The 105,678-nt window shown below is 40.4% G+C and overlaps 7 protein-coding genes and 1 long non-coding RNA gene across 17 annotated transcripts; 3 read left to right on the top strand and 5 right to left on the bottom strand.

Annotated features, from left to right (window-relative positions):
- Positions 1–3,631: 3,631 nt before the first annotated feature.
- On the bottom strand, positions 3,632–9,254 carry bloc1s6 (biogenesis of lysosomal organelles complex-1, subunit 6, pallidin). Its single transcript, XM_037094997.1, has 6 exons — positions 9,117–9,254; positions 8,792–8,877; positions 6,642–6,795; positions 5,887–5,974; positions 5,694–5,780; positions 3,632–5,582 (listed from the first exon to the last, which is right to left on the bottom strand). Exons 2-6 carry the CDS (start codon positions 8,838–8,840, stop codon positions 5,463–5,465), a joined length of 498 nt encoding a protein of 165 aa, XP_036950892.1. The 5' UTR covers positions 8,841–8,877; positions 9,117–9,254; the 3' UTR covers positions 3,632–5,462.
- slc30a4 (solute carrier family 30 member 4) lies at positions 9,245–23,268 on the top strand. The gene is made up of 8 exons (XM_037094996.1): positions 9,245–9,386; positions 9,718–10,240; positions 13,507–13,653; positions 17,130–17,283; positions 17,452–17,680; positions 17,940–18,045; positions 18,124–18,258; positions 21,080–23,268. Exons 2-8 carry the CDS (start codon positions 9,844–9,846, stop codon positions 21,232–21,234), a joined length of 1,323 nt encoding a protein of 440 aa, XP_036950891.1. The 5' UTR covers positions 9,245–9,386; positions 9,718–9,843; the 3' UTR covers positions 21,235–23,268.
- A 5,127-nt stretch (positions 23,269–28,395) lies between these two features.
- c4h15orf48 (chromosome 4 C15orf48 homolog) lies at positions 28,396–29,780 on the bottom strand. 2 transcript variants are annotated; one of them, XM_037096270.1, is made up of 5 exons: positions 29,686–29,780; positions 29,524–29,583; positions 29,309–29,397; positions 29,132–29,192; positions 28,396–28,851 (listed from the first exon to the last, which is right to left on the bottom strand). In XM_037096270.1, exons 2-5 carry the CDS (start codon positions 29,560–29,562, stop codon positions 28,783–28,785), a joined length of 258 nt encoding a protein of 85 aa, XP_036952165.1. In that variant the 5' UTR covers positions 29,563–29,583; positions 29,686–29,780; the 3' UTR covers positions 28,396–28,782. The 2 variants fall into 2 exon arrangements, with proteins under 2 accessions (XP_036952165.1, XP_036952166.1); XM_037096271.1 differs by having other exon boundaries at positions 29,524–29,606; positions 29,686–29,759.
- A 202-nt stretch (positions 29,781–29,982) lies between these two features.
- On the bottom strand, positions 29,983–36,075 carry spata5l1 (spermatogenesis associated 5-like 1). The gene is made up of 11 exons (XM_037096269.1): positions 35,930–36,075; positions 35,109–35,727; positions 34,842–35,027; positions 33,445–33,729; positions 33,173–33,358; positions 32,615–32,773; positions 32,305–32,514; positions 31,984–32,211; positions 31,041–31,175; positions 30,315–30,440; positions 29,983–30,222 (listed from the first exon to the last, which is right to left on the bottom strand). The coding sequence occupies exons 2-11, from the start codon at positions 35,697–35,699 to the stop codon at positions 30,085–30,087; spliced, it is 2,244 nt and encodes a 747-aa protein (XP_036952164.1). The 5' UTR covers positions 35,700–35,727; positions 35,930–36,075; the 3' UTR covers positions 29,983–30,084.
- Positions 36,076–37,022: 947 nt separating this feature from the next.
- LOC119018412 (NAD(P) transhydrogenase, mitochondrial-like) lies at positions 37,023–52,908 on the top strand. Of its 4 annotated transcripts, none has more exons than XM_037096059.1 (22): positions 37,023–37,333; positions 38,038–38,203; positions 38,977–39,206; positions 39,275–39,474; positions 40,485–40,572; positions 40,703–40,791; positions 40,877–41,064; positions 42,056–42,189; positions 42,297–42,488; positions 43,028–43,181; positions 44,069–44,230; positions 44,324–44,434; positions 44,532–44,677; positions 45,796–45,991; positions 46,767–47,000; positions 47,507–47,667; positions 47,797–47,976; positions 48,069–48,228; positions 51,183–51,264; positions 51,758–51,876; positions 52,228–52,343; positions 52,429–52,575. In XM_037096059.1, the coding sequence occupies exons 2-22, from the start codon at positions 38,074–38,076 to the stop codon at positions 52,573–52,575; spliced, it is 3,219 nt and encodes a 1,072-aa protein (XP_036951954.1). In that variant the 5' UTR covers positions 37,023–37,333; positions 38,038–38,073. The 4 variants fall into 4 exon arrangements, with proteins under 4 accessions (XP_036951954.1, XP_036951953.1, XP_036951955.1 ...); XM_037096058.1 differs by having other exon boundaries at positions 37,024–37,389; XM_037096060.1 differs by lacking the exon at positions 37,023–37,333 and adding an exon at positions 37,656–37,826.
- Positions 52,909–53,601: 693 nt separating this feature from the next.
- Positions 53,602–58,357, bottom strand: dtwd1 (DTW domain containing 1). 2 transcript variants are annotated; one of them, XM_037095189.1, is made up of 5 exons: positions 58,216–58,357; positions 56,089–56,404; positions 55,750–55,887; positions 54,154–54,442; positions 53,602–54,010 (listed from the first exon to the last, which is right to left on the bottom strand). In XM_037095189.1, the coding sequence occupies exons 2-5, from the start codon at positions 56,344–56,346 to the stop codon at positions 53,781–53,783; spliced, it is 915 nt and encodes a 304-aa protein (XP_036951084.1). In that variant the 5' UTR covers positions 56,347–56,404; positions 58,216–58,357; the 3' UTR covers positions 53,602–53,780. The 2 variants fall into 2 exon arrangements, with proteins under 2 accessions (XP_036951084.1, XP_036951085.1); XM_037095190.1 differs by lacking the exon at positions 58,216–58,357 and adding an exon at positions 58,031–58,170.
- On the top strand, positions 58,246–100,798 carry LOC119017967. Of its 5 annotated transcripts, XR_005074615.1 has the most exons (6): positions 58,246–58,380; positions 60,091–60,208; positions 60,299–60,381; positions 77,266–77,384; positions 95,519–96,549; positions 100,392–100,798. It is a non-coding gene; the product is annotated as an uncharacterized LOC119017967 (long non-coding RNA). The 5 variants fall into 5 exon arrangements; XR_005074619.1 differs by lacking the exon at positions 95,519–96,549 and having other exon boundaries at positions 100,392–100,776; XR_005074616.1 differs by lacking the exons at positions 95,519–96,549; positions 100,392–100,798 and adding an exon at positions 85,955–86,350.
- Positions 65,894–74,490, bottom strand: fgf7 (fibroblast growth factor 7). The gene is made up of 4 exons (XM_037095191.1): positions 74,028–74,490; positions 72,975–73,635; positions 67,958–68,064; positions 65,894–67,213 (listed from the first exon to the last, which is right to left on the bottom strand). Exons 2-4 carry the CDS (start codon positions 73,258–73,260, stop codon positions 66,998–67,000), a joined length of 609 nt encoding a protein of 202 aa, XP_036951086.1. The 5' UTR covers positions 73,261–73,635; positions 74,028–74,490; the 3' UTR covers positions 65,894–66,997.
- Positions 100,799–105,678: the final 4,880 nt, after the last annotated feature.

Genomic DNA, 105,678 nt, shown 5'->3' with positions numbered 1-105,678 from the left:
CTTAATATAGCTAGATTATGTTTTCTTATTAACATGTAGTTACTTCCCATGGTTTTTCAAGATCTAAATATATTTCAGATGTAAAATTATTGTTTTGGAGCGATGCGGTGGTTACATAGTAAACTGTTATGCTTAAATATCTACTCTGCACCATCTGTTGAGTCACAGAAACCTAATTACTAATGTTCTCCGTGCCCACTTATCCAGACGTGCGTATGTGGAGTTATATAAGACCTGGTTGAGGAGGGAAAGTAACCTCACTCACTGTCACTTTGGTCAGAAACACCACAGCGAGATATGTTTTCCAGAACCTTCTCTCCAGCCCTTCACATGCTACACAGTGTGCATGGGTACTACCACACCAGCCGAATGGTAAAACCTGAGGGAAATAATAACATGATGCAACCGTCCTCAGTGTGGGCCAAAGGACCATATCCTGTTATGGTGGGTCAGGGAGAGGCCTGGTGCTGCCAGTCTGAAGCAGACCACAGCCTCCCACTCCTCACCCGTCTGAATCACTGTTTACTTAGACAGGAAAGCCGTCCGCTGTACAACATCATCATCTGCTGCTCCATGTCTGTGACTCGCTTGTGGCTTTGGCAAAGGGGGGTTTGTGTTTTCCCCGACGGCCAACTTTCTAAAATCAGACACAAGCTAAAACCAAACACTTGGAGGAGTCAGGCCCAGCCTCGGAAACCACTGCTGCTCTGAGCTGTCTACCTCTGCAGCCTCTTACGCCCCCTCCTCCTGAAAAAACAGAGTCCCATTCAATCATAGCATTAGCTAATTAAGGGCAGATCCTGAGAGATTCAAATATGAAGATGCCAAGGGGAAGACAAAATCCTTCTGTTTGTCAGAATCGTGAAGAGAAAACAAAATAAGACTGTGAATCTTGAGATTAGATGCAAAGTTCAGAAAAAGGCTAGTGAGTGAAAAGCTTTCGACCAGATGTTAAAAGGTTTTATGAAAGTGTGGCTCTCTGGTTTTTAACCAGACTTTATGTTCACACTGAATTGTTTTGTATTTTTTCCTCATGGTTGGAAACTCAAGGGCCATCTAAAGCCTTTCTGCAAACCTAAATACTTCATTCACAAGTTAAAGAGGAGTCACGCAAAAACACTATTTGTTCATTCACAGGTCAATTTTGAGATTCGGGGTATTTCACCAACTTTTTTCCAAGATAAATACCCTTTAAAGGCCATTACGAGCCAGAAATCTCCACTTCAGTAGCACCTACATACACAAACCTTCCAGTTTTGTTCCTAACTATACTCTAAAGGTTCAGACAGAGGGGGTTTGTTCATACCTATAATTCATAGCCTGATTTCTAGAACACTTTATTCTTAGGCATATATTTATTTTCTGGTTTATGTTGTGATGAAATGAGATACAAAAAAAATCCCTCTGTAAAAACCTTTGACCCTGATATGTCAACAAAATGACACAAGAACTGTGAACATGGCATGGTTTTATATAGGTATTAGAGTTTAAAAGCACTGACACACATTGGCAGAGACGATGTTCTGTTTAATTTTGTGTATGCAGATCCTCAGGGAAATGACAATAAAGTGAATCTGAATCTGATTTTTTGCTAAATAATGCCTCATTTGCTTATATAAACACACAATTTCAGAATACATGGATACAAAAAATGACTGTATCAATGAAAGTGATCTTAACCAAAAAAGACTGATCATTCAAATCTGCTTGAATAACATCACTGCTGCACGATTTCTCCTCTTGTTTTTAGGGATATCTTTGTCTCCTGTGGCCCCTGCCAAACACATTTTTTATATGTTGGCCTTCACATTACACTGACCCACTTTCAGAAAATAAAGAAAACAATCAGTGTTGCAAAAAGGCCTTCATATATACATTCACTGTGTTTACAAAACCTAAAGTCAAGGTACCGAAAACCATATTTCAAAATGTGGTTTCCTCACTTTCATCGGTGTGGCATCAGGTTGCCCCTCTCCCAGAGCCCGGACCCCTTCACGGCCACACTGTGGTGCAGTTTCCGCCCTGAGAGGGACTGGGCGGTGAACCGGGCCATGTTGGTTTTGACTGAGTTTCCTGCTGTAGTAGTAAGTATAAAATTAGAGTTTTATGTGATTGGACGGGGGTGGGACAGACACATGCTTGTGTTGGGTTGGAGAGGAATGTAACCTACTTTTCTGTCAACAAGCTGCTGTTTGCACGGCTTGTACGTGACAATGGTGTATAAAATGTGTGCGACAAGAGGCTGTGTCTGTCCAACACATCTGTCTAGTGTTTACCAATTCAGGGACAATTTAAGGTTTATGTATTGGGGGAAAAGTGGAGGGCGAATTGGGAAACAACTTTAACAAGGGTAAGAAAACCAAGATACATCATTCTACCAGCTTGTTAATAGCTGTTAAAGACATAATTTGTAACATTTCTGTATCAAAATGTGTAAAAACAACAATATCACTGTTATGTATTTTGTTCAGTTGTGTACTTACTGTGTAAATATTATCATGTTAAAAACCACAGAAATCTGTATTTTTTCTCACAGTGATGGTGCGTTCCATTTGGTCACCTGTTGCTATCACATCAGGGAAACATCAGGTGACACTTCAGAGAGTGAGGGAGGAAGAAGACAAAGAGATAGATAGATTTCGATCGACAGAGGCGGTTGTTTAAGGGGGCTTTCACACCTGAACGTCCGAACCAAGTTTGATCTTTTTTCATGTTGTCGACATTTGGTTGGTTTGTTGTCAGCGTGCGTGTGACATCAGTTGGGTCCCTTCACTATTCGTGTAATTCCGGTAAGTAGGTCCAAAAATATGAACCTTCTAGAATAATCTTTTCACACTAGAAACAAACCGAACCATGATTCTGTTCGATCTGGACCAAGACCACTCTTTCGATCAGACCAAGGTGTGATCATGAGGTGTGGACCGTGGTCCAGGGGAGGCTTCACACCTGAAATTTTGGTGCAGGTCAAACTGAAATATCGGAATGTCTGGACCAAATGAGTCAGGTGTGAAGGCACCCTACAAATTAAGAAGGCAACTCCCATGATCCCACACTGCTTCACAAACTACTTGTTTTGTATTGATTGTTTTGATTGAGAGAACCCTTGCAGCAGAAATCACATACATTTAATTTAACTTTGTTCAGATGAGATTCAACATGATCCAGTAATCTGTCCCTGACCGGGTGGATGTAATTTAAAAAAAAAACAGACGAGAAAGGGGATCATGAATTAATATATTCTGATAGTTCAGCTGTGTGTGTTTCATGGAAGACAGACTAAATCCAAATATTGCACAGGTTGAACTCACTAAATAGATATTCCTCTCTGACAGTAGCTGTGCAAATCAGTAACATCCGTTGGTGCAAGGAGAGGAAAACCGGAAGCCAGTGAGCACGTTGGCTCTTCGCAGATTTGGTGAAATGACTTCTAGTCTGTGCTGACACCTGGTGGACTGAGACGCTTAATGCAGCTCAACAGTCACCGCGCACGTGCAGCCTGAAAAGATAAAGTTTACACCTCCTGCACTTGAAGGCCCATTCTTCCGTTCTAATTCAAAAAGGTATGCAACCAAAACAAAAAGCAACAAAACTTAGAAGACATCTAAATAAATCCGGAAAAAATAAACACATGTAATTTTACTGATCTTCATTTTACAGATCAGTTTGTGTTGCTTTTATTATTAATAATACAAACAGTGGAGTTCCAGTAGTGCATAGAAGCCTTTCGAAAGGTCTGTTAAACAAATGTACAGATGGCTCTGTATGACAGGGGGCGAAGTTTGGTACATCTTATCATCCATTCTCATAAAATCTGGACACCAGAAATACAGTTTAGTGCAGACCTATCTGATTTTATACAACATACCTTTTGTTGTTTTAATAACATTCAATACTAACTAGGCACAACGCCCAACAACAACAACAACAACAACATATATTAACACTTCATCTTAAACAAAAGACAGCAAACGCATTGATTCTCCTGCTCATTGTCAAAACTTTCTTTGTTCCAGTTCATTTCGTGTGTCACCAGAGGTTGATAGAAGAACCAGCATTTGAAGATTCAGTCCATGTCTTTGGTTTATGGTCATCTTGGCAAGTGTCGGACATAAAGGATCATACCAGAGCTTTTGCAAGTTGAAGCCCATTTGCTATGAATCACATGTACTATCTATAAAGTGACCATTTTCCAAAGCATTTTAGCATTTTTTTTTTTTTTTAATCAAATTCTTACAAAGATGTTTTTTAAAGGCTTTAAATTGAAAAGTTCTAGATTGTTCTTATTTGTTTGCTACTGCAGATGGGTGAGTGTGGTACAAGTTAAGAAACAACAGCAGTCGAGCTACAAACTCACTATAACAACTAATGCACCCAAAGTCAAGCATGTTCTGCAGAAATTATTTCAAATGCTATAAGAGACATTTACAGTGTTTTCTGTTATACTGTTGGAAACAAAGCCAACACGTAAGTGTGTTTAAATCAAATTGCAGTCCTGTTCCAGCAACTTCAAACCATTTCTTGCAACACGTTTGATTGAAGAAGCCGTCCACCAAAAATGTTTTTAAATAGCTAACGGTCAGTAAACTTTGACTCAAGTTACACAATTCCAATTAAACAGGTCTGCACTATAAAAACTGCTGAGACCGGCTGTAAAGCATTGTAAAAAACAGGTCTCCTTTTATTGTTTATCTTAACTGGGGTATTGTGCAAACCTGTCACATTAGTGAGCGCTTTCGACTGCAGTATCACCTCATAATAATTTAAGTTAGACAAAAACAGCAGAGATGCATGATATGGATTTTTTTCAGCAGATACCAATAATTACCCAGTTCTCATGGCAGATACCCACAAGATAAACAAAGAAGAAGGTTCCTGACCTGTAGTGTATTCACATCTGAGGGTAATAAAGGCTGAGATGTGGTGAGCAAAGATGGATGATATAATATTCTATAGCTCTCAGAAAAAGATTAGTTGGGCGGAAACTCGTAGACTTGTTCCCTCCTCCCTGAACGCTCACAGAACTTGTATTCTAAATTGCAGTCATCCACAGTGCAACAATAGCATTGTGCCGCTTGCTCTTCTTCTTCTCTGGCAGATCGCTAATGATGGATTGTTCTTCCCTAAAATATTCAAGTACACGTCGATATTCTTCGTAATGGATTGATGATAATGCATGGATGGCAGGGAGATGCATTCAAAGACCTAAGAAGCCCAGGGTGTTGAGTCTGGGATGTAAACGCAGCGCTCCTGGTCGTAGGCTGCATCTCAACTCCATCTTTGTGCCCCGACTATGATTCTCTACTCTAACCAAGAAAAGGCCAAAAATTTCAAAAATACACAAAAAAAACTTGCACTTTGGAAAATGGTCAGCAGCAGTAATGCACCGTAGTTGATATGTAATAAATAGGCCAAGACATGCAAAACCACCTGTATGTTCCATTAATACAGCAGACTTGGGGATCCTACGTTCTTTTGGCGGGTTTGGCGATAAGCTGTCGTTCTCTCTCGAGCTCCTTCTCTCGTTGCTGCTCCTTCTCCAGCTCCTCCCTCTGCTTCTGTTGCTGCAGCTTCAATGCTCTTTTCTGACGGAAAAACAAAAGTCAACATTTGATTCAGTGTATTTGCACCCATCCGCTATTAGTCGCTCTATATGCTAATTAAACACATATTTAATCGACTGATATTGGTGATACCTTTAGTTTAGTTGTCTTTTCGTGAAGCATAATCATCTCTTTCCTTATATTCACCAGTTTATTGTGGTAAACCTTCGCCTCTACAAACTGAAGACAACAAACAGGATCAGAAGTCGTCCCTGCAGGATGGTGTCGAGAGTGAAAACAAAAGCAACACGAGTGCAAATTAGATTGTAATTCAGGCCAAACATACGAGTGAATTCAGGTCCAGTAAGGTGTTACAATCTCTGAACTTGGTGACTTCTTGGTCCAGTGTGTCCAACAGCACCAGCTGATTTTGTCTGTTTGAGACAAAAATGGAGAGGAAGATTCACATAAATGTCATCAAAACATTACTCATATTGAATAATTAACAGGTCAATAGATATAAAAATGTATGAAGAATATATTAGAAGTTTGAAACGCAGCTCAGGTTGTTTTACATGATTTTACACACCCAGCGCTACCAGCATTAAAAGCAGCTGGTTGACTCATCCATCCGGTTCTGCTTGAAGATGATTATCTGCACCGCCTGCTTGTTTACTGTGTATGACTGCGTCGCTGTGTGTGTCACATAACTGATGCTGTGCAGCCAAAGAACACTTGTTTCAAAACCCGCTTTACATATTTCTTTTTTATCTTCTGATGTTTGAACACAAATTATTTAACAGAAAAAATCTGTTGGGCTTTTTCTTGGAATACTAAATATCAGTGCTGGTCATTAATGGGCTGAAGAAAGAAAGTGTGTCTGTTTCATCAGACTTGCTTTTCACTGCTTTCTTTCTAACTACCCTCAATATTTATAAGACATGTCAAAAGACAATATACAAGCATATTTAAATTACACGGTCATAAACTTGCCCCCTGTTTTTCTAAGTTGTGCAGTTCCTGTCAAGTGTTAACTTTGCTGGAGACCATCGGGTGTAAAGGTTAAGTGTGTGATAAAACAATAAGCTGGGAAATACTCACGTGAGCTCTTGAAGGGCTCGTTTAGAGTTCTGTAGATCTGGTAGGTAGTGAGAGAGTAATCCCTCTGTGAGTTTGACCACTGCTTTCTTATCCACAAACACATTCTCCACAGGGGCTGAGCCCTCCAGTGAGTCCTGCAGTGCCAGCTGGAGATCTGTCGAATATTTAAGAGCAAATGAAATGTGCAAAGCATTTAGTATTGTGTCACCAAAGTTCCTTCAATGAAAAAAAAAACATTTTCGAATGTACTGATTGTACTTTTAGCTTCACAAACTTCACGCTGACTCCTTCAAAGCTGACAGGCGACTTTTCACCTCTTCTATTCTGACATGTGAGATGTGAGATTGCGTTGTTTTAAATGATGTCACATGTTTTACATAAAAAAGGGCTGAAAGCTTCACAGAGAACATTGTACATTCCATCCCATTTTTAACTTTATAAATTACCAAAACATTCACTGGACAATGCCAGCATAATAATCGTGCAAGAAGAAAGGTTTTGCCACGCGTTTGTTCAACTACTTTGCGGAATTGTCTGATTTGTCTGTACACGTGAACTGAAAGATTACCTTAAATCTCATCTAATCTTGCATCTCATTTGTGCTGTTCTGAAACCCCGGTCTAACCTGCTGCAGCCACAGTTGATGCCTCAGGAATGCAAAACTAGAAACTATCCAAGCAAGACTGCTTTTACTGTAAGTGCAGCAACCTCATGAAAGCATTTGCAACACCACCTGAAAACCTAAACATGGAAACCTCTATATTCTATTATTTGGAACCAAAATCATGTGTAACAAACTAGACTGTGAAGTTTTCAGCATGAGAATAATTTCAGAGAACACTTCTTAGTCATAATCATGGCCTGGGTGTTGACAAAAATGCTACTCACAAGTCAGGAAATGGTAATTATGATAATGCTTATATGACATAACACAGTGTAAACAGAGATGTTTTTGACTTGCGTGATGGAAGTCCTGGATCAGCTGTTTTTCAGTGCTGGGCTTATGCTGACCTCTTACAAGAAAAGGTAGTGGATCGTACACAAAGTTCACCACTTCTCTCTGACTTTGACTAAATCGTAGCATTACAGAAGGGACTGACGGTCAGGATGATTCAGCCTCTGCTGCTGCTGCTTTGATTTTAACGATAAAATACTTGTCACTCAGATTTGATTAATATTACTATGTACAGCAGGTTAAACAGACATATAAAACAAAGCATAACATTTAACCAAAACAATTTTTTGATGTTGACGCTCTCTTGGATCCTTTTACACAAGTGAATGAGGATGCATGAGCTGCCCGATGACAGGCACAAACCAGGGCTGGATTCAACTAATCTATACTTAACTTTGAATTGAATATTGATTGAATATACTCATCTTCTCACTAGTTCGTATTTGAAGGCCAACTTCACTTACAAACTATTTTAACTCTGACTTTACAACTCGTATACTTAGATCTGTTTATAGAAAACCTGTATAGTAATTGTGAAGTTAGACGCTTAGTGGTGGTGACGTTTAAGTCATGTGACCGCGATGTCGTCTATTTGTAGCCTAAGATTAGATTTTTACTTCAAGCTATTTAATTTACGCTTTAAAACAAACAAAAGTGTCATTCATCTGAGATTATGATTATCCTGCTGAACAAAATGTATCATACAATTGTGTTTGCCACAGAGATTATTTGGGGGGATATTCCAAAATCCAACTGTAAAATCCCCATCAGCTTTTTGATGAGGGAACCAGAGTGATGCTTATTTCCGGGTTAGTCTACAAATATACATCAACACGAGTGAACTTTCACAGCCTCAAAACATCACTGAGCAGTTGTCAGATAAATGACTGGGGCTCTGCCTCCAACATCCAGATCATCCAGATCTCAATGTTACATCCTTGGTCTAAAGCGGGCTGACTGAGTATCTGGTGTAAGTTATGTCCTTCAAATTAATTTGGGATCTTTGGGTTTTTTGACAACAAGTCCCCGCCTACTTCAGTTGTTTGGGGGAATGCTGCAGCAATGTTTTGCTGGCTACGAAACTTCCCCTGACTTTCCATCATCATGATGAGTAGATAATGACTGCGTTTTCATTGTTGGGTGAACTGTTCCTTTAACTTCAGGAGGCCTGACAGGTGTAGACAGTATCACATACCTTCACTCTGGGATGAAGGTCCCTCATCTTCCATCTCCTCTACCTCCATCTGCAACCACTCTGTCGACCCAGACTGCCTTTCTAACCTGAGAGAAGACACCAAACAATCAGGCAGACTGACCCCACAGCTTTATCTGTTGGAAATCATCAGTGAAACCTCTTTGTCATGACGTTAGCTTATCCGAATACCGAGCATCTAACTGTTGAGGAAGTAATTAGCTAGCTTGTTGAGCTGCTTTTTGACGTATATCCACACCATGACACATTAGCATTGGCTGTTCCACTGTATATAAACACTTCGCCCCAGTCTGCACCATCTTCTTACCTGTTTGACTGTCTATTTAACCTGAGCTGTACGTGAGAAGAGTGATGTTGACCGAGATCTGGAGACTCAACCGCAGGATTTTAGCTGCTGCGTCTAACAAACGTCATGTGACTCCTGCGTCATCATGTGACTGTCGGTGCAGTCAAACTTGCTAGTGCCACTTCCGAGTGCGGAGGTAGAGCTTCGACTCTGATGTTTACACCAGTATTACCATGCCAGTTTCTCTTTAAAACCCAGCTAAGTTTGCACAACTGAAAACTACATCTACAGGTGAGTGCTCCTCGTTTTTCTTTCTTACACAACCTACCACATTACAGGCGCTGTCTGTTTGTCGCGAACTGACAAGACAAGATAGCTAACCTTTACTAGCTAGCGTGTTACTGTTTAGCCAAGGATGTCTTTTAAGAGGGCTGTTGAGCTCAAAGTTTATCAGCTCATGCGTGGATGTGAGTGACACAGGGATATACATTTAACACATCCAGTCGCCAACTTGATAGTGACATGAACAGTTTCGTTGAGTAATCGTTGCTGAACTTGCGGAGCTGTTCTGACGTGAAACAATGCGCTCTCTCTGTTCTCCTCTCTCGCCTTTCTCCTCTAGGTGCTAAAATGGAGTAGAAATGCAGGTTTTCAGCTGTACCTCGCCGCAGAGAATGCGAATCACTCCCGCCAGAAGGCAGTAACATACAGGCGGAACACACCTGGAAACACCTGGATAGGAGTAAAGATGTCTGGTGGGAACTTTTTGAGCAAGGTGCGGTCCGCCTTCAGGAGGGAGCGGGACGACTGGGACCTGAGCGACACGGCGCCCTTCGACTTCTCCGACGAGCTGGTGGAGGATGAGACGCCCAAGTTCAACAAGCTGAAGGTCGTGGTCTCCGGAGAGATGTCGGACTACTCTGCCGGGGCTCCGTCCAACGGGGTGGCCGTGAACACGCTGGTGGTGGCGGATGATGACGATTCCCTGCTCGAGTCCTCCTCCAGCCTGGGCAGCCCGGGATTAAACATGGACCCCTGTGACAACTGCAACAAGAAGAGGGAGAAGATCAAGCACAAGAAGGTGATGAGGAGGCTGGTTATGGCAGCTGTGCTGTATTTCCTTTTCATGACGGGTGAAATTATTGGTGAGTATGTGCAGATCCTCTCACGACATATTTTTGCTGTGATGCCACCAATTACACACATTGAAGTGTGTTTTACAGGTCTTGGGGAGTAATGCTACACACCAGCACCTCTGCATCAACAGCATGAACACACACAGGCAGCTGGTGGATATCTGTCTTAAAAAACATCTTTTTACAACACACTTTGAGTTGTTTAGTTACAGTTTATGACTGAGGTTTTACCTTCTAGTTTAAAGCCTTTTGTTGTTCCAAAGCAAGCTGCATGTGACCTGTTGACCAATTGCCTCCAGTGATGTCACTCATTGGTAAGACTGAAAAAGATTATATCTCTGACTTCAGTGTCTTTGTCAACAGCGCAGTGCTAGACACCTGATATTACCTATAATGCAACTCAGCCACTGAGTGTTAACACTGGAGGCCACAACGCTCTTTATACCACTTCTTCACACACACAATAGGATTCCCTCGGACCTGTAAACACACTTTAATCTGGAGAACTTGTGTAGTTCCCTTGAATGCATTTTTTTTTTATCACTGCTGCTCTATCAATGACTTGTCAAATATTGCAGGAAACTTTAGGGCTGACCTGTCAAAGTGAGGTTGACGATGAATGTGAACCATTTGGAGATGCAATGATTAGTCAATTGATTATTTAGATGGTCCATGAAATGTTTCAGTCATTTCTCAAACAAACATTTAAAACAAATACAAATACAACACAGCACTGTAGTGTGCATGACTCAAAATGAATTAAAAAAATAGTTAAACAGTGTGTTTGTGCAAGGAGCTACAAACCGGTTTGTTGACATCCGTGTCTTCTGGTAGCTAGACCAAACTAGTCAATCCGTCGAGCCTGCACTTACTCCCTCACTGGCAGAGACGGAAACTTGAATTTTCCAGACAGAAACGTATTCCAGCATTTTCATTTTTCTGTTCATAATGTACATGTCCATGTTACAGCCTGTCATGAGCCATGAGCCTTACAATAGCCTGTTAAGCTTGTTAAGCACACTCTCGATGGATGTACTGGTTTGGTCTAGCTACCATAAGACACGGATGTCAACAAACCGGTATGTAGCTCCTTGCACAGACACACTATTTTAACCACTTTTTTATTCATTTTGAGTCGTACACGCTGCAGTGCTGTGTTGTAAGGTGTCTGCTGATGTTGCATGACTTTTGGGGTGAGATTTGGAGCATGTTAAGATGCCTAAAACACAGTGTAAAGTTCTGACCCCATGCTGTTAGCTGTCAATGCTAACTCTCCACTCATGGAGCCCTGTAATGGTTGGACCAAATGTGTTCGCGTCTTCGGTACTTGCAAGTCAACGGTAGCTTGAGCAATGAAGGTGCATGTTTAAATCGACCGAAGTTCTCCTCTAAGGGTCTTTGAGTTTCTGTTGGTTAGGAAAAAAAAAACATCTGAAGACATCAATTTGGCTTCTGGTCAACTTGTGTTGAGCATTTTTTATTTTATTTTTGATAGTGTAAATGATTAATTAATTCATTCATTAATTGATAATAAAAATAATCAGAAGTTGCAGCCCTACATTATCTGTGTTGATCTGGACTGGTTGTTCAGATAAACACAACTGAATAATGATTGAACAGAAGAGACATTGATTTACCTCCACCAACATCATAAGACATTAACCTTTAGGAAAATGTAGCAGAGTTGCTGTGAGTGTCGCTTATGTTTGACATGTACTCCCTCAGCATGTTGAGCACCACAAATCACCTCTGCTGTATTATGATAAATGGATAAATGTAAGATACAGATGTCTGAGGCCAGTGGTTTTGGTTATAAACAGATTACACTTCGGTTGCATGATTTAAACGTCACCACCACTAAGCATCTTACTACAAGATTACTTTACATGTTTTCTATAAAGTGATCAACAAGTTGTTAAGTTGGAGTCAAAATAGTTTAATTAAAGACGGACTAGTGAGTAGATGAGTCTCTGTGTTCGTGGTGATGATGTTTTATGTCCTTCACAACCTTCGTAATCTATTTTAGGCAACTGGAACAGCTGCACTTTTTAAAACTCATAAGTGCTGTATTTTTAAATTGTGGAACATTTATTGATGTATTTTATGTCATCAACAAAACATGTAAATATCTCCAGCTTGTTGTAACCACAGACGTTATTTCAGGCATTTAAGCAAAAACAATTCTATAAACTTTGAGATGAGGGAACTTGATGTGCACAAATGCTAATTGAGTTTTTCGACTCATTACTAACCACTCTATTCTGCTTGACCAATTTATCAGACAAAGCAGAGCCGACTTTGGTTGTTTGAGTGCACCCTCCTACAAAATCACCCTAATCGTTTTAGAAAAATGAATTATTTCCAATTAGAGCTTTTTAAGTTGTCTGGTAAAAACTCCAGCATCATTTTGTATCACAATATACGATTTAAAAAAGGAAATATTGTGATGTTTTTTCCAGTGTCATGCAGCCCTTGTTTCTTTCAGAGTTGTTGTATAAGACTGTTCGTCAAAATCATAGTCCCTGCAGTTTTTGTTGAAAGGAAAGTAGCCAGAAGTCCTTTTTAATTGATTTTATTGATTAGACATGCTCAACCCTCATTTCGACCTCAGCTGAAGGAACTCTAGAAGCCTGTCCTGATGACTTGCCTTAGCTCAATTATTGATTTACCTTTTGTAAAGAAATTAACTATTTACTTATCTTTGGATATTACATTTTACATATTATTATAACAAAAATGACCCCCTAAAAACATGGGACAAACATATAAATGCCTGTGTTATACACTGACTATTTGAAAGCTATTAGGTGGACATGTGCAAGACATTGTTTCCCACATGAGCTAGAGAGCCTTTGTTTTCTACATGAGCCATGTTTTCTAATGAAAAAGTGGTGACTGGAACATAGCTACTTTAATTGTTTGGTGGTGGTGTGTGACAGTTCACCTCTTTTTAAAAACTAGATTTCGTTTGTTCAATTTCGTAGAGGAACATTAGATGATATACTGTTTTATGAGTTTTATAGTATGAGTATTTAAGTGAAATAACCCAAACAAACAGAAAACTTTCCATGTACCTGTAGCTCCAAAGAGTATCATGTCGTGTGACATCATATCTACAAATTTAACCATGTTCAGTTCTCTCCATGTTGATTTATATATGCGTGGAGCTGCACCTATTTAAACTTTTGTATCTCTAAATTGCGGATGTGCAAATAGCTCAGTTAGTTCTCAGCAAATGTGAATTAAATTGTTCACACTGTCTTATTTTTTTCTAGGTGGTTACTTGTCAAACAGCTTAGCTATTATGACTGACGCTGTGCACATGCTAGCTGATGTGGTGGGCATTTTGTTTTCTCTGCTGGCTCTCTGGCTTTCCACCAAACCGCCCACCAAGAGATTCACCTTCGGACTGCATCGCCTCGGTGAGTGTCTGATTTCAGACGCATGACACTTCCTCTTTCCACTACCTCTTTTTTTCTCCACTATTTTTGTCATGTGTTAGGTAAACGGATACAGCGCATCTTGTTTTGATGCAGATGAATCATGTTCAAAGAGGAAAGTGCGTGTTCAGCAGTGACTAAAATGGATCAGATTCTAGATAGGATACGTAAACAGATCATTTAAATTCATGCCAATAGCTGTTAAATTTGTTTTGTGTCTAAAATCCACTGATGAAATTTACCTTTTAGTGTTTGGTAAAAAATACATTTCTACGAAGTACTGCATACATCTTTTGTTTAAGATTTGCGCTACAGCAGTTGGTTAAGAGGCCAAGTGTCACACAACAGACCCTTATTTACACAGAGTAGAATATCAAAGAAGAAACAAGGAGAAAAAAACAACTAACTCAGACAGAGAGCGTCATTATTAGAATAGAAGAATAGACAATAAACACTGGCTCATAGCACCAGCAACGATTCGAATAATTCCTTTTCACTACAACTATATAACTATATCCAGTATTTTGGTTATGTTTTCTAACATTTTCTGTAATTAAACATGGACTTGGACAAAATCTCATTAAATGGGGGCTATCCATCTATTTTGGGTCAGTTTAGGGGTCCCTGATATGAAAAAGTTTGAGGACTGCTGCTGTAAAGGATGGATAAAAACAGTCTTTGCTAGATCAGACCTGGCACATGGTTCATTACAGCAAAACTCTCACAAAAATGTAACCAAGAGTCTTTTAGTGAATGCACCCGAGTCAAACTTTCCTTTTTAAAAGCATAATTACGATGAAAGTGCCACTTTTAAGATATACTTTAAGATATACTTTACTTTACTAGATATAACTTTACTTTTCGGGTCAAAATCATTTTCAATAGAGTGCTGGGGCACTTTTATGATAGCATCAAAACCGCTCATAGTATCACCAGGATCGCCAGAGTTTACTGGAAAGAGTTTGTGAACAACTCACTTTTATTATTCTTATTCTTATTCTTCTTATTATCATCATTATTATTATTATTATTATTATTATTATTATTATTATTATTATTATCATCATCATTTGAATAGATTTGTTCACAAACAATGTTCTCAATGGTCGTGTTCATGTGTAGAGACACTGGTGATACTACAAGCAAAGTTTCGAGCTTTGTGTCGAGCCTTCTTTGCATTTCAAAAATAGCGATTTTGATGCTGACATAGTATTTGCTCCTAGCACTCCACTGAAAATGATTTTGACCCAAAAATGAAAATACAGTCAATCTTAAAAGTGGCGCTTTTGTTGTAATTATGCTTTTAAAGGAAAGTTTGACTTGGGTACATTCACAAAAAAAGCCTAAGTGCATGCTTGCATTAAGTAACGACCAGTCTCTGTAGGGAGTGTGCAGTTTGGGTACCAGAGATAACGTAATAGATTAGATGGTGACTGAGCACAAGGGCTTAGTGAATAATGATAACAGTTTTATTTATAAGTACCTTTCATGTCACCCAAGAACACTTTACAGAAACATAACATAGGAAAACAGCAGTCAAACAACAAAATGAAGCATACAAATAAAATATACATAAAACAAATAATAAAAGCATTACAAAACATCAGGGCAAGCAAATTAAAAAAGGTGAGTCTTCAGTTGTGATTTAAAAGTAATTCTAGATGTGCACTGGTGCTAACTGTGGGGTAGAGCATTCCACAGTGTGGGGCCAGCCACACTGAAGGCCCTGTTACCCGTTGTGCATAGTTTGGAGGCGGCATGGAGCGGAGATGTGTATCAGAGGAATGTAGCGAACAGGGTGGCATGTAGGGGTGAAGAAGACAGGATAGGAAGGCACCAGGCCATGAAGACATTTAAAAACCAGGAGAAGTGCTTTAAAAGTCATCCGATGTTGGACTGGGAGCCAGTGCAGGTGCTGAAGGGAGGGGGTGATGTGTTCCCAGAACCAGGTGTGAGTGAGGACTCTGGCAGCTGAGTTTTGGACATACTGAAGTTTTTTTAATCTGTGGGTGGGTAAACCGAGGAGAAGGCCATTGCAGTAATCCAGTCTAGATGTAACAAAGGCATGAATGAGTGTTTCTGTGACAGGGTGAGATGGAGAGGGGCGGAGTCTGGAGATGTTCTTAAGATGGAAGAAGGCTGTTTTTGTGATGTTTTTGATATGTGAGTCAAAGCAGAGGGTGGAGTCTAAGGTGACACCTAACTTTCTAACTTCAGCAACAGAGGACGTGATGAAACCAGGGGTGGAGATAAATGAATAAATACCTTAAATAGTAAATGAAACTATGAGCTCAAGAGTGGAGATGATATCTCTATCATACAGGAACAAAGAAGGGAACTGCTGTATAGTTCTCTTTCTACACGTCAGTTCTCCATATGAAAAGCACAGATTCTTTTTTAGATCACCACCAGGGATTTTTTATGTGATATTTAAATGTGAAGCATTTCCCTATCAGAGCAGATGCAGAGATATTTGTATTCCAACCCTTTCTGTGTTCAAGCCAGTCAGAGCGAAGATATGCTTTGTAAATTAATGTAATCTGTATATGAGGATATTACTTTTGTTTTATTTTCATGAAGGACTAACTTGGGATAACTAAGAACATCTTTCAGTGCATAAAGTGGAGTCATTTCTTAGTTGAATAACAGTATTGTCCACTTAAAATGAATTGACGGTCACGAATTGAAAAGACAATAACGTTTATATAAATTGAGATCAGAACAGGAAACATACACACAAAATATACTTGATCACAAACAGCATGTAGCTCAGTGACTGTAGTTCTCAAGGCTAAACAGGTGATTGGTCAGTTTTAGACCATCTCAAAAAGGAGTAGCCTGATTATTTTATATAATAATAATAAATATATTTTATAATTTTTACATTTTAACAGAGTGGATTATTAAAATTGTTTGATATGATTCTTAAATCAAATCTAATAGAGGGCTGCAATACATTTTTTTTTTATTTTCGATTAATCTGTCGATTTTTTTCTTGTTTAATTGATTAGTTTTTTGACGTAAGAAGTGTCAGAAAATGGTGAAAAATGTATATCAGTGGTTCCCAACGACCAAGATAGCATCATAAAATGTCTTATTTTGTCGACAACACAAAGATATTTACTTTACTGTCGTAGAGGAGGAAAGAAACAAAGTATTCATATTTAAGCTGGACTCAGAGAATTTTGACTATTTCTAAATTGATCATCAGAATAGTAGGAGATCAATTTAATAGTTTAATAGTTGCAGCTCTAATCTAATATATTAGGCATGTTTTAGTAGTAGTAATAATCTCTAAGCAGTTTTTACCCAATACTTTACCCAGTAGGTATTAAAGGGCATTTGTCTTGTCTTAACATGCCTTTGGAAATCAGGTTTTTCTCACAGCTTTTGTCAGCCATTGTTATTGTTATGGATATGTTTTGTAAGCATGTCTGATATGTGATTTCCTCTCTTAGAGGTTGTATCGGCAGTCCTCAGCGTGTTGCTCATCTACATTCTGACAGCCGTTCTGGTCTATGAGGCGGTGCAGAGGACGGTACACCAAGACTTCAACATAGATGGAGACGTCATGCTTATCACTGCAGCTGTGGGAGTGGCTGTCAACCTGATGTAAGTGGGGGAAATGTTTCTGTTTAGAGAGGATTTTACAATGCAGCGACTTGAGAAGAATAAAGGAGTGCCTGAAGCTATAATATCAGTTCTGCCCAAAGCATTGTCTAAAATTGGACTAATATTAATTAAATTAAACCCCCACTTCTTTGTTTTCTTGTGTCTCAGAATGGGTTTCCTGTTAAACCAAGGTGGTCACCTCCACGGTCATGGCCACAGCCACGGTCATGGCCACTCTCACGGCTCTGCAGCTGCCTCACATTCACATTCAGGTGGATCTGGACAGCAGCAGAAGCAACACGGCAGCCTGGCTGTAAGAGCTGCCTTCATCCACGCTTTGGGAGACCTTCTTCAGAGTGTCGGGGTGCTCATAGCAGCTTATGTTGTCCGCTTCAAGGTACCCTGTTTTTTTTAAACAATTATTGTCCACAAATGTTAACGTGGTTTACTTTTATGTTATTAAATGGTAGTATTTAGAATCATTGTTTAGAAAACTTTAAATCTCTTGGAGCTGATAACAGTTCTTTTCATATACTAGAGTATGTGAGCATACAATAGTTGCTCGACTGATTGAATTGAAGAGAGTAATTATGGATGAATAAATGTAGAAAGAAAATGGATTTTAGTTGATCAGATGTAACTCTTTGATTTCACAGCCAGAGTTTAAACTGGCAGATCCCATCTGTACCTACATCTTCTCCATTCTGGTTCTTTGCACCACATTCCGCATCCTAAGAGACACTATAGTCATCGTGTTGGAGGGTAAGTCTTTGTCAGATTATGTTGTTTGGAGTGTTTAGAGTGGTGTAGGTGCATTATGTTGTTTTCGTCCTGTGTCAGGTGTTCCCAGGCATCTGGACACTCGGCGAATCAGAGAGGATCTCCTGAAGCTGGAGGATGTCCAATCCGTCGACGAGCTTAATGTGTGGGCGCTGACAGGTGACAAGACTGCAGCACTGGTCCATCTCCAGCTCAGTGAGTAGCTGCATGACATCAGTACACCCAGAATGACTGATCGGATGTTTGCATACAATAACTTCCAGGAAGAAAAGTCCTGCCTTAATAAGAGAAGACAGGTTGAGTTTACCCAAAAAGTATTTACTCCGGTTGTTTCCTCACTTTTTCTGTGGGCGCCCCCTTGTAGGCTAGAATATTTCCTCCTGTTTTTCTGGTGAAGTCAAGGGCAAGATACAGCTTGTCACATGATGTTGTCTTTGTTTTGGATTTATCTGGCAGCCTTGCCGCATGCCAATGTGATATCCCTAGCGGCCTAAATTAGATTGAGATGTTGCTGTTGTGTAGCATTGATTACAATATGTTACCCAAGGAACAGTCACATGAAGGAATTCGTTCAATCGGCAATGTTCATGTAGCGTGGCTCTTACATTATTTTGAAGGGGGAGGGGTTCAGTCTGTGGACGGGGCTTTTTGTGCCACCCAGATTTGCTTTTAATCGGCCAATTCCACGATTCCTGCTGCGATTCCGTGATCGCAGAAATTAGAGGGCCCTAAAATGCCCCTGGTGCTGATTACAGCTTGAAGTGTTATTGGCTTAGGCAGCTTGGTGTGTCTGGATATTGGCAAGTGTATCTAGTAACATCTATCTTCAAGGCGTTCCGAAGATTCTCAGAGGGATACATCAGCAGTCTGGCTCAGCTGCTTTTGACCCAACCACTTTGATGTAGATGTTTTCCAGTGTTGATCTGGCAGTGTTGAATGTTAGAGACCTGTCAGAGCAGAAATGTATGTCAAAAATCGTTATCCCTGGAATTTGCTTGTATTTGTATTGAATCTTTTTTTCATTGATTCTGCCACACAGAGGCTTCACAGTAAAGATGATGTTCGATGGGTGATGTGCTGAGACTTGCTTCTGCCAAATATATCCTGCTGCAGCACTGCTCATGACTTCAGCTATTATTTTATCAGACCGCAGAATATTATTTACATTCATGTCTAATGAAACTTGAGTGTCTATGAACCGTCAATGTTAAAAAAGCAAACAAACGCTGACTGTCTTATCAGTGTCTTTGCTGCAGCAGCTGTTTGTTTTTTAGGAGCTGTTCGGACATGTTTGTCAAAGCAGTTCTACACATGCAAATTGTGTAACCTACAGGAAACAAAAGTGTTGCAGCAGCAGATCTAACCCTTCTCTTTCCTGTTGGTGTGACTTCATGTGTGGGGTTATAGAAACAAACCCTGCCGTTTTGCCTCATGTCTAAATGTGAGACTCATTATATTATATGCACTCAAGAAAGCTGAAACAAATCAAAAAAGGTGAGTTCTTTGAGATGCGTGTGTGTTGATGGACTTTATACTTTGCAATAAAATGCACAAATAAAATTGAATGAATTAAAATAAGTAGTTGATATAACCTAAAGAACTTTATGAGCACCCCAGAATATAAAGCAAAACATTTTGATATCTTGAGAAGTTTGATTGGCAGAGATTTTTCAAACTTGCACTGTGTATTCATAACTTCAGCCTATAAAATAGCAAATTTAACTACATCCACTAAAATAAAGTTTCACCTGACTTGTTGTAAGAGTTCATGCAACACATAACTTTCTTAACTCTTCTAGATCACTCTACGTGGACAGCAAGAACAGTTACAACTTAATACAATGTTGCAAATTACTTGTGAGCAAAGAATGGATAAGCAGTTTGTTTTAATTGATAGTCGACTGCCCTAACAATGGCTTATCGGTTAATTGTGTATAGGATATATGTCGCAAAATAAGACTAGGCTTCATTAGGAATTAAAAGAACAAATAAACACAAAGTCACCTGAATGATAAACTGAATAACACAAAATAATGACTCCACTTTAATTACAGCACTCCCATCTGTCATTTATCTCTGATAAATTGATACATTTATGACTGGTTAAATTGTTGACTCCATTTAATCTTAGTTTTACATCCCAAAATGTGAATTAGTAAAACATTTACACATACCATCAACTAAACATTTACTTTGATTGTCCATGTTTCTGCACATTGAGGTCCAAGTCAGCAAGTTGTGTACCAGCATTTTTGCACGCAGCCTGAGGGACAATCACATGAATTTTTCCAAGTTGGAAAATATGTTCTTGATTACTCCCAACACCACATGAATTGGCTAGCAGTTTGATTAACATGTATCTTTGCTCATATCTTGTCATTACCTAAAAATAGTTAAATATGTGAAATAAAATACTAGACAAGTAGTAGGTACTGTATAGAAAAAGACTACAGAGTAGTCTTTCTATACAGAGTTCTATACAGAGTACTAGTAATTTTCTTATATTTCGTCCTTTGTGTTTGACTTTAGTGTTTTAAAGTTATGTAGTTCGAGAGGGATGTCTGCCCAGCTCATTTATATATAGCAGAAAACTGATGTGATGCCTGAAAATTCATGTAAATTAGGGTGAACTGTGAACAGAAATCACCTGTATAGCATTTTAATAGGCTCCCCTCTTAAATCAAACCACTGCTTACAAACTAACATATGGGTCTGATTACATTTTATAGAAAAGAAATCAGATCCAACAGGATGTGAGTTATCGTACATTTCCTCCTGAACAAGCTGGTTGTGATTTTGCAGGAAAGCTCAGGTGTAACTAATGACAGTGACTGTCAGTTAGTCCCAGAGTAAACTGCACTGAGTAAGCTGAAACTGGTCTGCAGCAGTCATTATCAGTTTGATTAATTACACCTGTGTTTTTCCTGCTGTGACATGTCAAACAGGGAATACATTCTATTGGTACATTCTGTGTGTAGTTTGATTTGTACTCACATGCACGGTTTTTTTTTCATAGCGCCCTCTAGTGCCAACAACTGGGAGGACGTCCAGGCGAAGGCTCGCCACCTGCTGCTCCACACCTACGGTCTCAGCAGGTGCACAGTGCAGGTCCAGACACACAGACAGAGGCTGGTACGCAGTTGTGCTAACTGCCAGCAGCCCAGCGCCTAAAGAGAGAGACTCTTCACACCTACATTGACTTCCACAGTGCATCTCATAGAGCCAAACGGCAGACGACACAGTACAGAGAGGGCCTGGATGTCGCACCGCTGTTGCAGCTCAGTGCCACAGCAGGAGCAGCAGTATACGGTGATACGTGGAAAGAGACTGGTGCCAAAGGACAGTCAGTGGAACAACAGCAGATGCAAATTTCTAATTAAAGGATGACTACAGCCTCCAGGGACCTTGTGCTCTTCCCCTCAGATTGGACTTTGAATGTTAAAGTCTCAGCCGAGAAGAATGAAAAATATCTTGCTCTTAATTCACCATTAAAGCCTATCCCAACAGGTAACTTTTTTGTATTTCACTGTTGATTTATCACGACTGATGTTTTGTCATCAGATGTTAAATTTAACTTTTTGTTATACTAGGTGTGAGGACTGTGTCCTATTTGTTATTTTTCTGAGGATGTCAGCAAATGAAAACAGTACCTCATGTCATTTGACAGCAACTGTGGTCACAGTGCATTTAAGCTGTATTCCTCACCACTGGAATTAGTGAGGCAACACACCTTTATCTTTGTTTCTCTTTAGACGTTAAAGCTCGTCTCCTACACTTAAATCATTAACATTCTTCAGCCAAAGTCTGTTGGTAGTAGGGCTGCCCCTGGATAAAGACCTTTTAGTAGTTGTTAGGTCAAACTATTTGTCAACTATTCGCTGCATGTCTATGCTAATACTTTAATCAGTTAAAGAATTACATGTTTAGGGCACAAACAAAGCAAGTGGCCTGTTAGTGACAGTGTTAACAACAAGAGCGGTAACATAACGATGCTGAATGTCCAGACAGGAGACTGAACATTGTGTTAATTTATTCAACACTGTACAACATTAGACATTGTTCAAATACGAGATAAATATGGGATAAATGACCTCCAATTTTACAAAAACAAACACTCAGAGTTTTTGACACACTGGAGGATGTAAACTTACAAATTAACTCCAAAGCCCCTTCCCACCTTTCCTGTCCCCACCTGAACCTGTTTTATTTGTCCTGGTCAGTGCTGATGTACCGTTAAAGGTGCAATATGTAAGAATGCTGTTAACTGGAGATGCTGTAAGCCAGATAACGCAGTTATCTGTGCAGCTTACAGTCCAGACTGGGAGCTCAGGAATTGTTGGTCATAAGCTCAGGTGCTTAGATGGCCTTAAGTTAACAGGTTAGCATGCTGATTTCAAGTAGATATCTCTGCAATACCACAGATGTCATACATGTCAAATCTGTTATTTATTTACATTTGATTGAATATTAATCAGTGTTTGAATTGTTTCAACTAACATTCTCAGATACACTGCACCTTTAATCACTCCAATGGAAGCCACTTTCCCTGTTAATAAAATACTCGTCTCCATCGGTCTCGACCCCTATTGGTCCCACAGTTCTCATGGTTAGCTCCATGGTTAACTGAGCTACAGTTAGTGAGGTCTGGGTTGCATTTGTTCTCTACTTTCTTTGCGGTGCTTATAAGAGGACTCAGCTCCTGACTGGAGCGTGAGGATCTTTTCTGCGAGCTAAGACTCTGCACACCATCGGTGTATTTGACTCTTAGGGGGGCAGCCGTGTAAGGCAGATTTTCAATAAAGGCAGATTAGATACTGACACTTTTAACACTCACTGTATTCTAGCATGTCTCTTAATTGTTGCGAGCAAGCAACTGACAATCAAAGTGTGACTGACTTTGAATAAGACTTCCGTAATGGTTTCAGCCTTATACTCTATACTCAGCTTTCTTCATATCATTAACCGACAGTATCGTAATGCAGACGGGTTTGGGTCTTGTTCAGTATTTTCAGACTTGCAGTGTGTTTCTGGGAGGGAGACGTGAGTTAAAATTTGCCAATAATGGTGTTAATCGTGTTTTCTCTGTCAAGTGTTAAGAGGCGTTGTGGAGGCTTATGGTAAATCTTCCACGTCTCTGATCTTAATCATCAAGAGAAATCAGGAACTGGATCACTGTTTTTGTTTATAATAAACTATTTAATCTTTTGTGTCTCTCAGTTTTTATTTACCGACCATAAAGTGAGATGAAGCTGATGCACACAGTAGTCTACTGAATATGCTGCTGACATTTTTCAACACTGGGTGGCATACTTTTACAACAGCTGAGACATTCTTTTCATGAGCATTATGATAAGATAAAACACACATATATACATATAGTTTGCATTGCACTTCCCTATTTAATACCACATTTAACCCTGTAAATGCTGACGCACACACGGGTTGAACTGCAACACAACAAATACGCAGTTCTGTCTAAAATGGCAAATTTTTGACATGATCAAAGTCATTCAAAACAATAATTAAGAATGTTTGACTTGTACATTTTCTGTCGAACCCTTTTATATAAGTTCAACGTAAAGGGTCACATTTAATGAAAAGTTTGAAAAGTGAAATCAGTGTTATTGGCCAACTATGTGTAAACATACAAGGACTCTGACTGGTTTACATTGCTCTTAGTTTACTACACATGAACAGACATACAGTTGGAAACAAGAACAACAAAAACTAAAGGAGGTGAATTATACAGGACAGAACTGCAGAACTAAATGTGGCTAAATGGAGGTGTTTCTATGGTTAATTAAAAACACCAAATAATCTAAATACAAGATACATGTAAGGGGTACAATTACTGCAAAGAGCAGTAGAGGTAGTGCAAGGAAACAAAGACTAAGTATTGGTTACATAATGTAAGTATATATACATACATGTATATATACCTACATTATGTACAGAGTATAGGATATTTATCTAGTTATACACACCAAACATGATCCATACTGACAGTAACAGTGCATGATGATATTTCCTATGATAAACAGTCAATCTTTTGGCCATACTTATTTTTTTGAGTGCTTCAAAAATGTGAAAATTGTAACTTTCTACATTATCAACATAGATCAACAAGTACTTAAACATATGGCTGAAATAACAAATACATTTGTCCTTTAGCAGGGCAAACATTAAAACATCAGCTACATTAATCTCTTCACACAAAACAAGGTTAACAATCTGACATATCAAAGGTTTATCATTGGCGACATGAGTAAACTGGGAGTGTCTCAGTTTCCGAGCAACAGCTGCTTTAACAAAGGTCACTGAACCGAACGCAGGCAACTCCTCTGTTTGTATTAGAGCCGAGCCTGAAGTTTACAGCATCCACCTGACCGCCCTGCCTCACTTTACACCATCATTAACTGCTGCAATGAGCCGTCTCACTCTCTAGAGTCACAACCAGTTACAGTAAACTACTTAAAAGAAACAACAGGCATATGTTTTAAAGTCACAGGTCAAAATAGCTCACTTTCTGAGAGTGGTTTCTCGGTTACAGCATGGGAGTCGCAGCGCTGATGAGGACACATGGGGAACTCCATCTAACAGTATCTCTCTAGTCACATGGTCTGTGGTGTCACGATGTGTGTGACCCAGTCACGTACACACACTGCATCCTTCCTCTTCAGCCATTGTTTCCCTAAATAACCTTTCAGTTGCTTAATAGGTGAGATTAAGTTCTGACAACAACACACAGCTCTGCTCTTACACGAGTTCTGACTACATGATGGAAGAGAACTGAAAACGACCTCCGGGCATAAAGACTCACTGGTCGTTCATATGCCCTGCTTGTTTTAAAGTTGTTGTTTTTAAAGCTGTACAATAAGCTCAACTGCATTAATGAAGTCAAAGTCTTCAAAGCAAACAGGAAGGAAATGTGAAAACACGTTTGCATGTAGAACCCAGCATGTGTAAGTAACCAAATAGGGAAATGTTTTTTGATAATCAGGAAATAAAACCCTTGCACACTGTCCCCTCTCCCTCTCTCCCTTCATTCACACTCCCTAGTTTGAGTTTAATAATTCATGAAAAAACCCTCTCAGATTAACAGTGCAGACAAAAGTCCAGTAGGCTGTGTTCGCCACACTGCAGGAGGGAGGCTTTCTGGTGTTTTCCCTCTCTTCTGAGATACGAGATGGACGTTAAAAGGATTGTCTGTGATTATGAAACACAATGGGAGCACTGAATGCCCACGCAGCCATAAACCCAGCAGATGAGGGCATTTGCCCATCACTCGGATTGCTCTGATTACTTTACAGCTGTCCTGGCTGGCAGCACCATTTTTCTTGTCTGCAAACAACAATAAAACAAACACTGACTGCATCTTTTAAAGGAACAGTACACCCCCAAATAATACAATTCAGTAACCCCAAGTTTGCTGAGTTTTCTTCTTTCTGGAGACTTATATTTTCAGTTGTTTTACGTTTACGTTTTAAAACAAGTCCCCGTCTACTTCAGTTGATGAGGAGAATGCTGCAGTGCTGTTGTACTGTGAAGCTCCAGAAGTGTTGTGTGGAGTATCAAACTTAGTTCTCGACCCTGAAGAAATCTCACATTTTTTTTTGGAGGACCAAAAGGGATTTAATCCCGTTTGTGTTATTGTGTATATTTTTAATCATCAGATAAAATCAACCTAAACGTGAGAGAATTGTAGATTTAAATATGCAGAAATCACAAGCATCAGAAAGTTGCACAAATGTACACATTCTCATCACAGCTTGGCAAAATATCTGCTGATGAACATCAGGTCGGCCCTTGATGGATCAGTTAAATACAAATCAGATGTAAACTCCTTTAACACATTTGACCTTTCCCACCACACACATTTTTACTCTTTACAGCAAACCAGGAAGCACACACGGATAGATTAATTTGGAGAATGGCTGCATTCCATTTAGGCGTGTCCTTTCCAGAGAAGTGTTTTTGTTCATGCTGGCTTGCATGACTTTAAAGAGCAGGCTGGCATTAATCTTTCTAATTGTAAACAAATTCCAGGAAGATACCAAAATCAACACTACACCAGTTCCTCAGTACAATCTACGACATCCAGTCTGCCTGTGGCACTCAGTCACACGCTCAGTTGCTTTCTACTGCAAACACAATTGTTCAGTCTTTAGTTCGACACACTGGAAAATATGCTTATTGGTTTCTTGATGAGAGACAAACGTGAGGATGGTGTCTTGTCAAGCCTGCATGCAAAATTGCTTAAAAGCTAATAAAGCTAGAGCCAGCAGTTGGTTAGCCTAGCTTAGCATAACAACCGGAGATTATCTCTGTCAAAAGTGACAAAATCCCACTGCCAGCAGCTCTGAAGCTCATTCATTGATTAATTAAAAAAATAATCACTAGAAAAACAATAGGGCCCATGCAGGAGACCTGGTGTGGAGGCCTGCTCGGGCCCTCTTGTTTTTCTAGTGATTATTTTTTAATTCATTTGTTATCCGTCCCAAATGATTTTTCACTGCCTGAACATACCCCAAAGCTCATCAAACTTGAAATATATGAACTAGTGAATTTTGACCTCTAGGTGGCGCTATAATCAAGGAAAGTGCATTTTGGCTTATCACTCCCACATAGTTTGTGGCACATTCAAAAACCTTATATCCACTCGTTCACTGAATTCTGCTGAATATCCTGATATATCTCACCACACCAAACTTTGCATGTAGCATCTGTGGACACCTCTAAAAATTAGCAAAAGAATTGTGATAGTCCAATCAATACTCAGTTGTTAAATGACGACTTCCTGTAGATTTTGGTCAAAAGAGGAAGTGTTGCATATTTTAATGAAATACAGTCCAGTTACCAAAATACTTTTGCTTCCCGGCCCGATAAGGGTTTGTGCAAAATTCTGTGCATATCAGCCAATAGGTGGCGCTTTTATTGCTAAATGACCAAAGAACAGCTTCACTTTCTTCACTTTTGATTGTACATTCAGGCTTTCTCCAGCAGAGGGCAGTGGGGTCCAGACTGGAAACTCAGGAACTATGGGACTGTTGGTGTTTTCAGAGCGCTAGCACGACAGCTTTGGCCCTGAGCTAGCAGGGCTAGCTGCTTAGCATGTTGGCTTCAGTAGATATCTCTGAAACGCAGTACAGACATCAGCATATCAACACTGCATTTTCTTACGTTCTGTTGCAAATTTTTTCGTACATTTTTGAAGAAAAATTATTTTTATTGCAAGCTTTAAGCTAATGCTAAGCTAACTTGCTTCTTGCAGTTGCATCACATTTACTGCGCAGATAGTTGAATTGTCGTCTGACAGTCAGCAAGAAAAAGAAAAAGAAAGAAAAAGAGCATTTTCCCAACATGCTACAGTTGCTGATGTCTTGGTAACAAGCCAGCTAACGTTCCATTGTTACATCTGATTTGTGCATGTTAGTGCCACATTTTGACATAATTCAGTTTCATTCCCCTTGATTGTCAGTGTGAAGCTGTGACCTAATTTGGGATGCCCATGTTTTTCCATCTCCCATCAGATAAATGACAAATAGCACTTTGATGACACCAAGATTTCTACAGTAATGTAAGAGAAATCACCACAACTGAACACAGCAAATTGAAAATGTCAATTTGTGTCAGACACCATCGCTGACTATTAATGGTGTGTGAGGGGTTGTGCCATGTTACAGGCGATGTCAGCCACTACCTCCACCACTCTGACTCTGCTGTGAGGGGAGAGAGGGCATTGGAGAACTTAGATTTACTTTTTAAAAAGTCCCATTTGTTTGTCAGTAGCAAATCCTCCTCAAACTTAAAAAGAGTGCTTCTTTTGGAACTATTTTCAGTGGTGGATTATTACATATTTTTTGGTCCAGTAAGTATTTATAGCACCTGTAGAGTGAACCTGCGATCAACTCAAAATAAACTACAGTACCCATGGTAGTCAAAATGGAGGAACATCTCACAGAACACAAAGATGGTGGTGACATTTTGTCATGTTGCAGCAGGAAACACACAGTTGTAAACAATAAAATCAATGGTGGCTGAATTCTAAGTAGCTGATTGTGGATACTGGCTCACTGTCAAACCTGATTAAAATGGACCCATTGCTATGGTTTGATAAATTAGTAACACCAAAGTTTTTCATGCTCCAGTATAAGCAGAAATGTTTGCAATGGATTTACATTAAAAGAGGAGATTCAGCACCTCTGCTAATTTAACCTGTTAGCACTGTGTTTTTAGGTCATGATGTGTTTCACCATGACTCTGACTTGACTCTGATGAGAATCTCTGCATAAATATGTTTATACATTCTTGAACACAAGAAAACACTCTGACCATAATCACAACAATAATTTATTGACACTGTACAGTACATTTCTCACATTTCGCCCTTCACATTTAGACAATATCGTACACTCATATCACCTGTAAGAACATCTGCGTTGCTGTGATATTAACTTCTCCGTCAGTTTTTAAAATACCTCTAGCTGTTATCACAGCAGCCCAGGGTGTGTTAACTAATATAATAGCTTTCTACAGTTGTGGATGGATGTCCTTGAGCAGGGTGAAACCCCACCAGTGGAGCAGAAGCATTTCCGCACACTGACTGTCAAAGCATCCTAGTTTGTGCAGAAAGGATTCTGTTAGACTGATGGGGGGGCAGACAGGCAGACAGACAGGCAGGCAGGCAGACCAAGGATCTGTCTGGCATTTCTTTGTTTTTTACTTGGTGAGACTTTTCACCAGCTGCAATTCCTCCACTGGTTTCCACTGCTGATTGATGGTGAGGAGCTGCAGAGAAGCACAGGAAATAAAAGTGAGGCTCCTCTTAACCTGTTTTAAAGTGGCACACCAACTTAAACTAACAGGATGAGCAGCATAGCAGCAGATATCACTATTAACATCAGTACTCTGATGTCACACGAGCAGGCTGGCACACATTTGATAACGTTTCCTCCTCAGTGACTCAGCAGATCGCTGCTCCATATTCTGCTCGTATTCGAGTGCCAATAAGAATAAAAAAGATGACCATCCAAACATTACTAAATGTTACGTCATGTTAGAGCGTTACCTTTTGGGGTTTTGATGGGTCGACTCTCTCCCATGGTTCTGGGTTTTTGGTCTTATTTATACTAAAAACAGTGAATGAAAATGTGACATCATTATTAAGAATTTCTTATATGTCAGAAGCTGATTAAGCTCAGAAGTATGAAGACATGTGCAATTTAATGAGTCCAATAACACTCACATAACATCAGGTTTAGTCAATAGAAAGTAGGTAGCAGCAGACGTGGCTCCCATTGCAGCCAAAGTCATGAACCCAATCAGAGGGATCAGCTGGAACACACATGTATAAATTGTGTTTTTAAAAGTGCATCATAATATTTAGAAAGCATAGAACATCCTACAAAACTGATCCACAAGATAAATTGCTTTCATATATTAAAACTGTCAACAGCTCACCTCCTTTTTCTTTCTCAACATTTGGAAAAATCCAGACATTTTTTCAAAATTCTCAGAAACCTGAACAGAAAATAAGCATAATTCTATTTAACGTGAGGCTCAGAGTCAGCTCCATGAATTGAAGTCAACAAGTCAGAGGCAGCTGTGTGTGGCAGGTCTCACCTGTTGTCGCTGTGAAGTCCTTCAGGTCTCTCAGCAGAGCATCCCGTCAGCCGGGCTGATGTAGGCTGGAGGAGAGGTGCTACGAGGTGAGAGGCACGTAGACAGACGCAGCGTCCTGCACACAAACGCACTAGTGGATTCTGATTTGGCAACAGTTCGTCATTGCTGATGATCAATACATTTAGTATGTGTGCAGCACCCTCTTGTGGCTGATGTGTGAAAGCTCAAAGTCAGGCTTTGGAGCACTTGACAAAAAAAGTGACAAAAAACCCAGAAAAGATATCAAACACCAAAGTCGAAGTTTTACTCATTTTATTTAAAAATATTTGTGTGTAATAATAATAATAATAATAATAATAATGATAACACATTTCATGAACGCAGAGGACATGCTGCTTGTCATCTGGGACATGTTTGATATGCGTGGATCTGCTGGGCAGTGAGAGAGGGGCTCATTTTTCCGAGGGACCGGAGGAAGTACGTGTGTTTGATAGAAGAAGCCTCCATGTTCTCCTCTTGTAGTGCCAACAGAGCAGCCTGGAAAATAGAAATACTCTCTTTATCTGTGTCTACATCCAGGACCAGGATTAGCTTTTGAATTTGATAGCCAGCTGTGTGCATCATATTACCTCTTTACACAGATTTTCCAGGTCAGCTCCGGAGTAAAGCTCCGTCTTTGAGGCCAGCTCCTCCAGACACACGTCAGCACCCAGGGGCATCGATTCTGTACACGCCTTCAGGATGCAAAGACGAGCCTGGACACAAACACAATGTTAGTTACAAAAAGGCATGTTATCATATCTTAAATCAGCTCTAAAGACGTAAATGATTGGTGCTATACCACGATCACTGCTGCGAAAAAGCTGTGATTCTGTGTAAAACATAAAGCTGCAACAATTAATCATTTCTCAACTACTAAATTAACTGCCAAATGTTTTGATCATCAATGAATGATTGAGAGAATACATTCTGGTTTCTTTTCTTCTCTATTGGGAGAAAACTAAACATGTTTTGGCTGTGGACAAGAGATGTTAATGATCAACTGTTAATGGGTTAATCACTGTTCAGTAATTTGATAAATTGATCAAAGTATTTATCTAATATTTGTAGACATTTATAGGTGACATTTTGACTATTTTCATACATATTACAGATCAAACTACTGAGTAATAAATCCAAAAAAATGACAGATGGATTCACTGTCAATGAAAGTAATGATACTCATATGGTCGTTGGTACGTAAATACTGAGCCCATGTGGTCATTAATATCATTTATACAGTCACGTGTTTCACAAAGTGGTGACACCAATCAATGTATTGGATTAACAAACTATTATTATTATTAATGAGTTACCTGCTGGTCAGGTGGCGGCACGTATATGATGTGGTCCAGCCTGCCAGGTCTGAGGAGGGCACTGTCTAAGCAGTCGGGTCTGTTTGTCGCGGCTACAACCATCACATCGTTGTTGCACACCTCCTGGAAGTCCACCTGTCAAAGGGCAGTCGGATGTATCATTACATACGGATCGGATGTTGTGTGAGACGGCGACTTCAGCGTATTTAAACCTCCCTCATTTCCCCATGTTTTTGTGTCTTAGTGACAAATGAGGACAACAATCTTTTCAAATTCTTCCACTGTTGTGTGAGACCGCTGCAGACGGCAGCCGTAAATTGGGCTGCAATTTAATCCGTGTGGGCAGCAGAGCCTTTTTGTTTAACTCGAAACATCCGCTCCCCAAAGCCACCAGACTCCCTCTGCAGAAACAGTAATTTCATCGTCGTAAAAAACAGTTCATTTAAACTCGACTGAAAAACAAAATAAAAACGCACCAAAACCATCTTGGTCCGTCTTTTCCACATGTTCCAACAATCACTAACTGTTTTTGTTGAAATAAATCTTCAATTTACTGCTTTAGATGTAAAAGTATTCTGGCTCTGTACGCCGTTTTTTCCCGCCACTTCGATTTACAGGTTTTATTTCAGACAAGTACGAATTGGTGATTGCTGGAACAGAAGATGAACCACAATGATTTAGTGAGTGTTATTTTGTTTTTCTGTCAAGTTAAATGAAGTGTGTTTTATGACGACTAAAGGACTGGTTCTGCATATGAAGTCTGGTGGCTTTGGCCAATGCGACAGAACAGCTGTTTCTGGTTAAACATCTTACTGTGATATACAGAGTTTTATCTCTGGGGTGCTTTCTGTGCCGTCAGTGGTTCAGGTCCAGGTTAAAAAATGCTGATGTTACCCTTTGAGCAATAAAAAGAGGAGTGAGGTTCATCTCCATGTTATCTGACCTGCTCCTGTGTGTGAGCCTCTTCCTCTCCCTCCGCCTGCAGGATCTTCTCCGTTCCTCTCCTCTCCAGCGTCTTCAGACCAACCCCATCCATCTCATTCAGCAGCACAGACAGGAGGCGTGTCTGTACGCTGTTAGCTCCATGACTGTTTGACCGGGCGCCAATCAGAGAGTCGATCTCATCGAGGAACAGGAGACAGGGGACACATGCCCGAGCCTGGGAAAACAGCTGTGTGTGGACAGACGGGTACAGATGTTAGTAGATGAAACAGCAACATGGCAGCCATTCAGAGATGTTGCTATAGAATGTTAAAGAACGCACCTGCGCTAAAGCCTTCTCTGAGTCTCCGACAAAGGGAGAGTAGAGGTCAGCACCGCTGACAGACAGGAAGGCGCAGTGAGACGAGTTGGCTGCAGCCTTGACGAGCGTCGTCTTTGCACATCCTGGAGGTCCGTAGAGCAGAACACCACGAGGCTGACTCAGACCCAGACGAACAAATGCCTCAGGGTATCTCATCGGCCACTCGATACTCTTTAATGGGGGAGGGAAAATAAAATCAATTCATTCCAGTCAGGCATACTTTTATCTTTGTATTGTAAGCAGTATAATTGATGCGCTGCTGCTCATTCACCTGTCTTAGTTTGAGTTTGACGTCATCCAGGCCTCCTATTTGCTCCCAAGTCACCAGAGAGAGCTCCGTCCTGCCCAGGCTGCTCCGCAGGCAGGAGGGACGCACCGACTTCAGGGCCTCCTGAAAGTGCTTCCCAGCTACCAGCTGCTCTCCTGAACCCTGCACCCAACAACACTTGAATAAAGTGTACATCTTCAACAGTTACAGGGGATTAAAGCTGGTGTTTCACTTGGTGTCAATTTCAGTTTCAGTGTAATTTACCAAGAGAATCTGCTCAATATTAATGCTGCATTCAGCAACATGTATATGTATAATCTAAACAATCAATATACAAAAGGAATCCTGAGCAATTCAAGATTTGGTGGTTATAAGAGCGATCAATGTTGTTGCTAGGTCTGCAAACAAAATGACCTGATAACTCAGGTAAAGAAACTTGATGATTATTTTTACAGATTTTACTCTCACGGAGGGAGAAAGAAACGTACTAGTTGCCAATTAATTTACGGGCTGACAACTGATCGATTAATTGATTACTCGTAGCAGCTCGACTGTATTTACCTTGGACTTCTCCCGTATAGCGTGCATGGCAGCCTCCCTGCACAGGGCACTCAGGTCCGCTCCTACATATCCTGTGGTTCTCTGGGCGAGCTCTGCAATGTCAACACTCTGACAAACAGGCATCCTCTCTAACAGGACCGACAAGATGGCCTTCCTCTGCTGCAGGGTGGGAGCTCCGATGATAACCTGAGGGAGAGACGTAACAATGAGAAACTCAAAGACTTCGACAAATTGATTATTATGTATTAGGTTCCATATGTCATTATGCGTACCTCTCTGTCAAATCTCCCAGGCCTTCGCAGGGCTGGGTCGAGGCTATCCGGACGGTTGGTGGCGCCAACGACGAGGAAGCGATCGGACTGATTGATCCCATCCATCAACGTGAGAAGTTGAGCGACCAGGCGGTCCTCTGGTGCCGACGAGCCGGTTCTCCTCGGACAAAGAGAGTCCAGCTCATCTAAGAACAGCACGCAGGGACCCTCCTCAGCCGCAGACCGAGCCCGCTCAAACACAGCACGCAGCTTCTCCTCGCTCTCACCCGGCCGCGATCCCACCACCTGAAATAATCATTCACAGATCACAATGACTATTAATAATACTTAGAATGTAATAACATTCAACTCTATGTATACAGAAACTTGAATGACATGAAAGTGTGTTACAAAATCAAAATGTTAGTAAGTATACACTTAACAAAAAAAGGACAATTACATTTGGATCTGTTCTGTGTACTCATTTGGATGTTTGTTTTACCTGGTAAAGTAATTTTTTTAAAATTGATCTTAGAATATCACCGAAAGTGCACAAATATATCATCAGGGCTCAGACACAACTCCTTGTAGCCTATAATACAAATAAATATACAAAGAAAAATTATGCTATAAATGAAAGCTACTTTGGCCTTTTCAAAAATGTTATTATTGTAAGGTTTGTTTTCAATGAAGACTTTGTTTCTGACACTCAGAAATGATGAAACCCTCTTGTCATCAGTTAACATTAGCTGATGTGTTATTATGTGATTAAACCCAGCCTGGTGGCTGGTGCCAATATGTCATGGCTTCACGTTATGACACATATATTGTTATTATCACTTACAATGACCCTTATTATACAAATGCTTTATTTCAAATTTCAGAATACATGATGTTGTGAACTCTTTGTGTCAATTAAAGCTGCAATAATAAGTTGATTGAATTCCTTGACAACTTGTGAGGATTTGCTGCTTTTCTTCATCATTTCTGGCAGCAGATGAAGAGTTTTAAGGTTTTTGACTGTTGTTTAGACCAAAGAAGCAATCTAAAGATGTCATTTAGAGGTCTGGGAAACTAATTTCTCAAAAAAAATTTATACACTAAATGATTAACTGTGAAAAAAAATCATGATCATAAAAATAATTGTTTGTTTTAGCCCAAAGGTTAATATTGGATTCACAGGACTGTTGCATCAATGCCATGACGTGTCTTGATTTGATATCGATTAATTAAGTCAGCCTAAAAAATCTGATTATATTATCCTTCAGCAGCTTCTCACTAACATTTTTGTACAAGTTGTACGTTTCGTACAAGTTGTACATCATAATAAACACAGTATTTGCAAATTAGAACTAAACAAATTGTTATGGTAATAAAAATAATATAATGCAAACACACTGATGGAACTCATTTTGTACCTCGGGCCCTCTCACCACCACCAGGCTGGCTCCAACTTCTCCCACCACTCTGCGGACCAGCTGGGTCTTCCCCACACCTGGAGGCCCCACCAGGAGCACGCCTCTGGGACACAACACACCCAGAGAGCTCAGGGTGCCTGGATAGAGGAGGGGCACCTGCAGCATCTCTCTCAGGGATGCACTCACCTAAAATACCATAAAAAACACATCTCACACAGAGGGAATAAACAATGTGGATGAAGACCAATACAATGACTTCACACTGACCTCCTCCAGACCCCCCAGTGGGACCGAGTCCTGGTCCTGCAGCTGACTCCTGTAGTGCCGGACTGTCCGGATGCCGCTTATCTCCACACCAGTTTTTGAGGTGATGATTCCGGAAGACCCAGAATCCACACTGACGCTTTCAACAACAACGTATCTGATCTCTGTGTCAAAATTCTCCAGGTCTATCAGGTGTTTCTCGTGCAGGCACACACCTTTCAGCATGTCCTTCACGAGCTCATGAACCTGTCGAGAAGCGGTGTGTTTCTTAAACTCAACACTCTGGACCACCACAGTGACCTTCACGCTTTTCAGTTTGGGGCAGGGTACAGGTGTGAGCTGGGTCGGGTCCAGAGTGAGATGTGCTGGTGGGTGAGAGATGAGACCGGGAGAGGAACACTTCAGGTCCAGCTGCAGGAAGCCCTCCGCCAGGTCAGGCCGGGGCCACGCGGTGCACAGGCAGCTTCCCCCGGGGACAGACACCAGCAGGGGGGAGCCCAGACTCAGACCCAGCGCTGACATCAAGCGTGGACCTAGCCGGCATCTCTGAGAGCCGCGGTCCGATGGGTCCACTGACAGCAGCCGCAGAGACATCCTGGTCCACCCGCAGACACCAGAGTCACTGACGGTGAAGTGACAAGGCGAGCAGATGAAGTTAGATCTTAAAGCGCGGCGAGGTTTTACACAAACACACACTGGTGAAGCTAGCAGTGCGATTAGCCGCAGTGTTTAGCTACATGCTACTAGCTAGCTGTTAGCAACAACGTAATTTCTAGCTACGTTACGTACGACTTTTCACCAACAGCATTCACACAGGTACAAACCAGGTGAGACGATGCCAGCGGGGACTGCGGGTCCAACGCACTGATGTTTACAACGTCCATGTGGCGCTAAAACGAGACGGCCAATCAAAACCTTTCCGTGCGCGAGAGGGGACGGAAGCCGAATTTGGACAAATCCGTGTTTTAAAAAACTTTATTAAAGAACTTCAAGGAACAAAAACACGTTATCTTTGTTAAATACACCCTTTAATCAACATTGTTCTCAAGCAGCACACTCATGAAATACACGAAATCACAAAACGATATCTGAGTCATCTTTAAATAAACTTAAATACTATTATGCTACACTTAAATTCTATACCTTTGTGTTATTATTATGCTATCAGAAAATAATATGAGCTTATTCTTAAAGGCATTATTGTTGTAAACATGTATCTAGGGCGAGATTTTTGATAACTGTTTTGACTTATCATTTGCTCTTTTATAAAGTCAATTAATAAAATAAATAAAGTATTAAAATATTAAATAAAGTCGCTAGTAACTAAAACTAAATAACTAAAGTACAATTCGTAAAGTAAAAAGTAATACACTGCCTTCAAAGTGTAGTGGAAAAGAAGTATAACGTGGAAGAAAATGGAAAAACTGGTAAAACACAATTATTTCAGAATGGTCTTTACTTAAATATTATTGATTAATATATTGTGTGCTGTGCGTATTATTTTCTCTCTCATTTAATTGATCTAATCGGTTTTTTTTAAACTAATACCTCAATTAGTTTCCTTGTTGTAATTCAAATGTTATGAACAAAAATGACATGATGATGACGATAAATACTGAAATCATTAACATTTTATCATATATATATATGTAATGTATTTATTACATGATCTAAATTAATTAATAAATGAATAATGTAAAGCAAAACAAAGACTAATAAATCGATTGACACAGGATGAGAAAGAGACGAAGCTCCGGAAAAGTCTCGTTCGTCCAACATTTTTAGTGTCACACCTTCCTCTGGTTTTCTGGCGCCATCTTGTGTTAAGAAGAGAAAATACCAGGACTGTAACTCTGCTTTGAAAGATGTTAACAAGCACTTGACTGCTAGATATTCAATAAAAATATGTTTATGCTATTTAAAAAGTATTTATGTTTCAGAGCTGCGTATGATGCGAGAGGAACTATCGAGAGAGCGTCAACATTTTCTTTTTCTTTTTTTTTTTTAAATAAAAAACAAGCATTTGTGATAAACATGTTAATCCAGCCTGTGATTCGCAGGGTGCCTGGCAGAGGTTTGAAGCAGCGGGGTGTTTGTCTGCTCACGACTGAGGTCACATGGCGCCGCTATTTATACATAAATAGTGCAGCAGCGATATCGAAACTGCGGAAGGTCGTCTGTGTGTCCCTGCGAGCAGGCGGAGGGGTTTGTGGTTGTACGTCTCACAGGTGAGCCTGCTGCCGCTGAGGGAACCTTGAACCTGCTCTTTCTCCAAAACTGAAAGGCAAGTGTGAGAATCCTTCGGTTTATGAATGAACCAGCAGTAGGTGGAGGATGAAGGGCCAGACCTCTGCGACTCAGAGCCTGAATGAAAAGCAAAGATATGATCAGAAACAACTGGTCTGACTCACCAAGCAGAGTACTACAAGTTTCCACTCTCTGTTTGGACTTTTCTTAATGAAATTGTGTGGTTTTGAGACCAAATATTTAAACACCACATTCTTCTTTATTTGTGTATTATTTATTTTATTTTATTTTATTTTTTTACAGTTTGCTTGTGTTTGTGTCTCCAGTCCTGAGCTGTCCCCTGCAGCACCAAACATTTTATCTGACTTCTCTGCCCGGTTCAAGCCGCTCCTCCTCACAACAACAACCAGGCCAGACTTGGCACAGTTTCCCTCTTGTGCCGTCATAATTCCAGATCTCGCGAACAAGCCCGGAGTGTGTAATCAAGCCTGGGCCCTGTGTGTGTGTGTGTCTGTGTGTGTCTGTGTGTGTCTGTGTCCTGCAGAGCTAAAGTGTCACTCTGCTGTCTGGAGGCCTCGCAGCTCTAGGATTTACTTGAAGGGGGATAAAATGCGCTTTGCTTTTTGACAGAAGGTGTAGAAGTAGTGTTAACTTATCACTCATCTTGTTTGTGTTCATATTCAAGAGCTAGAGGGAGTTTAAGGGAGGACGCTCAGAGGCCATGTCGACCCTCCTGCGCTGCATCTCCAGCTCTTCCCTCATCTTGTCTCAGCGAGGGGTCCGTCAGAAGCTACCTGGAAGGAGGAATTTCAGGACTTTCCCCACGTTATGGGACCAAAAAGCCTCCAGAGGTAGGAACTGTGCCTTTCTGTTAAAATCACTTTGTGTGATCTAACAGTACTTCTTTTTTACCCCAGAGGACATCCAGGCCCTGCATGCTTTCTTTGGTCTGGATTTCCTCTGTGTCCTGACTTGAGGTATGAGAGCATAGCAGTTCACTTGAGGACACGCTCCCTCTGGCCAGTAGAGTGGAAAAAATCCACAGATCATGATCTGTTTGGTTTCTAGAGAAGTCCCCGGAGGAGGGAGAGCTGTAGTGGCTGTGCTCACTGAGCTGTAGGAGCTGCTAACATGTGAGAGCAAATGAGAGGTCAGTTAAAGGTGACATGTGAAAGTTTGACTGCTGCCCGGTTAGATTCAGTTCACAGACATTTATTTAGGGAGTAAATGCCGTTCGCTCGGCGCGTGTCCTCGAGGGTTTGTGAAGTTCAGCGAGTTGCCGAGTGCTTTATAAGTTTGAATTTTGAGCGTGTCGGTGTGGGAGCGCAGGCCTCGCTGTGTGGGCTGGCTCTGAGCCACTCACCTGCTAATAATGTCCCCATGGCGGCGAGGTCACCGCGCCGTGTAGGGAGAGAAATGTGTAACCTGACACTGGTTTCAGCCACACAATCTTTGCCGTACATTAACATGCTCGCCTGTTGTTGCACTAAAAGATAGATGTTACTTTTTGTGAGAAATGTTCCAATATTCATCTGAAAATGTGAAGTTGTTTTTCAAGAAAGAAGAGAAAGAAATGGGTTTTGGTGTGCTGCAGAATCAACTATCAGCTGGCGTGTGTGTTCAGGTGTGCTCTACAAGGACCTGGTAGTCGGCGTTCCTAAGGAGACGTTACAGAATGAGCGACGTGTGGCGTTGTCTCCTGCCGGGGTGGAGGCGTTGGTCAAACAGGGCTTCCAGGTGCAGGTGGAGAGCGGAGCTGGAGAGGAAGCCAAGTTCTCCGATCAGCAGTACAAAGAAGCTGGAGCCACCATCACTGACGTCAAGGGAGCCTTTGGTTCGGATTTGGTTCTCAAGGTTGGTACACACATCTGGCCTCAGTGTTACTGAATTTCTACTCGTCTGACACCCTTTTGCTTCTGTAGGTGCGAGCCCCCACTCTGACCGAGGCAGACCTCCTGAAGTTTAAGTCCACCTTGGTGAGCTTCATCTATCCAGCACAGAACCCAGAGCTGATGAAGAAGCTGTCAGAGAAGCAAAGCAATGTTCTGGCCATGGACCAGGTGCCCAGAGTCACCATCGCACAGGGCTATGATGCTCTCAGCTCCATGGCTAACATCGCTGGGTAAAGAAAAATACACATTCACATGCTGATTGTGTCTGCGTGTAAGAACTTATCTATGCAGGACTGTTTTATCATGTTATTCATTGGGTTATACAAGAATCTATCAGCTGGAAAACCTTTTGGAAAGGTAGGCCTTTAGGTGATGTACTGTGAAGATGCAGAGGAGTTGAGATCGATGAATGGATTGAGCACGTGTTGGGCAACAGTATCATTTCCTGCGTGAAGACGTGTTTTTGTTTTTGTTGTTAAATCGATTTTGATGTTTAGGCTTATTTTTTCTCCAGGTATTTAAAAGAATACTTTCAGTTTGCGTAGCAGTTTTGCTACATTTAGCCAACCTTAATGTTCACACTGGAAACAAAGAGTGATGATCACAAAAAATTAAAAATGCCCTCCGTTTGAAGTTACAAGCAACAACACGCCACATGCCACCTGTGTGACATGGAATATAACACACCACCCCTGAATGACACACGTCTTAAGTACCAACCAATTACATCCCCTCATGGCCACAGTGCTTCCTGATTTTAGTGGGCACTCTCTTCCACACTGAAAAAAATGCTCAGAAATGGCTCAAGGAACATGCAAAAGAGCTAAAAATGTTGACATTGTGTCCAGATTCTCCATCCAGCTGAGCATCCATAGGAGAACCCAGAAACAGTCTGATCCATGGAGGCCCCACCGTGCCAGACACTAGAGGATGCAGGTTTCTGAAGAATTTGGAGGCCTTGCATCATTTGAACATTTTTTGTGGCGTTGCAGTGAGCGTTGTCCTGCTGGGGGAGCCACTACCATCAGGGAGAGTGTTTTCAACAGGGGGTTGGATTGGGATGCAACAGTGCTCGCAAAGTAGCATCTGCCAAAGGTTTACCAGCAGAACTCTGCATTGTTACAAGATGATCAATGTCATTCACCTCCTCTGTTCATGGTGTTTATGTTGTGGCTGATCGGTGTATGCCTGTAGCTATACAGGAATAGGGGAAAATGTGACTTGAGGGTTTGTTTCGTAGGTACAAAGCTGTGGTTCTGGCTGCCAACCACTTCGGCAGGTTCTTTACCGGTCAGATCACAGCTGCAGGAAAAGTACCGCCAGCTAAGGTAACTAATGTCTATATAATACTGTATACAATTTATTTATTTCTTTTGTGTACCTCAAAAAAAAAAAAAAATTGTAATAGTGGACGGCCAGTCTCCCTCTTCTACATTAAGGAAGTCCTGTTGTACACAGGTCCTGGTTATTGGAGGTGGAGTTGCTGGTTTGGCAGCAGCAGGCGCAGCCAAGTCGATGGGAGCTATAGTCCGAGGATTTGACACCAGGTATAAGTTGAGGAATAAAAGACATCACGTGTGATGAGTGATGATTATCATTCTGATGATAACCTGAGCATTTCCTGACTTTCAGACCGGCAGCCCTGGAGCAGTTCAAGTCATTTGGAGCTGAGCCTTTAGAAGTAGACTTAAAAGAGTCTGGCGAGGGGGTCGGAGGTTATGCCAAAGAAATGTCCAAAGAGTTTATTGAGGCTGAGATGGCGCTTTTCGCCAAGCAGTGCAAAGAGGTCGACATTGTCATCAGCACTGCTCTGATTCCAGGTCAGTCCCATCTGTACCTTCTACTACCTTTTCTTGTCTTTTATCCTCTGGTGTTTAAAGCTCATCAGTATTTCTGGTACAGTAACATTGAACCGAATGAAAGGGATCGTTCATAGTGATGGAGCCAAGTGTTCTGAGCTCGTGTTGGCTTATTATTTTGGTTTAGCCGCTATTGTCATCATTCCCGACTGGCGGCAAACATCTCAAATAAACCACCTGAGTGTTCCTGCCCACAGCTGACAGATGAAGTTTCAGACTGGCTGATGATCATAGAACGCTGATCAACAAGCAGCCAAACACCCAGGCTTTTATAGTTAGGAGTTGGAGTAAAAAGGGTTTTATTAGATTAGCATTTTTAGTAACAGTGGAACTCATAATGGCTGTTTTCTCCACTGCGGTAACTTTCCCCAGGGACTAGAAACCTTTTGTGTGTTCCAAGTTTCAGGGACCACGGTCTAAATTAAACCCCAGGAACCTCATTTTGCCCCCAAAAGTCCCCGCTTCCAGTGGACTGATGAAAATAGTTGTTATATACAGTAGTTGCATAGGTGGAAACGTGGCTAATGTCAAGAGGCCCGACACTAGTGTTTTCAAAAGTACTGAAACATCGATTCTGTATGTTCAAAACAGTTTCAGTAATGATTTTTCGCCGTCCACATTCCTTGTTAAATTCATCTCTTTGTAAAAAATATTATGCCCTCAGTGTTGAATACATTACCCGAACCCATTGAACATTGATATTTTTCATGGTATTGTATTGAGGTTTGATATTCCACCACCACACATATGACTTCAATTTATGCTGTTTTGTGTGTGTTAGTGAAGTAAGCAGGAAATTGATGGCTTGTTGAGGTGTTTTTCTGCCCCTTGTGGCCAAAAATCGAATAGCTCAGCTTTAATGTAGACTCGACATTTCCTGTTTCTCAGATGTCATGCTGTTCTGAACATCTGATGCAGCTCACCTGTCCTGTGTTCCCTGTTTCCCACTCAGGGAAGCGTGCTCCCATTCTGATCAAGAAGGAGTTTGTGGAGTCGATGAGGGACGGCTCTGTGGTGGTGGATCTGGCTGCAGAGGCAGGGGGCAACATCGAGACCACCAGGCCTGGAGAACTGTACGTTCACAAGGTGAGGATTCTGCTTAGCCAGCAGGTGTTGATTAGAAAATAAAATAACCCCCTTCTAAAGCCTGTTTTTATGTTTTTTTTTTCACTACTATGTTAATACTTTTTTAGGGAGTAACGCACATCGGCTACTCGGACCTGCCCAGCCGCATGCCCACCCAGGCCAGCACTCTGTATTCAAACAACGTACTGAAGCTGCTGAAGGCCATCAGCCCAGACAAGGAATACTTCCACTATCAGCCCACAGACGAATTTGACTATGGAACAATTGACCATGTCATTCGAGGGACTCTTGTTATGAAGGTGGGGTTCTTATTATTATTTGTTGTAACTGTCTACTGGCAGCCTCCATCACCGCTGGCATCCCTCGCTCCCTCTCAGCGTGAGCTGTCAGATCCTGTCATGCTCCGATACTGTGCCAAATGAGTACTAAAAACCCAGTCCCAGCTGGGGATAGCTCATGCTGGATTCCAGCAAGAATGTTATGAACGTTTCAAAATATACTTTTCCTGGAATTCTGGCTTTGACGCGTTGTTTATGGCAGTGAAAGCATGCAACCTCCACAGGACATATCAGTTTTCCCCTTGTTAAACTCAGCATTATTCAGGCCCCTTTAAGGAGAATTTATCTTTCCAAACCGCGGCTAACTGATTTGTGATTGCTGTTTGTTCAGTGTAATCTCCTATGTGGTCCGTGAGTTTGTACTTTGAGTGCTCCCACTGTCCAGCCGAGATCTCCCACAATGCAGGACCCCAAAGTCTCCATGTGTGTTTCTCACGCAAATCTCTGCGGACGTCCTCTGGGTTCTCACTCTGGTGCTCTGTGTTTTCTGATGTGTCCAGGAAGGCGAGAACTTATTCCCTTCCCCGCTCCCCAAAACAGCCCCTCCAGCTGCCCCCGTCAAACAGAAAACAGTTGCAGAGTTGGAGGCTGAGAAGGCGGCTGAGGTCTCTCCCTTTCATCGCACCCTGACCTCTGCTGGCGCCTACACTGCAGGTCAGACACGTGCAGCAATATTCATCCTACGGGACATTCAGCACAATTTTGTGTGCTATGAGGTTATTTTACAAGGAATTTGATATCATTGATGTCATTGGCTCAGATATTTTATCCCCAATGTCTGTGCAAAAGACACTTCACTAGTGAAGAAAAAATAGAATTAAACACATTTTTGAAGATAATTCTTTGGTTTTGTTTGACTGTTTTCTACAAGATATAGTAGTTTCAAATAGAGTACTATCAATAATTTTACTGACAAGAAAAAAATATCAACAACCAAATTTTAAGTCCTCCAGCATGAGGAGTGGATGCTTCTCCTCTGAAATCATAATGAACGGTTTCCTTGAGTTTAGGCTATTGGTTAGAGAAAAAGGCAACATAAAGGCATTCAGTTCAGCCTGAAAATGTCCCCTCTGGGACCTCTGACTGAGATTTTTACTATTTTCTGATGTTGTAATGACTAAACGGTTCACTGATTGATTGATTGAGAAAATCACTAGTAGGTTTAATGATGAAAAACAAAAAGTTTGTTAGTTGCAACGTGAGTTCCAATCAAAATCTTATTTGGAAAGTTTTGCCCTTTTGCTCACTGAGATCACTGGATCTTAATGAGACTTTTTAATGTGGACACTCCATTACATTAAAGCACGGAGGAAGCACGGAATACATTTTTCAGCTAAGTTAATTTCTTTGAAGCTTCAGAGAAACTATGAATCACCACACTTGCATAACCTGCTGGGAAAACACAAAAGTGTTTGTTTTTATTCTCCAGTTGTTCCATTGCTGTAAAGTTTAAGAAGAGGACGGAACAAATGACAAAACGTGCACATTTTTTTCCATAAAGAGCTGCGCAGCAATAACAACACAGCTGTGTCTCTCTGCAGGTGTTTCCACCTGTCTGGCTCTGGGCATCATCTCCCCCAACGCAGCCTTCACTCAGATGGTCACCACCTTCGGCTTGGCTGGGATTGTGGGATACCACACTGTGTGGGGCGTGACCCCGGCTCTGCACTCACCCCTCATGTCTGTCACCAACGCCATCTCAGGTCAGGAGTCCATATCAGATTTGAGTTTTTTGTGACATTGTGTCTTTAATCTTTTGAATGTTGTTTTTTTTTTCTTTTGTATGTGTGTGTCAGGACTGACAGCCGTTGGAGGTCTGGTGCTGATGGGTGGAGGTCTCACACCCTCCACTCTGCCTGAGAGTCTGGCTCTTGCGGCTGCCTTTGTTTCCTCCATCAACATTGCTGGTCTGACACTTAAATTCAAATTTAACAATTGAAAAAATTAATTGCAAGACTAGTCGACTGAGAAAAGTGTCATTTCTTCTTTTCTGCTGACATACAGGTGGTTTCCTGATCACACAGAGGATGTTGGACATGTTCAAGCGTCCCACTGACCCTCCTGAGTACAACTACCTGTATGCGCTGCCTGCGACTGCATTTGTTGGGGGATATGGAGCCTCAGTGGCTGCTGGATACAACATCGAGCAGGTGACAGGACATGGAGCCCGTTGTTCCCCTCACATTTATCCTTTTTAAAAAATGAATTGTCCAGGAATGATGAAAATTGTCTATCACCAAGGAGACCAAGGTGACGTCTACTACTAGTTTTGCAACTGATGGTCTAAAACCAAAGATATTCAACTAACATGATGTCACCTAGCGGCTACGTTGCATTGTGGGTAATATTGGCGCCAGGTTTTGAAAAGGAAGAATGCGTGAAATAAAAGGGCGATAAATCTGGTTCTGCAAAATTAGATTTTGATCATGTTATAGGAATGTAATGGTTGATCAGTGGACTGCTTTTGCAAAATCTGGTGTCTACATTACCCACAATGCAACAGCCACTGGGTGACATCACATGAGGCGATTTATCGGATTACATGCACCTTCCTCTTGAGAACAAAAGGCTTTATACTAATTTGTCACATATGCAGCAGTCCTCCCAAAGACCTGTTAACAAGGGCTGCACAGTTAATCTCAAAATAACTGAAATTGCAATATGACTAAGTGCAATATCCAACTTGCAAGAACTGCAAATGTTTTTACAAAGGAAACATGTGTCACAGTGTTTTCATTAAATGTTTTAGTGCTGCAGAGATTCTCTGGCCTACAAAGCTTATTCTCCAGATGTAATAAAATGTGTTTGGCAGAGACCAAGAGAAATGCCACATCATCATTTTTTCAGTGACAATGAAAATTGTGATGTAAAATTTAAGTAATCTGACAAAAAATCATGAATTATATCACAAACACAATATCTCTCAGAATAATCGCAGTATCACTTTCTGGCCATATCTTGCAGCCCTACTGTAAACACACTTTAATGTGTTAATTTGGTGGATTTAACCTTTAATTCTACACGCTGAACCTGACTGACTTGACTTTTCCAAAATAGTTGCTAATTAGTTTTCTGTCAATTAGCTAATTCAAACTATAGTATTTCTACTTCTTCTCTGGATTTTAATGGTAGCTGATGACCAGTATCTTAGGTGCACTGCAACCACAAGTATTTTAATAACAATTGCATTGTATTGGGATTTTATCATGTGTTTTATTAATTTGTGTTATATTGAATTATCCGGACTTGTGTTTTTCTTTGACCTCAGATGATGTACCTGGGCTCGGGCTTGTGTTGTGTCGGGGCGCTGGCAGGCCTCTCCGCTCAGGGCACCAGTCGCCTTGGGAACGCGCTGGGTATGATGGGAGTTGCAGGGGGCATCGCTGCCACACTGGGCGCCCTCAAACCCTCACCAGAGCTGCTGTCCCAGATGTCTCTGGCCATGGCCACTGGAGGAACCCTGGGTAGGTAGCTTCCTGTTTTTAGAGGATCTATGATTGACATGAACATGATGTTGGGATTGCAGAAAAATTGCCCACTCTGGCAGCGTCAGTATTCATCACTGCCTAATTTAGTTTTAGAACAGATCTTACTTTTGTCCACAACGTAGCTGTGCTGTATCACAGCAAGGAATCTCACCATCAGCGAGGCATCTCTGGGTTTCAGTCTCCACTTAAAAAGAAACAAAATTAATAAAGCCTTGGCACGGCTCCTTTTTTGAAGTCCGACAGTTTGTTTAGGAAACCATAGGACCACCGTGAACGAGTTACATGTTATTAACTTTGCATGCAACTCCTCAGTCTTTGAAGAGTGTGATTTTTTTTTTATGCTGATTCATAACAGAACATCAATCATCCTGTCAAGATACAGAGATGAGTGGATTTCGCCATCGTGTGTGAACGTTGTACATGTTAATTGTAATTTAAGTTAGAAAGTGGGATGATGAATGATGTGGCGGTCAAAATACATACACTTACAGGCAGCAGAGCATGACAGTTTACTCAGAGCTAGCGACATTTTGAAGAAAACACACATAAACTTTGGCCTCGTTAGATCGGCTTTGAAGCTCAGGCCTGCTTGTTAAGTGTCGAGTTACTAAAAACAGGTGTTTGCATTTTTTAAAAATATTTTTCAGACGTAGCCAATGTGCATGAGAAGTTTGGTTCGCTGAGCCAGACACTGTGTAATAACTCAGTGAGATTTACTGAAACTCTTTCATTCCCATCTTCCTGGCTGCAGGTCTCACCATTGCCAAGCGAATTGAAATCTCAGACTTGCCGCAGCTCGTGGCAGCCTTCCACAGCCTCGTGGGGCTGGCGGCTGTCCTCACCTGTATCGCCGAGTTCATGATTGAGTACCCCCACCTGGACACCCATCCGGCCGCTGGCGTGGTCAAGACCGTGGCATATCTGGGCACCTACATCGGAGGAGTCACTTTCAGTGGCTCACTGGTGGCTTACGGCAAGCTTCAAGGTAATGAATTTGACTTAGATTTAAGTACATTCAAATATTATTCATGTGACTCTGTCCTTTACAGGCTCATCTAGTTCTTCATTTGATACAGACATACTGATATCTTTAAAAAAACACTGAGCTTTGTGTCCTCTGATGCTGATTGTCTCTTTCATCTGGGTAAAGCCAAAGATCCTCTTGTAAATCCAGGCCTGGACTGTGGGCTTTGTGTGCATGTGTCAGCAGTCATTAATTTACATTGTAGTGCGACTGATCAAGAGGAATACATGAGAAGCTTTCTGGTGATTTGTTACGGGTTGGGCAAGTCCATGACTGCATGGCTGTGGTTGGGTGATGGGAAAGACTCTTAGACAGATGATTACAGGCTTCTGCGGTCCAAGGACACTCGACACTGCTGAAGAGAAAAGTGTATTTACATGTTTTTATCTTGTCAAATTGTTTCCAAACGAGTTGGAATCATTTCTGGTTTCTATGAAAATGTTTGTTGAAGATGTTTTTGGTTGCAGGCATCCTGAACTCCGCCCCCCTGCTGTTGCCGGGACGTCACATGTTGAACGCTGGTCTGATGGCAGCGTCCATGGGCGGCATTATCCCCTTTATGCTCAGTTCCAGCTATGGGACTGGCATGGGTTGTCTTGTGGGAGTGTCTGGGCTTTCCACTATTATGGTGTGTATCAAAGATTCACCGAGCTGAGAGCAGGTGATGCAGAAAGTGAAATTTGATGTTAAAAACAGTGAAAAACTTTTTTGAAAATTAATTAAGGGATAAGACGCAATGAAAACGACTTCTCCGCAGGGTGTAACTCTGACAGCAGCCATCGGGGGGGCTGACATGCCCGTGGTGATCACCGTGTTGAACAGCTACTCTGGATGGGCGCTCTGTGCTGAGGGCTTCCTGCTAGACAACAATCTCATGACGATCGTTGGAGCTCTGATCGGCTCCTCTGGTGCCATCCTCTCCTACATCATGTGTGTGGTGAGTACACAAACACACATCCAGCCACATGTGTGCGGTTACACACTTGCCTCTCTGCAGTTACCTGATTAAGTGTCCTTTTCTCCCCTCAGGCTATGAACCGCTCCCTGCCCAATGTGATCCTGGGTGGGTACGGCACCACCTCCACTGCGGGCGGCAAGCCCATGGAGATTGTTGGCACTCACACTGAGGTCAATGTGGACCAGACCATTGACATAATCAAAGAGGCCAACAGCATCATCATCACACCAGGTAAACACTTACTGCGTTCCAAACTGCATACTTTCTTTTGCTTGTAGTACGTACTGCAGCTGGCAGACATTTCAGACATACTACTCATTATATTGTGCCTTCGAACTTTCACCCTTTCCCTCATACAGCCGTCACAATCCATAGCACGAAATATGAGCTGTCATCTGTCTGTGCTCTCCCAGCAGCTCAGTCATGTGACCTGTCTTCCACTGTGCAGAGGATTGTGGGTCAGAATAGCCAGAAAAGCATGCTGGCTTACATACTGTAAAATACGATGCGGTAGGACATCCTGGTGTTTCTGGCTTACTGAATTTGACGTGTTAAGTATTGGGACATACTGGTTCGATTACTTTGATTTTCGTGTGAAGTACAAGACACCACAAATACAGTTGCAGTGCCCAACATTTCATTACATTTGATTTCATTACAAAATTAAAGGTTATTTTGCAGCTCGATCTCAAATAAGATATTCTGCCTCGTCTCCAAGCTTGGCAGACAAAATCTGCTGCAACAAAGGTTCCCTTCCTCAAGCACAACTGTTTTTTTTGTTTGTTTTTTTAATCAGACCAAAAGAACACAGCAGATGGAATAACAGAATACAGAGTACGTTCCTTTTGTCCTCATAGACAGGACAGCAGAACAAAAAACTGAACTTCATTCTCAATTTCAAGATCACTCATCAAAGTCTGTCTGTCTCTGCAGTGGCACTGAACTCTTGAATCTACTTAATTGTATGGTTGTGTGTGTGTGTGTATCGAACCTCAGCCGCTGTTCACATATTCCTTATTTCGTAAGGAATGGAATGTTGCGTGTACAGAGTCCAGTGGGTGTTTACAAGCAATGTAATTTTCTACTTTGTGGCCAGATTTAACATTTGGGTCAACGCCAAAATCTCATTTTTACAAAATAATCTGTCATTTTTTTATACATGTACATGTGTGAGAACATTTGCATTATTTGTTGTGCAGTAACCAAAGTGACTTTAAACTGAAACTGTTAAAGGTGCAGTATTTCAGTTCATGCATTCCTCTTCCTTAACAAAACCAAGGGCCTTCATTACCCACAATACAACTCAACCTGAGTCACTCAAATATAAAGATTTAGGTAGTATGCTGGTAGTGGCTAATGTAACCTTGAGCTGCAGGCCTAAAGCAGAGATGATGAGCAGCTATAGAGGTCTGGTAACCTCACTTCTTTGTAACACCACACCAACAGATTTCTTTTCATTTTCAAACTTGTAGTCTTCAGCCCTAACTGGTTCTGACTCAGGTGACATCACCTGAGGCATGTTGTCAGATTTCACACAGCTTCCTCTGAAACCAAAAAAGCCTTCACACAAACTCTTCAAAACCTGTAATAAAAATACTTTGATGTGAAAATGTGATGGAGTTCTCCCTGAAACTTTCTGTTCAAACCACCAGTGTATCACAGGAACACCAGAGATGCATTTAAACACTATTTTGTCTGGATCCAATCTAGCAGACAGCTTAATCAGTAGCATTTTTGATCAGATTGATTGCGCAGTAGTTGACATGAACGAAGTTTGAGAACAGGGAAAGTTTGAATTTTGGTTAAACCAAATCATTCAAATGTAAGCCTTCCAAAGAATTACATGCCAACATGGCAAGTCTGCCTCTTATTCATCGCTCTAATCAGCTAAAGACCTGTCTTTTGTACATTACAAAAACTTTGTGGGAAAAATCCTGAAAGACTGAAGCCTTTGGGAGAGACTTTTGTGGAGAGAGACTAAGAAGGAGCAGATTCTCTCATCACTGGACTGCGTAGATCCTCCTCTGCACTCCAGCTACAGCATTTCAGATGGTCTGCATCAATCAACTGTCTCTCTGATCTGATTGTCTTCACCTGACTACAATGCTGAGCCTGACTGCGCTGCCAGGATGTATCTCAAATATGTTATCGCACTAGCTCTGAGAAAGCTAGAGGCTTTGCAAAGCCAAAGGTCTCGATTTTAGAATGATTGATATGGTAGTAATTCATTAAAGTTAGTATACTGGAAACCACAAGAGGGAGCAGTTTGTGCACAAATGATCCCATAGCTACCTGGTCCGCTGACACCCTTGCAGTGTAAATAAAGGGAATGATTCAGTACATGTTTGTGCGCAAAGAGTCAATGATGATGGCTTCGATTTACAAGTGTCAGATGGTGAACACATTTGATTTATTGAATAGAAAAGGCCAAACCTGTCTCGCGTCTGAGGGGTTGTTGAGTGGACTGAGCGGGTGGAACCTCTCTTGGATACTTGCTGTTGTTTTCCAGTGGCTCCGAACCAACGCAAGGACAGCTGTGTGGTCGAACATGCTGGTTTGATTAGAGAAACAGTGAAAAGTCATAAGAGCTATTGAGTCCAGACCCGAGACTCCTCCATGTGCTGTCAACAACAAAGCACGGCAGTGAGGAAACAGAAGGCTCCAGTTGTCTGGGGAATTAGAAGATACGGGTTATGGGCGACTGGCTTGAAAAACTTGATGAGGGGTAATGCTGAACTCTGCAAGGTACCTGACCACCAGGGTTAAATAGGGGTTATGGAGATCCGGGGAAAGGAGTTCTTTGCACGCAGGGGACCCACGCACGCAAAAGTTTTCCTAAGAAAAACGTCTCTCAGAACTGTGAACCACTGTGATTTAGTACAGAATGGAGACTTGTGGTAGATGAGGACACAGAGAGGAGGACAAAAGAGGGAATGAAGGGGTAGAGGAATCACTGGTTTTATTGTTGTTGACCCCTTGCTGTGCTTCCATTTAAAAATGAAGCTTCACTATTCCAAATCCACAAATCCAGAGGAAATGCTATCAGATAATGGACCCAAGTAACCGAGGGAAGGATTACAAACTCTCCGCATGTTAGTTAAATTAAGCCAATGATATCCGAAGATTAAAATGTCATTTTTCTTAGTCCGTTGCATGTTTACTCTGTCTGGTCTGTGTTTGTTTAGGTTGGGGTCTGTGTGCAGCAAAAGCCCAGTACCCTATTGCAGACATGGTGAAGATGCTGAAGGAGCAGGGCAAGGCTGTCAGGTGAATGTCGACACTCATGTTCTTCTGTTTTATGAACAAGATAACTGCTGCTCCCCTTCTTTTTATTCACATACATCAAAATAAGGCCCTATAACCAAAAAACAACTTACTTACTCACAACTGATGTGTGGAAAATATTCACTGACTCAAAGGGGAGAAACAGAAGTATGTACAAAAAGTATTCAGATATTGTGCTTAAGTAAAGGTAACAATACCACATTTGAGAAATTCACAACAGTAAAAGAAAATGGAAATACTCAAGTGAAGTCCAAGTACTTAATATTCCAGCACTTGAGTAAATGTACTGAACTTAATATCCATGGTGCAATAAGTACTTTATAGACCTTTAACTAGATAAAGCAAAATGTCTCAATCAGCCACTTAAAATCCTTTCAAACAGAGACAGGTGCATTTGTACTTTCGACTCCACTGATCAGGGAGTAGTGAGTCTCTGAGTTGATGGGCTTTAATATTTTGCATCCATCTCCTCCAGGTTTGGAATCCACCCAGTGGCAGGTCGTATGCCTGGCCAGCTGAACGTCCTCTTGGCTGAGGCTGGTGTTCCCTATGATATCGTCCTGGAGATGGACGAGATCAACGACGACTTCCCAGGTGAAAAATCCTGAGAAAGAAAACGTTTCTGTTGGAATAATTACTGCTACATATTTGTCTATGTATCTCATTATAATTCTAGATGAATGTGTAATAATCACACCCCTCTTTGATCTGCACTTGGAGCAGCCTTGTGTTGTCCTGATATTTAGACGTGCCATGTTATCAGGGCAACAGTCTTGTTTTCTTAGCAACCAGACATGCAGTCCGAGACACATGGTTCTGTTTATGACGGAGGGAGATAAGTGTGGTGCCGGGGAACCCAGTAACATTAGTTAGGAGGATCGCAGAGCCTTTTGCTTGCGGTTTGTCTGACTGTCTCTCTTGTGTGCAAACGTCTGTGGCCCACAGAGACTGACTTGACGCTGGTCATTGGAGCCAACGACACCGTGAATTCTGCAGCACAAGAAGACCCGAACTCGATAATTGCTGGTATGCCCGTCCTGGAGGTGTGGAAGTCCAAACAGGTTGGTTCTTAAATTACTTTTGATAGTATGACACATTTTAGCTATGTGGTACAGAAAGTGACCACTTATTTAAACTTCATCCCAGGTGATCGTGATGAAGCGCACCCTGGGTGTGGGCTATGCTGCTGTGGATAACCCCATTTTCTACAAACCCAACACATCAATGCTGCTTGGAGATGCAAAGAAGACATGTGACAGTCTGCAGGCCAAGATCAGAGAGGTCTACTACTAGTTAGCTTACTGCTAACAGCTGGACAGTGCAGAGGCAGGTTGACAGATAATATATTTCCAGCACTGGTTTTCAGTATATATATTTTGGAGAAGTGATTTATTGGGTCTGCAACGAATGTGGTTCTGAAATTAAGATACCCAAAATGCACAAGATGATGTTTTAAAAATATGGGACATGAATAACTCAAAAGCAAATGTGTACTGATTTGTAAATAAAAATATTTAAACATATCTAAAGTTGATTTTATTGCACCTTACATTTTATAGTTTGAGATGTAGGTGGATCACTTTCTGTGGGAGGTGGGAAGTAATAAAGTACAAATACTATACTCAAGTATGTTGTTCTTGTATTTGTTCATTTTTCTGATGTTTTACTTTAACCTACAACATTTTAACACATTCCTGCACCTTCTCCTGCTTACATTTTCAAAATGGGCTCATATTTGAACTTTTTTCATGTATATGATTGAAATGATCGATTATTTACACTTAACAACCCCACCATGTTTGACGTCCTGGGAATAACACTCGGCAATCAACTGTCTTTGTGGTGCAATTAGGAACAGCTGGGACAAATTGTATCGATTCTACCTTAATTTCAATAGTGGATTATATTAATACGCCGGGAGCTTCAGTTAGTTTTGCACAAAAATGACAAGTAGAAATGTCCTCAGAGGGAAACTTTTTACTTACATTTCAGAGGCTGTACTTTGATTAGTTTTACTTAAGATGAGTCAGTACTTGAGTTTTTTTTTTTTTTACACAAGTATCTGTACTTCTACTTAAATGGCTTAAAGAACAGATTTGAGTCTCAGTCACACCAAAATAAGTTCACAAATGTATCAAATGTAAACACCTTTTTTTTTTGATTGAATCAGAGTCATTTTCCACACTTTCAGAAAAGATCAAGACAATACTATTTCCCATCTGACTCAAAGTAAACTAACAGACTATGTATCACATTTTTAGATTGCTATTATCCAGGCTTTGTTTTGACTGTAGAGTTTTGTATCAAACACACATCATCCATGTTTAGCAATTTTAAACCCTTTGTGTTTTATTGCATATTCTTATACAAATAAATGTCTCAATATCCCTTACAAAATAGAACATCACACAGCAATACAAAATAAAACTGGGCACAGACGTGCTTGCATTCAGCTACAGTTCATAACAGCTTCTTTTAGCTGACGCCAGTTTTTTCTCTCAGCATTTTCCAGCAGAAATCTTGGCTTTATTTACAACTGAGTGCAGGTAGGAGTAGAAGAAGAGGAGGTTATCGTATTCTCCATTGTATTCTTCAGCAAGGCAGTGCTCATGGAAGTCCTTGAGGAAATAATAAATAGCCTCGATGGTGGCTAAGTAGGTGTCTGGTTTGCCTTTCTGACGGCGCCAGAAACAAGTTTTCCTGGCGTTCAGCTCTACCCGCAGTAGATCTAGAGGAGAGCACATGTCAGTCAGAGAACACAAGAGTGAGATCATGCTCAGCAGCATCGTGGGTGAGATAAACTCAGCCCTAATAATCACCAGCAGTCAGAGCTCTTTGAAAATCTGCACAAATGCAATCTTTCATGATTACCTTGCAGTCTCTCGTCTGTGCTGATCTTGTTGGTCTGGTTCCATGTGCTGTCAATGAAGACCACCCTCTGGAGGGGAGACACCCTTGACTCTGGGCCCTTCGCTTCATCTGGGATCCCTGATTTTGAGTTGTCTGAAGCGTGTGTGGCACCTTGAACTTCCTCTCTTTTCAGCCTCTTAATGCAGGGCATGTCAGAGGTGTAATGTGACTTGCTGTCAGTTTGGTCATATAAACACTGCATCATGTCTGGAACTGAGACAGCCTCTGGACCCGGGAACACCAACACCACCTGGAGAGGGCAGAGAGCTGTCAGATTCAGAGAGAAACGCCATCATACAAACCAAGACTAGAGTAACAATATGCTAAATGATGTTTGTCTAACCTTCAGAAAGAGAAAAATACTGACTGATGAAAACTGAAAACATGAGGTCATTAAAGGAAATAAAATAGTTGAGAATGTTAGAAGAAAAAACTCAAAGTTTGAAATTGTTAAACACAACAAATAAAAATGGTTTGTGCACCAACATCACTTTCATTTTGAAAGTCAAATCAAATTACAGTATCTGCTTATGCCCAATATAACTCGACTTGCGAAAGTGAATTTGTCAAGCATGAAATATGAAAAAGCAGCGACTGACTGGATATACTAAATCTATTACAGATTCTGATGTTTTTCATTATAAAGTCTTACACAGTATCAAGATCTAAAATCAGTTATGACAAATACAGGACAGCATCATTCATAAACAGTGATTTTCCTATGAACTGTGAAACTAGTGGATAGTAACAATATCAAAACAAGACTCAAAAGCAGCTGCTTGCATTGATAATGTGAATAAATAGAGCTAATAAGGCGTAGTGTGTTTCCCCAATAGGAAAAAGAAGAAATATAAGAAGATATTAAAGAGCACTAAAGCTAAAACAATTAGTTTGGTTGATTGATTAGTTGAGAAAAAGAAAATACTAAAACAAAACATACAAAACAAGCCCTTACATGGCATTGCTTTTCTTTGTTTAAAGTCAATAGACACATTCTTTTTTTTTAGTTTTGGGCTTCTGAGCAGACTAAACAAGACATTTGAAGATGTTTTCAAGGCCTTTAGAAAAATGTAACAAATGGTTTTCACTCTTTTGTTTTTTTCGATTTCATAGTTTGAACAATTCCAAACTAAGTCTACACAATGAATGAAAATATTAACAAAATCACAATATGACCAGGCGCAATATTCAACTGGGTAGAAGATGCAATTGCTTGATGAAGGTAAAATATGTAACAAAGCTGCGATATAATGAGGCACTGTAGTGATGCAGAGATGACAAACAAATGTCACATCATGATGAAAAATGAAAATTGTGATGCAGAAAGGATCATTCCAACGAAACGTGACTCATATTGCAGTTGTAGCGTCTATCCCAATATGACTTCTTTTTCCAATAATATACATAAACAATTCAAAAATCTGGCAGATAAATCGGTGACAAAACAAAATGGTTGTTATTTAGGACCGATAAAGACTAAATCTTCACCATAAATGAAATGAAGAAATGAAGATGTAAGAGTTACATAAAATAATTTCTGGTTGAAAAACAACTAACCCTGTCCTTGTCATAGTCAGGTATGCAGGGGTAGGTGTATATGGTGACATCACCGGGGGCGAGGATCTTGGCATGGATTGCGGTGCTTTTTCCATCCGTCTCGTTGGGATGCTTGATGATGTCTATCTTCACGGGAAGCTGAAGAAATCATATGTGGGGTATGTGAGGTCGGGTCCAGCAGACAGTTACATTTCAACCACACCATGTGGAGTAATTTCATAGATCTTACATAAAAGACATAACATTTTCCACCACATTAGGGTACTTCTATTGCAGCAACTCTATTGCTGAAGGCTTCTCTGCAAAGAACATTCAAGTGAATCCTAAACTCTTACTGACCTCGATTGAGGGGATTTCTTGTGGGGTGACACCCACTAATGAGCAGCATGTGTAGCAGAAGAACATCCTTGATCCTCCACATTTAGAGCATTTCAACCTGCCCTTCTGCTGCGCTTCCTCCAGCACCGCATGTGACGCCAATTTTAGACCTTGGAGAGGCTTCTTGGCAGGGGTATGAGCGTCTGATGAATCACTGGAGACTGTTGTTTTGTCACGGCAACTAGGATGGAGACGCTGGTCTTGATCCAGGCTACTCATGCTTGCTCTTTAAATGTTGACAGACCAGTGCTGAAGTATGTGGAGCCCACATTGATGGCTGAGGAACAACGACCAAACAAATCATGCATATATTAGCAGACAGAAGTAATCCAAAATTTACAAGAGGGAGTGCAATAATGTGGAAAAGTCATTAAAAGAGCCAGGGGTTGTTATTAAGAAGCTCATACAGGAGTATTTTTTTGTTTTTATATCAGACACATGAGTTGAAATGAGTTGGGAGATATGGGGCATACTACTGTAAATTAATAGCATGACGAGACTGGATAATGAGTAGGTCTTTTCTTGCATGTATGCACATGTATGACTATCAATATCACTATTGAGTACATTAGGAGTTTAATTGTTTGTGGTTATTGTCAAAAGTCAGACCATTTTCTGACTCTGTTTGAGCGCAGTGGTGGAATGTAACTAAGTATATTTTCTTAAGAGGAGAAAATTTCGTTCTCATGCCACTTCTACTTCAACCCCGCTACAATTGTCTGAAAGCTTCAGTGGTTTATTTATAAATAAGGATTTTTTTTAATGAAGCTACAGATGAAATGATTGTTTGATTAATTTATTAACAGAAAGTTAATCAGCAATAGTTTTAAATATCTGCAACTATTTTGTACAGATGCAAAACGTTTATCAGGCTTCTTACAATAAACTGTCTCAATACATCTTAGCCTTTCTTTCTCTCAGGTGAGTAAAGACAGGTTAGGAACAGATTCTTAAAATATTTTAGTACTAAATCAGTCCTTTTTCAAGCAGAATAGTTAATTCGCTTTAAACAATATTTGAAGTTTGGACTGTCGGCAGGACAAATGTTGTGAAGGTGTCACTTTGGGCACTGGATATTTATGATTTCACACTATATTCTGATATTCTAAAAACCAAACAATCAGTCAATTATCAGAGAAAATGAACAAATTACTCAGTAATGAAAATAATTATCAATTGCAGTCATGTGGAAAATAGTTTGAAATGAGCTCTACCTCAACCAGCTACAACAGTAAAATCCTACTTAATGATAATGCATGAGTAACATAATATAATGACAGTCCATAATATAATACTAACACTAAGCACATTATCCTGACTACACTTAATTTACTTAAGTAAGATTGTGACAGGACATGTATTTGAAAATAAGTATTTTTGCATTGTGATATTAGTACTTTCATTCGAGCAAAGGATTTGAATACTCCATTCACCACTGACTGAGTGTTAATGAAATGTGAAATAATCAGTAAAGTACAGATCTTTTCTGACATCGTATCAGCCGTTCCCTGTTTGAATGATGCAGCATCAACCAGCTGATCACTTAAACAAGGAGGGAGGAACTTGTGTCTCCAGAGCATTTAATGATATTAACATCAGTCACATCAGTTTAGCCACTCGATAAACTCAGCAAACAAACTGTTAATACCTGACACCAGCTGGATCGAGTGTATAAGCTAATGTTAGCGCACCTGGGTGAGGAGCTATTGAATGAATGACAAGCGTGCAGCAGAAGCAACTAACCTTCCACACAACTCGGTAAATAACATTTACTGAGATCAACATGCAGTTTCCATTAGATACCAGTGTATATCTCTCTATTATCTTTACTCTAATGATGTCTGACGGTAGACTATATACTGACATCTGCCTGCAGAGAACGTTACAGTACAGTCAACATTACCTGATTCATGCTAGTCAAGCTAGCTTCTGTTAGCAAGCTTGGCACACGCTAAACATCTATGACGTTAGCTTCCGCTAAATCTTGTGGGCAGCTAGGCTGGCTAATAGCGACATTACAGGAAAACAGACGTTGCAAATCGTAAGTTGTTCACTAGACAGTCACACATAACACAGAAACGTGTGTACCGGTATGTAGCTCAATGATGTTCGACAGCGTGAGCGTCTTCTTCTACGCCGGAAGTGCTGTACCGTGAAAAGGAAAGAGATGTTCTGACAGTTCCTCGTTGCTAGGCACCGAATTCTGGACACCAGATGGTGGTTGGGACCGTACCTGTGGATGGTTGGCAGCAGGTACTGAAGCTAGACAGCAAACGAAATTTAGCAAACATTTAGCAACTGTTGGTCGCCAAACATGGCCAGGCTTCAGATACTGTCATTGTAAACGGAGCACTTTGGGTTTGCTACTTTAATTAACCGCAACGTTTAAGCCATATATAGGTACGTAGATGGCCGTTGACGCCATACCTTAGGTTAGCGCATCCGCCATATTGGATAATAAAAACATTACCGTTTACATTAGACGGATTCTGATAAAGCGTGTTCATATTCAGTGATTTAAATTCATTCCCATACTAAAAATGGCAATCACTGTGACAAAAAATGAGCAAAGTCAAAATGTCAAATCAAAATAGGACAGTGCGACCCCCAACTGAGTGAGTCTACTTCCTTTTCGTTTAGCAGTTAAGCTACTCCATGGCAGAAAATTAGAAACACTTAGATTGTATACAATAACATTGCATAGTAAAGATAAAACAAAAAAAAAAAAACTTGCAGGAACTACTTTTATGAATATGCACTATTGCACAATGCAAGTCAGTTGTCCATATTTTGTTTTCCCACAGAAAATATCAGTCTGTGAATGAATAATACATAAAAGGTCCTGAAAAAGTACATAAAACAGTCCCTAACTGTTTGACAGTTTCCCAGCAAGGCACAATTGTTCAAGATTTACTTTAGTAAGTTCCTGGGTATCCCATTCCTTATTGGGCCATCATTTTAGTGTACGTATACAGACAATGATGCCAATTGTTGCAGTGTAATTTTTTGTTCTGAATCCAGATTTTGATTGCCGTCCACATCACACATTTTTCCGTTTTTGAAATGTTATGAAAGAAAACGAACGGTGAAGTCAAATTAAATAGAATGTGATTATTTTGATTTGTTTTCTCTCTACTTTAATGGGTATTTCATTAAAATCTAAGAAGCTGGTGCCCTTCAAAGTCTCACAAATGATATTTTCCCAGTATGACTGATCACAACCTGAAAGGTTAGTTCTAGGTAAACTAGCACCTTAATATTTGTCTTGTTCAAAGCCAGATGTGTTTGGTGTGAAATAAAACAGATTGTTTTATATTAGATTTCAGAGATACCTGAGCTGTCACACTTTTTATGAAACAGACAATTGCATGCAGACTTGCATGGCGAGCAGATGTGTCTGTGATATTAGATTCCAAACAATTAGAAATCAGCCAGATGTGTACTGTGTCAGGTTGCTTTCAGAAACATGACAATGAAATAATATTTACCAATACTAATTACACCAGGCTCACCCGTCATCCCTGTAGGTGGTGTTGCTCAGAATCTTGTTGCCTGTTTTGGTCTTCTGGTGATTCTTTGTCTACGGGTTAAAGGCGTTTCTGCTATCTAAACCTTCACTGAATGTTTTTAATGTGCAGCTTTAGTTTGGTATTGAAGCTCTGTAAATATATACATAGCTTGACACAAAAATGTCATGTTAGAGATACATCCAACTGCGTCAAATATGATCAGACGGTTTCTGACATGTCTTATCAGTAAATTTATTCATTGGTATTCATTGTTTTGTCTAACACGATGGAATAAAAAAAAAAAACAAATGAAAGAACCACGTTTCAGGAATGTTTTTTTTAATTTTTTTTTTTACGGTTGATAGCAGTCCAGATAGAATTAAAAGAAAAATGTTCTGGTAAATTTGGTTCCTCTGACAAACGAAAATCAAATATTTGAAATATGTTCTTGCAGGGGTTTCCAAGCTGCTTTGCCCAGGCAGCATTTTACTGAGCATTCCCTGAATCAGAAGAGCGACTGGGAGACAGCCACAGCAGATACACTGCAGACTTTGTGACGTTCCCGATGACAGGTGACCCCCCGACTCATGATACATCGTGCAAACATAACATATTTCACAAAGTTTGAGTGTTTTTTAACAGTTGCACTGTGTTCTTTCCAGGTGTGAAGCCCAAACGCTTTTCCTGGCAGCACAGGAATTCAAGTTGGCCCACTACTGCAGATGATTTATAAAGAAACCTCATGGTGAGAAAACTTCTCCAAGTGGGTTTTTGCACACAATCTCTCAGGATAACCTCCTGAGTGATTTGTCCTTGAAGAAGCCAAGTTAAAACTTAAAGTTAAGGGATAAGTTCACCCAACAATGAGACATACTGATGGAAAGTCGGGTAAAGTTTTGTAGGCCACGAAACATTCCTGGAGCTTCCTAGTGAAATGCAACATTCTCCTAAACAGCTGAAGTAGCTGGGGATGTGAAACGTAAAAGCAACCAAAAAAACACACCATAAAATGGCTGATAAAGGGTGTAAATGATGTCTTTTGAATGTCTGTGATTATGGAGACTTGGAGTATGCCTGGCTTGCTGCATGGAGCCATTTTCTGTGTTTTTTCCCAGTTGTTTTTCTGTGTTTTAAAATGTCCCAGTCTACTTAAGTTTAGGAGAATGCGGTTTTGTGGACTACAAAACTTCACCCGACTTTCTTTAGGGATTTGGCTGAATAGATAATGACTACAGCACTCATCTGTCAGGTCAACACAATGGAGGGACAGGTTATTCATTGTGCTGATCAAAGCACTGAAAAATTAAACTTGAAAAACTCAATACCACCATCGCTTTTCAACAACAGTGTCCCTGTTCCTCTGGATAATCCACAGACCCTGTGTTAATAGATTTCACTGGAACTATTTATTCTGTAGAATGCATTTCCAGTCCAGTAACCATAAAGTATCAGCAGGGTTCAGACATTTTGTTATTCAATGCCAACACTCCTCTTTTAGCAGAAAACTTTTCAGATCTGTCACACTCTCATACTCCTTGTAATAACCACTGAACACTATGGACTTTTATTACCTCAGTATCTGAGAGACAAAGCCTCAAACTCTTGAGAAAGTGTCTTGTTGCAGGGTTGGTTTTGTATTTGTTGGACACAAAAGCAATATTATCCACTCAAAGTGATGTTGATGAAAAATGTAGTTAATATCAGCATGTGCCAGCATTTTGTCTCATTTTCCAGCCTTTCCAAAAAATGAATGCCTCTTTTTCCTGTGCATCTTCTCTGGTTGGTGGACTGTGTCATGTGACTTCTTTATGACAGTATCCCAATTTAGATAATCATTACAGTAATGCCACTATGTTGTACCTTTGGGGTGGTCATGAGATATTTGGTGTGGAAAAGTGAGACCTCAAAATATCTTTGTTGTGATACTTCTGCTTTGAAAGGTCATTACATTTAATGCACAAAGCCTGTTCTGCCAAAATACGCTTAGTAATCCCTGTAAAGGGCTATAAACATGGAGACAGATTCATGACAGGTTGGGGTTGTGTTACTTTGCCAAGTGTAAGACATGTGTGACTCATTGGCAGTGGACCTTTTATTTATTGTAAAGACGTGACCCTCGAGGTAACATTACACTTGCTAAGCTGAGTGAAAATAATGCACCACTTCTGCAGGATACTGAAAACATTGACAGTGTCAGTTTGACACGATGGAGCACTAAAACAGCAATGAAATCTGAGACGTACACAGATATGCGAATGAGTCACTGCCAGTCTACCAATTCCTTTTACAAGAATCCTTTACATGAAAAAAAAACTTTCTTTATTTCCAGATCACACTTTGGAAAGTGGACTTTTTTTGCCTTTTATACTGCTTCATCTGACTTCCTCCTTTATTGCAGTAATAATTGATATGTACCCTAGAGGTCACCACCTAACAAGAAACGTTAACATGGGTTGTAATTAGCTGCTATCGCTATCGTCATTTTTCTGATGCATATGGCTGTTTTTATTCTCTGTACAACAAAAGCTACTATAACTGCAGTTGACTGTTGTTGCTCTGGATGGGCCACAGAGTTTAGTTTTGTGTCAAGCGGCAAACGCAATTTTTGCACACAGAAAATGAATAAATGTGGAGCTTTAAAACAGCTCTTTGTAACAACTTGTAGCAATTTACATGTGTTAATCACTTTTAATTGGCCGTATGTGAATGGATTGAAGTGAATAACTTTCTCTGTCTTTCTCAGTTGCCTGTACAAGCTTATGGACATATATTTAAGTTGTTTAACGCTGCTGGATTGTGAATTCCTTTGTGAAGTACTTATGCTTGATTTTCCGCGACAGTCCAAAGGATTTGACTTCATGCATGTTCTCGAGAGCCTCATCTCAGAACAATTCTTATGAGTAGCTAATAAGTAGCTGAAGTTAAAGAATGGAGTCCTATAACATAAACTAACAAACGGCTTCTAGCACAGAGGTTCAACAAAGCCTCCTTAATACATTGAAGCAGGACATTGCTTAGTTTGGGTACATTTTAACATCATGTCTGTAAATGAATGTCCAATCGGTATTTCAGTCTGTTTTGTGTGAACCTGTTTTTTTGTAAGACTTTTGTCTTTGTTGAAAGGAAACCAGTTGTCTCACGTGCGACGCCACGTACAGATGCTCTACTTCAACTCCAAAAACAGACATACTTGTAAAGTTAACGCTGATGTTATGTGAACTTTTATAAATATAGTGCTGGGTAGTAGCTAAACACTGATAAGTGATTGATGGTATATTTAAAAACAGTGAGAAAGTACTTCTCAGTAGTAATATCAGCTACTGACTTTTCAAACTACAGGTGACTCTTGGTGTTGTAGCTGGGCATTTTAGGTTTTTTTGTTTTATGTGATGCACAATAGTTGGAGATGATAATAAACATCATCCTTAAAAAATAACCTATTATCTTTATGTGGAATTAATCCAGTGTCAGGAAAAGTTACTGTGGTGAGTTGTTTGAAGTCCCGACCCCCTTTCACAATGATCTGGTGTTCTGGGGTTCCGTACGAAGGTCTGCAAACAAAGAATTCCCCACGTTGCATAACCACAAATTTCCTCTGGGGAAATTAAGGTTTACGGCCCTGAAATGAATCAGTTCAGCTGCGTATTCCCCCTCCCCCTCGGGGCCTCCCCTTTCTCCCACTACCCTGAGACCCCCTTTCCACATCGCACGAGACTCCCCAGCCTCTCTCCCTGTTTATCTTCACTTGCCTTCCTTTCTCCTCCTACCCCCTTTCTCCATCCCTCTCTGCAATGCTCCTCACAACCAGTGTCAGACTGCCTTCAACTTCCCTGTAGACGCTACCCTTGTCTGCACATGCTGTTTGTAATATGTGACACATGTGGTTTTCTATTTTCATGCTTCCACACAAATTCAAATATAATTCTGCTGTTGTAAAGAATTGCAATGAATAGTAAATCATTGACATAGAGCCCTCATTTATCCCTGGAGTCCAATAAAACTGCACAGTAGCTCGTTAGCTGCTTTTTGAGGAAAACGAAATGAAGAAGCTTGTACTTGTAAACAATCACACAACACAATGGATATTATAATTTGGAAAACTGTACCTGATGTACTATAAATACCAGAGCTCACCACTTCAAGTATTGATGTGGTTTAAGCTAAAATACAATATTAGATTCTCTGATTTATTAACCTTAACGTTTGACTCTTATCTAGTCAAAAATTAGTGATGTAATTATTAATTAGGCAAAACTTGCTGTCAGTGCTGGCAAGAGTATACCCGGTTTTATAATTTTGCTGTTGATGACTAATGAGCAGCAGAGTGAAGAAAAATGCATGGGAATCCCACATTTTATAAAGAAAAAGACCTATTGATAAAGTATGACAATGATTTGTGATTTCAGGAGCGTTTTATTAAACAAAATCCGTCTCTCTTGGAACACCTTGTAAGTATAATTTATGTGTCTGGCGTGCCTTGGTTGCGTCTTTTCTCTTGGAAGACCATTGCTTCACGTCTACGACATTACTCTGATCATGTCAGCCTCCCCTCGTCCTGCTGGGAATACACAGCCTTGAGTCTGAAATGTGTTTACATTTTGAGCATGTTACAAATTATCTGCTAAGACTAACTTTGCGTGACTTGGCAGAAGCCTTCACCTTGCTCAGATGTTGTTTGGGTCAAATGTATTTCAGGGGTTGGCTCTCTCAATTTGACTGTCTTTATCTGACAGGGGTTCTCCAAGCCAGATGTGAACCCAGGCAAAAGGTAAAGCTCATGCTGGTGTATGTGTGTGTGTCTGCTCACATGTGTTTATAGGTAATTTTCTGTGATCAAATGCTGTAGGCACCCTGCCAATATGTCTGCAATATTTTTCTCCACTGACATGACTCCACTTATACTCAATACAACATAAACTCAGAGGGAATTAATGTGACATTTGACCATGTAGATGTATTTTTATCTTCCATCTTAAATTAGTAGATTTATCCTTGAGTTGTATTACCACATCTCAACCTCTCTTATCAGTTTGAGCGACCCTATTCATGTAGATCATCATGTCGAGGGCTGTACAAAGCACACTTAAGTTTTCCCAAATGTTTCTTCACCATATGCATTCAATCTTTCTAAAGACAACATCAACAGATTTGATTATCTTGTCATTAAATCAGCTAAGCTGGAAATGGACTGCTTAATATCTCCAGAGGACTGGCGTAACTTTAGAGTTTGAAGTTGCGTAATGTGTAATAGGTTTTCGCTACAGACCTGCATGAATGATAGAGTTAGGGGCTGAACAAACCTAATTTTATCAAATGATATTTAAAGATTAGCTTAGACTAAAACTCAAGCAGTTTCTCTAACAGGATTGTTAGATTGTATTCTGTAATCAGAATTACAGGAAATAATAAATTATAAATCAGTCTGTTCTTATCATAATAAAATGTTATCCTGGTTTTAAAAAAATGAGACCAAATCACTTGAGATTGCAGATACTTCAAAAGTTTTTGACTGAATAATGAGGTCATCTTTCTTAGTAACAGTCAACATGTACCTCTCAAATCTGATTTATTGAGTAATTGAGGTTGTGTTTCAGTTCTCTCTTCATCTTACTCCAGAGTTTCATACATGGCAGAGTAAGTTTTTTTTTCACATAAACACACTTGGTATATTGTTAGAAGGTGTTCTAGTACTGCCGAATCCACTGGGAATCAGCTCTGCTCACAGATGTGGGTTGTACATTACTACATGTCTGGTGTGAAAGGATGAATGCTGCCATGCAGAATGGCTGTTGATTAACGATAGAGCATTCAGCAAATCAGCAAGTAACAGATACCTTTTCTCCAAAAAACAGTGAAAAATAAGAAAAGGTGCTTGCGAATATTAGAAAATGGCACCAAAGTCGTCCATTTTTTTCTATGTTAAATAAGCAATTTTCTCCTAATGTGATGCACTACGTTGTTCCTGTGAGTTTGTTTCAGAGGAATTTTAGCAGCTCAAATCTCATTAAAGCCATCTTTAAAACTGTACTCAAAGAGGCAACAGGTCAGATATGGCCAGAATTCAAAGGTAACTACAAAAATATAGGGGGCAGCACATCACTCGGGAAACTGACGACTGCTGCTCAGTTTTCTCTCCAGCAGCTATAATTGTTAGGTGATTAGCTCAGAGCTGGAATATTTTCACATCTGACTTGGTGAAATGAAGATTTATTTCAAACAAACCAGAGATGATTGGGGAAAGACAAAATGTTTTGATGAGTTTTATTTCATTTATATCGAGTTTGAAGGAAGCGTGTTTTATGATGAAACATAACATTTAAGCTCGTCTTTGTACAGTTAAAGAGAAAAGCTTGAATTCAGATGGCACTATTTGGATATTCTAGTGATATTGTATGAAGACAGTGGCCTTTCAGGTTGAAATGACAATTTGATGAAAGTAAAGATAAAAGTAAAAAAAAGGACATCCGGGTACATGTTTGTCTTAGTCATACTGATAACAAAAACAAATAAAAATTCTCCTTATGAGTAAGTATTTCAGGATAATATCAGGATTGTTTCCTTCAGATAAAAAGAGATTGCATTGCATACACGTCTTTTATGTTGTTCACTTCGTATTTTAATCTGGAGATCTTTTCAGCAGCAGCAGAATATTTTAGCATTTCAAAATCACACCATGATAATGAACAGGGAATCAGTGAACAGCTACAATGCATTTGATCAGAGATTTCAATGCAGACGGACAGACAAATCGAGACGGATCATTCACAAACAGATCTTCCTACGTACTCTCATTTTACTGAACAGGCTATTGTTATTTATCGTGTCTCTGTTTTGTGTGCTCTGAGCACTTGTACCATTAAAAAAGACAAGTCCAGCTTGCTTCAGCACATCATGGCCAAGCCAAATCTCTATTCTGGACCTTTCTGTTGAGCACACAGGTCTCCACATCTGGCCGGGTGTAGGTCATCTTTGGAAAAGGATACAGCCCCAACTGTGCATAATACATTTTACTGTTTTATAAGAAAACACTTAACTGTTTTATAAGGAAACATAATATTTAATTCAAAATAACAATAATATTGAATAGACTACAGTGGTTTTACAGTTTGTATACCAGTCAAAGTAATGTCAAATATGTCAGTATTTTCTTGTTTCAACATCTTATTTGATAGTTTAATGTGCCCATCTAATATCTGTTGCTTTATCGAATGGAAATTACAACATATTATTGAACATAACATAAACAATCTAGTTGGGAGAGTGGAGAGTGATGTTGGTAATGATCTTATATGTGTCTGTTAACATATATGATATGTGATTGATATCATACACAGCTTGCGACTCATTAGTCCTCTGCTCGGTCAGTCCACCCTCCTCCCGTCCTCCCTACACTTTATAGGGATGAAGTGAGATGCTACGTGCTCCCTCCGGGTCTTCTTCCCTCGCATCGGCCTTCCCTTTTGAGACAGGGCTATGAACATTTCTTTGCCGTTTTTAGTCCACTTTGCAGAGGAGTATGCATTGAAGTAGTTTTCTAGGAAAACCTCCTTGAAGTTGCAGTTTTCATTGTAGATCCTCTGGAAAGAACAAGACACACATTAATGCGTTAATACAGTTGACGTTTTTAGTATTTTTCTTAATTGTCACTTGTTGGTCTTGATTATTTATTGATATAAATGATGCTGATATAAATATAAGATGTGGCAGGATATTTTATAGTTTTAATAACTAAAAATGATAACTAAAAAAATATGATATATAGGTTGGGGCGCTAAAAACTGTAATTGCCAACATACATATACATTTGTATGTTTATAATAAAACCAACTATTGAAGTACTCCAAAGCTGTACCAGGTTACAGGACCTTCTCTCACCCTCTCTCAACAAATCACAAAAAAAAGTGCTCCTTTGCTGGATGAAGCTTTTTTGTTTAAATAATGTCCAACTGAAAATTAAATACAATTTATCGCACTTCATTGAACATGCTGTGAGCTATTTTATTCAGTGGCATATACGTCAAAAGTCAAGTCCCCCCGATAAGCATTTATGCAGTGTATATTACTACTCTTATTGTGAAAGGTAAAAACAGAAGGTGCCTGTGCTGCGCTGCAATTGACACGTGAGCCGCATCAAAAGTTGGCCATCCTGGTTTATGTGTGGAGATTTGACAGGCAAAGAATCTGTAATATATCTGACAATGATCAGCTGATCAGTGGTCATGGTTTCTGCAATATTGATAGCAAGGTATTTAAAAAAAAATCATGATAATATGTTTAGTGTATAAACTTTGCACAAATATCTCACTGAGAAAAAGTATTACCTTGCCTTGCAGCTGTCCAGCCTTGTTCATAGAGATATAATACTGACTCTTCACTCCTTTGATAGCCAGTATGCCGCCTTCAGACACTGTCCTGATCTCCAGGATACCTGCCAGACAGTCACACAGTCAGAACACTGAGACATATCACAGGACAGATAAGACATGACTGACATCCAGCCTTCACTCCGGCTCTACGCTGCTCTCAACATTCATCTTCATTAACAAACAGGATGGAAGTTCCTGTGGTTAATCAGTCTGTGGTCTCTCTGGCTTTATTCAAGCCTTGTTAAATGGCCTGGGTGGCCATTACACAAACCACAACCTATGCCATAGCACATATGGGAGACAGATTAGGCCTCACTCTCCTGGGATTGAGAAAACTACCTCCTTGCATTTGCTTTGCACGCTACGTTTTGCGGCCTGCCCTTCAAGTCTGTGGGAGAGTGAAAACACTCACACGTAACTTTTGTGGTTTGGGATTATGCAACTTCAGAACAAGTTGTAGATTCAGTATTTCTAGGGAACATACCTGGAGGCATTATTTTGTGAAGCAGTTAGTACTTGTTTTTGCTTTGAAACCCAATGAATGTGATTTCTTTAGACTTGATGCTTTAAAATCAATCTGTGTGTCTTTTTGAAAGGCTAATGTTAATTCAATCTTTAAAAGTTACACATACAAATGTACCAGATCTCATTTACATTGAAATGTATATACCCATATGTCTATTAACAATATTTTCAGTTATGATGTTCCAAACCCTGTGAAACTGAAGGAGCTGAGTATCTCACAGGAGTTTTGAAATGCTTTTTACTTTATCATTTGATCACAATAATACACAGATAACTGATTATTAGTCCAGCAGTCTTACAGATTAATAAAATGTCTCATCATCATATAAAAGCAAAACAAAACATTAACTTTAACGTCTAGAGTAAAGCTAAGATTAAAACAAAAATAAGTTGTTCAAGAACACCAACGAGACCCATATCATAGATTGTTATGTCATATAAACATTTCTGCAATATGTTTGTCTGAACAAATTGCAGAAAGGCTTTCATTTGACAGGCAGAGAAAGAAGGGAAGAACTCTATTAAAGCTCTTCAGACGGACACTGAGCATGCAGCATTTGAGTGTTTGATCACAAACAGATGGCAGTCTCCCATCAATCTAGGAATGTTGTTTGTTCTCTGCTTTCTCTTGATATTTGACTTAATATTGTTGCCCTTTGAGTGCTCATATTTATAATATCTGCTCTTCTTTTCGCCTCCTTAAATTGCTTCATCTGACGTGACTTGGCTAAGGTCTTTAAAGTTGGTTGAGCACATTTGTAAATAATTTGTAAAGCGATCATACATTCTGAGTCAGTTAACCAACGTTTTTTTAATGAACCACACACTGGTGGCATCTGTAGGTGCAGCAGTGCGTTTTTATGCTTGTTAAGAGGCATAACCTCATATACTGCATATAGCATGGAATTGCTGTTCCCATAATATTACATGTAACAGCCACAGTTGTTTGGTCTACTGTGGAAAGGGGGAACACATTTCCACACACATGCACATATTGTTAACATTTTGGCTTTGATGCAGAGAGCCTCTCAGGCTATCCTCAGCTTGAACAGATTTGTTATCATTCGCTGGTCCACCCCTTGGATAAGTAAAATAACTTGTGGGAGATCCCTAATCCTGCTTCTTCTGAACAGTTTAAATCTGGTGTTTACTGTACAATCAATGGCCTCACAGGAACAGTGCATTATTATACAGACAAATTCTAGAATAACATTTTCTGCTTCATACTAAACATGTTGACATCCAGCAAATTAATTTTCATAACTTTAGATTGCTTTGTCATCATGTCTAAAACTACAAAAAACCCTCACTGTATTATTATCAGAATATGCATATTTCAGTTTGGCAAACTTTAGGTTATTTCAATGTGAAGAAACAATGAAATGCTTTATAAAACATCAGAAGAGGTTTTCAAACATCACTTGAACTTTATGAAAAACATTTGCTTAATAAATGTTTATAATGTGTTTCATTGTTCATTATTTATTTGAAATGGTTATTATAAAATGTTACCAAACTTAACATCAGGCTCAATGACTTTCATTTGGCTGAACAGCGGGTCTTTCATGCCACAGTCTTGGTGACATCGTAGAGAACAAATCTAAAACATACTTCTACCCACTTCTAATTTTACTGACTTCTCTGTTTGTCAGTTGTCATGCTGTGGTTTACAGTTTGTTAACTGCCTCACTGAGAGTTGTTTATATGCTTTACGCTGCGGCTTAACATAAGTTTTTATTGATATTATTATCATCTTTAGTTTAAACCTAAATTAAGCTATGCCGTGGTGTTTCACTTAGACACAAATATGCTTATGTTTACCATTTACTGTTTGATAAATCTGTTATTTTATACATAACATGGTTTGTTTCTGAGGGTTTGTTTACACATTCACAACAAACCCAATTTTACTGGAAATAATTGAGTTTTTTTTGTTTCTTGTTTTAGACATTTTAGTTCTCCATCATTGCAAGTACAGAAGCTTAGAAATAAAAAAGCAAATAAAGAAAATACCAGTATCCACATTCTAAAATATAACAACCCTTTCACACATGAAGAAAAACTTGTGTGGTGCAAGAGATGAGTTGACTGGAAGTAAGTCTATATCTTTGTTGCAGAGGCACATGGAATGTGGAGAAATCAAACATAATGCAGGTCCAAGTGTCTCATTTCGGTTTCTTCTTTTTTAAAGTTCTCCTTTTGTAAAAAACAAAACAAAAAACCCTTATGCAATCAGCTCTTCAGGACTTCTTGTTAACTTCAGCCAAAAAGCATGACTCACTGATTTATTACATATATATCCTGCACCACGCTTGTCTCTTCAAAGGCTTATTGGTTAAGTTGCTCTGTGCTTTTAGCGTGCGATTGTCAGCCACATATGGGTGTATCAATTTTTTCTGTCTTTCACTGCCAATTGTTGCACAAGCATCTTTTCCATCCACTGTGAAGCATTTCCCTGTGAAGCCAACATTCCAGGCAGAGACACTGTCAGATAGGAGGAAATGATAACTACTTAAAACATCCTCACTATGACAGAGATTTCCATTAGGATCTTAAAAACACGAACTTTGGTGAATGTTGACTCTGCTGCAGTGGGTCTAACAATTTACCACAATAAGAGAGAAAATAAGTTACAGAAATAGCCTTTCAAGTATTTACCTGGCATGCATTATTTGCTTGTAGTTGTATGGAGCAGTGATTCTGGACACTACCCACAGGTTCATCAGGGGTCCAACATTACGACTCCCTTTTCTAGTACTCCGGGATAAGGGGTTGTCCCCAGATCTTATTGTGACAGTGCAAGATTGTGAGAAAGTGGCCTGGCACCCACCCGTCTCCAAGACCCTTCAGTTTACTTACTTGTGTTTAGATGATGTTATGATTTAACAAGCCAAAGTCTCCACCTGCTTCATTTTACCTCTGTCAATTTGGCTGCTCTAACAGAGACACATGACCCATTAACACTGTGATTACACTGTGGAGGACTCTGTCCAATAACACCTCCCACGTGCTGCTGTCACCTTGACAGGCCAACAGTTCATTACTGACTCAGTGGAAAGATTTTACAACTAAAGAAAGGAACTTACTTTCCAGAAAACAAATGCAGAGAAACTTAAGAGTTAACCACAAGTATCATAATTAGAGAAAATGCAACTAATTACATTTCCTCAATTACTGTACTGTTGTTCAAATTCCAGTTATTTGTACCTTTTCTTGAGTATTTCTGTTTGCTGCTGCTTTGCTCTTGGACTCCACTATGTTTCGGAGGCAAATATTGTACTTTTTACCTCATTACATATATTTGATATCTTTAGTTACTAGTTACTTTGCCGATGACATGCTGCATCAGAGCCAAAGTAGAGCCAATCTTTTAATTGATTTATTTATCAGCAATCGGATAAAAAAAAACAAAAAAAAACACCTACTATGATAATCAGAAAAATGTTGACTTGCCTCCAATAAACAACAAGGCCAATAATCAGTCCCTCCCTACACATCCGTACAGTACTTAGATACTTGAGTACATCTATTGCCAGATACTTTGGGATACTTTACCCTATTACTCTTTCTAACAAACCATTGGTATCATAATTTGAGAAAAAGAGCAGAGACCTAATGTAACTTATTACATTTACTCAAATTCTGTGTTTATGTACATTTTTTAAGGTATTTGTACCTTCCTTGAGTATTTCTATTGTCTGCTACTTTACACTTGGACTACACAACATTTTGAAAGGAAGTTGTGTTTTACCTCCACTACATGTATTTGAAAACTTTAGTTACTATTTACTACTGAGTTACTTTGCAGATTACATGCGGTATCAGAGCCAAAGTAGGACAAAAACGTTATATGGCCCCCAATAATCTGCCAGGCTAATAACCATCCGCACTTGAGTAAACAGTATAAACGTGCATCTGAGTAAACTGTATGTATAATTTACTTTTACTTGAACATCTGATACAGTACGTGTATTGCTAGATACTTTAAGATTAACCAGTTACTATTTGTATGGGAGACTTTTCTTATATGGACAGATGATATTAGAATTTAACAAAGAGAGCTGTGAACAGATGTAACTGACTTACATTTTACTCAAGTACCTTCCTTGAGTATTTTCATTTTCTGCTACTTTGGACTACACTACATTTTGAAGAGACGTATTGTAATGTATTGTGTTTTTTACTCTACACATCACTACACTTCATTCTCTTCTATTCCACTACATTTTGGGGCAAATATTATACTTTTGTACTCAATTATATTTATTTGATATCTTCAGTTACTAGTTACTTTGCTGTAAGACTTTTATCCTACAGTATTTCCCCACAGTATTTGTATTAGTGACTTTCAGTTTTAACAGAGTAGCATGTTAGCACATTATCTTTACTTTTACTCAAGGGGTGTGTTGGGGTACTTTTTACAACACTGAAAAAGAGTCATCCTTACTGTGGCAGTTGGTCGAATCTTGAGTCCCATTGATGTTGCCATTGTCATCAATAGTTAGGAACCATTGCGTGCGGCTGAACAGCTGTCGGATGCGCACATCTCCTCCCTCCATGTAGTCGTAGTTCCTGGTGTGGCGCTCGTGTCTGGAGCAGTTCATGATGGCGGCAAGTTGCTCAGGAGTGCAGTCACCGTAGACCACACACACGCTGCCGAACAGGAAGATTGCATGCAGGTACAGTCCCGAGAACAGATTTTGAAGGTTCCATGTCAGCATCCATTTGCGCATTATAATACAATGCAGTGGGGATCAATGAACAACATACTGAAATGTGAGATAGAGATCTGTATGCTATTCCACAGCCCAGCGACCCCCTGACCCCTGACTTGGTGACCCTTGTGTTGTGACCTCTGGGTCCCTGTTCCAGCAGCAGGGATTCCTAGTAGGATGTTCAGACAGGGCAATTGTGGAGGAGATTTTGTGAAGCTGGTTGGGGTTGGCTGAAACTGGAGAGTGGTGTGACAAAGACAGGTGACAGGATTAGGAGATGGTGTCTCTCTTTAGTCCTCAGTAGTGGTGAGCGATGACTGCTCCATCGTCTGTTGACTATAGTCCGACAGAGAACGTCATAATCCAGCTCAGGAAATGTTACTCAGGATGTCACTAAGAAACAGAGTAGAGAATATCGATTATGCAGGTGAAAAAATATTTACACTCGAGTACATTTATAAATTGGAGGACTTTGATATAGTAGCTCCTAAAAGTAAATGATCACTGGGATTCACCTAATCCGATTTCTATAAATTGTCCAACGGCTGTCAGAGAGCTTCTGGTGTTATCTGTTCGTATGAATATGTATCCGACATTTCCTAGTATTAAATCAACATTTATGTGGTGTACTTCGACGAGTTGTCTCCCCATTATGAACACACAATGGTGAAATATTACATCAGTGCCCCTGGATCACTTCATAGGTCTATGATGTGTTTCTCCTACATATCATTCATGCAATATTTACATTTAAACAACAGTTAAACAATAGTTTAATGACTTACATGTGCTCTGAGTGATGACAGCAGTAGTCAGAGGTGTGTTCCCTTTCAGTGAGACTTTTAAATTGAAGACTCTTTAGTTCTAAAGCTGAAGTCTCACTTGTAAAACAAGTCCAATAATGCAAAGCTGAGCAAGAGCTGGGAGCTTCTGTCAGTTCCCATGGATGTCTCCCTGATTCTGGCAGGCTGACTCTCTGCATCTTCCACTGTCGCTGTGCACTCTGCTTAGATAAATGCCTCCTGCTGACCTCACTTGAGAGCAATTAGATCCCAACCAGTCAGCTGTCCCTGGCCCAGATGCAATAGAGAAACACCCTCTGCCTGCCTCTTACTGTCACTCACCCACTGGACATGAGAGGGAGCTATGAACTCTTAGAATAGCAGGCTTTCCTCGGTATGCACTCCTAAATACTTTATAAGAACATTTGAATGCACATTCACCCTTGCAGAACTTGCTACAACCTCTACCTTTTTACAAGAAACATCTTGCATTTAAATAGGTCTGTGCTGTGCTTTTCACAGATCTCATAGTGACTCACAATCACTTCACTGATGGTTTAGATATTTGCTCCAATGACAAAGCTTTGAAGAATTTCTTCCCTATAATTTAAGATGTCACAATTTATTAGTGGCTTCACTAAACTGTGCTGAATCATTGGTGTGGATTTATTGACTTAAGTAAGAAGGAAAGAAAAAAACTTCAAAGTGGCCCTTTACTTCTCATTCTTATTGAGTGTAATAGTGGGAAGCAATAAGTCATGGCTGGCAGGTATCAATCCAAGGGGAGAAAAACAGAAGACATAACTGCTCAGAAGTAGTCATTTCTGTGTCAGGGGTCATGTGCTCTTTCACGTTTTGTGTTTGTATCTTAAGTCACAATTTATTGCCTTACATACCTGGCCTTTCCTTGGACTCACCACTTCAAAAGTTTATATGGTCCTTAATGACGTGCTCCCCTGAGGAGGTCAGCGCTGTAGGCCTGAGAGAGAGGGACTTCTGGCCGCAGCAGGTCTCCTTCTCATCTCTAAACTGGGGGTCATAAAGACCTGATCTATTAGGTGTCACTCTGGCCTGTTCACCTGTCCCTTCTATCACCTCAAAGACAGTTCACACTCTGCGCCAATTATTACAAATACCCCCTAGAAAAACGTAGACATTACAATTAATACAGTTATTGTTTCAGTATGACTAGTCATTTAATGAGTAATCAATTAAAGAATGAAAATATTTTTTTCACATGGGTGGACTACAGTTTATTAGAGGTTTACAGTACAGACCTACAGTCCATGAATTACCACGTTCTCATGGTGAAGGGGTTTGCGTGACCCTAGAAGCCGTGTTGTCAGAGGCAAGTTGCACCTGGAAGGGTCCCCCTTGGCAAATTGCTACCAGGAGAGAGGCCAGACGAGGCAATTCCAAGTCCCCCATGAATTGACCTCAAGAGCAATGAATGACCACACCTGGAATCTGGAAATGGGGGCCCCCTCCTGTAGACAGACCTTCAAGGGGAGCTTGCAGGTGAGATCTTACTGGCTGGGCCTACGGGGTCTGGTCATACTCAAAGCATCACAGGGTATCTTATGTGGGCTCACTTCCTGCAAGGATCTCTGTTGGGTAATAGTGCCATGCCAGCTGGGCAAACCATAGGAGGACTGTCCCTCAGAATGGTGGGAAGGGTGCTGGAGCCAGTCCAGAAGATTGAGCCATACCATGGCAATGTGTCTGACCTCCCTTTAACACACAGCACCAACTGAGGATCAGTGTCCTGGCACACCAGGCCAATGGCCGACTATCGACCAATGTAGGGGTAAACTCTGGATGTTTTAGTTTTTGCTTTTTTGCCAAATGAGCATGTTGAATTGGCAGCTGACCCCATCAATGAGAGAAATCACTCTGAATAAAATTTCACTAAAGAGAATCATTACAAGAGAAGAGAAATGTAAAATGAAAGGGGCCCTAGAGAGGCCACAGCTTGAGGAAAAGGTCACTTCCAGTCCTTTCACTCCTCCACGTGCTGACCGTTTCGTGGCATTTGGTTTGAGGTCGGGGTGCTAAAGAAATGGAGTGTATGTTTTACTGGATAAGCAGTTGTTCCAACTAGTGACCCTTGTTCTCATCTTGGGTTGGGTCAGTGGACACAAGGAAATGATGAATGGGAGACCTGCTTGGAGATGTCTAACAACTTTGCTGCCATAATTGAAAGCCAAGTGATGTGACAATGTAAAGATTCAGATTTATGCAGCTGAGCAGTCCAACAGCATGCAGCTGTGACATATCTTAAATAGTTGATTGCAGCAGTTAAATATACCTCTTTGAACATTTTTTACAACAGTCCTATGTTGACAGGTTAAGGGCAGCACCATTGATCTTACATGATGAGGAAATGGGAGACAAGGAAACAGGAGACTTCAAACTCTCTTCAGCATATTAGGTTTTGGTGCCCAGACTTTGTTCTTGAAAGGTGTTAAGGCTTACAACACACAACATTAGTTTAATGTTCTGAACAGATCAAATATCTTTGTCGTAGGATCTGGTTTGGAGCATTCACTGCTGAAGTAGTGCCCTGTTTTGTTTGTCAGATTTTTCTTACTGTTGTGTTCCTTCCAACTCATTTGTGTTTTAAGCCTCGGAGCCTTGAGACTGTAAGATGATCTGCCTGAGGACTTTAAATCATTCCTAACAAACACATCTGGAGACACTGTTCTTTTAGCTTACATGTTTTTTTTCTTGAATTCTTGTTGTTGATTTAGTTGGGAAATTTAAGTTTAATTAAAATAATACCAATTTTGCCTGGATTTATCAGAAAACCGACAGAGCTGATGCTATAACATCCAACCCTGTGCATTTCCAAGAGTAAGATAAAATCAATTATTCAGATGACTGATTTTAAGACAGCCCTATTTGTTACCTTTTCTTCTCTCGTTCTTTTATTATACTAATTATAGCTAACATGATAGTAATTTTTGTTTATCATAGCATTGTATGAATGGTGGTAGTAGTATCACTTAGTGTAAAATAAGTGAAACTGGAGAGTAATGCAAGCTGTATGTGTCCTCAGTTGACACTTTATGTATAGTGTATAAACTGTAGGCATACATTTCCTGTACTTTATTCTTGTGTGTGTGTGTGTGTGTGTGTGTGTGTGTGTGTGCATACGTGTGTGTGTGTGTGTGTGTGTGTGTATGTGTGTGTGTGTGTGTGTGTGTGTGTTTGTGGTTGCACGCTGTATGTGTGTGTGCAGGTAGTTTGGTTTTATAGCCTGAATGGCTGCCTGCTGTCGTTCAAGGATCAAAGGCCCAGAGCTGTCTGGAGTTTACAGTAGCAGAGGAAGTGCCTCACGGGCAGGCACACTAAACATGCGTGAGTGAACCTCTTTAAGTCTCATTGCCTTCACTCCTGTCAGTCTGCCTCCCTCCACTTTGTTTATCTCTCTTTCTCTCTTTTTCTGAGTTATTTGCTGTCTGGACAAGCTGAGGTCAGCTTTTAAAATCGTACAACTCCTTTTAATTGATTCCCATTGTTGAATGTTATGTTGAGCGTTGTTGCAGCCAGTAGAGAGTCTGTGATGGGTTAGATGATTGCAGTGTAACACGCAAACATGCAAGCTCACCATGAACTCAAATCCTGTTCCAACTCCAAATCCAGACTAACCTCCAGCTCTAGTCACAGAGCTCTGCTATGTGTCTGTCTGCTTCATCCAGCATAAACTCACAGTGGCGCTGTCATAAGTCGGCCTCATTGCTGCTTTTTGTTAAGTTTGTGTGTTTATTAGGCTCATGTGTAACTTTTCCTACATTGCTGTACCATTGGACTGTGATAGAGATAGCTAATGAAGAAGAAGTCATTTTTTTTCCTTGTTTATGAAGTTGGCTAGTTCAGACATGTTTCAGCATTATACACCCCAGAATTCTGGGATTTATTTTTACATTTTTCTGATTGGAACTATATCATGCAAATCATTTCATTTGGTAAAGGTTCACTTGATACGTAGTTGTTGAGAAAGTCTTTTCCAATCCCTCCAATGCAGGACAGGAATATTGCCTTGTGATAGATCACCCTGTTGTATCTGAAGGACCTCTTGGGGCGTTTGCACGAGGCTAGATCCACAATTTATGATAGTTTCCACTATTACTACAGCGACATCTGCCTACACACAGTGTCTGCTCTAACACTCTAAAAGCATTCCTGGATGAAGAAGAGCCTGTGTGTGTGTTTGTGCGTGTGTGTGTGCATGTGCATGTGTGTGCATGAGTGTGTTTGTGCTCTTTACCCTGTCTTGCACTGATATGACTGCATTTATGCCGGGAGAATGGATTATGTCTAAGGTCAGTCTATTCTTAGCACTGTTTTAGACTGTTTGGGTTTAGCTTTTGCTTTCTAAATTCCACGATAATTGGGGATCTCTGGAGATGGAGCCTCACAACATTAGCTCCAACTATAAATAACTTAGCTTACGAGCACACACACACACATACACACATTGTACAGTCATTCACACACACACACACACACACCAAGTGGTGCAACCTTTTGAACAGATGATTGTTTTTATTTAAATAGTGGTTAACAGTAAACTGGTCACAAAGCCAGATCAGTTTGGAAAGTGAAATACTTTAAGTTCACTGGGGAAAGATCAGGAACAAACTCTTAAATTCCAATAGATTACTGTCCTTTTTCAGCCAACATCATGCGTCTCCCAGGGTTAACCATCAGTGTGATTGATTTAAAATAGCCTGGATGAAACTTGTTATAAAAACTTCATCTCACCAAGTCAAAGAAAGCTCTCAATTTCTCTGAAATTCTTCAAATGTGACAAAACTGCATTTGTTCCAAGTTAAATATTGTCTCACGAAAACAACAGTTTCCAAGTGTTGAGCCTGTACTCACCATTTATGGTAGTGTACAAATACGAATAGTGACGCTTTTGTCTGTGACTGCAGCCTTTGGATTTTGCAAACACACCATGAGTATACACAATGACACAGACACACATACATACACACACACTGCCTGTCTGCTCAGCTCTTTGAAGCTTCTCTTCCTGGGTCCTGCTGACACATCGAGTGTTAGTGCAGTAAAAGGTGACACATGGTTAAAGCTCAGGTTGTCACTCACACTTGCTGCCTCTGGTCTGAGGTGTGAGATGGGGGTTCCTAATGTTTTGTGGTCTCCCCCTATAGATTTTATTACCCACAAGGATTTCTCTTGAATGTACCGAATGAAATACATTTAGTCAAACTTCATTGCCAAATTTCATGAGAGCTACAAATTTAACAGCAGAAATACTGAGTAATGATAAAGTTGTTGTGAAAAGTTAATGTTAGAAGGTTTCTGTTTAATATGCACCGATTTGTTGGTAGTCACTCTTCGTAATGTTGCAGGCAGTTGCAGTGCATTAGGGCCGGTGTAATCGGCCTTGTTAGAGAATGTGAACCGGTGTTGTGCTTCACCGTTGGGGGAATACTCTGATCCCGTCTAATGCAGGAACAGCTGTTAGGGATCACAGTCTTAACTGCTCACCATATCTGTTCATGTATCAGAAAAACAGAGCCTTGCTTATAAAGACACACTCTGCCTTAGTGGCTTTGAAGGAGAAAGAGGTTCTAAAATAAGCACTTTGAGTTTGAGTCAGGACTGTGGACAGTTTACATAGAAACCTCTAATTCAGTTCGTATTTATAATTTGAAGCATAAATTCATGAAGAAAAGATACCAGCTGTTTTCTGGAGTACAGATGAGTCATTTTGCAATCCCTGAACTTTTTATTAGCTGTTGACCAGTTGTTGTTTTTTTCTTGCCGTTACCCCCCATGTTTGACTTTCCACTTATCCCACTTTTTTGACTGAAATGCATCATATATATATATATATATATATATATATATATATATATATATATATATATATATATATATATATATATATATATATATATATATATATATACACATATATACATATATATATACACATATATACATATATATATATATATATATATATATATATATATATATATATATATATATATATATATATATATATATATATATATATATATATATATATACATATTTTTTATTTTAGCATTTTACACCCAGTTCCTCCTAAATCTGGTACGCCTAAATTAAAAAAAACATTTAAAAAAATGTTTTGATTGTCAGTTGGGCAGTTGGTTCACAAATTTGGTCCAGATTGTCATCCTTTTGTTAGATCCTTATTTATCCTTATTTATTTGAATGCAATGGTATCCAGTAGGGATGGGGTTGATCCGACCCAGTATCCAATACTAATGTAATTCACAGATCGAAAATTTCCGATCCAACCTGTAGAGATTTCCGATCCATGAGCCATGTCTGTGCTTTAACGTCTGCTGAAATGAATGCACAATTGATTCCTGCTGGCTAGTCTGCTAGCTGGCTGCAAACTGTGGGAAGGAGGTGTGGCTCAATGAGACACAGAGTTATGAGACATGCCCCCATTCAGGAAATCCATTCGACAGTTTGCAGCCAGCTAGCAGGCTAGCATTGAGCAGCACTGTATCTAGCCATCATGTCCGCTGAGTGGAAATATTTTACACTGGAAACGCCGCTAAGCAAGACAGCAAAATGCAATGTTTGCAAAGCCGATGTACAAAACCACTAATGCAATTAAACATTTAAAAAAGCACCACGTGAAAGCGCGAGGAATTTTTAGCCATTGGACAGAAAGACAAAAGCAGCCATCAGGAATCACTTCTGGAGTCATTCCAGAAGCAAGGTAAACTCCCAGCAGACAACGTGAAAGTTAAAGGGATTACCAAGAAGTTGCTCAACTTCATCGAACTCGACTACCAACCATTATCAGTGGTGGAAAACGCAGCCTGATTGAACACTTGCAGCCACGGTATAGTTTACTATTCAGGAGATACTTATTAGAGACTGCGCTACCTGAACTATACAACCGAGTGTCAACCAAGTTAGCTGAAAAGTTAAAAGGAGTTCCAGCCCTGAGCTTTACCACAGATATTTGGACTTCAGATGTCTGCCCAATGTCATACTTGCCTGTAGAGAGGAGTTTATTTAAGCCTCATGTAAAATCAACAGTAATGATAATAATAATATTAAAGCAAACTGAGCTCTGGTATCGGAATAGTATCGGTATCGGCAGATATCCAAATTCAGGTATCAGGATCAGATTAGAAGTGAAAAAATGTGGACCGGTGCATCCCTAGTATCAAGAGGGTCTTCCTGCTAACAAAGTATGTTAGCGCTGTGTTACAGAGCATGTTAGCATTGTCCTACTGACTTCAGCGTGTTGTATAGCTTCAAAGCATGGCTGTAGATGTTCAGATTGCCAATGTTCTAGCTGTTAAAATTGGATTTCAATGCGCACCTTGTGTAGCTCACAGCACGACACACAACAGCAATGTCAAATCAAGAGAGACAGAAGTTTATCTGTGCAGCTGAGCGGGATCCAGGCTGTTATTAACAGAGCAGGATAGAAGACAACACAGAAAACAACAGGCCATGTACCCAAGTTGAAATAAACGGTCTCTGTGCCTTGACAGTGTGATTGTTTATAAAGTAAGTTGATTGATGATGCTTCTGTGTTGGAAAGCTGCGTCACTAGCATTCGGAGTTACTGGCGTCTATGACTTTACCATATCAACAAACGCAGATGTGTTGTAGATGTCTTGACCAAAAATCCAATGCGATCATTTGCAAATAGCAGTGCAGACTCTCCTACTTTTAGTCAGTTTCTTCTGCTCTCTGAACACAGACTTTGTCTCTGTTAAGGTTTCAGTTACAGTTCATGCTCTGCCGTGCACTGTACCACGGTTATTTTAACAACAAGGAAAGCAGCACATTTACGAAATAGGCAGAAGTCTAATAGACTAATATATATGATATATGTTACATCATACTGATAGATCATCATATTCATGTAACATATATCAATAGTACTGGCAGTTCTACACAGTACTCCTGTCTCAAAGGCAAAACAGTGGGTGGTAAGACCTAATTTTCTTTATCCTTGTTTGTCATTTGTTATGTCTGTGTTGTGCCTTTTTCTCTGTTCACCCAATTCATGGAAGGTTAAATTGCTGTGGTCACGTCCACATGAAGCACCACTCAGTTTTTGTTAACCTTCATCTCTGGGTCTGAAGCCTGTAACATTCACTGTACGATTGTGACTAAAGTAAATTGTTTATTGGAAAATATTTCTGCTGGGAAAACCTTGAAAAATGATCGGACGCTTAAGGGCAAACTCCATGACAAATTTAAAGTACAAGTCAAGGAGACTGAACATGGAGGTCTTGTTTGATTTCGCTCTCTCTCTCCCTCTCCTCTTTCCTATTTACTGCCTTGGTTTGGTCCTCTGCCTTTGACCCATCTTGTTATCTTAGCTTTAATATTGTGATGAAGAAGAACATAGCTGTATTCATCTATTATGTACTGGACTGAAACTCCATTCTGTTAACTAGTCAAGGCAGTCAGTGGTGTTGAACGTTTATATGACTAATATTTTTATTCTTAAAAACTCAAACTTCCACTGCACATACAGGGGAAATATTTTATATTTTTGATTTCATATCCATATACCCTGAGCCAACAATCAGGAGCTCAAACAGTGTTACATACATGTCACAGAAATACTGCCATTACTTGATGCTAAGATGAGTATTAGAATCAAACTACACAAACCAATTGTGCCCTTAATCACTCCCAGCACCCACGTGTTGTTTAAATACTGCTTCATTTGGAGAATTATCTTAAATTAGTACGTCAGATAACACTCTACTCTGGGTGATTGCTGTCACGACTGTTTTCAAAACCACAGTTGCTTTCCTCTTTGACACAAAATACTTCCAGATGGATTAATCTCCCTGTCCCCGTTTCTCTCTCTCACTCTTCCTCCAGCCGTTGCCTCTTTGTCACGTTATCTACGTCTGTCTCTGTGTTTACAGCCATACAGCTGTAGTGCAGGTTGTCTTACAACAATAATAACTTGTTAAAATGCACAACATGCTTTTAAAAACAGACTAACAAATAGCGTGCTAATAAAATGCCATGGCTCGTCTAGGTACAGCTCTTTACGTTGTAGTCTTATCATAAAACATAGGGGGGGATTTCAAACAGCAGGGTGCAGTGATAATAACACGTATGAGGTTCAAATAACTGTATTAACTTCATGAAAAGAGCCATGTGTGGCGCTTTACTGAGCTAAATGGGGCACTTAATGAGCCTGGCATGAATCTGGAATTGGATGGGGATGTGGAAAGTAGGGCTGCGGTACAGTGGGGACAAAAGAGCGCCACAGTTACAACAATTCATCCTGTGGGGAACATGGGAACATTAATATCCAATAATATCCACTAGAGTGCCTTAGAGGAAAAGTTAGGAAATCACCAAAATCTTTAGGATTTGTTCTCTGGGCACCGTGGCTATTTGTTACAAATTGTTTTTCAATCGATCCAAAAGTTGTTAAGAAATGTTTTTCAAAACGTTCAACCCACAGTGACACAAGAGGAAAAGTCAGGGGATCACCAGCAATATTCGGCTTTCTTCTCTGAGGGCCATGACTGACTGTGCAAAATTTCAGGGCAGTCCATCTGATGATGGTGGTGGACCTACTGAGTGAGTGCAGACTGATGTAGCCATTTCCCTGAAGCCCAATCCCAGTCTGACTAAGAATATTACAATGCAGACTGAAACTATACTTTTTGAGCCATCTGGACATTTATAGTTCATTTTAATTTAAGCTGTGAACAGAGCAAGAACAAGAACAAGCTTATTTTGCTTTAACTTATTATTGTGAAGAAAATGGTGAGTGCACAAAGTAATGGCTGTAAAATAATGACACTGTCAATGTTTAGATTGGTTCCCTTTAAACCTCACTGTCACTGTGATCCAGTCAGACTGGCAGCCTGGCACCATTTCTATCTGCTTTCACATCTTCATGATTGACTTAAGGATTGGATTAACTCAAGTTGTGCTCTGTATTGTTGGTAGTTGCCAGTCTGAGGACAATGCAAAGCAATCTGGTTGTCTTTGTGACAGTGGCGCCAGCGATAATACCACTTGGAAATGCTACAGTTGGGGAAATTGTCTGTTTCCAATTCTTCTAGTTTTGTGGTATTAAACTGGCTGACCACTGTGCAGCCGTATGTATTCTCTTGTTTGCGCTGGCCAACACCACCTGGCTGGGTGTGATGATCCTAATGAAGATGTGTTATAAATATTCCACCAACACTGTTCAGCACCAGCGGCAGACACCAGGCAGACAGGTTTCTCAGTTGGTGTCTGGTGAGCTATTGTCTGGTGTCTCTGGACAGGACAGAAAGATGAACTGAAAATCAGTTTGAACTTTGGAAAACAACAGTATTCTTGCAGAAAGCGCATTTTTAGCGATCTGTCTGGCTGTCACACTGTGTTTGTTACTCTACAGTGTTTCATGAACTGTCTGGCAGTTTTATTGAAAAATTGTTGTTTGTAATCTGGACTGTGGATAAGCATTCATGCACAGTGACGTGCACACACAGTTCTGTATCAGAGCTCACTGCTTTACAAGTTTTCACTCCCATCTTCCAAAAGTACATTCATGTACAGTGCTGCACAATTTTATAATTTACAAGGTAAATTTTGAGGTACTTCAACAGTTCCATTTTCTGCTACTTTATACTCTACTTCATTTTGGAGGAAAATATTAAACTTTTTACTCCACTATGTTTATAAAGGAAGGTTAACTCACGATCCATTTCTCTTATAGACTAAATGATTCAATACACTCGTGTTTTGTCATGTGTTCTTCTTATTTGTGTCTCAGAGGAAAACTCCAACTTCCGTTGTCTTTGCACCATCGGTGTCAACAGTGAAACCACTTGGAAAATGCAAAGAGGGACAGGTTGTCTGTCGCCACTTTAAGTAAAAGGTCTTCTGATTGCCACTGGCCAACACAAAGTGTGTGAAAGTAAATCCATTTTCACAAAACAAAAACTGAAGCCTAAAAACAAACAAGGAAAGTGATCGCTCTGTGAATCACTTGTATGGAACACTTGAGTTGTGGTTTGGAGCTGTTGCAGACATTCAGACAGCAGGAGGGACCAGCGAGGGAGGCAGTGAGTGGAGAAACCTCCAGCCAGTCATAAGACACACGCACACACACACACACACACACACACACACACACACGCACACGCACACGCACACGCACGCACACACACACACACACACACACACACACACACACACACACACACACACACACACTAATCAGCTGTCCTTCACTTGTATTGGAAATGGTAATTAGTGAAAATAATATTCAGACGACAAGGACTCGTGATCAGAATTAATCTGCCTCAAGTGAAAGACCAAATAAGATTCCTTATGGGGCAGAGCTCGTTTTGGATTCATCTGAAGCCCTCCTTAATCCTCTCATAGCTACTGGCTTTAGTGGAGCCATAACCATAACACTGAGTCACTCAACTGTTCATTAGCCTCTGAGAGGAATGTCTGTGTCATGTGTTATGACAGAAGATAACGAGAGCCAGTATTTTGTGTTTTATTTTCATAACCCTCATTACTAAAGGATGACAAGTTCATGGATCCGGACTGCTTGTACACAGAGATGCACGCACAGCTGGGAGTTGCATGGTTTTCATGCAAGGTTTTCTCACAACACTGACCAAAATAAATATCTTTTATCAAGTTTACATCTGTTGCTTTCAACACTGAGTCTAATCTCATCGGTATCTTCATGTTTATTTGCATCCACAAGTGAGTCATCCATCATGTTTGTTTGTCTATGCAGACCATCTATGCAGATGTCACAAGTGAATCAGCGTGTGTGTCTGTGTGTGTGCGCACGCAGAGGCTTGTCTACGTCTGCGTGATGTATCCATGTGGTTTTTATTTTTGACAAGTAAAGCACCGTTGTCTGTGGCTTTCAGATAACAGCACCTCTCCATCTCTGTGGTGCCTCCCTCTCTGTCTCATTGTAAGGATGGATGTCTTTTTAATGGTGAGGGTGGGAGAAGCAGATCAGAGCTGGAGAACAGGAGCTGATGTTGGAGGGAGAACAGACACGTTAACCCCTTTGAATTCCTGATAGCAGCTAACTTGCCAGGACGTTTCTCTGTCTGCCTGACGTGATTGGCCTCAAGCTTTCTTTGAGATTATGTAGGTGATGATCTATTAGGGCTGGCTGATATGACCTTAAAATTAGAGCCAGACTGATACAGTGTATCTTTTAGCTGATATTATCAACCTGTCACAGGTTTATTGCATATGTTGGGCCAATATTGAACCATGTTTTTTTAATAAAGAGGTTATAGTGCACAAAAAGATGCTTGGCTTAATTTGATTTGTTGTTTCAGTGCGATTATGTCATTTGTCACATGGACAACAAGGCAATTTCATCAACATTTTTATCGATGTCTGAAACGTAACATGAAACCAATAGGACAGGAGTATAATATCACAGAATTCAAGCACCGTGACAACAACACAACAAATGTGTTGGTGTTTCTTCTACTTTGGATAAGGCAGTTTAGATGCTACAACGGTGTATTGCCTACTACTTATTGATGACACTTTTATATATGTTTTCATGTAGGATACTAATGGACTGATATTCCATCCCTTCTCCTATAAAGCATTTTTGTTTGAGTGAAGTACAACAATTCCAAATATCAGACCCTGTATCTGTATTGGTGCAAATGTGAATGAAGTCTGACTCTGCCAACATATCAATATCAGAGTTTTTCACTCTCTTAATACTGGTATCAGCATCTGCCCACAAAATCGAGTATTGGTCGGGTTCCACTTAAAATAGTATATTGACATTTTAAGCCTATGTTGTGGCACACAGTATACTGTACGGTGACCATTTAAAATCTTATCAAAAGCACTTCATAAATACTAAAACTGGGCAAAGCCAAATAGTCAGTATCACAATGTTTTCAACCAAATACATCTAATCCATCCATCTTTTTATCTCCTGACCTTCATCTTTCCCTGCTAACGTCACTGTCTGAGCAGTATTTTTGCAAGGTCACAGGTCAGACTGTCTAAGTGTTTCATTAAAGTCCTGCATCACCTGGGAAGCCAAGACTTACTGTGAAGGCAGGAGAGTTTAGTAGTGAGACAGAGATGGATGAACAGGGGCTGTTCGTGTGGAGAGCAGGTGTTGTCTGGGGGAAAGAGCCTGGTGCGTGTTGTGTATATGTATGTGTTTGGGTGTGTGTGTCCAACAGAGACCCATTTGGGGCAACATGCATGCGAGAGGCCAGGCCACAGGCCAGAGGAAAAAAAAATTGTGATCAGCTCTGACCTGAACTGGCCCAGTTTATAACTAAAGGTGTGTGCTGCTGTCGTCCTCTTGAACAAAACAAACTAAACCTACCAGGGCGCCATGTGTTTCTGTTTACCTGTGACATCTGTTGTTGGGGAATTAGTCATAAAAAACACTTTAAGATTTACTTAACTGCCATTCTGCGTAGCATCAAGGCACGCACAGTGAAAACTGTTGATATTTCTGAGCAAAATATTAAAAGATAGATTAATACGGATGAACTGTGCAATTAATAGTTATCCATGCATCATGTTTAGATGATCTAAAATTGAAAAGTAAAATTTTAAAATAATCTGTTGCTGTTGCTGCTTGATGCATCTTTTTCACTGTTTTTATTCGGCCTACTTAAAGTTGAAATGTTGCCTGCTTTTTCAATTGTGGATAAATTAATGAATGAAAAAGCTGTTTATTTATTTGACTGTAGTTTATATAAAGTGGCTGCATGGAGACGCCTATTACTCATTACATTTTGAATCATATGTCTGACTTTTCATACCCAAACCACATCCATGTGACAGAAGTAGCCCCTCGTTTTAAGCACATTCTCATTATTTTGTCTTGTCTTTAGTCTGTCCTTGTGGGAAATTCCCCTGTTCTGTGTCTTGTGTCTCTAAGGTTTGCCTTTATGCAAATGTATTTGTATTTGTGCTGTGCGCAAGAGTGCAAAAAGTTGTCCAAATGATGAAAAGCATTTTCATAAAGATTTCATAAATATTGTCATATCGCACAGCCAAACACAGTGTAAAATACATTAATTCCAGTGTGCTGGCATTCTTTTGAACCACATTTATTGGCATTGTCAACCAGGACAGGTGCAACTCCAAAAGCTGAATATTGTGTGCATAGACTCAGGCGGTAGTTGGTGCCAGGTTCGGTTTAACCAGCCCTAATTTGAGAGCCATTAGTCAAAAACAGTAAGTGAAAGATGACTCATATGCAATGTTTCTGCAATATTTAGTAATTCAGTTATTAATTTAATTTTGCAAATGTGAATCAAATAGTATATCAAGAATCACTTGTTGAAGTTTTTGTAATACTTATTCGAGAGGGTGTCATTTCCTCAACAGGGTCCAAAATTAACTGTTCATTAACTGTTCCATCCTCGACTGATGTCTGATAAAGTGAAAAAAACTTCAAATAACTATAGAACTGCAAATGCCACAATGTTATTATGAGCTGCAGCAAATGCTACATGAAATTCTTCTCTGTGGCACCCTGTTGTACCAACAGAGAACAAGGAGGGCCAATCCAGGGATTGTGATACTATTACTTACTGTCATACATTGCATGCAAAAACCAAAACCTGGTCAGTCAACTTATGTGATGTAGCGATAAAATGGTATCTATTCACCGTATTTATGAATTTACTATCAGATACACTGTCTTATTCTACATACAGTAGTTGTTAATTGAGGATGATACTGGTCAAAACATTTTTGAACCTTGCATGACTGAATCAGCCTGAATCCCCTCTCTGGATGCCATGCTTTTTCCATTAACCAAAGAGGACATGGTTCCTCAATTTGAGACGATGACATGCTGAAGGGAAGAAAACATTGAATAAACAGTCCTGGCCGAATGGAGGGATAGCATGAGTTTACAGATTAGTCCTTCCCACAGGGTGGAGGGGCCTATTTCACAATGTGCTTTCACTCAGCCCCTATCTTGAGTTGCGTGAGAGATTTCCATATCTCACACACTCTTGTAAATCACAATTGAACAGTAGTAACTCAGAGAATGAACTCCAAACACGTCTGCTTTCAATTTGGGCCCAGGGGTCCTGCCAAGGCTGGGGCAGACTAAGAGACCACCCCTCAGCGCAGATTACTGGCCTCATCACCTCTCAGGGCGGCAGGAAGGCCTGCCCCGCTCCCGCATAGGACACACACCTCACACCTATGCAGCTGGGGTTGCGTGAGGTGGAGGATGGTGTGTGTGGTTGGGGAGGGGCGCTTCATACGGTGGAATATCTGAATCCACAGTGATACACTTTGATGGTACGCACAAGGAAAAGGAAACCCTCACATTAAAGTTAAAAAAAGAATGTAAAAATGTATCTTTTTTAAAAAAACGTTTTACCTCTTACACAAAATAATGAATAATTAACATTGTCAAAGATTTTAAAACACTAGATGGTGTGATAGTCTAGAGATTTATCTCTATAATGAGAATTGCTACAAATATATATCACTTGTCGGTTCACTGTGCGTGCTCCAAAGTCCTGGCTCTATCTGATCTTTGAAATTACACAATTCGTGAGAGCTAGTGAGAGTTATATTCTCTGCCTCCAGCCCACTTCTGGCCTTACTCAGCAATTGGACACACTAGTTCACATTAAATACTCCCCAGTTACAGACTGTGTGATCCTGTATCATGGAATGCGTGCATGAATCAGTTTCAGAGCTCATCAATATAGTTTCTCCTGTGTGACTTCGCTGTGGTCACACCACTCATCTGCACCACAGACCAGTGTAGCTCTGGGACCACAGCGGAGAAGATTACAGTGATGTTAAAACCTGCCAAGGTCAGGGAAAGCTGTCTGCTGAACACTCACTGTGGTGCTTTCCATGTTCTTGAAACAGACAGTGTGGGTTGCCATATCCCTGAAGGTGGTTTTGCAGTTGTGGTCTGACCAAACAGTGGGCTCAGTGCTCTGTCAGGGCCTCTTTGAAAAGAGCTGGATGAAGGTTTGGGAGCAGAGGAATGAACAGATGCTGTTGTGGCAGAAGGGCATTAGGATATACATATGCAGGATGTGTATACTGTATAATAGAGGACATCAACATTAACAGCAGTGAGCATCTTTGTGTTAGAGCTGTCAAATAAATTACGACTAGTTGAAAATCGTGAGAACGTTCTTTGGTCTATAAATTATCAGAAAAAAAGTGAGAGATTTCAATTAGTGTCACAAGATGACGTCCTCAGATGTCTTGTTTTGTCCACAACCCAAAGGTATTGAGTTTGGTGTCACAGAGGAGTAAAGAAACCAGGAATTATTCCCATTAAACAAGCTGGAATCTGATCATTTTTCACATTTTTTCTCAAAAAGTTACTCAAAGCAAATTGTTGATTCATTACTGCAACTCAGATCTTTATATTCAGATCCTCAGGCTGAACTGGAGCTCCCCCCAATGCAGGTGCCTGAGTGTCATCTCATTCATGATGTACAGTGTGTTATCTCCTGGGTATATGAAAGGTTGTGTAACCCACATGAATGATCAAGATGCATGTATCCCCTGGTGACAAAGAGGTTCTGGTGGTTCACATCTGACTGGAGATCTTCAGTACGTGCCATTCCTTGTCCTCATCTCTCCTCACAACCCGTTCGCCAATATAAATGTTAGCATTTTGTACCATTCTGTAAAACCACGGAAACCGAGTTCAAGCTGTACGTTTGTTTAGGCTGCATTTTCTATTTCTCTCTCGTCTTACTGCTGTGCTTATACTCTGCTTAGATTCTGGCACAAAATCCACTTGGTTATGGCTAGGAAAACATCATTTTTTGGTCACCACAAATGCAGCTGGAGAGCTCCCCAGCACAAAAATATCCAGTGGTGTCACACTTACAAATGCCGCAACCCAGACTTGAAATGCAGTCGTCCATTTGACAGCCTTGTTGTTTATAACTCCACCTGCATGGATAAAGCATGCTAAGTCACTTTATAAATGTAAATGTAATAAATGTGACAGGGCATGTTTTGAACAAATGGCAGTATGGTACATAGCCTTCTGCCATGTCAAACTTGGACATTTCTGTGGTTTACAGAAGTGTTAACATAATATTCTGGCAACTTGGCTGCGCCTCATCTCATTTTGTGTTTAATTTCAACAACTTTCCCAGACTTCTTTCACCCCGGTCCCAAATTACTCCAAATGTGTTGGTGGCAATTGAGAACTAGGGCTGTCAACAGATATTCTAAACTCAAATATATACGAATATGTAAAAAAAAAAAAAAAAAAAACAGAGATTCAATTGTGAAAATTAATATTCGTCTGTGGCAAAAAACACATCAGTGGCTGCTTTGCGAGTGGGCACATGGCATGACTGGTCAGGGACAGGTCACAGGAGTCGCACTTGCACAGCGTCACTCACTGCTGAAAGCGAGACGGGACAAAAACCGTGGCAGATGCAGATGGCAGAGAGAAAAACAAAATGGCAGAAAGTTCAGAGCCCAATTCGGCAGCAGAGAGAGTGGTTTGGACTCTAAGCAACCTAAAAAGCCCTGTTTGGAAAAATTTCGGATTTTGTTCAGTAGACGGCAAAAATGCAGGGCCTGGAGACAAAGTTGTATTCAAGCTGTGTAAGCTACAGTTAGCTTACCATTCCACCACTAGCAACATGAGGGCATATCTCGAAAATGTGCACCCAAATGAGCATGCCATGATGTCTGGAACTCCAACTAAACAGCCACATCTCGACTCATATTTTTCACCGCCCGCCACAAGAGGCGTACACGAAGAAACTTGCTTCGTTCATATGCAAGGGCATGAGGCCAATCAGTATCGTTGATGGCATGGGCTTCAGAGAGTTTTGTCAAGAATTGGAACTGAGGTACCGTATCCCAAAAATATTTATACAAGTAGTTATGTCTTAGTTTGGCCTCCTGTTGTTGACATAATGCGCAAATATAGATATTCAAATGGTTTGAACATACGTGTTTTTTTAGAGCGAATATTCAAACGTCATTTTGGAGCAATTTTGACAGCCCTGTTGAGAACAAATTAATATTTACAAAAAACAATTATGTTAATTAGGCAAATCATTGAATATATTATCTCTGTACTGTTTTACAGTGTTATGTGTCAAAAAGTATTAGCAAAATATCAGTCTTTTTTATTTGTCTGATTTTTTTTAGAATTGGGGGAAGTAATAGAGACACAAAATGACCAAATCATAATAATTATGATAATATTTCAAAACAAAACCAGTAGTAGACTGCTCTTTTAGGATCCGAGACTTAAGTGAAGACCACAAGTAGCTGTGCTGCTGTAGCATCACAGCATCTTGAACAGCAGAGCATCTGACATGTCCATATCGGAACTCTGATTAACCATCTACATTGTGAGTGACTCAAAATCTTTTTACCAAACTAAATGTTACAAAAGTGATTTGTCACTATCATTCTGCAAGATGTTTTTTTTTATTTTTTTTTTTAAACTTCTAGATGTTTCCCATGAAGAAGCTGAGATCTCACGCTCTGTCCCAGACATCATCACTTTGGCATAAATTCATAGTAAATAGCCTGGAGATTACATGCCCACCAGGACCTCACAGGCATAATGTGTCATTGATCTGATTGAGACAGTGGCTGTTTACGTAGCAAATACCAAAGCAATGAAAGATATCACAGAGGTATTATTTCATTTCAAATTTCAAAGTCGTCCAGTAGTAGCACCACACTGGAATCGTGGATAGCTAGGCGAGTTTCGGGCTTCTCCAAAACCACAACAATTGTATGACTCGAAAATATGGAGGCTGCTAGAATAAACATGGCTGTGTGGTCAGGGGGAACCACACACCAAGGCCATGTGGGACAAGAGGAGAGCTTGTTAAAGTGCCCTGAACAATGTGAGAACATCGACAATGTGTTTACTGATCCACAGACAACCTGCAACTTCATCAGAGACAGACGCTTGTAGAAGTTTCACAAGGCAGTCTGTTAACACGTTTCTTGGAGCATGCCAGAGCTCTCCCTAGAACTAATGAGTGATTCCTCCATATTTGACGGCATTACATAAAGACAGCCTGTAATAAAACAAACTCACGCTCTGCCGGCGCAGCCATTCAGGGATGGGAGTCTCACATGAAAAAGCATGACAGAATTTTCTGAGAACCTGAATAATCAGCTTACATTGGAGTTAAGTAGGAACAGAGGGTGGTGGACTCGTGTTTGCTTTCCATTTTCAGCTCTGGCACGAATTCAGGCCACCTTGAAGAATCTGAAAACCATTATCCAGGGCCGTTGGTCAAAAGTGCAGACTGTATAAGATATCACAGCGCTGTGCCCCACAGAGAGACAGAGTGATGAAGATGAAGATGGAGGGGGAGTGAGAGGAGGATGAGGAGGGGTGGTATCATGGATGAGATATCGTGCGAGAGGGGGAGAAATTGAGACTAACAGAAGTTCAACACGCCTTCCTGCACAGACATCTCAATTGCAGCCGGCTTGCCGTGTCATTCATGTGGATGTGTTTGGTTTCACAGACACAAAGGAATCCTCTCAAAGTGATGTAATTCAGAGCAGCCGTGTGTCCATCTGAAGTTACCTTCATGGTTGTCTGACACTCCACCTTTGCATGCACCAGCAGATTAGGTAAAGACAGGCCTGCAGACAGGCCCCTCTATCCCCATTGTTTCCTCCACACGCAGCCAGTGAACATGCATAAAGAGGGGTCACGCACATGAAGAAAGCATCAATCGCTCTCTCATATGGCCCTGAGCACGCTGCTGACTGATGCCTCTTAAAAGGAAGGAGTAATAAAGATAGGTGTGTGTAAATGTAGGTCTGTGAGTGTGACCTGATTTGTGGCAACTTTAATGTGTTGTAGTTGGTTTGGCATCATGAATGTGTTTGTTGACATGTGTGGGCGTGGGAAACGGGTCAGATGGTGTCACTGTGAGACTTTCAGGCAGCAGATCACTCCACTGGATTAACAGCTGTTTGATGTTACAGCATTAATCTTGAATGACAAAGTGGACGTGTAGAATACCATAGGGCAAAACTGATAGTCTACACTGCCTTATGGCACGAATGGCTTAAGATAGTATTACTTATTGGACCTGTTTCTACAAGGCCCCAGCTGGAAAAAAGGGGGCGTATTGGTAACTTAAAAGACAAGCAGACTCAAAGTATACAAAGTCAACAGTCACGCATTTCTTTATTCATGTTTTTCTTTATTTGGATGCCCATTAGCTTCCACCAAGGGGTTGCTAACCTTCTATAGTAATGATACAAATTGAAGTGAACAGAGACTTAAACAACAAAATGAAACAAGAAAGCCAAAGAACGGAAATCAAGTCTGATATAAATGAAAGGCTAAACATTTAATATGTCTTACAGTATGTCATCTTCAATCAGCATAATAAATGTTGGCAATGTATGTACCTTTCTGCAAACCACACATATGCTGACACTTTACATTTCTTTGTTTTGCAACTTTACGTTTCTTTGGGTGTGGTCTCGTGCTGGTTAGGTTTAAGCACAAACAACACTTGGTTAAGTTTATGAAGAGATAATGTTTTAGCTTAAAGTATGTTGTTTCGTCGCCAGAAACATTGCTAGAAAATGTCTGGATGTCTTGTTAAAAATATCCGGTGGTTTTGTTGAAACACAGTCTCGAACCATGGTCTCAGGCTTGGCAGCCTTCCCACTGAGCTGTCACTCCACCAGCATCCCCTCGACCACCTAACATGAAAGTCAGCTTATATACATGCCATGTGAATGTGATATGAAATATTCTAGAGGTGTTGATACATAGGACACGTAGACATTTGAACATATCAGTGGTTTGCAGAGACATAAAATGCCAACATTGCACAGCTGACCACATCTTCCATGGTTCGATCTGTCCACAGTAACAGCTACAGTAGAGAAGACAGAAATGATGGGAACTAAACACTGTACACACATTTGATGTATTACACCAAATGATCTAATTGGTTAATAGCCATCAGTGTGTCATCTTTAAACTGAAGCCTAGTTTTTTTTTTCTTAATATCTCCATTCATATGAGTGCTTTAGCACCCTTTCAGAAATAATCACCATCCAACACCTGAAAAGCCACATCCCAATGCTGATTCACCTACACTGGAAATGCTCATGCCACTGTTAACAGGAAGCAGATTGTACACTCTGGTCGGTTGCTTAGTTACAGAAAATAGGCGGCAGGGAAGGAGACAGGGAAACGGGACTGCTCCTTCAGTCTTCTTAGATAGCTTGTCATCAAAACACTGTAAGCTGTTTTGCTATTGTCTCTCTTTTCCATTGTGGTATTATCATCTGTGTTTGCTTGTTCACATTTGCCAGATATCTTCACCCTGGAAGGAGTTTTCCAAGAGCTTAGTTTTCCACAACCTAATATGCAATTTATATGTGTACAAAAGGCCAAAATGCAGAGAAAAAGCTTTGTCTTAAAAATACCTGTATGTGTGTGTCAACAGGGCCCGAGAGGCTGCATCACCAAGATACAAGAGCTGTAGGATATTCAGTCTTTCCTGTAATACAGGAAAATTCCAGGTCAGGTGTATCAGTCATCTTGTTAACAATGTCAAAGATGAAAATTAAATATCTCGGAGAGAAAATTGGATAAAACCCATGCTGTTGGGAAACTGTTTGATGATGTCACTTCCAGTCTATCATGTGGCTAACCCTTTTCTTCTTCTTTTACCATGCTAAAAAAGTTTAAGGTAACAGGGTTGCATGCAAGTTGTGGAACATGGGTTTCTTGCATAATAATACTTATTTAAAACATTATGTTTTATTAAAAACATGTTTCCCCATCTACAAGTGGCATCTTTGAACAAAACATGTTAAAGTAATGTAACATATTAAATGTCATTTTGACAGTTTTTATTGGAGTTCAATGTGGTCACCAAGGATGTGGGACAAGAGAAAGATAGCATATTAGGGGGTACTCCAGACTTATTTGGTAATTTAAAAAATATTTTCAAATTATTTTTTCTCCCAGATTAATTTGAGTTGGTATCTGGATGAGTAAAAGTTACACAACAACTGCATGATTTTGCATTTTATAAATTCATTATTTGAAATTTCATGGGTGGGATGTAAAATGTCCTCCGACTTTGGAATGGCCCAGCTGTCAGAGGTCCAACAACACTGTATTAGAAATGCATTGCCCTAAACCCATCCCTGGTCCTGAATTTCAGCTGTCAAAAAGTCACTCTAGTGAGCTCTACTGAGCTCTACTGAGAGCAGGCTGTTTCTGTGCCTGCACCTTTAAATGCTAATAAGCTCCGTCTGTCAACTTCTGCTTTGCCTGCTACATGCCCCTCTCAGTAAGAGGATGCCTCTTACGCTATTGGTAGCATGCGCTAATGTTATGGTGGAAGTATGCTATGGCTCGCCGAGATGCTGTCATTCACCCGAACGAGTGTGACCCAGAATCGGACCCAGAAGGAGAGGCTCCTGAAGAAATTCAGACTCTGCGGCTGCAGCAGGACGTTTCAGAATGGTTAGTGTGTCTGAATAATGTTAGTTTGTTCATATGTGTTGTTACACTTATTACCATGTAGCTAATGGCTAACAGCTGGAACATGTTTTCCAGACTTTTTACTGCAACCAAGCTCTATTATAATATTATTAACGTTAAACTTGCTTCAAACACCATTGCATAGTGGACCGAAGCAAAGCTAACTAGTAGTAGCCAATTTCCAGCTGACTTCACCATACTCATAGGCAACTGTAAATACTATCAAAACGTGGCAACACTTACCTGTGGCTCAGGTGCAGTTGCTGGTATGGTCGGGACTGATCCTTTTACGAGGGTCAGTGCCGAGGCAAAGCTAGCTTTGTACTAACCCTCGTTACTGAAGCAGTACGATGTGAAGTGGTTAGCACACACATACAAACTAACAGGAAGTGTAGCCGGCACGTTGTCGCTAAAAATAAACTGCAATCTTACCGCTGGACACACCGAACTTCACCTCGGGGATGAACGCCCCCCCCGGATATCTCCTATCATCGCGCAGAGGAGGCCGGCTTATGGAAATGACTCTTTTCGTTAACGAAAGGAGCTGAATCTGAACAGCCTGTAGGAGCGCCGTTTTACCAGTGGGTGGGCTGCAGAGACCATGCACGACTTGTTTGCTTTCCTCATTCTGGGAGTTGGCAGGCTCATAGAGGACCAGCTTATATATGTAGAGACCAGAGAAAACGTGTTTTTCATAATACAGGACCTTTAAGACAAGAGTCGTATGCTGTTCAAAGAGTAAATCATCCTGTTCAATACCGGGGAGTTTAGTGTTGTCTGTTTGGGTTAGCTTTAATAATGGATTATTGCTGAATGTTTCCAATTTCAATTGATTATATTCCCTGGAAATCTGCTGCTACACACGAATATTGTCCAAGTATTCCCCCGAGGATGAGGAAATGAGCCCAGGTTGATTTTATAAGAGGCAAATTATCCCTCTTTAATGATAGGAGAGCGGGGCGATATCTTTTAAATATTAGATCATTAAATGAGATCATCGAAAAGTAATCATCCCTTGACAGCAATCATGACAGATCCACAGCAGTCTACCTCCGACTCTCACGCTAACACACTGATGTCATTTAAAGCCTCCTCTTCAAAACAGATTGTTGTTTACAGACACTTACACAGTAATGGACTTTCATCACGTTAGGCAGAATTAGTGGAAAAAAAACAGGTGTAAAAATAATGGAACAAATCTGGTGATGTCCCTTGATCAATGCCATAAATAAGAACCATCACATGGTGATTCACAAGTGATCACTCCCTCCCATAAGAAGCAAGTGCAGAGCAGCCTCTGATATGTTTTCATTCTTTTTATTTTTTCCTCATAGTCTGACCACCTGCAACTTGCATATGTCATGCTAGTGCCAGTTAAGACATAAAGTAAATGAAAGCCAGACCTGTGCTTTGGGGTCTAGAAGGAGTTGTAAGGGGGACGTATAATGGGAAAGCAGCACACTCCCTCTGCACTGTACACAACAGTCATTAGGCAACCCATCTGCTGAATGCTTGCATGCTAAGCTGTAATTTTCAGGCTTTCTTGTGTGTGTGTGTGTGTGTGTGTGTGTGTGTGTGTGTGTGTGTGTGTGTGCGAGAGGCTGGTGGTGGCGGGCTGAGAGTAGAAGAGAGATTCTTGTGCGTGAGTATCCATTGTGTGTGTGGGTTTGTGCGTGCGTGCTATTATCTGGATGTCATCATAACCACAAAATCAGGGCCTGATAGTATCTCCCCCTCCCCCTGCTCCTATCCCCAGCCAGAGTCACGAGAGCCGAGGGTCCCCTTTGGCCACACACACCCACGTGCACACACACACACACACACAACACACACACTGACACATAGACACTGCACCATGCTCCCACATTTTGTAGGTAAACATCTCCAGATTGGATGGAATTCCCGCCTCTGTGGGAAATGTGCCCAGAACCATTTGTAAACCCTCTTCTCCGCCGCCTCTTAACTCTTTACAGATTGTAAAAATTCCTATAGTAGGTTCTCAACCCTTTTTTTGTGGGTCGTGACAGTCCAAGACCCAAAAAAAAAAAAAAAAATACAATCACGCAAAACAGCACTATATATTTATCTTTCTCAGGCTGAGCCCTCACAGGTTTGGTTGTGTGTATTCATTTGAGAGCGTACGCATACGCTACACACTATAGCCTGTTGCTTCTGTGTAAATATGTGGTCAGCAGACTTCAACATAACATAGACAGTTTACATGTAGACAACACTGTGAATGATATAGATTTACTGTATTGTGTTGCATGTTACGCATTAAGCCCCTGAGTTTCCTCCAGGGGGAAAGTGTTCGCCTGGTTCCCCTTTACAAGCACCAGAGTCTACAATCGCAGGGAAGCGTTGGCAGTCAGCCAGCCTCCGCTCCGGTCATGGCTAAACCTGAGCCATATGCCTCATCTAAATCAATAATAGATTGTGATATGTGTAATAACATTTGTTTTATCATACTTAGCACGAATATTGTTCCCATAAATATAAAATATTGTGGCAACTGAGCTTGAGTTGCTGAAATGTCTGCACGCAAAGTTTCGTTCAATGCACTGCTGGACCTAGTTTCTTAAACATAGGCTTGGGAAGTAACAGAGCACATGTAATGGGATTACATAGTTAGGATACAAAAGAGGTAACTGTATTGTGGTAAAGTTACATTTCTGTAATAACCTGGGAGGGTTACTTTAAAAATGTATGCAGCCTGCCGAAACACTAGCCTCTCCTCATAACTTGGTCCCAGTCTCGGCTCCAGCTTGTGCCTTTCTCGCTTTTCAACAATGTGTCACAGCTTCAACAGGACTCACCTGAGTCGCTGACACACATGGAGCCGCAGAAGAAGAGAAAAAAAAAATCCTAAATGCGACATTAAAACATCATCAGGTAAAAAAGAAGAGGAACATTTATAAATCCCTTTAAAGAGAAAGGGAATCAAACCCCTGACCTTCTGCCACAGTGGATAAAAAAAAAACCTGCTGAATTATTACGGTATAATGAAGAGAGAATTATTTAGCATATTAAAGCAGAAATAGACACCATTTGTTTCCTGCCTCCTAGTGTTTTCCTGTGGTAGTACTGTTGATGTTGCAATCTGGCAGGTTTTGTTACTAAATTTATCAGAAAGAATAAAATGAAATTCCAATCTATAGGCCGATGGTGTCCTTTTTCAACAGCCATTACACTGCTCAATCAGTTTTTACCTCATATGATAAAGATAAAGCAAAAAAATAAAGTTGTCTATTGACAGTTTAAATAATCATAACGTGTGGTAAAAAAAAAAAAAGTACACACAAACAAGCTGGAAAATATCAATATCAGTTCAAACTGATCAAACTTCTTGCCTGATGTTGCCAGCCACACTGTCATCTGGGCTAGTTTTTTTATGCATGCACTATTGACACAGAGGGGAACAAATGTGGTTTTGATAGGGTTTAATTCAGTTTACAGTCATCTGTGATGATTGGCAAATTTCTGTGAGTTCATATTTGCTTAACCCCCAGCCACAGTGTTAACAGCTATGTGTGTCACCTCTGCGGGCTGCTCCTTATCTTGTACGAACAGCGATTTCATCAAGTGTAGGAAATGGAAGATCACAGTGGATCATCCGTCTCTGGGGAGGTTGTGCAACAGGGCCAGACACAAGTTGTATCCAAACACTGATGCACCAACTAATGCACATGTGCACCACCAGATAGACACAAACACAGACACTTGCTGTCCCGAATATAAACAAGACTAAAGCCATTGAATGGCCATCAGTCCACACTATGTTAAAGATGCTTTCCTTCCACTTAAATGCCTTCTGTCTTTCCTAGAACCGTAATTTGCTGGCATTTACCATTGAGGGCACTCAGAGACAGATAACGTACATCAAAGTAATCTCTCAACAAGGAGCCTGCTTCCATGGAATGGAAAGTTGCTATTCGTGACTGACCATGGAAAATCTCACATGCCTCCCTGGTTGTAGACCACAGGTCTCAGCTCACAATACAGCCAACTCACTGGAAGAGGAATAAACAAAGTAGATCCTAATGGATGAATGTGAGGGCTTTTATTTGATCTGGGAGATTCTCAGAGACTTTAGCCTCAAACATAAGAGCCTGCTGGAGTGACAACAGGTCAGACACAGGGCTAGAGCAGCCTCTCTGCCATATTTACCATGTAAGTTCAGTCACAATATATCTGTGTTAATAAAATGTTATTGTGTGCAACTGTGAGCTTTGGTCCTAACACATCTCTGGCTCAACACATTTTGAGGTCTTCTTGTTGATCTTTTAGGGTCTTTCATTTTGTGCTTTGAACGTCCTTAGGAATGTTTGTAACATACAGGTTTGTGTACGGTATGTTTTAGAAAAATGTTTGCATCATCTGTTGCAAAGCTAATGCAGGATGAATCCAGGATAAATATTATGTCTGAAATAGCTAATCCGTACATTACAGACATGAAACTTCAGTCATTATCCATTCACCCCATGCCAATGGGGCAAGGGAAAGAGTCCCCATCTACTTCAGTTGTTTAGGGGAATGTTGTGACGTCCCAGAAATGTTTTGTGGATTACAAATCTTCATTCAAAGCTTCATTCCATCATGAAGGGAATGGGCAGATAATTGCTGTGTCTCAATTCAGGGTCTGCATCCTTCAGAGGAAGCATTTCACGGACAATTACGTCACAACGCTGCATGAAGACTGTCCCAATTTGAAGGCTCGCGTAGTGTAGATCGTCACTTTCGGAGAAATCATGACGTGAGGGTAAAACATCCGGTGAGGCAACCAGACTGTCCTAGACTGTCCCATTTAATAACGGCTGACACGGTTAACAAGGTCCCTCAGAAGGACTCACCTTCAAAGACCTCAAAGGCCGGGTCCTTTGAAGGATGCAGACCCTGAATTGAGACACAGCAAATGACTGAATTTTGATTTTTGGGTGAATCCAGACGTTCTACAGCAAACTGGGACACATTAGCTTTACGAATATTACTGCTTGTGGTAGTGTTGTTTAGTGTTATTTACAGTATTTCTCCCACTATGGGAAATAATTCATTGAAATTCAGCTCATTACAGAGAATCAAGCGCATTTTGAACTGCGCTTGAATCGGCAAAAAAGAGAAACACATCACAAACCTATGGAAACATACAATATATAACCATCAGTGCTAATGCTCAATGGGAAACCACACAGAAATGATATAAGTTACAGCTGCATCGTTTTCATTCCAAATCTTCATTGTACCAAAGAACAGACAGCTCATAGAACCTTTCTACAGACGGTGGAGTGTAAAAGTAAAGCATATAGGATTATCAATCTTTTCTTTTTCTTGTCTTTTTTTGAGGGCCCCCATTAGCACCAACGTGAGCCTCGGCTATTCTTCAGAGATGCCCTGGCCATCACATCTTGTTCTCCATATGTTGGAAAACATGTTTGTTCGGTACAGAGCCTGAACTGTGATATGAATATGAATTCATGATATGAATAGAGAATTTTTCGTGAAGATTAAAAATGTTGGGATGCTAAAATATCACACCCAATAACAATAAAAACTGAACTAAAATATCCTCCAGTCATTTAATAAAATACATATCAAGGGACATTCCCACCCTTTCAATAAACTATGAATTATAAATCACAATTTTGGAATTCCTGTTCCTTCAAACATTTCATTTCTAGAAACTATGCTATTGAACAACATTTCTCATTGTGAAGTGATTTTTACTTTGACCCAGATTCACATTTAATTTCCAACATCATCTGTCTACAAATATTTGGAGATAATAATTTTAACAGAATTTTGAATTGCTATTCAGTTGATTGATCTTCCACCACAAAGAATTCCGCTCAATTCTTTTAACCTTCCCGAGCCAGTTGTCATTGTTTCAAGTCACAGTCAGGGCAGATGGCACAATAAAGCTCTGACAGCTGCAAACCAGAAAGAAATGACAAATCATATACAGAGAGAAATTTGAGAGGAAAGAGACCCTGAAGAAGACAATAATCCAGCGATAGTAGGCATGCTGTGAGCTTCCAGAAATAGGTATGGTATTTGATCTATATTTACAGTATGTGGAGGCTAAAGACACATGCAAGCCTTTCAACAGGAGCTGAGTTATTCGCAAGCGGAGGTTTTATTGCTCCACTTCTGACAAGCACTTTCACAGCTGTGGCTCCTCTGAGCTCGGCTGTCAGCTAAGGACATAAATCACTCAGCTGACTCTGACAGGTCAGCAGCGTGACAACAGAAGGTGAGTTCATCGCTAAGCACTCACTCTGTATAAACCAGCATCCTGTCTGCCAAAGGATTTGTCACTGTCTCATGTTAATGAAAGCACGTAAAGGGTCACACATCTTCTGTCAGACTGGCACTGAATGTGGTCCTGTTGCTTTTGCATGAATGTGAAGTTGGAAGCGACCACTCCCATAGCCTCAGCCTTGGCATTTGAAATATGTAAGGGCATCTAAATATACCCTTTCTACTGGTTTGATTTTCTAAACTAAACTCACAGGGATGAGCGCAGCAGGATAGAGGGGTGAGGACATGCAGCAACAGTGGAGGGGGAGAAAGGAGAGAGTCCCATCCTGCACTCTGCATCCTGGACCTGACCTGGAAGCTGGACTCCCTTTTGTGCCACATCTGTTTAAAGAGATCGCTAAAGACAGGGAAGCTCAGAGCCGTTAGCCTGCCATCTCATTGTGGAGGCGGGATATCACGTCAGCAAGTGTAGGTTGGATCCGCTAGTGCCCTGTGCTGCAGGGAAAGCTTTGGCTGGCTGGACTTGGTGACATGTTTGCAGTTATGAAACAACAAGAAACTCTTATCAACTGCTGTTGTACTCAAACAAGTCATGTTAATGACAATTGTGTACAGAGACTTCAGAGTTTGCCATTCAGAATGTTTAAGGAATTTTGGCTGGCAGAAACCACAGACATGTCTGACTTTAGATTTCTTATTTTTTAAATGAATGTTGGATGTGGAGTCATCCATTGATGTACTACCAGGACTTTTATGAGGTTATGAAACCATCTCAATTTAAACCTCAGCCTTTATATGACCAATATTACGAAAGGGGACTATCAAAAAGAAAACTGGCTACATCTACTCAGTTTTTATGATTGTTCTTGTCACATCATGTCACATATCTGGGTTTTAAACAAAAAGTCTTGTGGCACGGCACAAAAACAAAGTTTGCCTTTCTTCACCATCGTGATTTGACAATTATTAATCTGCAATTGTAGAAATCAAGATTTAAGATATATTTTTCATTCGCTTCCAAAACAAATTCACACACCAACCCGATCAGTATCATGACGACAGGAGGCTGTGGTCCTCATACCGCTTTTGTCCACTGGGGCTGCTATAATCAAGAGGATGTGGATGATTTAAAGGAGTAGTTAAAGAAAAATATTTATTTGCGGTAACATGCTGGAGGCACAAATTAAAAGAAATGAGATAAACGTGTTAATTGATGAGCTTTAGGGTTGGTGATAAAGGGATTTTCTTCCTTTTGGACAGAGCGAGGCTAGCTGTTCCCCTCTGCTTCCAGTCTTTATGCTAAGCTAAATGGCCACTGACACAAGCTACAAATACAGTGGGGTGCCTCAGGAATTTCTGCCAGAAAGCCTTTCTAAGATGTGGTTAACATTAACAAACACAGTCACAGTTTGGCTAGGTTTAGGAAAAGATTATGGTTTGTGGGGGAAAGGCTGAGGTTAGAAGTCCTTTGACGGAACTATCCATCCACCTCTGCCTCCTCACAAAACGTAGACCTCTTTGTTGCTCTTCATACTACATCACCTGAATTCCTGAAGGCTTTTTCCTGAAAGGCATGAAGGCAAACTTCTTGAATGTGCGCAGGAGCTTCACATTTGCAGTGCAGATATGAGAGTGGTAGCAATCTGACTCTTGGCAAGACTGACTCTTAATATTTTTATATCACTTTCAATTTGGGATTTCTCGTATTTATTTTATCATGATGCAAACTGAGATGGGATTGAAAACTTAACAACAATCAAGCAGATGAACTCAGATCAGTCCTGTCCAGCCTGGTTGTGTCTAAAATTGCTCAACCAAGCCCAGTTTAGAGCTGCAACGATTAATCGTTTGTTATCTATTATATTAATGATATTTTAAGGATCTTGAGAAGAAAGGGCCAAATTCTCTCTGATTCCAAATTCTTACACGTTTCTTTCCTCCTCTGTGACAGTAAACTGGATATCTTTGGGCTGTTGACAAAACAAGCCATTTGAGGACATCATCTTGGGCTTTTGGAAACACACTGATTGACAATTTCATAATTTCTGACATTTCATCGACTGAACTAATCAATTAGTCGTGAAAATAATCACGCATTGTTCATCATTTACTTGTTTCATTCATCTTAATAAAAACATGAAGGACTAAAAACCCAAATCTGAAAGAAGAATGTTCACTGGATGTATTTATTTATTGCCTAACCCTCCATACATTTATAACAAACCCAAATTCTCTAGACACCCAAACACCCACAGACCCCACTCAGAGCACATACTGCACACATACCATGTTAGCGTGTGATGCAGAGGGGCTGCGTGTGGACTTGGCTGCTGCGGCTGTTTCAGCTCTTGGAAGTTGGATTTCATCTGGAATAACAGCCCCGGTTGATGGAAGTTGTTGCATAAAATTTAGACACGCTTCTACATACCTTGTAAAAATGAAAACAGCAACAACAAAAAAAAAATGAAAAGGGAAAAACAAACTGGCTTGTCACGCATCTTGCACAAGTTGAGAAGTGAGAGCAGCTATGATGACCTCAGGGCAGATTGTACAAGGTTGGCAACCGTGCAGGTTCTTTGGGTATTTAACAGCATGTGCATGCAGAGGCACGCATGATTAAGCAGGTGTGTATATTAGATCATATATATTTATATATACGCATACTGTTTACACTATACCACTTGCATGACTGTGCGTGCATTTGTGTGCATGTATGAATAATGATCTACAAGGGAGTTTGGCAGCAGTACAGCGACGGTTAGCACCACAGTGTGAGCACTTTAGTGGTGAGGGCCATTTGTGGAGCGTATACAAGCAGGCAGCCTGCTGAGAGAGGTACATGGGCTTTTGCTGCCA

Source organism: Acanthopagrus latus, chromosome 4, assembly GCF_904848185.1.
Source record: "Acanthopagrus latus isolate v.2019 chromosome 4, fAcaLat1.1, whole genome shotgun sequence".
NCBI classification, from domain to species: Eukaryota; Metazoa; Chordata; class Actinopteri; order Spariformes; family Sparidae; genus Acanthopagrus; species Acanthopagrus latus.
This window is presented reverse-complemented; position numbering and strand designations above follow the sequence as displayed.

Excerpts from the sequence above, each read along its gene's own strand:
- dtwd1 (XM_037095189.1), bottom strand. The coding sequence starts at position 56,346 with ATGAGTAGCCTGGATCAAGACCAGCGTCTCCATCCTAGTTGCCGTGAC. Across the intron at positions 55,888-56,088 it reads AAGAAATCCCCTCAATCGAG|CTTCCCGTGAAGATAGACAT; the intron begins GTCAGTAAGAGT and ends TGATTTCTTCAG. Across the intron at positions 54,443-55,749 it reads CTGACTATGACAAGGACAGG|GTGGTGTTGGTGTTCCCGGG; the intron begins GTTAGTTGTTTT and ends TGCCCTCTCCAG.
- LOC119018412 (XM_037096062.1), top strand. The coding sequence starts at position 38,074 with ATGTCGACCCTCCTGCGCTGCATCTCCAGCTCTTCCCTCATCTTGTCT. Across the intron at positions 39,475-40,484 it reads TCCATGGCTAACATCGCTGG|GTACAAAGCTGTGGTTCTGG; the intron begins GTAAAGAAAAAT and ends TTTGTTTCGTAG. Across the intron at positions 40,792-40,876 it reads GTCCGAGGATTTGACACCAG|ACCGGCAGCCCTGGAGCAGT; the intron begins GTATAAGTTGAG and ends CCTGACTTTCAG.
- bloc1s6 (XM_037094997.1), bottom strand. The coding sequence starts at position 8,840 with ATGGAGGTAGAGGAGATGGAAGATGAGGGACCTTCATCCCAGAGTGAA. Across the intron at positions 5,781-5,886 it reads TACTGGACCTGAATTCACTC|TTTGTAGAGGCGAAGGTTTA; the intron begins GTATGTTTGGCC and ends TGTTGTCTTCAG. Across the intron at positions 5,583-5,693 it reads AAAAGACAACTAAACTAAAG|AAAAGAGCATTGAAGCTGCA; the intron begins GTATCACCAATA and ends TTTTTCCGTCAG.
- slc30a4 (XM_037094996.1), top strand. The coding sequence starts at position 9,844 with ATGTCTGGTGGGAACTTTTTGAGCAAGGTGCGGTCCGCCTTCAGGAGG. Across the intron at positions 17,681-17,939 it reads CTTATGTTGTCCGCTTCAAG|CCAGAGTTTAAACTGGCAGA; the intron begins GTACCCTGTTTT and ends TTGATTTCACAG. Across the intron at positions 18,259-21,079 it reads ACTGGTCCATCTCCAGCTCA|CGCCCTCTAGTGCCAACAAC; the intron begins GTGAGTAGCTGC and ends TTTTTTTCATAG.
- c4h15orf48 (XM_037096270.1), bottom strand. The coding sequence starts at position 29,562 with ATGTCTGGATTTTTCCAAATGTTGAGAAAGAAAAAGGAG. Across the intron at positions 29,398-29,523 it reads TGTTGAGAAAGAAAAAGGAG|CTGATCCCTCTGATTGGGTT; the intron begins GTGAGCTGTTGA and ends TGTGTGTTCCAG. Across the intron at positions 28,852-29,131 it reads ACCCATCAAAACCCCAAAAG|CTCCTCACCATCAATCAGCA; the intron begins GTAACGCTCTAA and ends GCTTCTCTGCAG.
- fgf7 (XM_037095191.1), bottom strand. The coding sequence starts at position 73,260 with ATGCGCAAATGGATGCTGACATGGAACCTTCAAAATCTGTTCTCGGGA. Across the intron at positions 68,065-72,974 it reads AGATTCGACCAACTGCCACA|GTATCCTGGAGATCAGGACA; the intron begins GTAAGGATGACT and ends ACTGTCTGGCAG. Across the intron at positions 67,214-67,957 it reads CTGGACAGCTGCAAGGCAAG|AGGATCTACAATGAAAACTG; the intron begins GTAATACTTTTT and ends TGTTCTTTCCAG.
- spata5l1 (XM_037096269.1), bottom strand. The coding sequence starts at position 35,699 with ATGTCTCTGCGGCTGCTGTCAGTGGACCCATCGGACCGCGGCTCTCAG. Across the intron at positions 33,359-33,444 it reads CTGGGAGATTTGACAGAGAG|GTTATCATCGGAGCTCCCAC; the intron begins GTACGCATAATG and ends TCTCTCCCTCAG. Across the intron at positions 32,212-32,304 it reads CAGAGAAGGCTTTAGCGCAG|CTGTTTTCCCAGGCTCGGGC; the intron begins GTGCGTTCTTTA and ends GTCCACACACAG.